This window comes from Saccostrea cucullata, unplaced genomic scaffold, assembly GCF_032062105.1.
Source record: "Saccostrea cucullata isolate Sc308-1 unplaced genomic scaffold, CSIRO_AGI_Scuc_v1 ctg279, whole genome shotgun sequence".
In the NCBI taxonomy this organism is placed as follows: Eukaryota; Metazoa; Mollusca; class Bivalvia; order Ostreida; family Ostreidae; genus Saccostrea; species Saccostrea cuccullata.
In genome coordinates this window covers 306,991-428,886 of record NW_026933486.1, presented here as the reverse complement: position 1 = coordinate 428,886, position 121,896 = coordinate 306,991, and the positions used below count along the sequence as shown (strand labels likewise).

The 121,896-nt window shown below is 34.8% G+C and overlaps 4 protein-coding genes and 1 long non-coding RNA gene across 6 annotated transcripts; 2 read left to right on the top strand and 3 right to left on the bottom strand.

The window, feature by feature from the left end:
* Positions 1–2,515: 2,515 nt before the first annotated feature.
* LOC134238486 (diacylglycerol kinase delta-like) lies at positions 2,516–59,759 on the bottom strand. Its single transcript, XM_062720614.1, has 35 exons — positions 59,560–59,759; positions 58,237–58,257; positions 54,769–54,813; positions 44,206–44,268; positions 41,545–41,625; positions 35,593–35,697; positions 30,562–30,694; positions 26,730–26,836; positions 26,388–26,516; positions 24,577–24,756; positions 24,313–24,395; positions 21,708–21,816; positions 21,333–21,472; positions 20,435–20,492; positions 19,957–20,051; positions 19,625–19,715; positions 19,403–19,477; positions 19,179–19,277; positions 18,179–18,266; positions 17,089–17,301; positions 15,301–15,480; positions 14,973–15,093; positions 14,686–14,796; positions 14,256–14,414; positions 14,111–14,156; positions 13,642–13,755; positions 13,391–13,525; positions 13,133–13,275; positions 8,447–8,558; positions 8,008–8,037; positions 6,887–6,982; positions 6,420–6,560; positions 5,686–5,785; positions 5,173–5,312; positions 2,516–4,696 (listed from the first exon to the last, which is right to left on the bottom strand). The coding sequence occupies exons 1-35, from the start codon at positions 59,707–59,709 to the stop codon at positions 4,580–4,582; spliced, it is 3,810 nt and encodes a 1,269-aa protein (XP_062576598.1). The 5' UTR covers positions 59,710–59,759; the 3' UTR covers positions 2,516–4,579.
* Positions 39,435–40,271, top strand: LOC134238463 (uncharacterized). The gene is made up of 2 exons (XR_009986020.1): positions 39,435–39,699; positions 39,869–40,271. It is a non-coding gene; the product is annotated as an uncharacterized LOC134238463 (long non-coding RNA).
* Positions 59,760–65,266: 5,507 nt separating the features above from the next.
* LOC134238462 (probable sodium/potassium-transporting ATPase subunit beta-3) lies at positions 65,267–70,824 on the bottom strand. The gene is made up of 6 exons (XM_062720593.1): positions 70,638–70,824; positions 68,125–68,265; positions 67,669–67,779; positions 67,217–67,416; positions 66,972–67,073; positions 65,267–66,588 (listed from the first exon to the last, which is right to left on the bottom strand). The coding sequence occupies exons 1-6, from the start codon at positions 70,783–70,785 to the stop codon at positions 66,349–66,351; spliced, it is 942 nt and encodes a 313-aa protein (XP_062576577.1). The 5' UTR covers positions 70,786–70,824; the 3' UTR covers positions 65,267–66,348.
* A 6,784-nt stretch (positions 70,825–77,608) lies between these two features.
* On the top strand, positions 77,609–89,838 carry LOC134238461 (E3 ubiquitin-protein ligase RNF13-like). Of its 2 annotated transcripts, XM_062720591.1 has the most exons (11): positions 77,609–77,731; positions 81,898–82,012; positions 83,800–83,886; positions 84,960–85,100; positions 85,334–85,424; positions 85,987–86,077; positions 86,214–86,319; positions 86,551–86,644; positions 86,901–86,981; positions 87,428–87,625; positions 87,775–89,838. In XM_062720591.1, exons 2-11 carry the CDS (start codon positions 81,902–81,904, stop codon positions 88,089–88,091), a joined length of 1,317 nt encoding a protein of 438 aa, XP_062576575.1. In that variant the 5' UTR covers positions 77,609–77,731; positions 81,898–81,901; the 3' UTR covers positions 88,092–89,838. The 2 variants fall into 2 exon arrangements, with proteins under 2 accessions (XP_062576575.1, XP_062576576.1); XM_062720592.1 differs by lacking the exons at positions 77,609–77,731; positions 81,898–82,012 and adding an exon at positions 82,051–82,066.
* A 3,954-nt stretch (positions 89,839–93,792) lies between these two features.
* LOC134238460 (F-box-like/WD repeat-containing protein TBL1XR1) lies at positions 93,793–114,985 on the bottom strand. The gene is made up of 15 exons (XM_062720590.1): positions 114,692–114,985; positions 113,984–114,099; positions 109,260–109,405; positions 107,443–107,599; positions 104,849–104,981; positions 103,558–103,699; positions 101,637–101,700; positions 97,965–98,062; positions 97,567–97,627; positions 97,286–97,407; positions 96,728–96,802; positions 96,414–96,541; positions 95,795–95,960; positions 95,353–95,454; positions 93,793–95,028 (listed from the first exon to the last, which is right to left on the bottom strand). Exons 2-15 carry the CDS (start codon positions 114,039–114,041, stop codon positions 95,002–95,004), a joined length of 1,479 nt encoding a protein of 492 aa, XP_062576574.1. The 5' UTR covers positions 114,042–114,099; positions 114,692–114,985; the 3' UTR covers positions 93,793–95,001.
* Between the last annotated feature and the right edge of the window lie 6,911 nt (positions 114,986–121,896).

Here is a 121,896-nt window from a genome sequence, read left to right as displayed (position 1 = left end):
TTCAGCTCGGGATAGCTAAAAATTAAAATGGAGCAAGGAATCCTTATCAAAATTATATTCTATAAACCCATGAAAAAATGAACTTTTGCTATCTTTCGTGTGTTAATGCTATTTCAAAGGGAAATAATTTCAAATCTTTATGATTTCAGTTAAGTTTTTTTTATTTCTTAGATGAAATTTCAAAGAAAACTTTGTAAAATTAAGATGTATTTCTTCACCTTTGTGCTTTTTTGGTCTAAATAAAAGGCATTTTGCTTGCCTTATCTACCCATGTCCTTTAGACATACACCTTATCAAACTGACAGGGATATACTGGAGTGCATCCTTGATCAGCTAGTAAACCAAGTGATAAAATACAGACTCTGTGAATTCTTGTGTACAAATTTAATCAAGTTCACAACAAATGAAACATGACAATATGACATTGAATTCTGAAATAAATAAAACTATTTGATTGGTCAATCTTTAGATCACCCAAACATGAAAGAGGTATGGTTTTATAAATAACAGGAATGGTTTGTTTGAAATTGACATTATAACATTTATAAGATTAGTAAACAAAATTGCTCTAGAAGCACAATTGCTAACAAAATATTCATAGATTGTCAACATGTGGCCAGGGATCTTAAATACTAGTAATTTGAACTAGTCTGGAGTTACAGAGAGGAAAAGATTTAGTTGTCAACTTCTCACAAGGGTCTAAAGGAAAGTGCCCTAAGAATTCTGATGTTAGAAAATCAAATGACTTCCCTCAATTCTACTCCCTTGTCCCCCCTACCCCTCAGCCTGTAACCTTGATGAGATGACCTTGAATCAAGATCGTTACACATCTGATGTCATGGTCAACAATAAGCCAGTGATGGAGTCCATTGTAAAACAATGGTCAGTTATTGCCCATCTGTGAATAATGGCACGCGAGTCTAACAACTACACTGTGTCTAGGACTTGGAACAGAATTAGGACAAATTAAGACTCGCAGGCAACAACACGCAAACTTAGACCTCAGTCCAGTCACTGGTTAAGAAGTTGTAGTTTGGCCACAATTATCAAAGGTTTTTATAGTTTTAACAAGCGAGAAGACAAAAAAATTGTAGTTAAATTCATAAAGTCTCCATCCTTGCAATTCTGTACTGTTATCTAATCACCCATTTTATCATTAAAAGTAGTGTATCTAAAATTCAATTTTTTTTTAGAGAATCTACTTGAAAAAAAAGAAAAGGATGATTTTGTCTTCGTTTATAACAAAGTACTTGATTACTGTTACACAGTATATACACCCAGAGGCTTTTTTGTTTCGTTACAGATGGCATCTTAAAAGACCTGAAATAAGGTTCAGATATTACCATCCAAACATTACAAGAATGTACGGATACTGGTATCCAAAATATGGTAATAATTTATGGATTGGTGACCAAAAAATAAAATACATGAAATGTTATGATTAAAATTTCATAAATGTATTCAAGAATTGAAATAATGTATGGGCACTAATGTCCATATATCAAAATGGTGTCAAAAAATTGAAAAAAAAATGTATGAATACTGATGGCCTGCCATGTTTGTAAAATATGATAGGTATTTGCCATTTAATCAGTGAATTACAACTCTATTAAAACAATAAGTGCCCAGGATCCTGTTCTGAAAGGAAGTTTACAATACATGTATAGATACATGTAGAGGGGGTACTGTAAATCAACTTTTATTCACGACTACTTTAGTTCGCAATTTATTGGGGATAAACTAGTTCACGACCATTAATTTTCGCGATCAAGTATTTTTGGATTTCTGGTCAATAGACACAGAGCTTTACACGACCGGTTCGCGGCGGGAAATATTTGCGATGAAGACGCTCTCGCGAACTTCGCGAAAATTTCTCGCACGCTAATAAAAGTTGGTTTACAGTACATATTGAAGGTTATAAGCAGGGAAACTTAATATAGATAGATGGTGGTGTATATTGAATCCATGAAAAGTTCACAGCAGAGGCAGGAAAGTATTCAACCCTCTCTGAGATATATATACTAGAGTTGGTAAATGTCTAATGAAAAGTCAATATTACAACTTTACTTATAAAATGGTTTAAAAATTCAAAAGCAGTGAAATTGTGCAGTACTTTAGAAAATTACATTTCTTTAAAGTAAACTGCAAAAGATGACAAGAGTTTTCAAATGTCATGAAGAATGGTGTGATACCTCTGAATTCTGCCAAAACTTTATTCACATGAGCAACATCTATCAATTTTGTCTTTACAGATGAACCTCATTTTTGGACATAGATATATTTTGCAAACAAGAGGCCTTTTTGTTTTTGCAAAAAAAAGTCTGAGAGAAAAATAAAGCATTAAACCAATCCTACTCTGAACCAGCTATAGTAAACAAGTATATTTTGTATCAAGTTCAACATATACAGATAGTAATTATTGATAAAATTGAAAGCTGTTAGCAATTTCCTTAAAGCTACACAGTATTGTTTCCTGTTATGGTGTGTGTTCTTTGGTTAGGTATTCTGAATCCTATTACATGTTAAATATAAAATGAAGGGGATACATGTGACCCATCAAAGAATGATAATTAAAATCTTCATCAGAAAGTGGGAGCCAAGTGTTTTCAAAGAGTGTTTAACAAACTCTAGACCTAACACAGCAATTAATGTTGAGGACTATGATATTGGAAAACACAGAATGCATTGGATGCATTAGATGAAAATAAAAGTGCATTTTGATATTGACATTCAGCAAAGAAGGATCAAAATAAGATCAATGGGCTGTAAAACATAATAATCAGCAATACATATACAATGTACTGGGTCACACTCTACCCACGTCAAATTCAGTTAGAGTGGCCAAGATTCCTTATCTCACAATCATTTGTTTAAATGAGCTTTTTATTCCCTGAAACACACTGTCAAGAAAAAAATCTGTATCTAGATACTGTCATTGATTACTGCTTTGTTACATTCTTGCTGATTGGTTGAACAGGTCAACACCAAGACCAATCACATTTCTCAAAAAAAAAAAAATTGTTTGATTAGATCAAGGGTTTGTGAACAGTGGATTGGATAAGAAAAAATATGGCTGGCAAAAGATGGAAAAAGTCAGTTGGAGACTTGAACAGAAATATTGCCATGAATAAATTGTCAGATACATAAGACAGGATTTGTGCAAACAGGTGGTATAAGAGATGGATGATGGAAGAACAAAAGACGTATGTAACATGGAAGATCTATGTCATAGGAACGGGAGCTGGTGCATTAAACAAGAAATATATATAAAAAAATACAAAAAACTGTACAAAATATATCAACATTATCCAAAATTTACTAGTTAATCTGCAGACATGAGTTATAAATAACAAGAAAAAAAAAACACTTACATTTATTACATATAAAAATGTAAAAATGGACAAAAATATACTGCATTTGTTGTTGTTCATCTTCTCCAGAAATTCCACAGGAATCAAAGGAACTTATTATCAAGTGCAAATACCAAGAGAAAGTTTCTTGACAAAAATCTACATCTATGTTATTTGATCAAACAGATCGATCAATTTTTTCTTGTTTTTCTGAAGAAAGGGAATTCAAAATATTCACAATTTCAATTTTGGTAACATTTATCCCGTTGCAAAATCAAAAAATAGTTTCATGATGCAGAATATGCCAAATGTATGATATTATATCATTATGTATCAGCGTTATAAGGCTTTAAGACGAGTCTGCCTGGTTTACAGATCTCTGTAGGATTTAGCATGACAGTCAACAGATGCAGTACCGACTACACACTACACAGTCACATACAGAGGTATTACACTATGGTTGTGGACAATCGGAAAGACTTAGGCAAGATAAAATATGTAAACAGTGGTAACACAAGTATGGAGGCCTGCCCCCTACATTTCTCAAGAGAGGGAGACAATTGTATCCAACTTAATGCTCAACATGTTAAAATTCCACTACTATTTAAGTACATCATAGTTAGAAAAAAAATATATAATACACTGAAAAGACAGTTTATGGCAACAAGAATTATTGATTTTATTCCTTCTGATTGACACAAAAAAAACCCTGACACATGCTTCATTACATAAGCACTAAAAATAAACTTTGGGTTGATCTTGTTTCCAGACAACCATAAGCACCAATAAGAGATAACGAACCTCCGGCTCAGCACTAATCATCTTTGGTATCGATCGTCTGGCTGAGCAGGAAAACAAATTTAAACAACAATTCTAGAATTTAATCAGTCGTCCTCTGAGAAGCTTCACATACCCTGTTTTGTCAACGTATACCTCTCTCTACTGAGACCCAGATGTCATGTAAAAAAAAAAATCCTTAAATGCAGAAGTCAAAATATAAATAATTAGAAAAAAAAGGCAATAAAGGAGAGATAAACGTTCTTCTCTTGATCTATAATTAGTAACGGTGTCAGGAGGAATTCTTGTCGAACACCAGAGATTTATCGTATGCTTTCATTCGGTTGTTAAGTTCTATAATTAGTAATGGTGTCAGGAGGAATTCTTGTCAAACACCAGCGATTCATCGTACGCCGTCATTTGGTTGTTAAGTTCTATAATTAGTAACGGTGTCAGGAGGAATTCTTGTCGAACACCAGCGATTTATCGTACGCCGTCATTCGGTTGTTCAGTTCCTTGATTCCCTGCTGAATTCTCTTCAGGTGTCCAACCTTAGTCACTCCCAGATCCTACAAACAACAAACAGATGATGTACAGGCCCGAGTCTTGTAGGTATAAAGCCCAATAGTAACGGTATGTTATACTAAGATACGACAATGCTAAGAATGTAAGATGTACAGGTCTGTATCTTCTAGGTATACAGCCCAATAGTACCACTATATTATACTAAGATACGACAATGCTTTGAATGTAACATTTCAATGCTTAGATACAGTAAAACACACTAATGGCCAAGTTCAAGGGATGTGCAAATTTGATTCCTTAAGCAATTCTATTGACATCTATATGAAGTAAGATTCACTCATGAAATAGTACTAAGGACAGACAAACTTCCTTTGTCATAATTGTTATTTGTTTATTGCTAAGTTTATAATATATTTTAATTTTAAAGTCACTGAAAAGGAAATCATTTCTCTGTAGGTATTATAATTCTTCCTTGTAAGGGTGTTTTATTTTCTGAGTACTATTTGTAGGGATCCCTTACCTGTAAATCTCCCTTATCAAGGGTAAGTAACTCCGTGCCTCGTATCTCGTTCCTGATGAAGGAGTCTTTATACTCGGCCAGAGAGCGCGATTCCAGCCACTGTCCCACGTCTTCTGGAGTCCAGTTATACACAATGTACGCTGAAATATAACACTTTTGTTCAGTATCATTTTATTTTGTCATATGCTGAACTTTTTATAATATATTAGGGAGTACCATTAATTGGATACAATTTTTTTTTCAAACAGTTGTTTTCCTACCATATTACTCTTATTTAATGCATTTGATAATGAGGAAAATATTGATTTCTCTTCTAATACTGTATTTGTATTGTAACTCTTATATATATAAAGAAAGATAAATACTAAGTAATAATTTATTATTTTAAAATGGTAATTTTCTTAATAACAAACTGCCTTAAATCTTGGAATGTATTGCTTCTCTTTGCTCTTTTGTAGCTGGAGAGCAGAATGACAAACATTGGATATAACCTTATTTTTACTTTCTACTTGCTGAACATAGCCAAGCAAATTCTCTCTTTTGCAGCTTTGATTACACCCAAGCGAGCCGTCAATATCGAGTTCGAGTCTAATTTTAATTTGGAATCAACATACTAAAGAGAAAACAAATCATTGATTGTCTAAAATTATTCAATTTGATTGAATGTTTTAGGTTTTGTTTTTTATTTTTTGATGATAACTACCAAGTAAGATGAAAATTACACAATTTGCATGTTAAATTCACACAGCTCTGTACTAAAATTATAAATATCTCGCAGATAAGAAAATAACTGAATAGAAAATTCTTTTCTGTTACCGACACAGTTAATTGTTTATTTTCATTTGTGTATCGATCTCTCGTATATTATGACCATATCCACTTAGCATGCTTAATCTGTGGACTAATTATCGTAAGTCATTCATAACAGGTCACAGGTGATCGTCTTGTAAAAACAATCAATCCGGCCAGTGTTTTGATAACATTTGTCACTCAGTTCAGGCGTGAATGTTGACAAGAGTGGAAGTACAAATTAAAATTTACCGTCCGGATAAATGAACCAAATTATAATGTAAAAATACTACGGAACGAGTCTCTAGTTCACGGAAGTCTAACTTTAAGGATAAATGAGTCAAAATTACAGTAATAAAAACACGTGGTCTTGATGGATTATTACGTATTTTTTGGGTATATGCTACATTTTGACACAATAAAGGAGAAGATTACAGATTGGGACTAGTGCTGCCTACCTCCTCTTGTGATTGTGCGATCTGTGAGGGGTCGTACTGGAATGTCGAGTTAATTCCGCAGACCTGGCATATCTTCTGTAACTCTACTTCTAGGTGAGCCAGTGCAGCGTTCAGACGTTCTGATATATCAGGTGCCAGTCTCTGTAGAGTGTGGAAACAAAAGTCAAAACAAAGAGAACTTCATAAAGGCTTAGGCTATTGAAGAAGTAGGAAACAAAAATCAACATAAAGAGAATTTCATAAAGGCTGAGGCTAATGACTGAAATAACACTGAGCTTGCAAAGGTTTCAAAAACTTCACAAAATCAAGATTTCTTGTATGACAAGAAAATATATTTTCTCTTTAAAACTTTATGAATTGCCTGTGCAGACACTGGAAATGGGAACCTAACCAGGAAATTTAAATTGAACACTCGCAATGAGATTTACGTAAACCCACTGCGCTGTATTTTCTATGACAGATCTTACCACAACAGCGGCTTTGTCCGTTAAGAAGTTACTCGTGTCGTGGTTCAGATGCTGGACACTGCGGACAAAGTCAATCACCTGGCTCCTCAAAGTCGGCTAAAAGTAAATCAAAAAATTAAAAATTTGTACAAAAGATTCAAACTGAAATGCTTCTATTTGTGACCAGTAAGTAACTGTATTTACTAGTATTAAATGTGTATCAATTTTATTTACTGTATACAGGGAAATTTTCACCCCCGTTTTATTTTCGCCCCTTTCGCCGTCTTCTCGATTGGGCGAATTTAAAACGGGGCGAATTCAAATTACATAGTAGAATTTCTTAAACAGAACTATGACAGGGTGAATTTAAAATGGGCAAAATTGTTTGCAAGTGCAAAAGGGCAAAAATAACACGGGGCGAAAATAACCCTGTATACAGTATCTTTTTAAATTAACTAAAATTGTACAATATCAACATATTTAACAAAAAAAGAAATATGGATTTAAAGCTGGGATGTTAAAGTAAATGATTTTTCATTTTGCATATGCAAGAGTTTGATAAATTTATTTGTTGAGTCAAAGTGAAATTTAAAAAAAAATTATTTTTCACCCCAGTGACTACCCTAAACCAAATTATACCCTTTTGATTATAAACATGTCAATACAAGTTTTTCTGTGTAATTCTTGAAACACAAAGCATGGGTTATTATTTAAAATTAACTATACATGTTGATTTAAGTGAAATCAATTAGTATAAATCACTACTTCTGACTGATTTTCGTGATGTCATAATAGTAATATAATTAAAAAAGAAAGGAATATCACACAACACACTGATTATCAGCAAAGTATAAACAGGGTGTAAGGTTGGAAAAAGAAACACATTATTACAGAACACTTCACTTCATCAAATGTAAAAGTAATCTAGTGAGATATCTGAATACACTTATATTTTGACATCTTACTTTTTTGGATCTAAATGTTTTTGGTCTGTGATAAAGCTAAAAACAGAAAATTGAAGGAAAAAAGAAGTAGACAAAAAGCTAGGAAAATAATGGAAAAAACTGAGAAAATAAGAAAACTGGAAAACTGAGAGACAATAGGGTTTGCTAAGACAGACAGACAGACAACACCCAGAGCACCTGATACGACTCCATTTCTCCCGCCTCCATCTACGACAAGAACCACACACATTTAAACAGGAGGTCAAATTTATGGGAATACACATTATCAATGAAAATTTTTAAATTACAGTTTTCACCTATATGTATCTTACATACATGAGTTTTTTTTTTTTGTTAACAAAACAATGAATGAAAAAAGTCTACCAATACTTTCAGAAAAAAGAAAACATTCAATGAATTGAAATTATGAAGTTCATTTGGGAAAGATCAGGCTTATAATTTCAAACATTATGAAAGATACCTGTGCCTATTGAGAAAAAATGATGCAGGGAAGTATAAATATTCAAAAAGACTGGAAGAAGTTTTTTGAGAAGACCGATATGTATCGTGAATCCCAACAGGTAATAAAATCTATGACTGTAAGCTTTTTATTCTATGTTACATGGAAGCTTCATACCTCTGCTAATTTTCCTGCTGGAAACAAACGGTCCATGTATTCAGATGCCTGTGTAGCAAGGGGGAATAACTCTTGTTCTACAGCACTATAGTTTAAGGAGGCTATCTTCACACTACAATAAAAAATATATTTGTCAGAAACTCTTAACAACAACATTTCATGAATTTCTTTTTTAAATTGAATGTATATGTATTTTACTTAAAATTTAGTCATGGAAGACAAAAATTAAGACATCATACACTCATGCTGATATGTAATGAAACAAAGATACTGTTGCTACTTCAATTAACCAGAAGTCTCTATCGAGACTGTAGCTCTACTGGTTTGTACTGATCAAAAACCGATGCACAGAATTATGTATCTTAGTGTAGTCTACTTGTGTGATAAGTTATATTGAAATCAGACCAAAACTGTAGAAGGAGTAGCATTTTAAAGGAATTCCACAGAAAATTCTACTTTTAGTAACCATGGCAACACCGTTCATTGAAATCAAAAACCGATGCACTATTATATGTAAAGTAGTGTAGTTTACTTGTGTGCCAAGTGATAATGAAATCAGACCAAAACTGTAGAAGTAGTAGCATTTTAAAGGAATTTCTCAGAAAATTCTATTTTTAGTAACCATTGCAACACCACTCATCGAAATCAAAAACCGATGCACTATTTTATGCATCTTAGTGTAGTCTACTTGTGTGCCAAGTGATATTGAAATGAGACTAAAACTGTAGAAGGTGTAACGTTTTAAAGGAATTTCACAGAAAATTCTATTTTTAGTAACCATGGCAACATCGTTCATCGAAATCAAAAACCGATGCACTATTTTATGTATCTTAGTGTAGTCATCTTGTGTGCCATGTGATATTGAAATGAGACTAAAACTGTAGAGGAGTAGCGTTTTAATGGAATTTCACAGAAAATTCTATTTTTAGTAACCATGGCAACATCGTTCATCGAAATCAAAATCCGATGCACTATTTTATGTATCTTAGTGTAGTCTACTTGTGTGCCAAGTTATATTGAAATGAGACCCAAACTATAGGAAGAGTTGTGTTTTAAAGGAATTTCACAGAAAGTTCTATTTTTTGTAACCATGGCAACATCGTTCATCGAAATCAAACCGATGTACTATTTTATGTATCTTAGTGTAGTCTACTTGTGTGCCAAGTAATATTGAAATCAGACCAAAACTGTAGAGGGAGTAGCGTTTTAAAGGCTTTTCTCAGAAAATTCTATTTTTAGTAACCATTGCAACACCGCTCATCGAAATCAAAAACCGATGCACTATTTTATGCATCTTAGTGTAGTCTACTTGTGTGCCAAGTGATATGAAATGAGACTAAAACTGTAGAAGGAGTAGCGTTTTAAAGGAATTTCACAGAAATTTCTATTTTTATTAACCATGGCAACATCATTCAGCAAAATCAAAAACCGATGCACTATTTTATGTATCTTAGTGTAGTCTACTTGTGTGCCATGTGATATTGAAATGAGCCTAAAACTGTAGAAGGAGTAGCGTTTTAAAGGAATTTCACAGAAAATTCTATTTTTAGTAACCATGGCAACATCGTTCATCGAAATCAAAAACCCGATGCACTATTTTATGCATCTTAGTGTAGTCTACTTGCACGCCAAGTAATATTGAAATCAGACCAAAACTGTAGAAGGAGTAGCATTTTAAAGGAATTTCTCAGAAAATTCTATTTTTAGTAACCATTGCAACACCGCTCATCGAAATCAAAAACCGATGCACTATTTTATGCATCTTAGTGTAGTCTACTTGTGTGCCAAGTTATACTGAAATGAGACTAAAACTGTAGAAGGAGTAGCGTTTTAAAGGAATTTCACAGAAAATTCTATTTTTAGTAACCATGGCAACATCGTTCAGCAAGATCAAAAACTGATGCACTATTTTATGTATCTTAGTGTAGTCTACTTGTGTGCCATGTGATATTGAAATCAGACTAAAACTGTAGAAGGAGTAGCGTTTTAAAGGAATTTCACAGAAAATTCTATTTTTAGTAACCATGGCAACATCGTTCATCGAAATCAAAAACCGATGCACTATTTTATGTATCTTAGTGTAGTCTACTTGTGTGCCAAGTAATATTGAAATCAGACCAAAACTGTAGAAGCAGTAGCGATTTAAAGGAATTTCTCAGAAAATTCTATTTTTAGTAACCATGGCAACACCATTCATCAAAATCAAAAACCGATGCACTATTTTATGTATCTTAGTGTAGTCTACTTGTGTGCCAAGTTATACTGAAATCAGACTAAAATTGTAGGAGGAGTAGCGTTTTGAAAAATTGTTTACAGACAGACGGACAGACAGACAGACAGACAGACGGACGGACGGATGCCGGACGCATTACTATCGCATAAGCTCTTCTGGTCTCTGACCAGTAGAGCTAAAAATTAACATAATATTCAGGCAAAAATATTATGCCAAAAAACTACTGTGTTGTTGTAGTGATCATTTCAAGACTGCTCTGTGCTTAAATTGACTAACCACTGACTTGCCACTTGATGAGTGTTGATGCTACTTTTATGAGTGTGACTTCCTACTTGATCAGTGCTGATGTGTCCTTTACAAGTGACTTACCATTTGATGAGTGATGATGCTGCGACTTGAATGACTCTGACCTACCATTTGATTAGTGACAATGTGACCTTTATCACGGCTCGACAATAACTTTTTTTCCTACTTGTCAATTCGGACAAGTGACCAAAACATTTACTTGTCCAAACTTCAACTTCACTTGTCCGAAAATTTTTCAATCAACTAATCAAGATCTAATACTTGAAAACTAAAAATCAAGTCCATTACACATGTCATGTGCTTGATTGATTCGTGATGTTATTGATAAATACAAACATAGGTAATCAGAGATTACAGAGCTCACCTCAACGAATGTTGTCTTTAAGTAGGGCAAAGTCACACAATTACCCAACAAAAAGTGTACCTCCAAAATGTTAAATTTATGCAATTTTGATCTGATACTTTTGAATAGACCTATATAAAAACTTCAAACTAGTTCTTCATCACGAAAATGTGATCAAAATCCAGCATCTGAAGCAAGTTTAAGAGTTTTCATCCCTTGATGCATCATTTGATTAAAGCCTTATAGTTTCTTGGTGATAGACCTGCACCCATAACTTTTACCTGGTCCATTATCTGGAAAATGTATGTCGAATTCAGCATCCGGAGCAAGTCCATTAGTATGCATCCTAAGATGTATCATCCATGCGAGTTTGCACAACATAGAGCTAATAGTTACTTAGAAATGAAACCTGCATAAAAATTTAACCTCTTCACTCATCCAGAAAAAAATGTAGGTCAGATTCAGCATCTGAAGCCAGCCTGGTAGAACGCAACCTTAGATGTATAATCCATGCAAGTTTGGTCATTAAAGAGCTTACAGTTACTTGAAAATGAATCCTGCATCAAAAACTTTAACCTGTTCACTCATACAGAAAATGTAGGTCAGATTCAGCATCCGAAGCAAGTCTGGTAGTATGCATCCTAAGATGTACCATCCATGCAAGTTTGGTAATTATAGGGTTCATTGTATCTCGGAAATGAACCCTGCACCAAAAACATTAACCTGTTCACTCAACCGGAAAATGTAGCTCAGATTCAGCATCCGAAGCATGCCTGGTAATGTGTATCCTTAGATGTATCATCCATGCATGTTTGGTCATCATAAGTCTTATAGTTACTTGGAAATGAGACCTGCACCCAAAACATTAACCTGTTCACTCAACAGTAAAATGTAGGTCAGATTCAGCATCTGAAGCAAGTCTGGTAGTGTACATTCTTAGATGTATCATCCATGCAAGTTTGGTCAACATAGGGCTTATAGTTACTTGGAAATGAGACCTGCAACCAAAACATTAACCTGTTCACTCAACCGGAAAATGTAGGTCAAATTCAGCATCTGAAGCAAATCTGATATTGTACATCCTTAGATGTATCATCCATGCAAGTTTGGTCAACATAGGGCTTATAGTTCCTTGAAAATGAGACCTACAGCAAAAACTGCATCAAAAATGTTAACCTGCTCCAAAAACATTAACCTGGTCATTCCTTTGCTGAAATTGCAGCATCTGAAACTTTGACTGGTACAATGAAACACATTAGAAGCATATTCCATGCATGTCTAATCAATATAGGACATAGAAGTACTTAAAAAGAAAACTGCTCCAAAAAAATTAACCTTAACCCGGGACGCCGACGCCGAGGGTATTACATAAGCTCCCCCACCTTCGTTGAGGTGAGCTAAAAACACATAACACGAAATTTAATCTGGGTTTCTGTCCTGACAATAAGGTAAATGTCCACAAGTGAACCTGTCAACATCAAACAGAATCCACACTTTGGTTTGTAACTTCCACGACTTTCGGTAGTATGCAATTAGTGAAGTTCGATCCCGATCGAATGTGAACTCAATTAATATAGCGATAAATATCGGGATCGAATTCTGGTTTTTATGTACAGCTTCTGTCTTGAAAATTCTGATTAGCTTTCAACAGTCATTCTTTTTATTATTTAGAGAATCCTTTACATAAAAATGCACTTGTCCAATCGGACAAGTGCCCAGCAATAATCACTTGTCCGTATTTTTTTTTTCCACTGGTACTGGACAAGCGGACAAGCGTTAATGTCGAGCCCTGTTTATGACTTACCATTTGATGAGTGACGACGCGACCTCCACAAAGTTCTGTAACACTAGAGATTCCTCCTCGGAGAGAGACGTGGGCTGTGGACTGACTGACCGCTCAATCTCCTTCTGTTTCTCTGACCACGACTTCAGCGTGTTCTCAAACACCTACAGTAAGAAAAGAAAAACTTCTATAAACAGTAGGTTTCTCATCTCAAAATCTTTAGTGATCATGTATATTTTCATTCATTACCTTGCATTAATGAAGTTAAAGTAGACCTACCCTATCTCTGGTTAACATCTGAGCCCGGTTTTTGTGGACGATATGAATGTACCCCGGGGGCTGCATCCAGGCCTCTCCATCTACCTGAGCTGGAACGGCTTCATCCCCCATGATTGTTATTTTTACACGACGACACTGAAAAATATTGCAACATTGTTTATACTAACCAACAAAGTTTTCCTTATAGCAAAGAAAGAAATCTTAACAGTAACAAGGAACTAACAAGCTGGAGTATATATATATAACTGTACCTGTGCTATCCTGTGATGTTGAATGTCTATCACTCGTGACATGGCCATCTGAACACTTCCAAACACAGCCACAACTTCCAGAATCTTGTCATCAAAGCTCGGGGCTTGAAATGTCTGTAAAAAACAAGACAATATGCTGTGTAACTTTACACTGAATGACCATTGCTTTCTGGTTAGCGAATTTGACACAATTAATTAATGTTCCATTGAAAAAAAAATTAAAGATGAAACCTTCTTGTGACTTGAATGGAAACCTTCCAAAAGCAGATTGAAAGAAAATAATCAAAGAAAATTTATCACAAATCTTTTGCATGAAAATTCTAACATACCAGTATCTTGGTACACATTTCATAAGAATGATTTCTACCCCCTTATTCTAAGTTTTGAACAGCATGCATGCATTTCCAAGTTTACATTACTTTACAAACACTGTACTCTATAAAAGTTTATCTTATTTAATTATACTCACATCATCTTCTTTCTTTCCTCCCCAAAAGTTGGCACCACCCATGTAACTGTAATGAAATAAGACAGAATTCAATGGTTCGACGGAATTATAGAACACATCTAAATATCAATATGAATATTCTTTCTTCAGCCAGAGTAACACATACCTTGGAATATTGAGGATAACGATTCCCTGCAGACTGGGGAGGGGGATCCGTTGACCGTCACACTCTAACTGTACCCTCTGATCCAGATTCTTAAATGACCTTTGAACCAGCTCTTTACCTCCTAACACACCGTACCACATAAAGTTCTTTGTTCGACTCCTGAAGGGGAAACATTCCAGATCAAGCATCACTTATAAAGCATAACAAGCACCTGGGACAGTGTTTTCCCTTTATTTCAAAGTAAAGGGTTAGAGATCATTTGTAACAGGCTAGGGGTAGAGGTTAATGATCAGAATCTCTATGGATCTTACAACAAATTTTTATTTCAAACGGCATATTTGTCAACTGAAGTGGTCAATTTTGCCGGTAGCCGGTTCTTAGGGAAAACACTGCTGGGAAACAATGACAATGTCATTTAGCTTCTACTGACCTGCATTTTTCAGGGTGTTCATCTCGTTTGTTCTGGAAATCTAAAGTGATCTTGGCATCCAACCCAATCCCAAAATAGTTGTTCATAACACAGCGCTCAGTGTATTCAGTCCTGTAAAATAAAACATGTCTTACTCTCATACATGTATGTACTCGCAAAACGATTTTGTATTCTTCATATTAAACTGTATGCCAACCCCCCTCTCCACCCACAGTCAAGTTATCACATGTACCAATATTTTAATTATTTTATTTCTAAGTACGACATTGCTGTATCACTATACATACGCTGGTATATCGTCCTCTACTAGTGGTGACGCCGCGGCACAGAGAGCGTCAGCGTTAGCCAACAGGACCTTACTGATAAAACTCCCGCCAGCCAACTTCCCCGCAATGTTACTGTTTAAACCTACAACAAAACCAAACATTACAAGTGCTTATAATTAAATAGACAATAACTACAATAAAATGACACAATATATGCAGAAAAAATTGTCTTGTATTTTTTCAATCTGTCATTGCAGCTATCAATTTAAATAATGAAAGATTTAAATCAACAAGCATTTCAAATAATAATTGTGTTGTTTTCTATAATATTATATAATATAATGTGTACCTGGTAGGACGGTGTGGAAGGGTACACCAAACAGTGGAGCGCTGTGTTCCTTTAGCGGACTTTTGTCTTGACCAAGTATGGACCCCACGCTGGCGGTTTTATTGAGCATGCTCATACTGCTGATTCTTCTGGAGGCCCCGGAATCTAGGTCCTTCACGTTCAGGTTAGGGTCCATGTGGACTGAAGTCACGGAAAGACAGTTAACATTAATAAATATAGTACAGTCATGAACTTCTAACGAAATATAATTAGCACTTGAAATAAAGTATATGCACTTCTAACAAACATACTGTACATGTAGTTAATAGCAATTAATGTAAACATGTACTCTAATGAAAAATTATAAGCACTTTCATTTAAATATAGTACATGTACTTCTATAACAATCTTGTATAAAGTTGAAAAAAATTTGGCACTAGCTCCTTTTATTATAGTACGAGGGTCATTCAAAAAGTTCGTAGACTTTTGTCCTAACTTTTCTATTTAACGTCATATTATATCCAAATTTGGAACACATATCTTAACAAAAAATTGAAATAATTTGAGCCAAAAAAGGAATACATCTTCATATTTATAGAAATTATCAAAGATTTAGAACAGCAAAAATGGGGTCAAGGAGCACCGTCAAAATTGAGTAATTTACTAATTTTCACTTTATAGTATTTACAGCCATACCTCTAATAAATGGAGCTGAAACGAAATAAAATTTACATGTTTAAATAAAGTATTGCTGTATTAATTAAAATGAAATCAGGTTATGTAATATGTCGCTCCATTTAAAAGATATCAGTTTCTAAATACATATGGACTTGATTAAAAAAAGCAAAAAACCATGACGTTGGAGGACGTCACGGAACAGCAAGTAGCAATAAAATTGTACTTCACATTCGGGAAACTTCTTCTACAAGCTCTAAAAATCCGTATAAATCAGGATCTGTATGAAAAATAATCTGTGTATTTGTATTAAATGGAAAATACAATTTTTGAGTGGTAGCGAGTTTGAATCGGACGATGGATTGTCTGCAAAGAAACAGGTTAAAGTTAAAAATATTGTCGAAAGAGTTAGGAACGTCATTGAACGTGATGTGTGCTTCACTGTTGCAGAATCAATAGAGCTACATGGTAAATTAAAGAATTTGGAAACAATGACATTCTTATTCAAGCTATATTCAAGCTATATTTGTACAATTGTTTGCAAACTAGGTGTTAAGTGTTATGGATATGTTTTTTTAAAATGAAGAATACGCTACAAACCGAGTTTGAAATTAAGAAAATTAGTATAATTTTGACAAACTTTCTCAACGTTGTCTTTGACGTTACAATGTGGGTTAACCGTGCTCCGTGGTAACAAAACATGTTGGTTTAAATTCTGGCTAACATGAGTTCTATTTAATCAAATGGAATGAAACTTCACACTTCGACAAAATAAATGTTTATGTTTACGAAAATGTGTTGATCTATAATCTTGTAATAATTATATGACGATGAGAAGCATTGTCTACGTATTTTTTGAATGACCCTCGTACATGTACTTCTATAACATATCGCAAAGAAAAAATTATCTAATTTTTTGCTTAAGAAAAATATCATGAAAATGGCCTTCATTTCTTACTGAAATGACCTAGGTCATCATACCATGTATTTTCTGTAACTTCACCAAATGATGTATGATTTTACATTGTTTTAAGTAGCTGGTGTGTAGCAGACAAGGTGTTTTTATCTACCTAGGTTTCTGGGATTTGATATGGGAGTTTTAGGAGCTGCCTCCAGTGTAAATATTTTATTTACCTAGGTTTCTGGGATTTGATATGGGAGTTTTGGGAGCTGCCTCCAGTGTGAATATGGAGAATGTAGGAGCGGATCTAGAGGTTTCTAAGTCTGCCTGCAGACCTCTGCGTGTGGTGGACTCCTCCAGTACCTCTGTACTGTCGGCCTTGTACAGCGGTGACTCCGTCAGTCTCTGTAACTGTTCCTCTGTCTGGGCATTTTGTTCATCAACAGCTGTAGTTAAGAAGATTTATTAATGCCATTAAAATCTGCATACTGCATATATGTTTGTGTTAAAAAAATTGACAGTATAATGAATACTAATTTGAAAAAAATTTAGGACTAGGTCATTGAATTATTGAGGTTTCTAAGGAGGAGCTTGAATGTTAGCAAATGTCTTTCCTTATTTAGGACTTTGTTACTATGGAGATACCTCAGTTCCATTGTTCAGTGATTTATATAATTTGGTTATGAAGGATATATATTCCTCGTTCTGTATGTTCTATGATTTTCTTACCTTCGTTCTGTATGTTCTATGATTTTCTCACCTCATTCTGTATGATCTGTGATTTTTCTCACCTCGTTCTGTATGTTCTATGATTTGGTTATTATAGAGAATATACATTTCTCACCTCGTTCTGTATGTTCTGTGATTTTCTCACCTCATTCTGTATGTTCTATGATTTTCTCACCTTGTTCTGTATGTTCTATGATTTTTCTCACCTTGTTCTGTATGTTCTATGATTTTCTCACCTTGTTCTGTATGTTCTATGATTTTCTTACTTTGTTCTGTATGTTCTATGATTTTCTCACCTCGTTCTGTATGCTCTATGATTTTCTCACCTCGTTCTGTATGCTCTATGATTTTCTCACCTACTTCTGTATGCTCTATGATTTTCTCACCTACTTCTGTATGCTCTATGATTTTCTTACCTTCGTTCTGTAGGTTCTATGATTTTCTCACCTCGTTCTGTATACTCTATGATTTTCTCACCTCGTTCTGTATACTCTATGATTTTCTCACCTCGTTCTGTATGCTGATTTTCTTACCTCGTTCTGTGTGCTCTATGATTTTCTCACCTCGTTCCGTATGTTCTATGATTTTACTCACCTCGTTCTGTATGTTCTATAATTTGGCGAATTGCTTTTTTCAGACTGTTTGCTCTGGACATAAGGGCATCTCGGGGTTTGAAAATGGCCTAAAAATTGAAGAAATATAAATCATACATCCTCAATTAAAACTTCAATTTAAAGATAATTCTGATAATTTTCAGACAACGTATGATCTAATAATTGAATAAATAAAAAAATCTCCAATCTTCTTACACCACACTTGGCACCGCTATAGAATGGCATTAATTTATAGAGGCTATAAATTATTTACAGGCTTGGACATAAGAAATTCTTATTCATTTTATTATGATAATAAAGTTGAATGACTTTTTTGGTTTTAGTTGGGGGCAGTTGACTAACCAATTTTGTTTTATGTTTGGTCAATTATGATGCATGTACTAAAGCTGACTTACTGATTTGGTTTTGATGGTGGGGTGCGGTTGGGGTATAAGTGTTCACTTACTGATTTGGTTCAGTGGTGAAAGTGAGATTATACTGATTTTGGTGGTGGTGGTGGGGAGGGGGGGGGGGGGGGTAGGGGGGGAGGTATACTGATTTTGGTGGGGGCCAGTAACTTACCGATTTGATGGTGGTGGTGGTGGGGGCGGGGTATACTGATTTTGGTGGGGGCCATTGACTTACCGATTTGGTGGTGGTGGTGGGGGGTATATTGATTTTGGTGGGGGCCATTGACTTACCGATTTGGTGGTGGTGGAGGGTATACTGATTTTGGTGGGGGCCACTGACTTACTAATTTGGTGGTGGGGGGGGGGGGTATACTGATTTTGGTGGGGGCAATGACTTACTGATTTGGTGGTGGTGGTGGTGGTGGGGGGTATACTGATTGTGGTGGGGGCCATTGACTTACTGATTTGGTTTTGGTGGGGGCAGTTATGACCCCTGGGACGGTGTCTCTATCCTGATTGTTGAAATCTTACTGATTTGGTCTTGGGGGGGGGGGGGTATACTGATTGGTGGGAGGGGGGACATTGACTTACTGATTTGGTTTTGGTAGGGGCGGTTATGACCCCCGGGACGGTGTCTCTATCCTGATTGTTGGAATCTTGGTCTGGAGGGGGATGGGATTTTGTTGATTCCTGAAATTGAAATGAAGAAAATTCAACACTGAAACCTTAAATCTACAAAGGAGACATGTAAATATTTCAGAACTGTAGTATTCCATATAATTTTATTGATCTGTTCAGGAAGGACAGGTGCTCACCTGAGATGTGGAGGCCTCAGCCTCTTCATTTAGTGTTACCAGTAAACTCTCCAACTTCTCATTCAACACATTACACTGTAAATAATCAAACGGTTAACTTTAGGAAGGAACAGTTATTTTTATTTCAAGGCAGTTACTTTTATTTCAAGGCTTGGAAAACCCTTCTTGCATATAAATATTTAAATATGATTTTATGACATTTTTATGACACAATATTCAAACCTTTAAAGCTATATCGGAATCCTTCTGTCCTTCTTTTTCGTGGGCCTCTCCAACCTTGGCTACAAAGTCTTTAACAGTTTGACACAATACCCTAAAAAATCAATACCGTAATTACCCTAAAAATTAATATTATTACATTTTATCTACATTTTTGTGAAGTATGATTAACATTTTTATAATATGGATTAATTATGATATGGAGTAAATAGCAAAAGTAAATATAATAATTAGTTTGCTGAAGAGATATCAATGTTATTATTGTAATGTAACAATGTAATTACTTTGCTGAGGAAAATAACAATGTTATTATGGTAATGTAACAATGTAATTACTTTGCTGAGGAGATAACAATGGCGTGGTCCTCGGAATGTAACATTTTGGAGAGATGATTGGCCACCGAGTCTTCATACACTGATATCGGATCAAACTGAAAATAACAAAGGTCTCAGTAATGTTCTTAACAGCCAATTATCAAAGAGCACAAATAACAAAGGTCTCAGTAATGTTCTAGACAGCCAATTATCAGAGAGCACAAATAACAAAGGTCTCAGTAATGTTCTAGACAGCCAATTATCAGATAGCACATCACCTGTTCATTTTCCGGTTATGTCATCATACATATACTAAGAATAAATTACTTCAATAAAAAAGATACTTCATCAAAATGTTTGGACTTTGGATTGCTTTAATATCCATTAAATTTAAATGTTTTTATTAAAACCCTCCAATCCTGATTTATGACAGCAGGATTAACATAGTAGTAGAGTAGATCTGTAAAACTTTGTTAGAGAAGAAGAATGAGATAGTCACCTGTTGTGAGAGTTTTCTAGGCGGGGGCATCGTGCCCTCATACGTCCATATACTCCACCTGTCAGGTAAAAAAAAAGAAAACAAAAAATTAAATGTGTGTCAAACCAAATCTAAAAATATATATTATTGTTTTTACCATTGTCTTAAAATTATACAAGATGTAATTCTTTGAAAATAGATTACTTCAAAATGGCCAAGTACAATCTAATATTATTATTATATAAAACTCAATATAGCCAAGAAAATACTGAGAAACATTGGAGGATTCAAGTTTTTAGATTAAAATAATTCAAAAGAAAAGAAAATTAGGAATTTCATATCACTTTGACAAATCCAGTAGCATCTTACATAGAGAAGTCAGACATATCAAAGTTTACTGGTACAGCACATACTTACCTATCTAACATTTTAATCTGAGAATGTTCTAATACAGTATGACTTACCTATCTAACATTTTAATCTGAGAATGTTCTAATACAGTATGACTTACCTATCTAACATTTTAATTTGAGAATGTTCTAATACAGTATGACTTACCTATCTAACATTTTAATCTGAGAATGTTCTAATACAGTATGACTTACCTATCTAACATTTTAATCTGAGAATGTTCTAATACTTTAATCAGAGAATGTTCTAATACATTATGACTTACCTATCTAACATTTTAATCTGAGAATGTTCTAATAGAGTGTGTGAGACTTACCTATCTAACATTTTAATCTGAGAATGTTCTAATACAGTGTGTGAGACTTACCTATCTAACATTTTAATCTAAGAATGTTCAAACACAGTATGACTAACCTATCTAACATTTTAATCTGAGAATGTTCTAATACAGCATGACTTACCTATCTAAGATTTTAATCTGAGAATGTTCTAATACCGTATGACTTACCTATCTAACATTTTAATCTGAGAATGTTCTAATTTTTCTAGTATCACAGGCAGCTGTGTGTCAGCGTCGAAGGTGGAGCCCCAGCCCAGGACCCGGGCCAGGTCATTCCCCGTCCCAAAGGGCAGCACCCCCATCTGACACTGTCAAGAACAAAAAAACTTTGTATCAATCTGGACCAAAGAATCAATTCTTATGTTTCTCCTAAAAATGCAAATCAATTTGCCATTCTACATTTGTGCTCCATGCATTTAAATAAAATTTTAATGATATTGTTATTTCAGGTTTTTATTTGCCAAACACTTAAGGATTTTTTCAAATTTTACTTTGGTCAAAACTCAGTAGCTATGAATCAGAAGCATTTAGCTGGGGGGATACCTGTTTATGGAGATCAAGTTTGTCGATTTCTGACAGAACCCAGCCTACACTCCCATCCCCTCCACACACCAAGATCCGGAACTGATCAAACTTCTGGAAAAGTCGCAGACTGTAAATAAAAATAGACAAAAATAGTCACAGACTGAAAATAAAAAAAGTCAAATCTGGTCAAACTTCTGAAATAGTTAGATATAAATATAAATAGTCAAGAATAGTCACAGACCAAAAATAAAAAGTCATTAATAGATATATAAATATAAATAGTCAAGAATAGTCACATACTGAAAATAAAAATAGTCAAGAATAGTCACAGACTGAAAATAAAAAAGTCAATGGGCCACATCGCTCACCCGAGCATTGTGGCTAGTCTATTGAAAAGTTTGAATCCAAAAGTTTGGCCCCGCCCTACAATCTACACTACCTGAGGATGCTTCCATATAAATATGAGCAATTATGCCTGTAAATAAAAATAGTCAAATCTGATCAAACTTCTGGAATAGTCCCAAACTGAAAAAATAGCAGAAACTGATCAAATTTCTGGAATAGCCCAAGACTGAAAAAAATAGTCAAAACTGATCAAATTTCTGGAATAGTCCCAGACTGAAAAAAAAGTCAAAACTGATCAAATTTCTGGAATAGTCCCAGACTGAAAAAATAGCAGAAACTGATCAAACTTCAGGAAAAGTCTGAAAAAGAAAAAAAAATCAGAATTGATCAAACTTTGGAATCCTCTCAAACTGGAAAAAACAGCATTTCAAAAAAAATAAATTAAATGTGAAAGCTCTTCCGAGACATGTACTGATGCACTGTTAATGAAATCTTATGTCACTGTTTCCTGATCTCATTCCTGTGTACTTGTTAAGTGGGGTGTTAAGATAAGCTGAAATAAAAGAAGCACTCCACAGTTAGTGTCAATTCTATCCTGTCTCATACAAGCTACAGAAGCTTTCACTCAACATTAAACAATACAACTTTATGTAGTATGTAGATCAAACAGAACAAAGCTTTTACTGATGTTAAATGTAAGAAGATATTCAGAACTTTGAATGAAAATATACAACATTGCATTTTTACCAAACAACAAAGAGGCATTTGTCAAGTAGCCTGTGTTTCCTGACATTGTGTCAATCAGGAGTTACCTGTCCTTGACAAGCAGCCCCTATCCCCCCTCCCAAATCAATCAAGAATTACCTGTCCTTGACCAGCAGTCCCCCCCCTTCCCAAATCAATCAAGAGTTACCTGTCCTTGACCAGCAGTCCCTATCCACCCCAAATCAATCAAGAGTTACCTGTCCTTGACAAGCAGCCCCTATCCCCCACAAATCAATCAGGAGTTACCTGTCCTTGACAAGCAGCCCCTATCCCCCCTCCCAAATCAATCAAGAGTTACCTGTCCTTGACCAGCAGTCCCTATCCCCCACAAATCAATCAAGAGTTACCTGTCCTTGACCAGCAGCCCCTACCCCCCACAAATCAATCAAGAGTTACCTGTCCTTGACCAGCAGCCCCTAAATCAATCAAGAGTTACCTGTCCACAGGAAAATCAATCAAGAGTAACCTGTCCTTGACCAGCAGCTCCTATCCAACCCAACCCCCCCAAATCAATCAAGAGGAGAGGTACCTGTCCTTGACAAATAGTGAGGGGAATCGGAAAAAAATCATAATCGATTATCGGTAATAATCGGCTGGGCATAATCGATTAATAATCGATTATAATCGAAATTTTGAACTTTAATAAAATTAATATAGAAAAGTAAAAAATTATTCAGATTTGTCCTTGACAAGCAGCCCTTATCTGTCAGACTTTTACAAAAAAACATTTACTTATATAAAATATTCAAAGTTACCTGTCCTTGAATGTTAATTGAAATTTCTTTTTTAAAAAGTGGAAAATAGTATTTTGTTTACTTTAAACAATATAGGACTGTCCTGAAACAGAATGGGATTTTCAATTTTTTACCTGTCATAAAGTCCATGCAATGGGTATTTTACTGATATTAGTCCCACCTTTCATTTAATACATATACGTATTAATTTCCTAAAATTAGTTTTAATTAATTAAAATTGCAAGTTGTAAAAGTAATTATCCAGAAGTTTGACTTGTATTTATGATTATAATTACGTTTAAACATTGACTAGACTAATTATGTTTCCTTTACTTGCAATACTACCCCCACAAAATCAATGGTAGTTACCTGTCCTTGACCAGTCAATCAAGAGTTACCTGTCCTTGAACAGCCCATATTTAATCATGGCGGTAAAAATAAAATCAATCAAGAGTTATGTCCTTGACCAGCATGTTTACCCCTCAACATTCATCACTACATTTATGCTCTTTGCACTTGGATTTGGTAATAAAATTAAAGTATGATAATTTTAATTTTTGTTAGCGATGTCGGCGACATTTATTTTATAATCGATTAGTAGCATCGAAGAGCTTCTAACGACCGACAATCGATTGTCGCCGACAATCGTTCCATCACTATTGACAAGCAGCCCCTATCCATCCCAAATCAATCAAGAGTTACCTGTCCTTGACCAGCAGCCCCTATCACCCCCCCCCCCCCCCCCCCCCCCCCCCCCCAATCAGTCAAGATTTACCTACCCTGGATGTGGTCCTCCGTTCATCAAATCAAAAACCTGAGCAGGATTTAAAAGCTGTTTAAACCTGCGTAAGAATTTTACTCCCTGCAAGATAATTGATTTTTTTTAAAAAAACTGTAAAAGGAAGAAAAAAATCATGTTCAAATCTACAAAATTCTTTTACAAAACAAAGTTATCATTACTGTCTTCAAGTAGGAAAATATCTTATTTACAACAATTCACATAATTCTTGTTTTTTACATTTAAGATGGATTGGCGTATTTACCTGATTGTCTCCCGACTTTGTGTTTACGAAGACGAGTAGCGGACTTGTTCTGGGGGGTCGCGTGGCTTCCCAGTAACCGTCCGAGTCAATATTGTTAATGGCGGTGGGCGGGAGGATGGAGAGTTTACACTGACCCAGGGGACACACTGAGGACATCTGGTCCTTACAGTTAGAATGTACCTGTCAAACAATATCATTACAGTTAGAATGTCCCTGTCAAACACTTCACACAATATATTAAAATGAATACCTTTCTTTATCAAATTTTAAATTATCAAATGAACTTACATTAGAACTCTTGAGAATTACATAATTCACTCAATATTTTACATAATTGCATTGAGATTGGAAAATTGCCCATTCGAGAAATTAATTTTCTTTTCTAATTTCTTGTAAACTCTAATATTCCTTAATCCCTGACTTTATTGATTTGTAAAACATGCAAGTCACTTTGCTTTGTAACATAGCAGATATCAAAGCTTTGCACAAGAGGTCATAATATAGGTTTCACCAAAGAACTTACTAAAGCTTGAACATATCTTGAACATTATACCTCAGTAAATACATAGCTTTAAACAAGTAAAACCAGAGAACATTTAATAACCTTTTACAAGAACTAAAAGCAAATGTCATACCTTTACACTTGATAATATATTTTTACAGAACATACCATAGCTTTACACTAGAGATTCTACCATACTTTTAAACTAAAAGACCTACCATAGCTATACACTAGAAGATCTACCATAGCTTTATACTAAAGACCTACTATAGCTTTACAATATAAGACTTCCATAGCTTTACAATAAAGGATTTACCCTAGTTTAACACCAGGAGACCTACCATAGCTTTACAATAGAGGACCTACCATAGCTTTAAACCAGAGGACCTACCATAGCCTTACACCAGAGGACCTACCATGGCTTTTCACTAGAGGACCTACCATAGTTTTACACCAGAAGACCTACCATAGCATTAGACTAGAGAACCTAATATAGCTTTACACCAGAGGACCTACCATGGCACTACAATTGGGGACCTACCATAGCTTTCCACTACAGGATCTACCATAGCTTTATAATACAAACCTACTAAAGCTTTACATTAGAGGACTTACCATAGCTTTAGACTAGAGGATCTACCATAGCTTTATATTAGACCTACTATAGCTTTACAATAGAGGACTTACCATAGCATTACAATAGAGGATTTATCATAGCTTTACACCAGAAGACCTACCATAGCTTAACAAAAGAGGACCTACCATAGCTTTACACCAAAGGACCTACCATAGCCTTACACCAGAGGACCTACCAGGGCATTTCAATTGGGGACCTACCATGGCTTTACACTAGAGGACCTACCATAGCTTTACGCTAGAACACCTAACATAGCTTTACACCAGAGGACCTACCATGGTATTACAATAGGGGACCTACCATAACTTATAGAGGATTTACCATAGCTTTACACCAGAAGACCTACCATAGCTTTACACTAGAGGACCTACCATAGCATTACGACCAGAGGACCTACCATAGCATTACAATAGGGGACCTACTATAAATTTACATTAGAGGACCTACCATAGCATTACACTAGAGGACCTACCATAGCATTACAGTAGAGGACCTTCCAAAGTTTAACAATAGAAGACCTACCATAGCTTCACATTAATGTACCTACCATAGCATTACACTAGAGGACTTATCATAAATTTACATTAGACGACCTACCACAGCTCTACACTAGAGGATCTACCATAGCTTTACAATAGAGGACCTATCATAGCTTTACACCAGAGAACCTACCATAGCTTTACACCATAGACATCTCCAGTCCTGTAGTTTTAACACACTGCCACAGGTCTTCTCACACACATTACACTTAGCACTAACCGGCAGGTTCCCTTCTAACCACTGGTGTGGCATTGAGATCAGCTACGAAAAAAAAACACCAATTATTATAAATTATAAGCATTGCATATCTTTTTACCAAGGGTTCGATTTCAATTACTGGTGAGTCATCAAAATTTGGTATAAAAAATATACCAGTAACTATTATAAATCTTGAACATTGCACGTCAAAATTAATAACAAATGCATAAAAGGTAAACATAGTTCATTCAAAGATTTGTTAGATTGGTGACTTACTCCGTCTTCATCCTCTAGGATATCCCGCCCAATGGCAGCGAGGGTCGTCCACTTACAGTTTGACTGGGCCTTCACAGCACACCTCTTGTGGGCCTTGAACTTGCAGACTGAAATAGTTGAAAAAGGGACAAATTTTACAACAGAACTGACAATCACAATGAAAATCTACTTAATTTGTGAACTTTTCCAATCTCAAATTGATTAAATTGTTTTGAGTTTAAACATGTTAATGTGAATATGAAGAATTCAGTTAGGCTATCTAAATTTAATTCCCTGGTTCTCAGGCCTATTTTCTCCAAAACAGATGCGGGAGGGCGGCATTTTATTTTTCATTTTATTGGCAATAAAGTAGATGAGGGAGGTATTTTTTTTTTATTTTAATTTCCGAATTTTCTTTAACATAAAGATATTTTTTTAATCACAGATATACTTTCCATTTCTGGCCAAAATTTCTGCTTTGTCCACTGCTTAACAGCGTGTAAACATCGTAGGTAATGTCCTCGAATGTATTTTCAAACGAAGTAGCCAAAATCTCATTGTAAATGGCTACCGGAAGTGATATTTGAATACTAAACTACGAAACAAATTTTTTCCCGGATTGGTCTCCGCAATACCAACTTTTTATTTTATCAAAAATTCAATAAAATCGGCAATGCGGCTACCTCAAAACGGATGCGCGCGGGCCTGAGAACCAAGATTTCAATTTTATATGGCCTTATGTCCATTTCTTTAAGTTGAATCTCAGCAGAATTGTTCAGTTGGTGACATTTTCAAATCACATAGAAAATTTTGTTTATATAAGTTCCTTTTTAACTCAGGATCCTTTGCTCCTTTGAGACTAAATTGAAAACTTTATCCCCTGGAATTATTTATTCATAACACCAATTCTTTTATTCTTTAACATTGCCTTACTACATGTATATACTTCTACAATGAGTGAAGAAGCTCTGTGAAAACCCTTTGCAATTACTGCTTTTCATATTACCATGGCAACATCTTTAACAAGTAGAGCTAAAGTCATTATTGAAACAGTTATTTTGTAAATTTCTTTTTTATTTGATTGGTAATAAAAGACTGTTGAAGTTATGGGCGTGTCTCAATATTAACGCTGATGGCTGCGCTTAAGTGATTGATCTAATTGAAATCTATATATAAATAAACTTCATGACACAAACTAATCAAAAAAAAAAAACTCTTTAAAATCAGAAAGGGAGAATATTGCATTGACTCAGGGGCATGATGGTTATTTTTGTACAATTAATGAACCCAACTTGAGTGTCACGATGTGAACATTCTCAAGAACAAGAGATATAGGATAAAATAATCAATAGACAGAAAATCAAGAAAACTCCACCTCTCCAAGAAAATGAATTATAAAAGGATCAGCATATCCCAGCCTTCACCTCTCATTTCATTAATAACTGTCACAGACTAAAACTTGATCTCCAATCCAGTAAATATTACTATAAAAAGAATTTATGACTGTAGAATAAATACTGGATACTGTAGATAGATAGAGGATATCTATATCAGTGGTGGATCTAGGATTTTATAACGGGGGCACAGTAGAAGGTAGGGGGTCTGGGGGCTGCACTGAATCTTGCCCCGCATGCTGGCCCCTGATCTGCCTTTGTATACTGTGTCAAAACCAGAAGTACTATTAATAAAGCATCCACCCGTGGATATTTAGCAAAGGTTTATCTCACAGGTAGTATTCTCCTCACTTACGATAAAAATATAGTTATCTGAATAAAGACATCAGTCAGGAATCCAAAAGTTTCATGCTTCTAAAGAGTAGGACTTTTAATACCAAGCTCTAACAAGAGGCCCTTGGGCCACAACACTAACCTACATTTAAATTGCAAGAACCCTCCCAAGTAATAGTATTTTCCCTTTATTTGAAGGTATAAGGCTGGAGATCTACTATAACAGGCTTTGAGTTGAGGTTTAATACAAATCTCTGTGGACCTTACAACAATTAAATTTTTTTTTATAATTTCAAAATGGCATTTTTGTCATTTAAAGCAGTCAATATGGCTGGTAGCTGGTTCTTAAGGAAAACTAGCCATTGCTGGGTAAAAGGGACAAAATCCTTGTCTATCCTTGGTGAGACCGAGTGTACACATCAAAAAAAGGACAACAAGGGCACTGCCCACTTTGTAACATCATCCTTTAGAGTATCTCTCTATGATTAAAGCACAGCGTCTCTCATCAGTAACGCCATCTTACAGGTAAATCATTTAATTCAATATCATAATTTCCAGGTTTTACAATTAACAAAGGGCAAAACTCTTGGACCCGGCCAATCACCTTTAATGTAGCTGGCAGATTTCTGTTACCAATAAACAATAGACGTAGAAATAATGAACCTGTGTGTGCAGTTCTCCAGCAGGTGACTACTGTAGTAAACATGAAGAATCAGACTCCTTAAACAGTCACATTGCATGTGGTGTTTTTCTCTTCAATTTTATTTTCAGATGTAAATAAATTGTCTGTAACACACTAACATTCAGTATTTGAGTTTGGAATTAATCAGCTTTAATTATGAAACATCCAAGTACTGATACATACCCTCACAAGACAAGCCATGAGAGGTGACCCCTGACATTGTAGTATTGATACATACCCTCACAACACAAGCCGTGAGAGGTGACCCCTGACATTGTAGTACTGACACATACCCTCACAAGACAAGCCGTGAGAGGTGACCCCTGACACTGTAGTACTGATACATACCCTCACAAGACAAGCCGTGAGAGGTGACCCCTGACATTGTAGTACTGACACATACCCTCACAAGACAAGCCGTGAGAGGTGACCCCTGACACTGTAGTACTGATACATACCCTCACAAGACAAGCCGTGAGAAGTGACCCCACACATTGTAGTACTGATACATACCCTCACAAGACAAGCTGTGAGAGGTGACCCCACACATTGTAGTACTGATACATACCCTCACAAGACAAGCTGTGAGAGGTGACCCCACACATTGTAATATAGAAACCCTCACAAGACAAGCCGTGAGAGGTGACCCCCAACATTGTAGTATTGATTCATACCCTCACAAGACAAGCCGTGAGAGGTGACCCCTGACATTGTAGTATTGATACATACCCTCACAAGACAAGCCGTGAGAGGTGACCCCTGACATTGTAGTATTGATAAATACCCTCACAAGACAAGCCATGAGAGGTGACCCCTGTCATTGTAGTATTGATACATACCCTCACAAGACAAGCCATGAGAGGTGACACCTGACATTGTAGTATTGATACATACCCTCACAAGACAAGCCATGAGAGGTGACCCCTGACATTGTAGTATTGATAAATACCCTCAAAAGACAAGCCGTGAGAAGTGACCCCTGTCATTGTAGTATTGATACATACCCTCACAAGACAAGCCGTGAGAGGTGACAGCTGACATTGTAGTATTGATACATACCCTCACAAGACAAGCCGTGAGAGGTGACACCTGACATTGTAGTATTGATACATGCCCTCACAAGACAAGCCGTGAGAGGTGACCCCTGACATTGTAGTATTGATACATACCCTCACAAGACAAGCCATGAGAGGTGACCCCTGACATTGTAGTATTGATACATACCCTCACAAGACAAGCCATGAGAGGTGACCCCTGACATTGTAGTATTGATAAATACCCTCAAATGACAAGCCGTGAGAAGTGACCCCTGTCATTGTAGTATTGATACATACCCTCACACGACAAGCCGTGAGAGGTGACCCCCGACATTGTAGTACTGATACATACCCTCACACGACAAGCCGTGAGAGGTGACCCCTGACATTGTAGTACTGATACATACCCTCACAAGACAAGCCGTGAGAGGTTACCCCTGACAGAGCTTCGCGGCAGACATTGCAGTAGGTGGGGCGAGCGTGAGAACAGGCGTACCAATTGTGTTGACCAGACATCATCTCTCTCTGGCTGGCATTGCCCTGTAATCAAACACAGTCCAATAATCAAACACAGTCCAATAATCAAACACAGTCAGTTTTATGAAATCTGGTTGTAAAGTGGAATTGTCATTCAACATTTACTTTACACTGAATTCTCAGGGTAAAAATAGCAATTTTTTTTAATATACATATATTATTGGTTTTCATGCACTATTGAAAAGAAATAAAAATTTAAGACAGCACTCGGTATAGACCTATGATACACATATAACCAATTAGCTAAGGGGTGTCCACAGTGTGGCTCGACCCTACAACCCTCAGGTTTTAAATCCAACTCTCTACCAACTGAGCTAAAGGATTAACCCACTAGCTAGTACTATAGTAGAAGCGTGGCCTCACTATTAACAATGCATAGCCACTGTAAACTCTGTTACACTCATTAAATGAGAGAATGTCTTGTCTCTGATCATTACATGCATAAACAATTGTCTATTGTAAGATCTCAGTCCAGCTTTCATTTTTTAATTATTACACAATTGTTGTTATTCTATACAAGGCTAGCATTTTTTATACCCTGCCTCATCATTTATACACTTATATTTATATTTTTAAAGATTTAAAAAAGGTAATTACCGTTAAATTGGAGTCAGTTGGTGGAGGATCAGGCAGGGGCCTGGTGTGACCATTGGTCAGTGTATAATTTATTGTCATTACAAATGACCAGTGATTGATCATACAAGGTCTGACCGGTGAAACAATTAACCTATCATAAACCGGCCTCCAGCCAAAATGTTGTCACCTGTCACTGAGGAACTAGGTGTGAACTGTACTAACCAACATATGCTGAATACATGAAGATTTAAAATATTCAGGCACAACTTGTGTATTATCTTGTCTTTAAGATATTTATTTAAAATGTACTGAATTTACAAAAGAAAAAAAAAAACTTTAAAATGTACCTTACTTGACTTATGACATAATTTTTTCAATATTAAAAATTTTTTTTTTCAAATTTCCTGTGCATGACCTAAAACTTGAACCAAGGGACATGAAGGTCTTCCCTCAAAGAAAAACTTTGCCTGATATCATCCATTGAAAAAAAAGAAAAGAAAACTTGAGGTTTAATTTTACAATATTCTACATGTTCTAGCGAAGCCAACTAACCTTTTCATTAGACCTAAACCATGTGTGCCAGAGGGCCATAAAGTTAACAATTTTGGTAGAGGGCAAAGTGTTCCTTATGATTATTTATAACGATTTTGCTCATGTACAAATCAGTTTACTGTAAAATCACATATTTTCAAGGGGTCAGATTTTGGTGGTTTTAAGAAAATATAGATTGGTTCATGGAGATTTGATTTAGTTGTTGAAGAATTGTTCAGTAGAATATATGTGTGAAAAATTGCATTTTGTGGTGGACATAAATTCATGGGTCTCTTAAATACACCTTGACAACCGCGAAAATTAAACCCCTGTGAAATAATGATTTTACAGTATCTCCTATATGTAGATGTTTAAAGTAAACCATTTTCAAAGGTGTAATGCATTCTCAGTATATCATGATTATATGAACAAGTTTAGTCTCATCATTGGGGCCTGAAAACTGCTCTCATAAGACAGTGGGGTAAGGTTTTGTACTAATGGTCATCATTCTATCTGATTGCTCACTAAATATACTTTTCATCAGTTTTCAAAGATTTCATGAATTTTCAATAAGTATATATATGACCAACTTAGCTACCAGTACATCCATATGCCTGAACCATTGGTCCCATGGGCTCATTCCTTATTATTTTTGAAGACTGCTATAATTTTGAAGGTTTGGCCCCACCCTTTATGCAACCTGGGATGCAGGGATCAGGTGATTACCGGGTAATATGTTTGTTTTTGCTTTCCTTTGCCAATAGATACTGTAATTTTAACTAGGTATATTTCTCTGCAGACTGAAAAAATTCATTTTCACAAAAAATGTGAAAAAATTTAATTTGAATTTTAAAAAAATTAATTATCATTATAATCTCTCTAAATTCACTAATGAAAAGACAATGTTTACAGATTAACAACAAAGCACAATTCTCCCTTTATATTGCATTACTGGATACAAACCCCGTTCTCCGCCTTCTCAACATGAACTCTCTCAAAATACCGTGTGATCAGTGAACCCTCTCGATTTATCCCCCTTAAACAGCACAGCATCGTCACTGTTAACCGGATCACAATTCACTTAATACGACAGTAAAATCAGAGTCTCCATACATGTTCACCACTCAATTAACTAATGTCTACAACCTAAATATTACGGGTAAATTCAACTCCCTGTGCATGCCTCTTGTTCACAATCTCAATTCACTACTTCGACACTTAACCAGAGGGAGAGATAATCCTTCGTGCATGTTTACAACCTTAGTACAGTCCAGTATGTGTTTAAAGTCTGATTCAAACACGAGATCCGCGGTACATCAGTACAGTACTGTGAGTCTTGTTTTTACAACACGAGATCCGCAGTACATCAGTACAGTACTGTGAGTCTAGTTTTTATAACACGAGATCCGCGGTACATCAGTACAGTACTGTGAGTCTAGTTTTTACAACATGAGATCCTCGGCACATCAGTACAGTACTGTGAGTCTAGTTTTTATAACACGAGATCCGCGGTACATCAGTACAGTACTGTGAGTCTAGTTTTTACAACACGAGATCCTCAGTACATCAGTACAGTACTGCGAGTCTAGTTTTTACAACATGAGATCCTCTGTACATCAGTACTGTGAGTCTAGTTTTTACACGAGATCCATGGTACACATATACTTCCTTGTCAGAGGACGCCCGAGCTGTGATGCTGGAGAAGCTACTCAGGTAAAATCCTACCTGATCCTCCAGGTCTACATACAAATCTCGTTACACCTGTCAGGCAGCACACCTGTCAGCCAGGCCATTGATTTTTTTTTAATATATATATATTTCAAGACATCCCCCAACAATTTCAATATCATCCCATTAGTTATACAAATTAGCACCTTGCTGAAGGTCTTTTTTTTTTAACAACTCATTTATTTTAAGAAGAAATGCAAATTACTTTTTTATGTACATTAATAGAATTGAAAAGTAGAAACTAAGAAAAGCTGATTATAAGCTTTAAAAACATCTTTTCCTGTTGCACCTTCTTAATATAAACCTAATTGATCAATAAAGAATTATTGCAAAAACCAGGAATATACTTTGTCCACTTAATTCCACAATAAAAATTTCATGATTTGTTTCAAGAATACTAATCAGATGAAGATTTTTATTTCACACTGTAGTAACAAGCCTATTTCTAAAAATACAATAGTTCAGCGCTAGATCTGACTACCCTATTCACTGCAGCTTAATTTCAGGGTAAAATGATAGATCGTGACCATATCTAATTCAAATCCATCATGTTTCATTCTCCAGTATAAAGTTTTCCCCTGTCTTTCACAAAGGGTGTGTCAGCAAAAATATCTGCTTTTGTTCTTTGTTGGCTCTAGGACTATATAATTTCTGTAAACCTAATCTAATTGAATGTGTGACAAGGATTAATTGACCTTTTTTGGTAATATAAAGCGTCCTGTACCCATTGGGATTTTTAAATCAAAAGAGTACAGAAAATTTGAAAATATTTTTGTCTTATGTTTAATTGTTGAATAAAGAGTTAATTTGAAGGATATTCTCTATTTACATCTTTATGAATGCTTATAATCTCAATATTTAAAGTTTTGAAATAGAAATTGCACTGAAAAATTCAATCTGCTTGTCATTTGGGAATTTTTCATAAATTTTAGAGGAGAAGAGTAAATTTTCCATTTGGACATGTTCTTTTTACAGGACCTGGATGTAAGGGTTACTGACCCCTGTGTGATTATTTATTTTATTATTTATTTTATGGTCACAAAACAGTTTATAAAGAGGATACCTTGATAGTGAACCAAATTTGTCAAGGCCTGTTTTGAAAACAATTGTGGGCTTTTATAAATACAGTACAAGCCAGGTCTTATCAACATAAGATGGATAACTGCTATAGAGTCAATAAATCAGATGTTTAAAAAAGTTATTTCAAAAATAGTAACATGATGTAAAAAGTTCTTCTAAAGGCCAGGTTTACAAACTATTTAAACCCAATATTAGATCTGGAAAATATCTCAATATTTTACCTCCAAAGTGAAATGAAGTACTGATGAAGTTAAGTACAATGTACATCAAACTGTCATCTACATGTAGAAACAAGAAGTGAGTTACCCTCACTTATTAAAGGATGTTTACTTGAATATCAGAAAATTATGTGATCATGCAAGTTTGATATCACGAGACTTCAGAATGTAGAGATTTTTCAACAATGAGGAAAAAAATAATTAGATATGATACTGCAGATGATCAAATGTTGTTCATTCCAAATTCAAATGCAGATTCTTTAAGACAAGTACAGATTCTTTAAGACAACTGTGTACATTTATTTTCTTTTTATTGTTACTCTTATTTGTAGTTCTTTCGAGATTTTCGAGCAATAATTACATATTATTGTAAATGTTACTATAAAATAATTAAAACTTTTTCTTTCCCCCATTACACCAATTAACATAAAATATTTACCAACATCACAGGATTCCCTGTTAGTGACAGTTTTGAGGGCCACCCATCCACCTTTGTTCATGGCAATTTTGAAGACCCCCCATTCCCCCCACCCCCAATAAGCAGTACTGACATGGCTGTGACACATTTCTACTGTCGGCACACAAAAGCAAGCCCCCCCCCCCCCCCCCACACACACACACACACACATCAGAAGATGAATTCTCTATTGGTGGAGGTTTTAGGGCCATGTTCCACTACTCCATTTCTCTTCTACTGTGGGCGCATAGAACTAAGATCCACCCCCCACCCATCCCCCTCACATACACCCACAGAGAAGATGTACTTACATCATAAAATTCCCTGTTAGTGGCGGTTTTTAAGGCCGTGATCCACTCCTCCATTTCTCGTCTACTGTCTGCACACAGAACTAGGTTCCTGAATGGTGTTATAACCTACAACATAAACAACCAGCCTTAAAACTATAGAAACTTGTCAATTATAAAATAAATTCACTACTTCAAAATGAAAGTAGGATTGTAGCTTGCTTCACACATGGCATGAAAATTGTAGTTTTTCAATTTTCTTGTGATAAAAATAAACAAGAGGCCCAAGGGCCTTGAATCGCTCTTCTGATAAATTGTACAATCTATCCTTCTATTAGAAGCCTTCAACTCTATTATATCATAAGACCCAAAATCCAGTTGTGATAAAAATAAATAAATAAACATACTCCTTCATCTACTTACAATATAAATACAAAATCTGATACTGATGGTAAAATTCCAGTACCATATGAATTTTCTATTTTATGTAAATCTAAAATCAATCCTGATCAATCAGGACAGATTGACTTTAAAACATTAGTGTACCCAAATCAATGAGGAGTGACATCTCATTATAAAACCATTTGATTTGGAGTGAAGTGTAAGCAAATACATCCACGCACAATTATATAATTGATTCTCAAAAATTCAAAGAAGGGTTAAGTCATGATTTTCCCATGCATGTCAAGTTTCCATTAATTAATGGTATATAGTTTTCCACTTCACTGCTGGCCACAAGGTCAGGGAGAGAGAGATTATTTATTAATTAAAACCTGACTTATGAATTCTGATCATAAATTCTATTGGTGAAATAAATTAATTTTTTTTAAACCATCAAATTCTGCAAGATCTGCATAAATGACTTATTAAATACTGTGCTTCGTACGAATTTCAAAATTTTGGCAGAAGGTTAAAAAAAACTTATACCAACAGTTTGACCATGTTGACTGCTTTATGTTAAGGAGTGAAAAAGATTTTAGAAGATTGCTTTAATTTTCTATAGTTTTGGACCCATTCCTGTCACTCCAGGGGTGAGGGGGGGGAGCAATGTCCAACACAAAATGGATGATACTTGATGAACATTTCACACACAACAGATGATGAGAGATGAAAAAAGAAAGCAATTGGTCACCTGCGTGGCTCAGGTAACTTACAAATACTTAGTCTCACCTTGATGATAGGATTCAAAACTCATTCAATTTTCCCACATGCAAACTTCAATTTAAATTTAAAAAAAATATTTTTCAAATATAGATAAATATCTGTCTTGTGTCTGTTTAACTGAAGATATGACATTTTATTAAATACAAACCCAGGTTTTATTCTAACCTACCTCATCCATGATGGAGCATCCATAAAAAATAAACAAATAATATAAATAATCCTATTAAATCAAAAATGTATATACGGACCACTCCCCTATCTACTAGTGGTATTGGAAAGTGAGGGTCTTTTGTAAATTTGATATTGGGTGAGGATTAATACGCAGGTGATGAAGGTGAAATCTACGCACGTTCTTCTCAGGTGAATATCTCAGGTGAATAGAGTGTGAGCCTAAGAAATGTGACTACCTATATCACTAGTGAGTCCCCCTCTCCAGTCACTTACCAGAAAACACTGCGGGCAGCGGAAAAAGGCAACAAAAAAATTACAGCCGTGATCATATAGGTTATGTCTTTACATACATACTAAACAACACCATAAATTACAGAACACTTCTATGATAAGCCTGTTTTATCATGTTCACACATATATAATAATACATCTTTCCATAATAATAATATCTGTTTTATTATGGATATTTTAGGACACCTATTAAGACATAAAATGAACACTGCTTGTTGTTGTACATCTTTCCTATGGAATCACAGCCTTAGTTAAAGACCTGTCACACACAAGGCAGATTCCTTCGTAACAAAGATTTATCTCTTCTTTAATCAGCTGTCGTGGGTGGGAGGAGGAATTCCAGGCGTTACAAACTCAGATAACTGGGATCATCTTAGCTCATCCTCGTTATTTACACATATAATTATTTTAATAAGTCAACACTGACAATATGTGCTTCCTTCTATCAATAAATCAATTTGTAACATTTAAATACTGATCTCCAGACACTTGACATTTAGCATTCTGTATTCAATGTGATTAATCAGAGAGAGAGAGAGACATTAGCAAGCTGTAGATTTACCCCTAGATTTATTCTTAAATATAATCTAATATAAAAGACAAAAAAAATGATTTTTAAAATTCAGATTTTTTTAAAATGTCTTCACATGAAGAAAATAAAAACCTGGTACAGAAAATACATACCCGCGTAACAAACCACTAAATAAAACTTAGCGGTCATCCATCTGGTTTTATTTTTGTACTGTTTAAACAGTGTAAGTTGTTCACTAATCGCGGGACACTGACACAGTAATCAATCCCACAGCAGGGTGTAAATCCTCCCTAGTCCTCTGATAAACCCCCCCCAGATTACTCCAGACTCGTTAACCAGATGGTCAACCAGGCCACTTGTATGTACTATTAATTAATGAAAAAAATATGCCAGCCCACTCCGGCTAATAATAGCCCAGACAACAGTACACAGAAGATGTATGTGATTGGGCTTTTCCTGGTGATCCAGTGGCAGCTCGGGGAGATTCAATAACTCATTATATCACTGGATAGGTCATCTGTAGTAGTATTTCCTTGTGTACAGTGTAATAGGTTCCTCCAGTAGTAACTAAGACACAGTCGTACTCAGTAAAACACGACTCACGCTATATCTCCAGTCTTAATGTACTGTTGTATTTCCCCATTTGACTGTTGTTCATTGAACTCTAGGATGTAGGAGGTTCATTCCACAGGAGACATTTTAATTCACCAATCTTGATGCTACTCCCTGATACAGTAATAGAACGTCCCCTCAGATAGAATCACAGGCCAGAAAACCAGTCGCTATTTAGCAGGGAATTTTTTTCCGTCAATGGGTTCTACATCGCTGATAATCTACAGATGTTTCCGAGTTTATTTAGAAGATTATCGCAGACAAGAGGTTATATTTGGGGTTCATGACCTCTCACTAGAGGTATAGATACGAATATAAATCCATCACACCAGTCAGCTGATGAAAGTCAGAAAATAAACCTTTCACACCAGGGATCCAACTTCCTTTGCTTTTCATGTGTATTCAACAAACATAAAAATTAAAGAAAAATATCCCATTCATTATGGAGTTTGTTAGTCACAGAGTGCAATAAGGTTAGAGCAGAAAGGTCGATAATTTGATATTAAGACAGAAAGGTGGAGTAATATACAGAGATTAATCAGCAGATTGCAGCGCCCCCTACTGGTGTAGCCAAGATAAATGGGATCCAGCATTTCAAACAATCAGAAAGAAAAAGTTAGTGTAAACTTCTGCCTTCCTAGACCAACTAATGACATCATCCGTCTGTATCCACCAGCAGTTTCCTAGTGTAACATAAACAAGGCCTTAACTTAGAGAATCTTCTCTGTACTTCAGCCAAGACAAGCAACTTACAAAAGTCAGTCAGGAGTTCACTCCCCTACTCTTGTTATTTCCACCAGCTGCTCATAACCAGTTATTTCAAGGGGCTAGCCCCCCCCCCCCCATCCCGAGAGCAAATGACAACAGTTCCATATCACTTCATTGGTTGAAAGAAGCAACTTTATTATCCTGCACCCCTGAGTTGACTGTTCCTTTCTGACCCTAGACAAGCTACTGGAAGTTATATTAATTTTTCCGTAATTCCCTACTTACCAATATATGCCTACCAATGACCCTGTCGCCTCCACTTCTTCTACATTTGCCTGTCTCTGGGAATGATAATTGCCTCCAATAAGTCTCTTTATACATCATATAACAACTCTACCTCACGGAGGGGATCAGTAGAAAAGTCAACAGAGCCTGTGTTTCGCTTATCAAGAGAACCTCTCGACAAGGAAATGAGGAAGGACAAAACTATACACATAATCTGGACTTTCCCTGACTGTTACAGAATAACACGGCATTGATATTTATCAAGAGGAAGAAAGATCAACTTAGAAAAAATTGAAAAGTATCAGACTCCATTATTACTGCATTCTCTGCCTGTCTTTCCCTTTGGATTTAAGCTATTTGCATATAAAGTGAGTGCAATTTTTTTCTGTAACATTTCTATGCATATATGATTGCAGTTTATTTCTTTTTGGTCAACTTAAAAGATTCTTCCATGTAATGGAACTTCATGAAACTATACCAGCAAATTTTCTAATTCATTTTATTACTAGTAATCCACTACTGTTTTTTTTTTATAAGGAAGAGCTTCAGAACATCGGTAGAAGACTGGGCAGACATCATCCATCGGTGACACACGAGTATGCCCACATAAAGCAAGGCGGTATAGATTTTCTCTATAAAATATCCACGTTTTAAGTAACTAGTTACTGAAGATGACATTAAAATCCATTAAACCGTTAAAAATTGTATTCATGTGCAATTATAGTGTGAATAAACATATTGATTGCTGTGGAATTCCATCTAAAGCTGAGCTTTGTCAACATTGTAGCTATAATCCATTGAACCTGGGACACAGTTCATTAGCCATATTTCTCTGATATAATTGTCAAATTATTTAATATGTATGTTTTCTATTATCTAGCCTCTGAATCTTCTTTAATGGTGTCAAGTAATCAAAATGAATTCATTTATATTTTACGAACCAATTATTTATGGAGTACCTACCCCCTGTGAATTACAAAACGGGCATTACTCCTTCAACTCAAGAGCATATGATTTCTGCTAATGCTGAAAATACATGGTATTCATTTTTATATATCACCATAGGTAAATGTTGAGACAACTGCTCTACTGCCCCCCTTCTTCCTAAATACACTCCTCTCTTCTCTTGGTGAGAGGAGTCATCTATATTTACATATCCGAGAAGAACTGACAATTTTGCTTCATTGTTAAAGTAATTCTTTTATCTGTCAAGTTTACATGTATTTAAGTAAAGGGGAATTCTTTCCATTTGGAGATTTATTTTTCAGGGGTGTCAAGATCCTCCAAACCCTTAAGTAATCAAGGCTCTTTTTGTTTTTTTATAAGGTGTTTTTATGATGTGTTTAATACCCCCTCTTTCCCTAAGATTTGTGGATTCCCTCATAAAAAGTAGTAAATGTATTAAACGTAGGCATGACACTCACTTTTGTTTAAGGTTTGAAACAAACTAAATGTTTTTTTTCCCTTTTCAATCTTGTACTTACTTTCTGTTCTGGGTTACTTATTTAGTAGTCATTAAAAACAATGAAATTTTATCAAATCTATTTCCTCTTTATTATCCAAGGTACAAATTCCACTTGTATTAATATTGAAATTTTCAATTGTACACTGTTCAATTGTCATTCTTTTCCTAATATCAATGGTTTTAGTCCCAAATAAGACCTCTTAGACTACCTTTTCTTGATTTGAGCCAAGATGTGTGTATAATTAAAATCCATCCATAAACGTATTTCAAGGTTGAGGAAAACATGCAGTGATGCTCAACGGTTTTGCTCTGTTAAGGTATTTCGATCAACAACTCAGGTGGGAGTTTGGGGGAGACAGATTTTCTTCCCAACTGGGGCCCGTTTTACAAAAGAACTTACGACTAAGACCAAAAACTTCAGATTATAGTAAAATTTTGCAAAAGTAATAGGCCCCTATTCATTTTGAAATTGCTTGTGTAAAAATATCTTACCACATTCTTTTTAAAGATTTTAAAACAATTTTCGATATAATGTTAATTACAAAGTTATATGAATATTTAAACTTGGTCTTAAGTCGTAAGTCCTTTTGTAAAACAGGCCCCTGGATATTAATTTTTATCAAATAAACCACATGAATAGGATGACAGGTGTTGAATGAGTTCATTACGCCTCGCCAGAGCATTGATCAACATACATCGTTACTTATTTACACCTGTAATTAACACTTGTAAACATGACATGACTCACCTGAAAACTGTGGTTGATATTTTTGGTGCTACATTCCGCTACACTGAGATCTGTGAGTTCTATTTCATCAAAAATGGCAGACTGAAAAAGGAAAATAAAATCGTTACAGAGAACTCTACATTCTATTTCGTCAAAAATGACGGACTGAAAAACGAAAATAAAATCGTTACAGAGACCTCTACATTCTATTTCATCAAAAATGACAGACTGAAAAACGAAAATAAAATCGTTCAGAGCCCTCTACATTCCATTTCGTCAAAAATGAAGGACTGAAAGAGGAAAATAAAATCGTTACAGAGACCTCTACATTCTATTTCATCAAAAATGAAGGACTGAAAAAGGAAAATAAAAATTAAACTGAAAGACAAGAAAAAAGATCTTTTTAATTGAAAACTATAACAGATATCAACAGTCAGTGAACATCTTACACCAAACAATAATCATTGTGGAAAGGAAAAAAAGAAATCAAATAGTTAATTAAAAGTTTCCAAACTTATCTAAAACTTTATGCCAAAGATAAATCTTTTGAATAATCAACTAAAGTCTTGATCTCTGTTTATAATAAATGCTGGTAATTCATTTGCTTTACAAGAGAGATAACTCAATGCTGAATGATTCCATTTTTTCCTGTCACAAAGTTATCTAACTTTGGAAGCTTTTATTTTTTTCCATCAGGTCTGTATTCCAAATATTAAGTTAGACTGGTAGTTTTTGTTTTGAAAACCTTCAAACTATACTAAATCTAAGATAATGAGACACTCTTCATTATTAATAGACAATAATTCAATAACATGATAGAATTTCACTCGGAGTTCCTCGGATGACTCGTACCTCGCACATAACCTCGGACGTCAACGGTGATCTACCATCTTGCTGATTCAGTCATGTGATCTTCTTTGAATTTCTTTCAAATGTCATACATTTGAAATCGGAGTTTTATTTTGTGGCACACTCAACAGTTTTTTCTGGCTTTCAAAGCCTGTTAACATGAGGATGTAATCAAAACCTGTTTACGATAAAGAATTGCATAAATTAAGAAACATTTTCGAAGAACGTTATGCAGAGCGAAATATGAAATGAGTGATAAGGCAGTTTCCGGCGGAGAAATGTAAGGATCTGTTGCGTATTCCTCCACCAATCACATCCGAGGTTTGAATGGAGCGGAGCGGAGTCAGCCGAGGATTGCCGATTGATAGAATTTAGCAGAAATTTGTCATGAACAAATAATTAAATGGTTACAATGTTAGGTTATACAGTATTATATCTCTTTAAAATTCTTCATCTGGACATATATTTTACAATTCAACAAAGGCTTCTCTTTTTCACTGATGAAATACATTTTTTAAGTCTTACTTGAAATTGGTGATAAAATAACCTTTATTTAAAGGGAGGGAGTGTCTGTTATCAAATCTCAAATGAATACAATTACAAAGTTATCTCTCTCTCTCTTTTCCAAAATAATTTATTATGTTTCACGAAAATTCACAAATACCGGTATCTCTATAAAAAAATATACAAGATTATTCAATCATGTTAACTTTTAAGAAATGAACTTGTGGGTGGGCAGTAGAACTAAAGTATTGCTTGCAGATCTTTTGTCATCCATCTGTTTGTCAACATGCCTGATGTGATGCAATACTAAACGTTATTATGAGTAAGTCATGCTATATAATTGATGCATTCAAATATTACAATGAAATCTGCCTAATGACATAAAACAAAACTGTTCATGAAAAGACATTAAGACATACATATGACCTCAAAATGTAATGGTATCTTTCTCTTATAACAAAAATTTCCAAATAAGCTCGTAGAATGTTGAGTTAAAAAGTTTTGAGTTATCATATCACAACAAAGGTGTGGATGATAGCTGGACAGGTAAACAGACATACAATGTAATTCCTATAAAGCTTCCATATTTCAAGAGGGGATCTAATATAAAAATTTTAAATTGAAGTCAATGATAGCAAGATGCCAGAAATTAGAAATATTCATTTTGGAGAGTTCTGCCACCTATAACTGCAATTAACTGAGCTGTAAATGTCTACAACCAACTATACTATGCCTGTCTTGTACAGAGAAATCTTCTTCCATTACATTGTTCTGTAAAATGATTTCATGAATCTAAAAAGTCTTAAAAAACTGAGTTAAAAATCACTCAGCCAAATAAATAGGGGACATCAAACAAAACAAAGTGTACATGTGCTTTAACACCCGTCTTGGTAGTTTGGCCCCCTATGACCCCTCTTATCCCCTGGTCCTACTTAACCTTTTCAAAGGGCCCTGAAAGGATATCCATTCCTCTTTAATTTATGAAGCTTAAAATCTATTCATGCAACAATTTCATTTCATTATCTCAATGTTTCTAATTTTTTGGGTTTTTTTTTTAGTCTTAGAAAAAATTATATAAAAATTTGAAATTTGCACCCTATAGAAGTATTTTTATGAGCATTTTTCAATTACTGAAGGCCCGATTTTTGGAATCTGAAGATTAGACTACCTTAAAACAATACAGGGAAGGCTGTTCTGGTATATAACTGTGGGCTATGAAGATGCAAGGATGAAGTTCTATGTAAAATATGCAGCAAAAATAGGTATTTACACTTGTCTAAAATAAAATGACTGACTACAGAACTAAAACATCTAAGAGTTTGTGTTTACCTTGGTGTCTTTGGCGTAATAAAGTTTTCTTCCTTTCAATTTAAAATATCTTCTTTTCCACCTCTGAAAATAAAAAAAAGGATTTAAATACTGTAAAACGAGAAAATTTGGCGCATACGTATTTTAGCGCAAACGTAAGTGGGAATCCATTGGGGCAAATAAATTTTAGCGCTTGCACTTGTCAGTAAAATATTTAAATGTGATATTTTTTTTTTTTATCCACACCCATAATTGACTTTTTGGTTAGTCAAGCACGGAAACACATTAGTACTCCCGTATATCAGTAAAGATTCGTTACCTTTACCGCAGTACATGTTGCTATCACATGGACGTGGTACAATGTTAAAATTTATTTCCATTTTTCAATTAAAAGAAATGGAATATTTACTCATTTAAATTACATTAAAACCATGCATGCATCGACAGAAAATTACTTAGATAAAACGGTAATCCTAATCAGGTATTGTCTGCAAGCTCAATCGCCATGCTTGATTGCATTGTTTACCTCGAGGTGATAGATGATTGACACACCATGAAGCCAAACTTTGACAGTGCTAATGAAAATAATCGGGTAACAACTACCAGGGTAACAATAGTTTAATTAAATTATAATTTGGCAGAACTTTCTGTCTTCCGAACATGTGCAGTGCTATAGTGTGTGTATGATAAATCCAATGACCCTTCGACATTAGGTAATCGAGCATTCCGGTTTACATGTACTTAAGGTAGGATTCTTCTCATATTTCTAAGGCCATCCTTAAAAAAAATTATTTTTGCGGTAACGCGCCTCATCATTTAAGGTATGAGTAGGTAGGTAGGCTTTTTTTTTTTTTGGAGACAAAATGTCAGAAATAAATTTCGAATATATAGAGGTATTAACTTTGACTTAGATTTCACCTTACTAATCAAACAAGAAAATTAAAGCATTCTAAATGAATTCAATCTTTTATTGCTCAGAATTCAGAACACATCAGTTCTTTTTTAAAAACGGCATAGGTGCAATGGAGATGTAAAAAAATATATTGGATAAAAATGGAAAACGGATACGTAAAAAAAAAAAAAAAGATTTTTGAACTGGTAAAAAAAAAATCCAGTAGGGTGGATTTTGGTGAGTCGGTCGCGTTACTGCAAAAAAACAATTTTTTAAGGATGGCCTAATATTTAAAAATTAATGAAATTTTCACAGAATCAAGAAGACAATATCAGTAAGTGATAGTATCAGTGAAATTAAATTTGACCGTTTTATGTTAGAGGCAAGGTCAGGTCAAGGTCATTATCTTTTCCCTTGACATTAAGAATAAAAAATTACTGTTGCCAATCATGTGATACCTACTTCTATTTCAAAAGTTTAAAGAGAGTTCGTTTTGCATAAAAACATATTACTGTATCGGGTCTATAGCATGATATTACCAAATTTACATAAATAATTTAACTAAACTGGATATCGGCTAATCCGAATTTTCTCTGTTTTTCTTAATTTTTTAGGATATATTAGTTATTTTCATATGCTTCCTATATCTAACTTTTTCTTATTTTCATATATAATAAAGTAGTCTTATAAATGTACAAAATGATACAAAAACAAAAAGTTTTGATAATTAACTAAGAGAGAAAAAATTCTTTTTATGGATTTTTGGCTCAAATTTGCTCTTTGGTAGGAAGCGTTTAAAAGCTAACAAAGTTCTAGTTTGTTTGAAAAATCATATTTGTGTGATATATTTTGAAAGTTTAGTCCCTCATTATTAATTTAACTTACATTTGAAAATTTCTCGAAGTCTTCGATTGTGTTCTATTATAATTTTGAGAGGCAGAAAAGAAGATATTTTCATACGCCACCATTCCGCCAAAAATATAGTCCCTGCTAGTTTTCAAACGCAGTTTACCATTTCTATTTAAAGTTGTACAATTGTGATGAGGAAAGAAAAATATGGTCTTTTAAATTCCTTACACCTCAATATATAAGACATATAAGCAAATATACTTTGAATGTTTCATCTAGTCAAAAACCAGAGAAGAAACCTACCTTAAGTAAAAGCTTTTAACACACACAAAAAATGATATTTAGAAATCCTTTAGCGCACAATTAATTTTAGCGCTATGGGGCTCTTGCGCCAAAGGCGCCAAAATTAGTAGTGCGCCAAATATTTTCGTTTTACAGTATTATCAAGTCATGAATTGCATCATTATTCACATTTGCTTAAATCCTAAACATTTCCAGCTGTTTCTCAGTATTTCAACAAGAGATGTTTGTAAAACACTTATGCCCCCCTCCCCCCAAATTGGAATTTTTTTAAGTCCAAAAGGGCATAACTCTGTCTAAAATGCTGTGATCCTACCCAAAACATTTCTTGACCTAGATATTCAGCTGAAAAATCTATATACTAAATTTCATTTCAATATGTGCAACCTCTGCAAAGAAAGGAATGGAAACTGCAACTAGAGCCGAGCTCAATGCAAAGCAACGAGTAGGTCTTCCGTCGGAGCTGCATACAGGGAGAAATGACCTTGAGTCAAGGTCATGCAACGTTCTAATGTTAAAGCAATCTTTTAAGGGTAGATAGCATCTTATTATGTTTTACTATTATAAAAAGGATAGTAAAGGAATGTTTGCGACCTTGACCTTCAAAATGACCTTGCGTCACACCATGACACACGCTGGTGATGAGCATATCCCATTTGTGTGCTACTGTATTGACAAATTCACACATGTTTTTTTCAAATCATGCATCCAGACAAAACATCTTAGCCTAAATAACCTTAATTCAAGGATTCAAGGAACATTTTGAAATACATCTTTTGTGCAGTTGAGTTAAGAATTCGGATAAATAAATCCAGAACCAAGCGCAATTTTTTTTTGTACGCAATTGATATATACTTTTTAATATACGGGTGGCACTGGAGCTCTCTGGTGATAAATCCCGGTTTTTTCAGACCAGCTAGCGAGCTACAGATCTGCAGGTAGCTGATTGTCACAAAATAAATTTTACAAAATTTATTTGAAATGTAATAGAATTTCATTCATTCAGAAATGAATTTAATTCACAACGTAAGTGCGCGATGGAATTACCGTTTTACAGCATCGAATCTCAGAAATAGTTTGTAATTGCGATAAATTCTCTATCCACAAAGTCTTCAGTTAACCAACATCACAAGAGCGCTTTATTAAAAGATAAAATGCAGAATTTCAAGAAAACAATTGATACACAGCAAGAACATCTTCTTTCCCTAGATGACAACTCTCAGCTAGCTGCGTGGAAAAAATAATAAGGACGAGAAGGAGAGAAAGAAATTGCACGTTACAAACCTGGAAGACAAACTCACAGACGCGGGTACGAAAAACAAAGCCCTAGAAAAGAAAATTGGAAGAATGGACACAGAAAATTATGAACCGAGGGAAGCCCTGCAGTCCATTTCAGATCAACTGGTAGCAAAGGAACGCCAGTTAAGTTTTATAAGGTTAGTGGCACCGGTTTTCTGTGTTCCGGTTCCTATACAGAAGAAAAGTGTTGGTACCAACACGGATACTTGTAGTGCCAGGGACGTCAGCGACGCATCCACACAAATGCCTGCTATGGAAATGCACAGGACAGGAAAAGCTTGGTACCCTCTAGGTCATCCTAGCCACGTGGAAGCTAATCAGTCCACAAAGAACAGAAGACCGAAGCAAAATAAAAATCAAAAGCCTGAAAGGCTTCAATGGCGTCGAACAAGAAAAACAATTTCAAAAGATCTGCAAATAGGTCAAGTAAGTGACTCCGGTAACATAATAATAAAATTTTTAAAAAAAGTCTTAACACAAATACAGTATAGGGCCTTATAGCCTTGTGTCCTGGTCCGAATGAGTCAGGGTTCGATTTGACCAGATATCGTCAGAAATGTCCATCCTCTATATCAATCTAATTTCTTTTCAGTCAATCGAAGACATATGAAGGGTTTCATAAATTATTTTAATTAATTGCCATTGTCAGAGTGTTGTTCTGTTGTAAAGTGATTGCATCTTAACTACAACCATGACTCTAATGTTACAAGTACGATCGACTTACGATAAGGCGCGGTAAACAAATGGAGGAAATGGATAAATACAGTAATACTGGCATTACTGGTCAATATCGTCGGTTGTTCGGCTAAAATTGGATTGAAGATCGTTAAAGTAAAGCTAAGATTAAGAAATTCAATCTTTATAGTCTTGTTGTATTCGTGTTTATTTTGTAATTATTTTACCGTATTTAAGATTGTTTGTATTACAGTAATCGGTCCCAAAATGTGATTCATGTCATTCGACGCACCCTCTCAGTAGAAATTCATCCGCAACAACCATAACGTTTTTCTTGCATAAAAATTAAACATAATATCGTTGTTTTGTAGTAGTATTAATTGAAGATACAATTGATTTAATTTTATATTCAAGCTATTATTCATTGTGAACGTTTTAAAAGAAATTGGTTTACAGCTGTTGCTATTTTCTATTGCGGATGCATCCACTGACACGTGCGGTCGCGTAAACCTGACTGATCGCTAGATGACGATCGGGCAAGCCCGACGCCATAAAAAAACAACGGAATTCTACGAGTCCTAACTACCCTGCATCATCGTATCCTCGTGTAGTGCATCAACCTTCACAACAACAGCGCTTTGCATCCTGCCCCCAACAGTCTTCCATACCGACAGACTATAATGCCCCCTTTTATGGATATTGATTTAAGTTTGAACTATCAGTGACCTTAAACTGCAATGATTTGTACTTTCAAATAATTTTAAAGGCATATCTAATTTTACATATATATCATTCACTTTTTTTGATTTGTAGACTCTGGGACAGAGTCTTACTCGGAGAGGGGAATGATTGTCACAAAGTAAATTTTATAAAATTTATTTAAAATATAACAGAATTCAATTTAATGACAAGAGGCCCACGGGCCTTATAGGTCACCTGAGTATTGTGTAACAACTTTCAAACAATTAAATTTGATTCGTGTTTTAAACCAGAGGCCATGAAATTCACAATTTACAATTTTTAAAGAGACACCATTGCTTATCATAATTATTAACTTAGCATGTTTACTCCATTTACTTAATACCCAGAGGTATATCAGAGTAACAAAGAGAAATGCACTTACACTTTATACCCAGTTGTGCACCTCACCCTAAAGGAACCACTGACCCATGGGCCACATATTCAAAATTTTGCAAATTTATCATAAAATGGTTGATTAATACTAAAGAGCAGATTTCAAAGCATTAATTTATTTTCAGACTATGTACCCCCCCCCCCCCCTCTGACCCTGGGGGCATAAAAAAAACACTTCGCTAGATGCACCTTTCTTCATCATAAATATATTGGCATAAAACCCAGAAGCAAAGGAAAATATTTTCAAAGAATTTATTTTTACTACTGAGTATATAATCAATAGAGCCACGCCCTAACACCAGAACCCCTAATCCTGGGGCCATAAAATTCACAATTTTGGAAGAGGCACTCTTGCTCATCATAACTATGTGCTTAATTAGTTTATTTAATACCCAGAAGCAGAGAAGAAGATTTTCAAAGAATTAATGCATTTTCACTATATAAGCAGTAGAGCCCTGCCCTAACACCAGAACCCCTTATCCTGGGGCCATAAAATTCACAAATCTGGAAGAGGCACTCTTGCTTATCATAACTATGTGCTTAGTTAGTTTATTTAATTCCCAGAAGCAGAGAAGATAATTTTCAAAGAATTAATGCATTTTCACTATATAATCAATAGAGCCCCGCCCTAACACCAGAACCCCTGACCCTGGGGCCATAAAATTCACAAATCTGGAAGAGGCACTCTTGCTCATCATAACTATGTACTTAGTAAGTTTATTTAATACCCAGAAGCAGAGAAGAAGATTTTCAAAGAATAAATGCATTTTCACTATATAATCAATAGAGCCCCGCCCTAACACCAGAACCCCTGACCCTGGGGCCATAAAATTCACAAATCTGGAAGAGGCACTCTTGCTTATCATAACTATGTGCTTAGTGAGTTTATTTAATACCCAGGAGCAGAGAAGAAGATTTTCAAAGAAATAATGTATTTTCACTATATAATCTATAGAGCCCCGCCCTAACACCAGAACCCCTGACCCTGGGGCCATGGATTTCACAATTTTGGTAGAGGACTCAATGCACATTACATTCAAGCCAACAGTTTGCCTGCTTGATGTCCAGGAGTAAAGAAGAAGATTTTTAAAGATTGCAATCATTTTAGTGGTTTTGGCCCCACCCCTCAGGCCCCTGGGGGGCGGGGACCATGAAATTCACAATTTTTGTTCCTCTCCACCCATAGATGCTGTATACCAAATTTGGTTGAAATTGGTTCAGTGGTTTCAGAGAAGAAGATGAAAATGTTCAAATGTTAACACACGACACACGACGCACGACGCACGACGCACGACACACGACGACAGACGAAAATGGATAGCAATAGGTCACCTGAGTTACTCAGGTGACCTAAAAAGTATTATTTTTAATGCTTATTTTTGGCAATTCTCTACATCAAAGAGCGTCCGACTTGTATTTGTGATATAAACTGCGTAAATGTGTAAATTGAGTGAATCCCTCATGTTGAATGGGAGAGTCAGTTTTTAGATCCGCCGTGGACTATCCCGGACGTGAACATTAGATGTACTGGACATTCCGTCATCAAGAAAATATAGTTTTACTCTGGACTATTCCGAGTTACCAAAACGTTTGTTTGTGTGTCCATGTGTGGGCTTTACAACCTGTCTTTGTTTTATGTGACTTGACTTGATTTATTTTTCAAAATACAAACTTTAACTTTTTATTGCTTGACTTTCTTTTAATAAATTTTCATCACAAGTTCACTTGTGTTACTTTCACCAAATATATTCTATTAAAATAATGATTCCATCTTCTTTGTTAACTTTAAATTGCTAGAAATATAGTGTAAATATACAACATGAAAATAATGAATGTTAGAAATGAAATTATTAATTGTCGGAAATGCAATGCAAAATTCCGGAAATCAAATGCAGCAAAAACTGGTACCTCCCCTTACCCAAAGAAACTAATACATGTACTTTGATGCTCGATTGAACACTCTAATCGGCACAAGTTTTAGAAATTAAAAGGTTCATATATAGGAAAGTTTAGTGACGCATACTAATCCTTGCCGACCTTGTTTTTTTTTCATTTACCTGACGACTTGCGAATAAAAAAAAATGTCGCGCATGATTATTGGTTAACATTATAATAGGTTATGGATTTATCATGGATTTTAACACCAGTCCTGACCTGCACGTACCTTAACAAACTAACCAATTGACATTCTCGACTCTGAAGGAAAACATTGTATCATTTCAGGGACGGGGGGTTATGTATCGCGATGAGAGGAAATTTAATAATCTCTTTTAGTCCAATAAACACGAAAGCATGGCTTGGAATATTTGTATGCAACTACATGGCTTTCTCAGAAGCAATTTTGCATTTGTTAAAAAAATTCTAATTATTCATTTTTTTTTCTCTCGTATTCTGAAAGCTCGGAATGTATATATTTTGGGCGCACTTCCGTGTAAAACAGCATGTACTTAGTTATAATCATGTACCCGTAAAATCGTGTCATAGTGATATTCTTTTCATTCGAGGAAATAATAGAAATATGTAGGCATATCATTCGGTACAATACAATTATAAGTTATGTAGCAAATAATGCAAAACTCAAAGTTGCTTCATTTAATTTTCGATTTTCATGAGAATTGGAAACGTCACATCCACTTACAATTTACTGTGTGCATTTGCCATGTTTATTTGTATTTGCTAATTTAAACAACATCGCAAATTTTTCTGATATAAAGCAATTAGAATAACTTGATATAGGCCCGTATACATGTAACGATTGCAATTACTTCCAAGGGGGAGGGGGAGACGGGGCCTAAAAAATCCTCGTACTACATGTGTACCTTTCCAATAATAGAATCATCCGTACAAATCAAAAACAAGTTGCAGTATTGAAATCCCCAATTTTTTAAATAAAAAAAACTATATAATGGACTTCACAAGGGTAGAATTTAACATTAACTCATGTACATGTGCAATTAAAATCACTATCAAAATTGGCAGAGTGATCGATAGGTCATCCTGTGTCACCTATCAGTGTAACCAATGAACTCGTCCAGATACCTGAGCAGCAGAAAAAAGCAGCACATTTTATTCATTCGTCAAAGAAAAGAATCCGACATTTAACATTTAAATCTTTGAATACACATACACGTTCAAGAAAGCCTTTATATTTTTGTCTAGAAATATTCTTACGATTAACGCAAATAACATATTTTCTTGATTTTAAATCTAGGACTCGAGTAAAAATCAAAGAGTGGTAATGTTGACCTCACGAATGTATATAGGTCAATGTGCGATCGATGAAGGGCTTTCATAACAGTACACACACACAACAGTCAGGGTCCGCGGAAAATTCATGATGCATGAACTAAATGACAGTAAATTATCTTAAGCTTGAATTATTATTTTTTTTATATAAATAATGCTACATTGAATATTAATCGAAGGAAAGATGATAAGTATTTTTCCCCTCCCCCGTCTTGTTATTTAAACTAAACACAAGGAGAAAGTTGTCTCTGAATAATCTGTATGACATCCAGCTAGAGAATATGTTAAAAACTTATTTGAACAAAGTTAAACATTCAATTTAGCTATAGCTAGGTATATTATTCTTGTCCAGTTTATTTCAGTTATATACGTGTTATACGCATACGCACATAGAATTCTTCTTCACTTGCCATATAAAATCACTTACCTGTACATGGATTATAAAGTGTTCTACTCATTTAATAACACATGACTCAAACAAAATAACGTTTTCAAGAGATTAATAAGATGTTAAAGAACCCATTTCATATCGATAATCATATCGAAATATTTACCGTTTTTGAGTTATAGAGCAAAAACTTTCAAGGTCTTTCAAGGTCCCTAGATCCCTATTTTTTTAATGATGTCAAATGATAGATCTTAAAATTATGCACAACATTTGTTCATCATGTCTTAACAAATTATTTTTAGTTTAAAAGATACATAAGGAAATATATTTTAATTTTTGTGCTTTTAGGCATTCTCATTTTTGACCCCTATCTGGCACCGTTTTGAGCGCAGAAATCGAAAAAGAAAAACCGATGTGCACAACTTCATTTCTTCTAATATTTGAATTCAGTAGAATTTCTGCTCCAGCTTTTGTCGTTTCCGAGCCTTTGTCTGGAAACGAACAGTACCAAATTTTCATTTAAAGGGAAATAACTCGAAAGCAGAAGAGATTTTTTTAAATGTTCGAAAACATTTAAATTGAATTTTGTAATGTTTAAAAACTCTGAAAATTTGAGCGAAATCCGTTGAGAAATGAGCGAGTTATGAGGTCTCAAAGTTGGCGTCTACGAAAAAAAAAAAAAGAATAATAGGAATAATCTTAACCATCAGAATCAGTAGAAGGTCTCCCGCCTGAGTGGAAGACCTTAATTAAGTGGAATTTCTAAGTCCAAGGGGCATAACTCTAACAAAAAGGATGCGATCGTACCCAAAACACTTCTTGACCTAGATATTTATCTGACATATCTGTATACTAAATTTCATTTCAAATATGTGCAACCTCTGCAAAGAAAATGAACGGAAACTGCAAATAAGTGGAATTTTTCTAAGTCCAAGGGGCATAACTCTAACAAAAAGGAAGCGATTGTACTCAAAACAGAACTTGACCTAGATATTTATCTGAAATACCTGTATACTAAATTTCATTTCAATATTGCAACCTCTGCAAAGAAAATGAACGGAAACTGCAAATAAGTGGAATTTTTATAAGTCCAAGGGGCATTACTCTAACAAAAATGGTGCAATCGTACCCAAAACATAATTTGACCTAGATATTTAGCTCATAAATCTGTATACCAAATTTCATTTCAATATGTGCAACCCCTGCGAAGAAAATGAACGGAAACTGCAAATAAATGGAATTTTTCTAAGTCCAAGGGGCATTACTCTAACAAAAAGGAAGCGATTGTACTTAAAACAGAACTTGACCTAGATATTTATCTGAAATTCCTGTATACTAAATTTCATTTCAATATGTGCAACCCCTGCAAAGAAAATGAACGGAAACTGCAAATAAATGGAATTTTTCTAAGTCCAAGGGGCATAACTCTGTCAAAAATCAGGCGATCTTACCCAAAACAGAACTTGATCTAGATATTAACCTGATAAACCTGTATACCTAATTTCATTTCAGTATGTGCAACGGTTGTGAAGAAAATGAACGGAAACTAAATGGACCGACAGACCGACGGACAGCAGCAAAGCAATATGCCCTCCCTTCTTCGAAGGGCGGCATAAAAATAAGACACACCTGATCCTATTATATACTTTTGTCTTTTTTTTTTTGGAATATTCCCATCCTCTTTTTACCAAATAACTATTTGTTAAACTATTTTCATCAAAAGTACATCAGTTTTGTCAATAAAAAATAAATTACACTTGAAAATACAGTAAGTTTAATACCCTTTACAATTAACAAGTACCTGAAAATTTGTCTGTTTCATCAAATGACCTTCTTTGGTGCATGCCTGAAAATTGCAGGAAAAAAATTTAAAACATTTTCATGAATATAAATTTTACGTGTATTTGTTCAAAATTAGAATGCTACATGAATCAAATCTATAACTGTCATGCATTCTTTATGTGTGTGTGTGTGTGTGTGTGGGGGGGGGGGGGGGTGTTTATGTGTAATAAACAGGTAGATATCTGATGAAGCAGGGAGCTATCGCCTTTCTGTAACACTGGAGTCACCCTCAGCCATTAACAATTGATTTTTTTGTCACAGATCACTCACACAATATTTATAACAGAGTAGCTTCTCCCTCTTACCATTGGCATAAAAAATCAATAACACAAGAGGCCCAGAGGCCACATTGCTCACCTGAGCAACTGGCTAGGTAAAGTAAATAACAGTTCAGTATCGAAAAGTCTAAAAGTGGGTTCAGGGGAAGGGGGGGGGGAGGTCATTTGAACAACCTTAAATCTATACTTCCTAAGGATGCTTTAAAATTAATATATGATACATAATGGCTTTGCTGTTTATAAGATGAAAATTTCGATTCATATAGCTTTTATATTCCTTTCAGGCTTTGTATTTATAACTATGATCCCACTTTAATGGCTCCTTTATTTTACTGGTTGGTCATGATTTGAACAAATTTAAATCTACATTACCTTTATGGATGCAGCTTTGTTGTTCTTGTGAAGAATTTCAAAGAATTTTCCTATATATTCCTACGTGACACCTTGGTCACCCATTGTGGCCCCACTCTACCCCCTGGAGTCATGATTTGAACAAACTCTAATCTACACTACCAGAAGATCCTTCCATAAAACTATGACCAAACATGGATTTGCTGTTCTAAAGAACATTTTTAAAGATTTTTCCTATGTATTCCTATGTTAAACTCAGTCAAATTAAAATCAGATGTTAGATCCACTCGCACACTTGCTAAACTAACATCTAACGACATCCCATAGAGAGACATGTCAGAGGTCATATTGGGAACAGCTCTAGACTTATTCGCTTCAACAATATACAATGATTTCGCAAGCAACGATTTGATTGGTTGATAGAATTTGACCTCTGACTTGATCCTTAATGGGATGTTGTTAGATGTTAGTGTAGCGAGTGTGCGAGCAGATCTAACATCTAATTTTAGATTGATGTTAAACTTTGATACCTTATTGTGGCCCCACCCTACCCCCCGGGGGTCATGATTTGAACAAACTTGAATCTAAACTACATGAGGATGCTTCCACATGAGTTTCATCTTTCCTGTCCCACTGGTTCTTGCGAAGAAAATTTTTAAAAGATGCCATTAATTTTTCACTAATTCAAAATTATCTCCCTTTTGAAGAGGGTGTGGCCCTTCATTTGAACAAATTTGAATCCCCTTTACCCAAGGATACATGTACTTGGTGGGAAGATTGAGTGAAATTGGCCCAGTGGTTCTTGAGAAGAAGATTAAAATGGGAAAAGTTTACAACAACAACAATGACGACAAACAATGGACAAATTTTGATCAAAAAGCTCACTTGAGCCTTTGAGTGAAATTGGCCCAGTGGTTCTTGAGAAGAAGATGAAAATGAGAAAAGTTTACAACAACAACAATGACGACAAACAACGGACAAATTTTGATCAAAAAGCTCACTTGAGCCTTTGAGTGAAATTGGCCCAGTGGTTCTTGAGAAGAAGATGAAAATGAGAAAAGTTTACAACAACAACAATGACGACACACAACGGACAAATTTTGATCAAAAAGCTCTCTTGAGCCTTTGAGTGAAATTGGCCCAGCGGTTCTTGAGAAGAAGATGAAAATGAGAAAAGTTTACAACAACAACGAGACAAACAACGGACAAATTTTGATCAAAAAGCTCTCTTGAGCCTTTGAGTGAAATTGGCCCAGCGGTTCTTGAGAAGAAGATGAAAATGAGAAAAGTATACAACAACAACAATGACGACAAACAACGGACAAATTTTGATCAAAAAGCTCTCTTGAGCCTTTGAGTGAAATTGGCCCAGTGGTTCTTGAGAAGAAGATGAAAATGGGAAAAGTTTACAACAACAACAATGACGACAAACAACGGACAAATTCTGATCAGAAAAGCTCACTTGAGCCTTCGGCTCAGGTGAGCTAAAAGAAATCACCCCGCCCACCAATCACCCTTCACCTTCTGTTATGTAAAGCTTCCTCTCGTTTGTTTGTTTGTACGTTAATGTACCACTTTCTGGTGTATGCTGACATCACAGTGACAATAGTGCTTTATACTCTTTGGTAAAACCAGGAAGACAAAATCTTAAAATTATAAAATCTCGATGGGTTCATGATACTGTTTACATACAACTCTCAATGGGTTTGAGGCAGGGCATATACACAGTACACTCACTATGTACTTGGTACAGATAATGTGTGATGATAATGTTCATTCTATGAAAAGTGGGTGGAGTTGATACATCAGTCTTATTGATGCTGTAATTTTACTAATACAGCTCATAAAGGTTCAAAGATCTGATTTAATCAGTCTTTTAAACTTATAAATCCAGTTCTTCCTTTCTGTATTGGTCTATTTATAAACATATATTCCTCAGCCACACCTTTCGCTTTTCCCTGGGGATAATCTCCAGAAGTGCTGCAGCACTGGTTGTGTTTGTATAGTTCAGGTCTACATAAGCATGATAATCATTGATTCTTAATGCACTAGAATACACTCTGGGCTGACAGGAATATTGAATCTACTCATATTCATACACCGAGAGTACTTGACAATAAAAATTTCATAAGTCTGAGCGGGCACATTCATGGGAGATAAACATGTGAACTAATAGAGGAATAAGCGTAATTAATTTGACTAAAATATGATCCTTAACTGCCAACAACTGCATTGGATGGCTGCTGATATACAGGGATAAAAAAGGTGTTAATTGAACTAATTTTCTGGTGTTAATGCTATAGATAGAACTTTACAACAAGGAAAGTCATGAAATACATTCAGTTTGTTTATTTATTGTAACCATTTTTTTCCCTATAGAACTAGATAGTGCCCTGGGAGAGAACCAGTGGTCTTAGAGAAGGACAAGACTTGTAAACTTAATATACTCTACATCATGTATACTATATTCTAGGAACATTCTGTGACAAAACTTTTTTTTTTTCAATTATATACTCATCAAAAATGTAACTATGGGAAAATTAATTTTCTATGCCAAAGCTAACATTGAGTGCAAACAGATAAAATTTCCTCAATTCATGTCAATTAAACAACTTAATCGCACTTGACCTTCTGAGGAAATCAAACATTACATTTCATTTTTAAAATGGGAATATTTTATATTACTTCCTGGATATTTCCAATTCTTTTTAAAATCCAATCCCTAAATCAACAAACCACAAAGTTATGACTTTAATATGAAGCAGAAAAAAACAAGCAAGAAAAGAGAGTTTACATACCAATACGTCGGCATCATGGACCTGAAAGGAACATGCAAGGCAACCAAATAATAATCATGCAAATAAAATAAATCACACACTACAGACAAAGTCATATTCTACAAACAATTCACTGGAGGATACAAAATGTATATGTCATTGAATGACTAGTGTTTATACATGCAGTGCTGCAATTAATAAAAATTATTAAGCAAACTAATTTTGTCATGGGTCATTTACAAATATAAGATACAACATGCTAAAATGTACCATACTACATCAAATAAAAAAAAGCAATCTCTTGATTTAACTTGATGAAAGGCCTATCCACCATTGAAATGTTTGTGGGTTTACAACAAAAATCTTTTACCAGATTTAAAACTTTATATTAGCATGATAAAACCAGTAAAATGAGAAACATAAATTATCAAGCATAACAAAATGTCATTTCATTAGGTCTACAAAAATTTTTAAGTGCACTTTTCTAAACCCCATGAATTCAGCTAATTTGCCACACTTAACTTTACTAGTTTTATTTTTAATTTTTAAAAGATCAGAAAAAATTATACCATTGTTAGAATAATCAAATCGAATTTTCCTCAATGGAAGAAGAAATGTTTGATCAACCTTAAACCATTAAGTTGGTGATTCAATGGAAATTAATCCCGGCAATTTGTTCACATAAAATTTTAAAATTTGATTTTATATAATGTAATGAAAATGTTTTCTTTTAAAATTCTCATGCCTTGGAAACAGGATGTAAACAAAATTAATAAATGTCTGGAGATATTCTTCAACATAAAAATATATAGAGGATGTTCCCTGTTTTGTAGTTGATTATGGGATATAATTTAAGAGTGGGGCTAGATTCTTATATACATTGATGCAAAAGAAGACAAGATACATTTAACAGATACTATATGAGATAGGCTAATTAATGTTCAAAGCATTCAACTGTTGAAAATTTAATATTTTAAGAAATTATAGAAAAATACACGTTTCAATTTAAAAATAATAGTTTGGTGAAAATCCTCAATGGGACATTAATATTAACTTTATAGGGAATCAGCTGAAAGGATGACTTAGCCTTAGGTATAAGTAGTTTTATCAATCTCATTCTATCAGACTTGATAATATCATATGAAACATAATAAATTCTGATATTTTCTGTACTTATTAATATGTTTAAGACAACACATTGCAAGACACTGACCCATTTTGTATTTCACGGGGCAGAAAACCCCACAGGCTCTCTGTCTCCCTCCCGATCCTATCACAAACCTTGTCATCAGCATCTGTCAACCTCAGACGACGACAGACGCCGACTCAAAAAAATCAACTTACGGAAGATTTAATCTCTCTGTTGGTTGATATACGCCTGTGAAATCTCTTGGCCGGCTCAGGTTCTGTCTCACTCTCAGAAGAGTCGTCTGCAATGGCAATTTCCACATGTTTTCCATTTTTCCGTGGACCTTCTGTCACACAGGCCGCCATCTTTATTTGCCACACTTGCCACCAGGGGTCGCGTTCGATGTTCCTCTGGGGAGAATCTCGTAAGCTGACTGGAGCGCCTTGTCGCTCTCACGATGTCTGCTATTTATCCCACACGAACTGTAAAATATTTCTATTTGTGGCGACACTCTTCCCATATCCATTAACCATAGCTCAATTTGTTAAGTAATTTAGAATAAAAAGTATTCCGACGTGAACCGGTAATTTTGTGTGTACATAAATATTATATGTACAGGTACTTTGTCTTTTTCTTTACTCCAGTGATATTCAAAATCGAGTTATTTTGTTTTAAATTACCTTCAACGTAGAAACCATAGAAAATAAATTTTAAAATACTCAGTAATTTAAATTATTTATAATAATGGATATGGGTACTCGATATAAATCGTCTAAACTAAATGCATGTACAAATACACTTTTCCTGGCCCCAAGACCATAAACTGAGAACAGACTTGATTTAAGTCAAAATTTCAAAATAAAATAACTTCTCAGTTTGTGTTGGTCTCCAAATATTTTCCTGGTAGTCTTTGAACTTGCCGAAATGACCTTTTGTCAAGATTATACACAACCTTGGGTCATAACGCAACCTTTGATAAATTTGAGTTTCCGAGATTTCTCTATCAAAATGTCGCACTGACTGGTCTGAACAAGGAATATATACATTTTTTAACTTCTAAAAATGACCTTGAAGTTGATCAGTTTATGACATATTTCAATTTTTTTTAAGGTCATAAGAATTTTTTTTTTAATGAAGAGTGAACATTCATTGTTTCTCCATTAGAGAGTTAAAGACAGAACACGAATTTTACTTGTGTGTCGCGGACTGATGCATGAACTTGCTGTAATGACCTTGGGTCAAATCACGACACCACATTCTCATGTAGTAAGCAATACATGTATATCTGTATAAATTCTCAGATAAGTGAGATATACTTCGTCAAATCTTGGCCTATAAAGGGAGGGGGGTATATATATGTAGGACTCCAAAGTGCGATGGGACTCTAAAGTCCGATGGTCACGCCAAAGTCCGATAGTCTGCGCCAATCGCCGATGGTCTGACACACCAAAGTCCGATGGTGCGGAAAACAATTAACGTTTATGACGTCATAGCGCCAAAATTCAATGCCGCGCTAGGCCAAGGTTTTATTTGCATAAATATCATTATGCGAAAACTAATCCTAATCTCTCAGATAGGTGCGAAACTAACCCTAATCGTTCGAAAAGTGTGTAACAACTATAACCTAGATATCTTGGGTGGATGCAAGACTAACCCTAATCACTCTATATCTCTCGGGTAAGTGCAAAACAAGGACTAGCCCTAATCAGTCGAGTGATGTGCGAGAACTAACATTAATATCTCTGTAAGGTGCAAGCAATAAGCAAACTCAGTAAAATTGAATGCGAGGACGAATTCAGAAATTTTGGCTTTTGAATGCAGGACAATGACATCAGTGTTTGACGTCGAATTATTGTAACGTCATAAACGTTAATTGTTTCTCCGCACAATCGAACTTTGGCGTGTCAGACCATCGCACTTTAGCCCAACATGTCCATGGACATCTCAAAGGAACGAGCCATCGGACTTTGGCGTCCGTACGGACAACAAACCATCGAGGTCTGGCGAGACCATCGGACTTTGGAGTCTTACATATATATAATCCCAGTATGAAATCAGTTTTACGTAAGCGTTTCATAAATTTAAAGCTATACTACACACTCCTACAAAAGTTTTGTTCTTTTCTTGTAGACAGTGCTGTGTTATTCATCATCATACTGTAAAACTTGGTTGTGTATAATGGAAATAAAACAACACAGGTTTAAAAGTTCAGCAGGTTATATTATATTAACTCCAACTCATTTCAAATATGGTAATTAAGATGTGGCCCTGTAAAATCAATGTACAAAACCTCAGCAATGTATATAATAATCAAGTGTTCATATTATAATATATACAAAACACTATTAAATCAAAAAATAATCTCTCACTGATTAATACATATCTGAACCATTAACTCAATATCGTTATAGTTTTAACACTCATAATTAAATTTATAAAGTGATCTCCACTGAACCTATTTAATTATGAAAGTTTAGCGATAAAATAATACAATTATTTACACTTACATTTACAAATTGCATTTAACAAACGACTTACCAAAATTATGGAATTTAGGCTCTCCAAATTATCAGGAAATTTTACTAAGTGCTGTGCTATACTAAAAGAATTAAACATGCAAGTTTTTAACCACTGGAAAAATATAAATGCAGAAATCTCATCCTGAAACAATGCTCAAACTTCAAAGATAAAAAAACAAACAAAAAGTCAAACATACCATGACTGAAAATCCCAATTCCATTAAAGTAAACTGATATAGAACACAACCTGCTGGTACCACAGCACGGGACAAATGTGCCCAACACCCAAAAAGAAATTCAAAACCTGTCTATGGTCACTAGTCATGTGATTTTTATGAACCAATCGCTCAACAGAGTTTTGGCGGGAAATTAATTAATTCAACAAAATTGTAAAATAAATCAACACAGACACTTTTAATAACTTTGTAATTCTATATATTTGTAAAACTTTTATTTACCTACCTATATATCATAATTATAAATGCATAAAAATAAAAACACAATTTTACAAAATTCTGCTATGCTACTATACGAAAATAACACGTCGGCTAATATAAAAGGAGCACAATTAGTTCCCATCGTTATTCTAACAGATTGTTGGAAGACCTGGTCATTAAAGACCATGTTCATATATTATGTCAATGAAAAAATCCATCGTCTGTTTAATGCGTGTAGAAACAGTTCGGAATAATTTTAGACAAAGTGATTTTGTAGATAAATTTTAACAGTTACAACATATATATAATTTTAAGTTAAAAATGGTTTTGTCTGACACAAAAGCCTGCTCTCCAATTTATCGTGATGGATTGTGTTGTAGAACTTGGGTTTGAAAAGTTATATGCATGCATGTATTTTGTGCCATCGTTTGTACAAAGTTAGTTGACATAAATTAATATGAACATTAAAATATCTTTGTTCAAGAGGAATCAACTGTGTGAACAATAGCAGAAAAAATTGCATAACACGCTTACGCAGGGTTTTTATTTCTTCCGTTTATCTTTGGGTTTACAAAGAAAGCATGGTCTAAATTAACAAAATACCGAGACTGTTTACGTGTTGGCAAATCACATCGGGACAGCCTGCCCCTCCCTCTGTCTGTACCCCTTGCCTTATTATTACTGATATACAATCAAAAATTTATGTGAAAATTAGAGATACTCAAAATTTTATAAGTTTTTATCGATAATCAGGCACTTGCATAGAAATTCATATTTAAAAAAAATTGGGATCATTCACATGTACAGTGTACTGCATACTGTCGATAAATTAAATAGATGCCAAAGAAGGCATCGTGGTTTCCCTAGCTTATTAGTTCCCTAATAACCGGAGAGGACTATAGGTATCCTCTGAATCTGTCTGTCTGCCTGTTACAATTGTTTTTTTTTTCTTTTGAACGCTTGCAGAAATTGATCCGATTTTTGGTATGTGAGTGTATCTTTACAATGGAGTTATCCCTCGCATCTGACACAAGAAGTGGCTTCTCTTTGAGCAACTGATATCAAACACGTTTGGCATAGGCTATATGGGGGAAAAAACTTTACAATAGTGAAATTAGGAATTAAAAGATGCTTTACATACGTATATTTATAAGAAATTTAAGTACTCGCTTATTTAAGTCTAGTATTTGAATTTGTTGAGCAATGAAGGAATCTGGGCATGACCTACAATAATGGCCATGGGGAAACCCCTTACTTAATTTAAATCACTTTGATAGAAAATAAGAGGTACTGTGAGCACTGAGCTTATTCAATGATACCTCTACCTCCCATTTGATTATAATGGCAAAATGCATGTTTTGCTCATACATGTAAACAACTCGGACGGACAAAGGGAAGTGACTCTAGAATAAAAACAAGACAAAACTATGAATATAATGACACTATCCATGTTTTGCTATGGGACACCCAAAATATGTACCGGATCAAAAAATAAAATAGGAGGTGCACAATGGACATATGTAATAAAGATTCTGTGAAAGTTTTATCAAATTTCATTCAGTGGTATGAGAGATGTGGATCAGAGATGGGTTCCCCAAAGCATAACAAAGTATATTCTTCATTTCCTGGACATGAACAGGGGTAATTTTCTGCAATTGGGCATTCACATTCCTCGACTGTATCACTTAGAATAATTCTTTTAAATTAAACAAGAGGCCCATGGGCCACATCGCTCACCTGAGAAGCTTTGACCATTCTGTTCTTTACCAGATTTCACCCTTGTTGTACATAATGCATCCCCACCCTACCCCACTGATCAAATTTAGACATTTTGAAATTTACAAAATCCATGATTTCCATGGGCACATATGTTTCAGTATTTTTGGCCAAGTGGTTCCTGAGAACAATTTTCAAAGATTTTTCCTATATATTTCTATGTAAAAATGCTGATTCCCAAAATGGCCCCAAGTTTTTGGACCTTCATCCCGGGGGTCATAATTCCTATAATTTAGAATTAACATAACCCAGAATGCTTCCACATTAGCTTCACTTTTTCTGGCCAAGTGGTTCTTGAAAAGAAAATTTTCAAAGATTTTTCCTATATATTTCTATATAAAACTTTGATTCCCCATTGTGGCTCCGCCCTTCCCCCGGGTGTCATTATTTGAACAATTTAGAATCTACATTATACCAGGATGCTTCCACATAAGTTTCAGCTTTTCTGGCCCATAGGTTCTTGAGAAAAAGATTTTCAAAGATTTTTCCTATATATTTCTATGTAAAACTTTGATACCCCATTGTGGCCCCGCCCTTCCCCTGGGGGTCATTTTGAACAATTTAGATATTTACACTATACCAGGATGCTTCCATATAAGTTTCAGCTTTTCTGGCCCAGTGGTTCTTTAGAAGAATATTTTCAAAGATTTTTCCTATATATTTTATATAAAACTTTGATTCCCCATTGTGGCCCCACCCTTCCCCTGGGGGTCATGATTTGAACAATCTAGAATGTGCACTACCCCATATTTATGCTTCCACATAATTTTCACTTTACTGGCCCAGTGGTTCTTGAGAAGAAGATTTTTTAATGACCCCACCCTATTTTTGTCTTTTCTTGATTATCTCCCCTTGCGAAAGGGATATGTCCCTTCATTTTAACAATTTAAATTCCCCTTTACCCAAGGATGCTTTGTACCAAGTTTGGTCAAAATTGGCCCAGTGGTTCTTGAGAAGAAGATTGGTGTGAAATGTGAAAAGTTTACAGTTTCGGACAGCTAGACAGGACGGACCAACAATTCAAAGTGTGATCAGAAAAGCTCACTTGAGCCTTCGGCTCAGGTGAGCTAAAAAGGCAATTTCAACATTTACGACACTTCCTCTGTAATACAATAAAATTTCTTCAAAAAGATGTTCAGCCTCAATTTACCACCCAGTTTCAAATCACCAATGAAAAACAAACACCAGGGTAAAATTTCAGATCCTTTTATTTTTTAAAAAATCATTTTTAGGTCGTGTAAGTCCCGATTCCTACAGTTACTATTATTAATGCCAAATGAAACCATTCTAACAATTTCACTAACCATTGGTAACAATTTTCATGGCAGGCAAGTCAAAATGCTCACGGTCCCAAAACAAAGCCCCAAGTTTTTGGACAGAGAACATGTGACATGTTTCCGAGATGGTCCACTTTATTTTTTCCAACGCATAAAAATAACTAGTTGTCAGCTGGCAGTTCATACTTCACTCACATTTCAAAAAAAAAAAAATATATATAAAAATTTGCATACCGTTCTGTTAAATGTACTATCAACAAATACTTGAAACAATTGATTGCACACATCCAACATTCTTCTCGCAACACAAAAAGAAACTTCCATTCACACATTAAAAAAAATGGCAAACATACAAAAATTGTTAAAACTAAGCCATTGATGCAGAGGATGCAATGTGATGGTAGCTAATGAAACTAGATGAACTGAGATTTCCATTTCAATACTTTTAATACAGATTTAACTTATGACTTTAATCTCTTGTAATGTGTATTGCAATTATGAATATTTTAATTCAAAAGTTCATATTTGAAAGCAATACTAATATCCCAATCATAGTGAATTTAAGCAACATGTATACAAAAAAATAATTATATTACAGTTATATATACAAGGTTTGTCCTGAATATATGTTTTTATAATAACCTTTTTAGGGGAATGTAACAAAAACATCAGAGGAATAATAAAAATTCTATCCTATCTGTTATATTTAGGGTAGCTAATTAAACATCACAGATAAGAAAGACTTGTTCTCAGAACAATAAAGAAAATTTGTAGTTACTAATTAAGCCCTTAATTCCATTAAAATTTCTCCAGATAAAGTTATTCCCCGTTTTCCCTGGTGGCCTTCTGACCTTTTCCCTATGGTATCTTCTCTCTATTACCTTCAAACATAAGGTTCCTCCAAAAAAACACATCCATTTTATTAATAGCCACCCCTGCAACACTGATTGGTGTGAGAAAAAAAATTAGTTAAGTTTCCTAGAACATGCAACAGGTTAATCCACCAACAATTCAAAGTGGACCATGCCAGCCTTCTCCAGGACATTGTGTCGGATGTTTCTGGCATAAGCTTTACATTGCACCATCACAAGGACTCCCGGCATGGGTTTAACGAATCGAGCCATCACCAAGGGGGAGCGGTACACTTGCTGGTTAAGGAATGGGAAATATTTAAAATGGAATCCACCTTGTGGGTAGTATTCAATGGGTCCAATGTTGTCATTATCAGCAGGGTTCTACAAAATAAATATGCCACACATGCTCAAAATATTCCACTAAATTGCAGAAATGGAGAAATTTTATATAACTTCTTATTGAATATTTATTAATCCTTTAGCACCTCTTCCCCTTATATCTATGACTGTGCTATAAGTAGTACAATTCTAAGTTAACATTGGACTTTAAGTAAGCTCCACCTCTTTGCCGTACGAGATGCTGTGATTAGATATTTGCTCAAGTCATTAACATTCGCATGAATTTCTGTTCCATATATATTTAAATAGTGAATGAAACCTGTAAATTTCAGATGCTAAATACGTAACGCTTAGAATGTCTTGCCTTATGGAAAGTCCAAGGTTAACTGAGACTTGTACTAACTACACATAACCCCTATACTAACCTCTCCCTCACACTTGACTGTGATATGATAGGGCTCCCAAAGATCGGCAATCTCTGCTGGGACTGTACTGTTTGTGTAGGACTCAGGCTGCCAGTCAAAGATCTGAAACATTTAGTCAAATTTTAAATCCACTCAAAGCATTCTGTAGCCAGAATAGGCTCCCCTTACAATGAACATCTAAAAGTTATCAGAAGTCTAATCTGATCTGTCACAGCTTCAACACTAAACAAAACTCAGATATCTACCTTGTTGAGCTTCAATAGAATACATGGCATTCCATCATCAAAGCCAAATGTCTGTTGCTTGACACAATCTGCTCCAAGGTTAGCAGTCAGATCGAATCGACAGGCCTTATCCCAGTCCTTCTCCGGCCGCCGTCCAGTCACTGAGTCACAGTCAGCTACGGTACCTCCATCCTGAGGACCCAGGTTCTGGTTCTCGTAATCTGAAAATTACACAGTCTCAATTAAAGTACAAGCTACACAGTATTGTAAAAGTTACACAGTCTTCATTAAGTACAAGCTACACAGTATTGTAAAAGTTACACAGCCTTCATTAAGTACAAGCTACACAGTATTGTAAAAGTTACACAGTCTTCATTAAGTACATGTTACGCAGTCTCAATTAAGTACAAGTTATGAAGTTTTATAAAAGTTACTTAGTCTCAATTAATTAAGACTAATTAAGTGCTACTTACATTCCAGGTAGGCCTGTATGTGGTCTGTGTAGGGTGAGTATGTGGAGGCGTCAGCTTTTACGAATCGGACCAAAGTTGTCTGTACATCAGGAATAGGACGGAATCCAAGCCCTGTCAAAATCAAATCAACCACTTACATTTCTCTCCCTGTTCATATTATAATAGTAAAGCAGGTTGTTAGTTTTCATCCTTTGTGCTTATTACAATTTTCATTTTTCATTCCTTTATATTGTACCATATTGTATTAAACTGTTTAGTATTATTTTCATATTTCCACTTCCTATCTGATAAATTGTTAAGGAGATAAATCTTTATCTAAATTTTCAGCAAGAAGTTAAATTTAAATCATGCCTTCATCTGTTTGTACATAAATAACCTGCAAAAAGTTTAGTGATGTCTAAAACATAAATGATCCCCCATGCACACTCTACAGTAACAGGTGAGCTGCAGTCTTACCGGGGTTTTGTTTGAGGAGGGTATCCGGCCCCTGGAGGCGGGGGTAGTTCCAGTCCAAGGTCTGGTAGAAGATAGCCATCATACCAGCAAAGAAAGCCGACAGACAGGAGTAATAAATCAGGTAGAAAACACCAATCTGGGCTGTAAGAGAGAGGAGGGAAATATAGATAAATACAGCTTCACTTCAAATTTAAAATATAGATAAAACATAGCTTCACTTTAAATTCAAATTAAACAAAATATGGATTAATATAGCTGAATTTAAATTGTACAAAATAGGGATAAATTATTAAATATATAGCATTGCTTTCAAATGCTTTGAATTTAAATTATACAAAGTACATTTTTTTTTCTTTATGAGAAGATGTTCATTAATGAAATGAACTTTAACCTTCAAAGAATTTTCATATACATATCACAAAAAGGCCATTGGTCCCATGGGGAGGCGGATGTCCCTAATAATTTGGCCCGTATGTTTGGGTCCCCTATTTCTGGCTTTTCAAGGAAACTTTGCTTGGTAGTGCCCCTTCATGAATATGAAAATTCCCTCCCATCCATACACTGAAATTGTTTCCTTGGGGGATCATGCACAATACCAAAATCCCTCAATAAATGGGGTTTTGGAAAAAAGTGTATTTCTATATTTTAGTCCATTTTTTTCCAAATTTCCTAAACTTAGATTTTATTAATATAATTTGGATGTAAAAAGGTTGAATGTTAAGCAGTACACCTCCCAAATTAATTACTTTGGTAGTGTATGTAAAATAAGGTGTTTGTGTGTCAATTTGCATTTTCATGCATCACTGCTTTAGCTTATGTTTACAATATGTACAATGCACAGAAAGTTGACATTAAAATGTCTCCAGCACTTTCAATTCGGGAAAACATGTGGTTTGTTCTTAATTAAGATTATTTGGCCACTTAGTCCTAATTTAAAATAACAGCGCTATCTGATTCACATCAATTTTGAGTTGCAGTGATATTGGATTTTACATTCCAACAAGGGATTGAATACTGTTTTTGTAGTTTGTACTTATATCTAAAGCCATCCTATAAAAGCAGTTTGACAAAACAGTTACATGTAGAGAGTTACATAATATTACCGATTATTACAAGACATCTTACAAAGGTTACCTGTAGGCAGTCAGGTGGACAAATCATTGTGTCTAGCCCACTGTTTAGGTACCACTGTTTACACTCTGTATTAAAAAACTGACTTACACACCACAAAGGGGACTGAATACAGGGATAAAATAAAGACAATTTATTTATTTTTTTCTTCACACACTGAATATAAAAGGAAATTCACTCCTTTTAATTTCGACCACATTTTTTAAGCTCTTCTCTTGTCATTTTCATTTTTCTATTATTTGTTTGAATTTGAGTAAACAGTATAAAACTTTGAGATTGGCATTTTTATGTAGTGTCATAAATTTAACTTTGTGATGGAGGACATTTCCTTTACACAAGTCTAAAATAGCTACACTTGTTTCACATTATCACTGCACGCGATGACAGTCGAAAGTGAAGGTGACCTGTAATTTATTCATAAAATATTAGACGTCTTGGTGAAATTAGCCCGGGGCCATGGTGCTCCTTAAGACATATTCTGACACGGCATTCAAATGTGTTTTCTTCTACACAATCTCTGACGACTACAATGACTTCTTTGGTTTCCTTTGTTAATAAAATATTACTTCTTCCCAATAAATCACTAAGCAAACAACTTCTATCAATACTTTCATGTAAAAATCCACTAATTTAAAAAAAGGCAATTGACGCATATCAACTATCTCTGCTTGACACTATTTTTATAAATAAGTTTTAAATTTTTGTTAAATCTGTCTTTACAGAAACATCTGTAAGTACAATGTATGATGATATATGGTAGAATAAATATAAAATATTAAACTCAGTCAAGCAGAAAATTTCAAATCCAAATTTTGATTCTTTCACTTGGAAGGAGTTTGAAGGTCAAAAGATTTGGAAAATATAACATTCACAATCATACTTATAATTTCTCAATATCAATAAAAAATTACACACCAGCAACAGGGATAGATAGTAATGTTGCGAAATGTTCATTGAACCAAACTACTATGCATTACTTCATACAAGATATTTTTAAAATCGTCTGTTCAAATAATGTACATGAAATATTGAAAAACAGCAATATAAATGAAGTGAGAACTAAAATATGCATAATTTTAAAATAGAGGTATACAAGAATTGAAGAACTATCTCTACATTTGTACACTTCACCCTGTCCTGGGCCCCGTAGACAGAGGACAATCGGCAAAGGTCATTTGGAGAAGGCTGTATATTTCCTTGACTAAACCCGGTTAATTCCTCTAAATATTCCCATTATTAAAAACTTATGTACGACTTGGTCGCCGGGCACCCACTTACCACTAATTTTGTTTAAAATGCGCCACTTGCAAATTATTTTAAAGAACGCTAACTGCAGAGGACAAGATAACCCTGCAAAGTTCCGTTGTTGTTTAAAAACTTACCCCAGCTTTTCCCAGTTCTTCCGAGAACTTGCCCCTCCTCAGCATTATACACAAAGGTACAGAAATCATTTACTCGTTGTCTGACGGATGGATTTTGAGGTGGAACCGTTGTAGCCGTTTCAACACCTGTACTAGCGGTGGACGCCATTTTTCCTGCTGAAGGTAATGAGAGAGTGGAAGAAAGCCCGGATGTTACACTATTATAGATATAAGATCACGTGACTATGACGTATGTTTATGTAAATAACTTTATTTGTATATTTCTTTCAGGTTTACAATGTTTAAAAAAGAGAGAGAGAGAATAAATGGAGAGAATTCTCCATTTTATATGAAGTAGAAGATAAATTAGGAGAAACAAACAAATGCATTATCCAGCAAGGTCTGTCCACATGGTCCATTGCTGTGACATAAAAACTACAGTGTATATATACTCTTTCATATTGTCTAATTTTTAAAAATCCTTTTAAAGTATCTTCGCTAGCCTTTAATTAAAATATATTTTACAGTTAGAAGAATTGTTTTTTTCAAAGTTATGTTTTTTCTTTTAACGAAATGCGATAAAGAAACTAATTAATTAATTATAAATAGGAAAGTATATATATGAATATATACCTGTAAGTAAGATAAATAAATAAATAAATAAATAAATAATAAATGTTTGAACATATTGTAACTCGGTCATGACCAATATAAATTGCTGTTCTTGACAAGGATTTTTAAAAGATTTTTTCGTATATATATTCCTTTGTAAAAATAAAAAATGATTCCCTTTTTCGGCAAAGAATTTAACAAGGTTGAATTACCCTACATAAAAAAGTCTTCAAATACTCCAATAAACGTTTCTTCAATAAAATTCACATGTATTGAAATAAGAAAAATGATTTTCACGTTTGGACGATTTACTATTTTTTTTTTGGCTTGTTATTTTCTTTCAGGTAAAAATTTGCGGCTTTTCTCTTCCAACTACCCCCCCCCCCCCTTCCCTTCAATAGTTTGCTTCCGACTATTTTTAAAATATATCTCAATGAACTTGAAATTAAAAAAACACCACAGAGTCTGACACATCTGTATTTTCTAACAAGATAGACAGCATTAAATCGAAATGACCCCAGTTCTTGACTGACTTGTTTTATACCAATTTTGGCTGACCTTTTTTCATACTAATTAGAAGCCCCAGTAATCCAAGATTCGGGTGTTTGATCTGACCTTCCGCCCGTCTGTCTGCATGTTTGTCAGCAAAATGTTCATAGGCGTCGGAACCGGGGGGGGGGGGTGCTAGGGGTACTTATAATCCCCCCCCCCCACTTTTTTGGCAAATATATACATAATATAGGCATTTAAAATTGGAGTTATCCTTTTTTTGTTGGTTTATCCCCACTTTCAATTTTGCTTCCGACGCCTATGATATTTAACATTTCCTATTATTATCATTTTACAAACAGCGTGACAGTTTGTTTGATGGGGCGTGCTAAAATTTTATGTGCTAGTTATCATTTTACTCGTCGATTGGATCAATGAAATCAATATACTGATTTACACATGAAACTCGGAATATACAACAGTACCCTGATTATACTGGCCAATCACATTAAATGATTGTTTACGGCATTTGTATTCCGCAGCAACACGTGGTCAGCCAAAGCCCGTTTTCTTGTAATTGTATTATTATATATAATAATTTTGAATGAATGTAGCTATAGTTTCACATGTTACATTGTATTACCTTTCTCTTGGTACCGACATATTTGGCCTTTACACTTTACACATGACAATCTTTACATTTTATCATAACTTTGGAGTGTTTGTGCATAGACCTAGATCGTTTTGGGTCTGTGGTTTGTGCTAGGCCTTCCCTACCTGGCCTTTACACTTTACACATGACAATCTTTACACTTTGTCATAACTTTGGAGTGTTTGTGCTAGACCTTTCTCACCTGGCCTTTACACTTTACACACGACAATCTTTACACTTTGTCATAATTTTGGAGTGTTTGTGCCAGGCCTTTCTTACCTGGCCTTTACACTTTACACATGACAATCTTTACACTTTGACATAACTTTGTCCAGAGTGTTTGTGCTATAGGCCTTTCTCACCTGGCCTTTACATTTTACACATGACAATCTTTACACTTTGACATAACTTTGGAGTGTTTGTGCTAGCCCTTTCTTACCTCACGGGTATATTTATCATAACTATAGACCTTTCCATGGATAATTGGATATATATACTTTTTGACCTAAGCCTTTGAGTTTGACCCACTTTTTGAAAATTATAACCTGTCAATTACCTTTGAACAATTGGTTCTTCGGCTTTAATATTTCACAGGTTCATTCCTTGTAACAAGATCTTTATTTGGATACCAACCGTTTTGGGACTTGGGGGCTGGCCTTCCTTTTGATAAAATGTTAATCTTGTCCATAACTCTGAACAGTTAGTTCTTGGTCTTTTTTTTTTTATTTCATATGGGTACAAATGTACTTCTTACATAAAGACCTTTCTCTGGGTACAATTAAATACGAGTTTTTAAGCTTTTGACCTGGGAGTTTGGCCAATTAAAAAAAATAACTTGACAATAAATGGAACTCGTAAACTTACACATCGTTTCTTTGGCCATTTCTGGAATTATTTTGTTAAAAGACATTCAAATGCTGAATGTATACATAAGTACTCTGAATTTCATATTATATATAAGAAGATGTTTGAGTTTCTGACTGACAATTTATGTATGTGAATTTTGGAGACATGGCCTTAGGATCATGAAACAAACATAGACTTAAATGTTCATTAATTCTTGAATTAACCTCAAAATTTGCAAATAACAACACTTTTGTGAGTCAATACTGAAACATATTTTGATTTTGATATGCTTGATTTCTACAACATTTCAGTACAACATGAAGATTTTGACTTAAGCTTAAGATGTTTCATGATCACGGGGCCAGGCCCAAAACTGAGAATAGACATAAGTCAAAATTTTAAACCGATAAAACTCGCGTATTAAGTTTGATAATAAAATAAGATTTTCAACATATCTTGGAATTGTAATGTTATGCAGAATTAATTACATGTATTTTCAAGCTAATAAGTTAAACAAATCTAAAGATATTAAAATAAAAAATTATGAATTACGTTCGTTCTCAGTTTATGGTCTTGGGGCCTGGTTTTCTGAAAATCTATTCAGTGGAAATCCCATGGATATCAATAGCGTCCCATTATTAGCAGACATATTTTTGTATTCATGTGAAGTAAAATTTGACCAAAATCTTATACGTGAAAAGAAGAAAGCACTTGTTGTGGCCTTTAACTCGAAATTTAGACGTATCGACGACGTATTGTCAATTTACAATTATTATTTCCATTCTCATGTCGATACGATATATCCTGTTGAGCTTGAGGTAAAAGATACCACAGAGTCAGACGCATCTTTTTCATATTTGGATATTTTACTTGAAAAAGACGTTAATGGTAATCTAACAACCAAGCTCTATGATAAACGTGATGACTATAGCAACATAGAGTGTATTGAAACTTCAAACCATGGCCGTAGAAACCGGGAGGGGGAGGGGGGGGGTGCCCTCCTCGATAATTTTGCCGATATAAAAATATTTACACATGTACAGTAAAATTCGTTTAGTATTTAGTCGCATATTGCGAATTAAGGCAATCTGATTAAAATCAGATCCTCGATCCGCTCCTTTGGTTTTTTTTTTTATTGTCGCTACCTCGTGTAGCGACAATAAAAAAAAAAAAAGGAGCGGATCGAGGATCTGATTTTAATCAGACTGCGAATTCACAGATATATCGAAGTTATCTAGGATCCCCAGCTATAACAAGATGTGTTTGGGAAACACTGATGCCCCCGTATGGCAACAAAGCGAAGGTTAGCTTTTTCAAATGCAGATCAAATACTAATATCCCAGATAGCAAGACTATGTTGGGCCAACATTGGCAAAAGGTTGTATGGTTGGCGTTGGGGAAACAACGTTGGGCCAACGTTGGACCAATGTCACCATGCCAACCTCCTCTTCCATGACAGAATTCCTATGTTGGCCCAACGTTGGTCCAACGTTAGAAACTTCCATTCACTTTGCTTCCCAAGGAAGGAGGGATGTTGATGTTGGCCCAACGTTGGCCCATTGTTTAAAGAAAGTGTCTTTTAAAGTTGGTAGTAGTATGTTGGCCCAACGTTGGCCCGATATTTGTAATTTACCCTTAAAGAAAGTGCCTTTTAATGTTGGTAGTAGTATGTTGGCCCAACGTTGGCCCGATGTTTGTAATACACCCTTAAAGAGAGTGTCTTTTTAAGTTGGTAGTAGTATGTTGGCCCAACGTTGGCCCGATGTTTGTAATACACCCTTAAAGAAAGTGTCTTCTAAAGTTGGTAGTAGTATGTTGGCCCAACGTTGGCCCGATGTTTGTTATACTCCCATAAAGAATGCGTCTTATCAAATTGATAGTAGTATGTTGGCCTAACGTTGGCCAAATGTTGGTAATACATCCTTAATAAAGTGTCTTATCAAATTGTTAGTAGTATGTTGGCCCCATGTTTGTTATACACCCTTAAAGAAAGGGTCTTATGCACATGCATGATTATTTATTTGAAATAAAACCCTTGAAATTATGAATTTTTTCATGAGAATTTAGAGAAGACTGAATACGTTCTCAGGAACAGGATATGAATGAAGCCTACATATACATAAATCAAAATGACACAGCTTTATAATTAAATTGATACAAAAGTTAGGCGTTCGCTATCACGTGACCAAACTGTGGAGTGAGCTGTCAGATTCAATTGCAGGGCAAGCAAGAAGAAGTGAAATTTAAATTTGTGGATTATACACTTGCCATGCTTGCTATACAGCTGCATTTAGAAGCGATGTAAGTATATTTATTCTTATTTATTCAGGTTAACTGTTAAAATTGATTCGGAATTCATTCTTGTCATGTTTTTGCACACAAGCACTGTAAGTTGTTTCTATCTATCTGATTCTTAACTGTCTATTACAGACACGATTGTAACAAAGAAATTCAGTCAGAGACTGTAAGGAAAACAAATGTTGTGGCGGTACATGTAAATAACAATGAAATCGAAGGCCATGTATAAAGAAGTGTATAAAGTATGGGTCCGTATGACAAAAATCAAGACGATGAAAAAATGAGGCGATATTACCGAAAAAGAGCGGGAATACAACAAAAGGACTATAATTAAGGAAGTGAGCCCTGATTAAGAACTTTTAATTGATAATTTTTCATAATTTACCTCTATTGTCTATTTTAAAATTTCTTTTGTAAATTATGATTGAATTGATGTCTATAAAATATTATCACAGTGAATCATTAGTAATGTTTTCATTGAACATGTCCATGTATGCATTATGAATGCAGATTGAATTGTGAATTAATTATTTTAAACAGTCATAAAATAGGTTTATGTAAAGAATCACTTAACCAATTGCAAATGTTTCTATGTAATAACTACGTTGGCCCAACAATTTGCCATCTGACATTGTAAAAAAAAAGGGTCAACATTGGGCCAACCTAACCAACCAGTTGTTAAGGTTGTCTGTTAGTTGGCATACACTAAAAACTACATTGGCCCAACAATATGCCATCTGACATTTCAACATAGGGCCAACGTTGGGCCAACCTAACCAAACAGTTGTTAAGGTTGGCTGTTAGTTAGCATACACTAATAACTACGTTGGCCCAACAATATGCCATCTGACATTTCAACAAAGGGCCAACGTTGGGCCAACCTAACCAAACAGTTATTAAGGTTGGCTGTTAGTTGTCATACAATTATACCTACGTTGGCCCAACAATATGCCAACATGTTGGACCAACGTTGGGCCGATGAGCAAAATTACCATGGGCTAACGTAAGGTTACCAACAGTGGGCCAACGTTGGAAAAAAAATTGGGCCAACGTTGGCCCAACTATGTCTTGCTATCTGGGATGTTGGTACCTAAAGTAAGGCCTTTTCACAAGAAATATAAATGTGAAATATAAATCCCTCGCGCCACCTGTTCAAAGGTATTGACCAAGGTTAACGTTTTTAAAGGTAGGACAAACTCCGGGGTCAAGGTTGTTGGTTTCAAAAGATAAGCCATGTCTCAAATATTACATATGGAAAGTATGAAAGGCTGGCCTTTACTGTTCAACAGTTATAGCCAAGGTTAAAGTTTGTAAAAAGTAGCTCAAAATCCAAGGTCAACGGGTCAAAGTTGTCGACATTCAATTAACTATGAAAGCCCTAGCTCTTACCGTTCAAAAGTTATGACCAAGGTAAAGTTTTTTCGTAAGTACGGAAATGTCCAAGGTCAAAAGGTCAAATTGGTGGTTTGAAATGAAAAGGTCTTGCCACAAAGAATTGTTATTTGAAATATGTAATCCCTAGTATCTGTCGTTTAAAAAATAGGGCCAAAGTAAAAGTTTGGATTTTTTGTGCAAAAATGGGCCAGACTCCAAGGTCAAGGTCAAAGGGTCAAGGTTCTTGATACCAGATGATAGGTCTTGTCACAAGGACTAAATATGTGAAGTATGAAAGCCCTAGTTCTAACCCTTCAAAAATTATGTTCAAGATTGTATTTGAAAAGTAGGTCAAACTCCAAGGTCAAGGTCAAAGTCCTTGGTATCCAATCAGCCGCGTAGGAAGTGGGGGGGGGGGGGCAGCCAAAGAAATTTTTTTTACTCCTTACTTGAAAAAGTTGACAAGCAAAGAGGTCAAATACCATGGTACCCAAAGGAAGGGCTTGTCACAATGTGAGATATGACAACCATCAAAAGTTAACAGACAGAGGGACACGCTAAAAACTTTTTATTTCAGAATCTTCGATTGCAGGGGGGGGGCATAAAAATTAATTATCCGAAAATGAGTTGAAACCTTCCCTAATCCCCTCCTTGCTACATTTATCACTGTTTATCGATATAATAGTAGAGTAATCCGGAATTGTATCTTCCTACCGGAAGTGACAATAGAAGAAAGAAAACATTGACAGCCATGTTTACGAAGTCAAAGTCGATCATATCAGTCAAAAATTATGTAAACAATTGAAAGAAAACCCACAATTTAGGATAGTTTTGTTAAATTCAGGTAAAGCAATGGTTAAGATAATTTAAGATATGGATATTTATGGTAATATGGATAAATATGGATGACAGTGTCAGTCAGTGTACGAGTCTCCAGGGCAGAATGGTTTCCTTTCGCCAGAAGTCTTACATTTAGCAATATCTTATCACAAGCCTTTACAAAGATGAGGTGCAGTCATATAGATTTATTTGCCAAGACATATGATTTTTAAGAGGATCAATGAGTAAAATCAGTAAAATGAAAAATCATTTTTATTATTAAAAAGATAAAACCTGAAAACTGAAAGTAGGTTAATCTGATTATCATAATCATGTTAATACAAAACTAACGTCAAAATATTAAGTCTATTTAAGGAATAACTGTCTTCTCATATATCTTTGTAAGTGCTGATTTGACAGTCGTTAATTGAGTTTTATTGACAATGCTTAATATGACTTTTTAAGTTGACAATGCATCTGTTAGGGCGAGCGCAGATACTTATACAGTTTTAATTTAGATCGTGCTCTTCAAGAATTTATTTATTTTACAATTCAAGATAAATTTTCTGGATTCCCAAATATTGTCTCTTGAAAAATAATTATAATTATCAATTATGTGTATTTCATTGCTAATGTTTTAAGTATGATGACGTGATACCAAATTCCCATACACATTTCTTACTCTGATCAATGTATGACATCATAGGTCATGAACTTACAAATCATGAATGAATAATGAATGAATGACACATGCACATTATGTGTACATAGTAACTACACTATAACATAATCCTGTTACACTCACAGCATCCATACAGGAGAATATACCGAGTTATGGTTTATTGTTAGATCTATTCAAAGTTAGGTATAACTGATATTTCTAAGTCAAACATAATTTTGTTGGGTGTTATAATCTTTGGATTTTTTTGCTACTCAGACATTATTATGGAACTTTTTAAAGATGGATCGAGGTCTTTTACAGAAGGAGAGACTGATGAATGTCTGTCATTGCGTTGCACCTTCATTTGAGATGAAAAGGCATCGTCGGAAACCCAGGGGTGATCTCGTCTTTACTTATCACCCGTGGGCAAACTCGCTGAAAAATCATTATTGTGTAATTAAATATGCATGGGTCATTTGATTGGCTGCTTCACAGAATTGCGATGCCAAACAGTGAATTACAGTTCCTGTTACGTATGCATGTTCGGCATTGCCAAAAACATGAAAAACTCATTCTGTAGTTAACACAAAGGATAAATCCACTCACCGGCGCATTTTGCAGTTAGAAAGAGGACTCCAATATAATATCTGACGGATATTAATGTCAGTGACATGTACGAATTGACTTTCATTGTTCTAAATCAAACTTTGCATGTTTTAACAAGCGTCAAAATATTTACCATAAATAACAAAGTAAAAATGTATTTTTCAAAAATGAAAAGTTCCAACTTTCTGATTGGTTGACTAAAAACAACATATTAGCATATTGTACGGCGATATTTCGGTGACTTTGCCCACGGGTGATAAGTAAAGATGAGATCACCCATGGGTTTCCGATGATGATGAAAAGGAGAACAGTGGTTGATCTTTAAAAAGCTCTAAACAATTTAAAATCAGAGTGTACCAGTGAACATTGACCCACAAAAATGCCAGAGGTGGGATCAGTAATGTAAATATTTTTTCAGTAACGAAATAAGAACATGAAGAATGATCATACAGCTCCTAATGATAAAATCATTTAATGTCATTTTATTTAAAGTTGTTACAGAGTAAGCAGCCATATTTTATAAATCAAGAAATCTTTATATCATGAACAAGTAGAAAAGACATTGACAAAGTGTCAACATTATTTTTGTAAAAAAGCTGGAGGAAGGAAGCTTAATGTCATCTTGATATAAGTAGCTGATTGTAAAATGTGCAAAGGAAAAGGAGTTAATCTTTTTATGAAGGTTAATTGTAGAGTCCAATTTTGTAACAAGGAAGGTATTATGAAATAAATATTTTCTGAAAATTGGTATATAAATGAATATTAGAAATATATAGTTTGTTTTTGTTTAATTTAGTAAAAATGCTGGAAAAAATCACTTGAAATATCATTTCAGAAAATTGGTAAAATTTCATATAGGTGTAATATTCACTGTCTTGAATTAGACTAGAAAAGTAGCACATCTGTCACCCGATTAAATGGATGATGTTAAGCAGGATGAATTTTTTAAAATCAACAACCCTTCAGTAAGTTATCTTGTAGATTGATTGGAAAAACTGTATGTGTACAGGGCTCTCACACCACTCTTTGGGACTGGGGCCGGGGCTGTTCAATTTGGGAAAATTATCGTCATTTTGGGAAAAGTTGGATAACACAAATTCATTTAAAAAAAATCCTCAAATTTTGCTTTTCTAGCATTTTATCATCAATGCTAACTCTGGTTTGAATAAACAGTTAAACAGAACAAACATGGGTACGTAGGCTATTTATGAAAGTACATTAGCTTTGTCATTACTATCTTTGAGTGTTGATATTGGGTTATATGTCTTACTGCGTGACAGTCGCTAGTCACATAGTCCCAAATTTCCTCGATCACATGGGCAACTTTGCTTACCAATACAGAGCGAGACTGAACATGCCGAAGCGCGGGTATGTTTCTAGGTGCAGCTTACTAATGTTTAAATGAAATGTCTATTTTTGAAACCAAAATGCTGGTTTTTGTCGAAACTACATAACAAGATACTCTGCACTCATAGTTGTATACATTTTTGTAAAAACAATAACCTGGTTCCCCGAACCAGTTTACATAGTACAGTTTCACTTTCATTTGCAAATGTGTTTTGTTTGTTTTTTTTTTTTTTTTGCGATTAGTTTTGATGGACTTTTATTTTTTAATTAACATTTTACTCTGGATGGAAATTGGGAAATTTACACCTTTCTTTTGGGAAAAAAGGTACCTTTTTTGCATTGGGATCTCCCCAATTTTAAAAGAGCCCTGGTGTAGTCATTTCAAGTACTATGTACATGTTACACCAATTTTGGCCTACCTTAATTTGGAGGGGCAAAGAGTGTTGTCTGTTTTAAAGTTGGGTACAGGTAATGAAACAGTATACATAGACCATGCCAGTATTTTGGATTAATACAATACTTTTTTATTGATCTCTAAAAGGCTCCGAATAGCCATCAAGTTTTGATGAAATAACAAAAAAAAAAAAATTGAAGGATGAATATTAATTACATGTAATGTATGAAATTTGACTTGAATTGGACAAATTTTATTTTATACAGGACGATGCCTGTGGACTGCCCTATACCCCAGCATATGACCGGGCTGTTATTAACTCTGTTTGTCTATTTTATACAGGACGATGTCTGTGGACTGTCCTATACCCCAGCATGTGACCGGGCTGTTATTAACTCTATTTGTCTATTTTATACAGGACGATGCCTGTGGACTGCCCTATACCCCAGCATGTGACCGGGCTGTTATTAACTCTGTTTGTCTATTTTATACAGGACGATGTCTGTGGACTGTCCTATACCCCAGCATGTGACCGGGCTGTTATTAACTCTGTTTGTCTATTTTATACAGGACGATGTCTGTGGACTGTCCTATACCCCAGCATGTGACCGGGCTGTTATTAACTCTGTTTGTCTATTTTATACAGGACGATGTCTGTGGACTGCCCTATACCCCAGCATATGACCGGGCTGTTATTAACTCTATTTGTCTATTTTATACAGGTCGATGTCTGTGGACTGCCCTATACCCCAGCATGTGACTGGGCTGTTATTAACTCTGTTTGTCTATTTTATACAGGACGATGTCTGTGGACTGTCCTATACCCCAGCATGTGACCGGGCTGTTATTAACTCTGTTTGTCTATTTTATACAGGACGATGTCTGTGGACTGTCCTATACCCCAGCATGTGACCGGGCTGTTATTAACTCTGTTTGTCTATTTTATACTTGACGATGTTGTCTATTGTCCTATACCACAACTGTGACCTGGCTGTTATTAACTCTGTTGTGATATAGAAGTGGTGAGTTGTCTGTGATATAGAAGTGGTAAGTATAAGCCAGCATGTGACCGGGCTGTTATTAACTCTATTTGTCTATTTTATACAGGTCGATGTCTGTGGACTGCCCTATACCCCAGCATGTAACCAGGCTGTTATTAACTCTGTTTGTCTATTTTATACAGGACGATGCCTGTGGACTGCCCTATACCCCAGCATGTGACCGGGCTCTACTTGTTTGCCGTCATTAACTTGGTTTGTCTATTTCATGCCACAACCGTCTCCTGTGATATAGAAGTGGTAAGTTCTCCTGTGATATAGAAGTGGTGAGTTGTCTCCTGTGATATAGAAGTGGTAAGTGGTAAGCCATGAGTCAAAAAGTAGAGGATAAGTGGTAAATATAAAGGGGCAGGTGGTTGTGGCCATTTTTAGTACCGTTTTGTGTATTAAAAGTAAAGGTAATGTAAATGCATATACAGTTAAATATAAATTTTAAAGGTAAAATTTATGTAATTTTTCAGTGTAATGATAAGTACAGGTAAGTTAATGTACAGGTAAGTGTAAATACACTAATAACAGGTAAATATAAGTACAGTATAAGTTCAGGAAAATAAAAGTACAGTTAGTGTAAGTCAAGTAAATGTTAAGTACATGTAATGTAAGTAGTGTTAGTACAGGCAAAATGTCATATATTTAAGTACAGGTTACTGAAAGGCTTTAGAGCTAGGTTACTAGTCACTTTTCTGATTAAGTAGACTATGCAGTGGTCCCTTAAAATTGCATTAAAGGGGCTGGGTGGTTGTGGCCATTTTTAGACTATTTTGATCTCCATTAGAAGAAGAGCTCCATATATAGAGGATTTTTTTATATATTAGTGATTTTCATATTGGCTTTATCCAACTTTTTCTTATGGTCATATATATTAAAGTAGGCTTATAAATGTACAAAATGATACAAAAACAAAAAGTTTCAACGAGTTGGATAAGAGAGAAATCAAATCACACAATTATGGATTTTTGGCTCAAATCTACGACTTTCGTTTTAAAGCAAAACTTCTAGTTTGTTTGAAAAATCATATTTATTGCTATATTCAAATTGATGACGTATAACTTGATGACGTACACCGTTGATGTCTCATCCCTCGAAAGAATTAGTAGATCTTGTTCAAAATTTAGAATTTTTGCTATCTGCGTCTTTGAAAACATTATGTGGCAATTGCTGGCACTTTACATCAAACGAACTTTTGACTTAAAGTTGTAAGGACCATGAGGATCGAAAAATGGACTTTTGTAAATGGCAGTACAAAACGTATATATAAGGCTAGGGGCCTATACTTGTAGATTCATTGTTGATCCATGGTAAGTTTAACCTACATTACTAGGTAGGCATACGTAGTATAATATAAGAAAGCATTGTTGAAGATGTCAAACTTGAAAGGAGTCTTATAACAACAATTTAACTGGTAGGCTTTACTTTCTACAAAAACGATTTAATGGGGGGGGGGGGGGTATTAACATTTCTTCAAGTAGCCAATACACGGGTTCCATGATAAAATAAGACACTTCTTTGACATATACCAGTCTTTTTCTTGCTTTTAACGATATTACTGCCCTTTATCATTCATTTTATAAGGGCAACAATTTTCACAAATAAAAGTTTCAATAAAATAAAATCTTGAAGCGAGGGATCATGTCAAAACCGGAAGTGCTATTGATAAAGCATCTACCCGTTGATAAAGCATAAGTTTATCCAACGGCCTGTATCATCAACACGTATGAGATAAAAAGATATAATAAAATGGTCAAATTTTAAAGCTAAAATTTATGAAATTTTTCTTTGCCAAATGATAGTTGACAGCTTAAAATATCATATCCCAAAATTTAAGTTATATCTGGTGGTTAATAAAAAATAATTAGTTGACCCCCTAGCCTCCTTAAGTCAGAAAAAAGACAGTCATTGTTATCATGATTATAACCATCTATATAAACCAGAATTTGATTTCTGTATGTTGATAAAGAAAGAGAAATATCATTGACTTGCACTAATTTCTGACTAATGGCTAATGATATTATTACTATTTTTTCCAGAGAAGAACTTCCACCAATGACACAATCAATGCATTTCAGGATCATTTAGCAAGCTTTGGGCCAAACCTTCCAGACAAGGGGATTTATGTAAGATTAAACAGTTTCATTTACTGTGTTTACCATAGAGCAAGTCTGCATTCTCTATTTAACAGAAATAAGGAATAAAATTAATAATGCTTGTAAAAAGCTAGTGTTTAACTTGTGTTTGATAAAGTATTGATATCTGTTGTCAGAGAAATGTTGATATCTGTTGTCACAATATAAACTGATATCTGTCATCAAAGAAATGTTGATATCTGTTGTCACAATATAAACTGATATCTGTTGTAGGGGTATGTTGATATCTGTTGTCACAATATAAACTGATATCTGTTGTAGGGGTATGTTGATATCTGTTGTCACAATATAAACTGATATCTGTTGTAGGGGTATGTTGATATCTTTTGTCAACTTTTTGGATATACACACAATTATGATATCTGTTGTAGGGATGCTGACTTGATATCTGTTGTCACAATATAAAACTGATATCTGTTGTAGGGATATGTTGGTATCTGTTGTCACAATATAAACTGATATCTGTTGTAGGGGTTTATGTTGATTTTATCTGTTGTCACAATATAAAAAAACTGATATCTGTTGTAGGGGTATGTTGATATCTGTTGTCACAATATAAACTGATATCTGTTGTAGGGGTATGTTGATATCTGTTGTCACAATATAAACTGATATCTGTTGTAGGGGTATGTTGATATCTGTTGTCACAATATAAATTGATATCTGTTGTAGGGGTATGTTGATATCTGTTGTCACAATATAAATTGATATCTGTTGTAGGGGTATGCAATTGTTGATGTTTATTGTAGGGTTATGTTAATATCTGTGGTAGGGATATGTTGATATCTGTTGATGTATGTTGTAGAGATACATTGATATCTGTTGTAGGGGTATGCTGATATCTATTGTATTGTATTGTTAAAATCTGTTGTCACAATACAAACTGATATATGTTGTATTGGTATGCTGATATCTGTTGATATATGCTGTAGAGATATTTGATATGTTTTGTATGGGTATGCTGATATCTATTGATATATTCTGTAGAGACATGTTGATATCTGTTGTAGGGGTATGCTGATATCTGTTGATATCTGTTTTAGGGGTATGTCATGGTAGTGGAGCCAGACAATGGAACAACAAAATGCACCCAGTATCAGCCACACATCCCAGCAGCTAATATATCAGAGAAGATGACATGGATAGCCTTAATGCAAAGGAATGGATGCAAGTTTGATGACATGGTAATTATTTAAAAGTGGTTTCAATTAATATCAGAGTTTTTATGGTACTCAGAATTCTTTATAAAATTGTCAAATTAAAAAGCCATTTATCACGTTTATGTCAAATATTGCCAAGAGAGAGATATATATTAAAACTTATGTAAAGTTTGAAGGCTAAGTAAACATTAATGACATTTTTTTATTATGGGGTATTATCTGGTGAATCTAAATCAGTTCTGTTATTGTATTTTAAGGTGTACAGTGCTCAGACTCTTGGCTTTGGTGCTGTCATTGTGTATAACTACGACGGAAATGATGACATCATATCCATGGGAGGGGGCAAAGGTTTCTATTTAAAGCTTCTTTTAAAAAATTTAATTTAATGATAATGGAATTTTTCAGAATTCCTCGTATTTGAATTTTCGTCTATATTCTTAATGATGTTGGAATTCGTCTATATTCTTAATGATATTGGAATTCTTCTATATTCTTAATGATATAAAAACTTGTTAACTAATTCTTAAACATATATTCTTAATGATATTGGAATTCTATATTCTTAATGATATTGGAATTCTTGTATATTCTTAATGATATTGGAATTCTTGTATATTCTTAATGATATTGGAATTCTTCTATATTCTTAATGATACTGGAATTCTTCTATGTTCTTAATGATATCGGAATTCCTCTGAAGCTTTAAGTTTATATAAGATTTTTTTGTATGTAGTCAGACTTGTTAGTCCTGGCTGTCACGATTTTAAAAAAAAAAACCCTTTGTAAGTTTAAGCAGTATGAAGACATATAGCTTAAACTGATATGTATTTCCTCTGTGATAAAGTTTTGTTCACACTTTGTGTTAGAGATGGAGTCACTCATTAGTTAACTCTCACAAAATTAATTTCAGATGCAGGAAGAGTGGCCATTCCATCAGTTTTTGTGGGATTTACTGCGGGGAGTATCATAAAAAACAACTTCCAGTTTGACACCAATAAAACGTTAGTCTTCATATTGAATGAAACAAAATTGCTATCAGTGTCACATTGATGTATGCATAAAATCATTTAAAATGTAAACTGACTACTTGAGATAAAATCTTAATTCTGTAATCAACTCATTTTTTCATCCTTACAGGTTTTATATAAAGATAGAAAAAGACGATTTCTTTGACAAGCCCTATCTGATCTGGCCCTTTGCTGTGGTGGTGGGAACATGCTTCATTCTAATGCTGTTATTTATGGTAAGTTGATATGCAAGTATTTATCAAGTTATTAAAAAATATACTTACGGTGTTAAAACTAAAATTAACTGAAGTTTTATACATGTACATATGATAAGCAAAGAAAATCAGATGAAGAATTTAAATTGTTAATCAGTTATAAATGTTGAGGTGATGACGTTTTATGATTTATTGTGATATGGCTTGTGTCAGAGAAATAAAGATGACCAGGGATGTCTCTGTCTCTTACAGCTGTTTAAATGGATTAGAGATTGTCAAAAGAGGCGAAAATCACGACTGTCAACAAAGCACTTGAAGAAAATTCCAGTTAAAAAGTTTAAGAAAGGTAAAAACAACAAAAATCTTTTAGTTCTGTGACTTGTTGGAAATAGTGATGATGGTATTATAAATCCTTCTCAAAGCCCTGAGGCTCAAAAGCCTGTGCTTATACAATGAAAAACTTTTTAAAATTAGAACATGGATATAGCCAATTTAAATCATATAGTAAGGTAATTACGAGAGACAGTGTGCTCCCAAAAATTTATTTACTTGCATGGTATATTGAAGTATTCCAGATTACCATTATTTACCTTTATTTGTAGGTGATAACTATGAGACCTGTGCTATTTGTCTAGATGACTATCAGAATGGTGACAAACTCAGAGTTCTACCCTGTGCCCATGGTAAGTACAATGTATAAAAATTCATGATCCACTGGATTTTGGATATGTATACGAAGTTTTGGTTTTATTTTCGCCCCCTTCCACACATGAATAAATGTTGTTAATTTCTTAAACAAAACTATGACTGCAAGGAAGGTTTAAAACGGGGCAAAATTTATCTTATGTATTATTTATTTGTAGGAGATAATTATGGATACAGTATATAATTTCTTGCTAATATACTACATCAGTCCTTGTCATAGGATGCAAAGTGTAAAAGTATCCCCATTAAGATAAGTTCTAAAAATTGTTTTAAACTTTATATATGGTAATTCTTCAATTGAAGGGCCTTGGTTATATATTCTGAATTTATGACTTCTTGAGATCTAACTCTCCTGATTTTAGCTTACCACTGTAAATGTATTGTATTTATTTTTACTTCTGATGGAGATCTGTCCCGATTGTAGCTTACCACTGTAAGTGTATTGATCCGTGGCTGACGAAGAGAAAGAAGACATGCCCTGTCTGTAAGAGGAAGGTGATCCCGGGAGCCAATCCCGACTCCGACTCCGAATCCTCCGAGGATGAAGGACCCAGTAATAGCGAACGCACACCGTTACTGGCCGGGAACAACAATACACGACGATCCACGTTTGATAATTCTGGTAACAACATTCTAATGCTTAAATAATTTATAAAGAAATTTTGTTGGAAATGAAAAGTTGCTTTGGAAGAGAAGAATTGAACTTTATGATTCCTGGAAAGTGAATTCCATCGTAAGCAGTCTTTTTGTATGTGTGGTATTGTTTTGTAGGCCTGCCTGAAGTTGTCAGAACGGAGGTCCAGCGAGTACAAATCAGACGACAGTCACAATCCAGTATATCCGACTCATCCGAGGACGAAGTGGATACGATCGAGGCAGACATCACCATGGAAACCTCGTCTGAGGAGGAAGACGACAGGACGCCTGAAGAAGCGAGGGCAGGACCCTCGGGAATTAACAACTCAGCCTTCACAGGAGCCGATTCAGCTTCTCATACATCTGTAGGAGTGGATCCAGCTTCTTCCATCCAGGCGGAGGTGGCGGTGAAACAGACAGGGGAGGATAAAGCCACCAATCATATTGTTTAGACGTGTCATGTGACTTATGTGTGAGAGATGTGAATCTCTGAAACAGGAGATAAATATTTATCACCAGCTATTACTCTAAATATAAAGAGGCTTATAAAATTATCCATGCTCAGGTTACAAGAGTGCTACATGTATAAATTGACTGTTAATAGATGTTTCTCATGGTTGCTGGGCATTACTTTTTAAGTTTTAGTTCTGTGTTACATTACTCTGTGAGATATAACTATACATTTTGTTCTTATATTTACAAGTCAATTAAATTTTTTTTCTATTCAAATATGAAAGAAATGAAAAAGATAGAAATGAGATAAAATACAGGACAGATTTGGGTAAAATATTTGTAGAAAATGATAAATATGTTTTAAAAATTTCAGAAAATGAGAAATATGGTTGATTGCTGTGTTGTACTGTTGTTTCAAAGTTTTGGATGCCTAAATGTTGGTTTTTACTAGTTTTGCTCTACTTTGCTTACTTGTGGTTATCATGTCACATTTCCCCAGTATTGTGGATTTAATTACTGGATTAATGTAGATTGAAATTGAAGAAGATGCTGGGATTTTTTGTCTTATCATGTAGACATGACATCTATTACTTAAAAGTTGGTAAACTTAAAATTCAAAAACATACTCTGGTGGAACAAAGAATGTTTTATGGTTGAATTTTAAAAATGTGAGAATTTTGTTTCCAACACTTTCTTCATATGAACATTATTCAAGTCTTCTAATTTCTTCTTACAATGTATGCTTGCTTGTTACATTACATCTGAAGGATATAGAGATATTCTTCTAAAGTGGAACCAAAACACTGTAAATTACTACACTACAGTATTTTTGTAAAACAACAAAATGGCATTTATTTGAAAGATATAATGTTTTTTTGTTTTATTTTTTACATATTTTTTTAAACAATACGTAAGAAGAGTTATTTCCCTTTTCACACACCGATCAATCTTGCAAAACAAAATGATGATAATGTTTCTTGTGCATAAAATGAATTCATTAGTGCTAAATGAGTTTTGCTTATTAAATTTATATTGATTGTCTAGTCTGGCAAAAAATCCAAGAGCACATTGAAGTAGGTAGCTCAATCATGTGTGCTTAAACAACCAGCACAAATCAAAGGTTGCATCCTTGTATTAAGATAGTTGTATTGTAAATATAGTATGCATGTGCCATTTTATACATGTATATAAGACGTTTTTCTATTTATACTGTGATAGTTTGGGCAGTTTCATTGTATGGAAATGCCTGTGTAAGCAGATAATGAAATCAGTGCATTGTTTAACTGGAAAATTCCACTGCTTATCATAAATTACCAAATGTATCTGAAGTGCTACACAAGAAATATTTAGAATTGTTCGCTCTTTTTGTTTCCTTTGAATTTAAGGGTTTAATATTACAAGTAATCACTTGTTCTCGAAACTTGTTCAATCAGGATAGAGGTTTTGTTTCTACCACTAGAACTTCAGGTGGTTTTTAAAGTTGGAATCGGTTAAATGACAAAACAAACATAAGCATGCTGCATTCCTTTGTCATATGTATAAATTTTATCATTCCCACTTTTGTGATATACTCATAAACAGATTTTATATGATGGACTTCAGCTGAAAATTTTACTTCATTTCTGTAAAGTCAAATCTGTCATTGTTTTTAAGGGAATTCATTGTCAGTGATTTTATGATATCATAAAAACATTCACTTTATTATAATGTGTAAATGATTTAAAGTCAATAAAAAAAAACAAAAACCAGGTCTTCTTTACTTTTGTTGAGTTTGACTGTAACAGGTCAATACATGGTTTGTAATATCTGTAAATTCTGGCTGTGGGAATATATAACCCGTAAGGTATATTTGATTTGTAAGTTATTACATGTGTAAACAATCTAGAAACTACTAATGCAGAAAATGTGTGTAACTCTTGTACACAATTCATGAGAAATGCATCTATCCAAATATATTTTTTGTGTTTTAAAAAAAAAGGGGAAAAAAATAATTTTGTTCAATTTTGACTTAGTTTTTATAGAGTGCAAATTTCCTCTGGATTTTTCCCACATATTTTGTTGATATTATCTTTCTTCACATTAAATCAAAAGATTAAATCTGGGCAGACTTGTGCTCAATATTAAATCTGGGCAGACTTGTGCTCAATATTTTCTAGTTCAAATTACTGACATAAATTATACTAAATGTAATTTTCTTTCAAACTTGTTGAAATCTTAGAATTAATATCATTTTCTGACATTATATTTAAAATGTCACAGTGTTTCTGGATCTTTACTCCTTGCTTTGTGTATATATTCAGATTTCCATTTTTATGTTGAGTTGATATATCCTAGCTGGTGAGCTTGAGATAAAAGATACCACAGCGTCTGACACATCTGTTTCGGATTTCTTCAACAGGCAAGTTGATGAAACAAAAATATCAACAGTCTTGTTTAACAGGTCGAGATCACTAGATGTTCTGACGTCAGCATAAATTTGCATGTAGATAAGCTATCTGTTTACTTTACCTAATGGTGACTGAGCCGCAATGCATTGTGAGCTACTACAAGTACCCAGCTGTGTTGAAAATAAAGGGCAATTTGAATTGTTCCTTGGAAACTTATTTTCGATTCTCTTTTGAGATTTGTGAAAGAAATATTTAAAATGATGTATAATCTTTCATTTCTATGCTCACATTTACAAAATTTGCTTTATGAAGCTTTGTATCAACTTATAATACATTGGCCTAACCCCATTGTTCAAAGAGACATAGGTGCTATCGTGTCAATAAAACATTGTTTTTAGCTCACCTGAGCCGAAGGCTCAAGTGAGCTTTTCTGATCACATTTTGTCCGTCGTCCGTCCGTCTATTTTCACATTTTCGACTTCTTCTCAAGAACCACTGGGCCAATTTTGACCAAACTTGGTACAAAGCATCCTTGGGTGAAGGGGAATTTAAATTGTTAAAATGAAGGGACATATCCCCTCGCAAGGGGAGATAATCAAGAAAAGGCAAAAATAGGGTTGGGTCATTAAAAAATCTTCTTCTCAAGAACCACTGGGCCAGTAAAGCTGAATCTTATGTGGAAGCATCTTGGAGTAGTGTAGATTCTAAATTGTTCAAATCATGACCCCCGGGGGAAGGGCGGGGCCACAATGGGGAATCAAAGTTTTATATAGAAATATATAGGAAAAATCTTTGAAAATCTTCTTCTCAAAAACCACTGGGCCAGAAAAGCTGAAACTTATGTGGAAGCATCCTGGTATAGTGTAGATTCTAAATTGTTCACATCATGACGCCTGGGGGAAGGGCGGGGCCACAACGGGAAATCAAAGTTTTATATAGAAATATATAGGAAAAATCTTTGAAAATCTTCTTCTCAAGAACCACTGGGCCAGAAAAGCTGAAACTTATGTGGAAGCATCCTGATATAGAGTAGATTCTAAATTGTTCACATCATGACCCCCGGGGGAAGGGCGGGGCCACGATGGGGAATCAAAGTTTTATATAGAAATATATAGGAAAAATCTTTGAAAATCTTCTTCTCAAAAACCACTGGGCCAGAAAAGCTGAAACTTATGTGTAAGCATCCTGGTATAGTGTAGATTCTAAATTGTTCACATCATGACCCCCGGGGGAAGGGCGGGGCCACGATGGGGAATCAAAGTTTTATATAGAAATATATAGGAAAAATCTTTGAAAATCTTCTTCTCAAGAACCACTGTGTGTGTAAGCATCCTGGTATAGTGTAGATTCAATTGTGACCCCCGGGGGATGGGGAATCAAAGTTTTATATAGAAATATATAGGAAAAATCTTTGAAAATCTTCTTCTCAAGAACCACTGGGCCAGAAAAGTCTTATGTGGAAGCATCCTGGTATAGTGTAGATTCTAAATTGTTCACATCATGACCCCCGGGGGAAATACAACGGGAAATCAAAGTTTTATATAGAAATATATAGGAGAAATCTTTGATCTTCTTCTAAGAACCACTGGGCCAGAAAAGCTGAAACTTATGTGGAAGCAAAATGTAGATTCTTTGTTCATGATGACCCCCGGGGGAGCCCACGTATCAAATTTTTATATAGAAATATATAGGAAAAATCTTTGAAAATCTTCTTCTCAAGAACCACTTGGCCAAAAAAGCTGAAACATATGTGCCCATGGAAGAATCATGGGGTAGTGTAGATTTCAAAATGTCTAAATTATGATCAGTGGGTAGGGTGGGGATGCATTATGTATAACAAGGGGGAAATCTGGTAAAGAACAGAATGGTCAAAGCTTCTCAGGTGAGCGATGTGGCCCATGGGCCTCTTGTTTTTCATGTCCTATAGGTGTACATAGTTTTAGCAAGTAGTATATAGGTCCTTGGTTTTAGACAACTGGAGAAGATGTGCAATTACTATTTAACCCCTCAATATTATCAGAAAGAGTTTTATGTACATGCAAACATCAAAGCATTTGTATGGTATTCGAAGCAACTATTAATCATCTAAAACAACTAAAACAACTCCAATATTAAATGTGAGCATTGAACAATGCCGTTAGAATATAATCTTTCAATTTCGGTCTTATAAAGTGATCAAGAAGCTCTACAGTTTTTCCGGTGATGAGTTAAATATTGTGAAGTAAACCGACGAAAACCATGTGTCGCCATTGAATCGTAAACACAAAGTAGAGTGTCATGCTTTGGGACTCTTTCAATTGATTGGAGAACGGGTGTGACGAAGACATCGTCACGTGTTGAAAATTGCCTTCCATATAAGGTGGTGGTCCTGACCTGTTTAAAGTCATCATTTCGTAAGTTCTTTGGTCGATACAATGACCTTGTCAGCAAATACAATTTATCATTAAGTCAAATGCTGACCGACATTTTTCATACTAATTGTTAGTCCATTATTTATACACTGAATTGATGACAGATTTTTCCACTATTTCCTGGTAATAACAAGGAGCAGATGGCGGGTGTGACCAATCAGCAGGGGATGCTCACTCCCCCATGGCACCTGATCCCACCTCAAATGTTTTGGAAGTCAGTGTTTGCTCTGCTCCTATTTTGTATTGTTTTATGGACTTTTAACCTTGAATACTGTTCGTATCTCCATATGTTTCATTGTCCATTATCTCAATTTTTTCTCCGTCCTGTTCAGTTTAAAGATGAAATTTTCAATTTTAAACTTCTCCAAAACCATTTGGCCATTTTCAGGTAAACTTGCCACCTTAATACATCCTTGGATTAAAAAAAAAACGCTTTCCAAAAACAATACGGTAAGGATGATCTTCTGTTCATGATGTGGCATAAGACCTGATTCATTTTGGACTTCTTTTTTTTTTTTTTTTTTTATACATTTGAACATTCATATCATTTTGCATTTGGCAAGTGCAATCATATCCTTTTGACAATGTCACTTCAATCATATATCCACAAATCATTTTTATCATGTCATTGTGACAGAAGCCAACTTCTTGTTCTTCAATCATGAAGAAAAATGCAACTCAATTCAAAATTTTGGAAGTCTGCTAGATATTTTCCAAGTCTCTTATGACATCTCAAACTTTTCGTCAGTCCTTAAAATATTCTATTTGTTGTTTTTTCAACAAGTGTAATTATATGATAATCAATTAAATAAAGGTTTTGAAACAAGAGTCTTTCTTCTATATTCATCACTCTGGGCCCAATAGGAAACTTAATAATAACTCCTAAAATGAAAAACAAGCCATTAAAAATATTGACAATGTCTCTGTATTTGACAATTGAAACACCCTAGTACATACGTGATCTACCAAAACAAGACCCTGGTACAGAGTGATCACCCTTGTCAGGGTCTCCGCGAGTTTGTATTAATTAAATACTAATGTCTACAGACCGTAACAGAAGCTTGGCACAGATTAACAAACAGAGGCTACTTAATCCTAAATTATAGTCTCAGTTTTATAAAGCAATATTCATAGCCGACTTCCTTTTGTTTACATATTAAGATAAACTGTATGAAATATAACATTTCTTTCATCAATTGCACAACTTAATATGCTTGAATTCACCATTTAATATAAATGTGATACAGTGGCTTCAGAAGTAGTAAAACTTATTCTGTTGTAATACAAGTAAGAATAAATATTATCTTCCTGTGATATTTTGAATGGTACTCTTGGTACAAGGGATGAGTTAACAGAACTACATAGAGATAATGACATAGCTGCCATCTTATTAAAAACCTAACGATCGCATGAAATGAGTGGACTGGAACCAAACATGTCTGTACATCTTACTGTTACTTCACAATGTTAAAAGTAGGGAAAAGATATAAACAAAATTTCCTGAATCAAAACCATACAGATATAAAATGGTTGTAGTCTAAATTTTACAACAAAAATTCTAATACAGACAGTGTGACATTTTATTGTTACGGGTCAATGATTTTAAGAAAAAAATAGAAACAAAAAAATCTAACGTTAAAAATATTTTTTTAATAGATTTTCATACATTAAATAAAAAATAGCACTTTCTTAGAGAACTTGGAAAGATGACAACATTCAAATCTTGACATCTACACCAACAAACACACACACACACACCTGAGATCATTACATTAACAATGTCTTCTTCAATGAAAACTAATATAAACCTATTAGTATATTTACACACATAAAATAAACTGAACAATTTGTTATTCCCTAACGCAATCATCCCCTCTGTTGGTCTGACTGGGACAATATAGAATCTGGACAGCAGGTGAACGTCACCGCTAGGGGGAGGGGCCTGTGATGATATGGGCGGGGCCTGTGATGATGTGGGCGGGGCCTGTAAGTGCCGCGGCTCCCGAGGCTGACCTTCCCGGGGCAGGACAATATGGCTCATTGACTGCACACCATCAACACGTATCACAGACAAACAATATTTAACTCAAGTCTGACGGGGACTGGGAGCATCATTTCCGCAAGTCCAGAACAAACACCTGAAACAAGAAACAAAATTCTCATTCAATTTACTGTGACATCATAACATTTATGTTGGTTCATTTTTTGTCATTTTCAAGATAAAAAGAGAGCTGTAGATTTATGCTATGTAATTTTTCACATATCTTACTAATCTTCATCTACAAAATCTACTCCCCATGAAACCATAAACCACAAAAATATAGGCGAGTCTGTGACTTTACAAAAATTGTTTTCATAAGATTTTTCGGCAACACTAGAGATTTTCCAAGCACATAAGTGTATCATAATTAGACAATGAAGTAAAAATTCCTTTTTTTTCAGTATCTATGGTAACAACTTACAGATCCATCTGATGCGCTGGCTCCCACTTTGTCTCCACGGTGATTCCAACACACCTCAAATATCCCTCCCGTCCCTTTATAACTGTGTACCAACTGACCGCTCTGTTAACAAAATTACAGACATCACACAGGGCAAATCAATTTTACAACTAGACATACAGAATGTACTTAAATGTAAATTATAGAAAACAAGCTTAATTCTTTGACGTGTCTAAGATCTGATGTTTAGTGAGAAGTACCAGTTTTTATTCCATGTGTAATGTTTAACCCCACAACTAAGTAAAGAAGAGCTGAAAAAGTGTGAACTCTCCTTGCTACTTTACATCTATGAAATTGAACTTCCACTGAGTGTAATACCATTGTGATATGAAACCAATCAAATTCAAACAAGTATAACATAAATTATAACACAATTTTGAAGATTTATATTTGTTAGTGTTACCTGTACATTCCAGATGTGAACACACTTGTCGAAGGATCCGCTGGCGAGGTATTTCCCGTCGGGACTGAAGGCTACGCTGTACACCGGCTCCTGATGCTTCGTTAGTGTGTGTAGACACCTTCCCTGCTCCACCTCCCATAACCTGACTGTCGAGTCAAAAGACGCGCTGGAAAAGAACAAAATACAGCGTTACAATGCAAGTTATTTCTCATATTGGATATGTCCATGAAATACAGGCAAAACTTATCGTAAGAGAATCAATGTTTATGAAAACTCAGAGCCATGGATCATAATCTCCAAAAGAAATCACCAAAAGTGAAATTAAAATAATATTTTTAAAAAACTCTTTTGCCATTCATCTTACCCGAAATGAAATTGAATAAATATGCTGACAAAATAATTGTCTGTGGGGATGTAAATTCATGGATACGGGTGACCCCCAAATCCATGAACACTGATCCGCCAGAAATATCGATTTTTAAAAAATTTTTTTTTACAGTAATTCATTCCAAAATTCCTGCATGTAAGATGACATGAGATACACAAGATGTTCCCTAGACAATATGAGAGGTACATTAAGGGTTACCTTGAGAATATAAGAGGTACATTAAGGGTTTACCTGGACAGTATGAGAGGCACATTAGGGTTGTTTGTGCCTGGACCAGTGGGACTCCATTTAATTGTGTATATTTCTTTACTGTGAGCCTGTAAGTCGTGTACACACGGATCCTGCCTCATACTCCAAATCTAAACATGTAACAACCAGGTTAGGCCACAGATTGGTGTCATTTTATAGCGTAGTTATACATACATACATATTCATAGTAAATTATAAAGAAAACCAACATTGATCTTCAAATCCATTTCAGAGAGAGAGAGAGAGAGAGAGGATAAAGAGCTGAGAGCAAGATAACAGAATCAGTAATTGCTTACTTTTAAAGTCATATCATCTGAACACGAGGCCAGAAGTTGTCCTTGAGGATCCCATTTGATGGCATTGACCTCATTCTGTAAGACAATATAAACAATAAACTGTAGCTAACTTTAGTACTGAGATAATGAATCATTCTGTAAGACAATATAAATGATGTACTGTAGCTAACTTTAGTACTGAGATAATGAATCATTCTGTAAGACAATATAAACGATGTACTGTAGCTAACTTTAGTACTGAGATAATGAATCATTCTGTAAGACAATATAAACAATATACTGTAGATAACTTTAGTACTGAGATAATGAATTATGTGTTTGTAGACACATTATCACTACTGATATCAATAGATGATGTATGTATATATAAAAACAGAAGGCTATGATTTCATGAAAACAAAGAAGAAATTATAAATCAAGGGATTTACCCCAGGTTGTATCCCTATGTGTATACTATATTTCCCTCAATTTTTTTTCATACAGAAGAAAAGTAGACCCTGAACATTATAACTACTACTAAAAATACGTAATAATTATACAAGATAAATATCTACGTACGGTATGTCCTTGGAATGTTTTCATTGGGCGCTCCATGCCGAGTCGACACACGTGGATACACTGATCCGTGGAACACGAGGCAAACGTAGCGTTACTCTGCCAGTCCACGTCCAACGCCGGAGCTACAAAACAAACATCGCTATTTTATATATCCATGACATACATACAAAACAACATCGTTAATTCATATCCATGACCTACATCTAAATTTTACTTTACTTACAAGTATGACTGTATGATACTTATATCTGATATACTTCCTGGTGATAAGGAGTGCTCACCTGAGTGAAATGCGAATTGTTGTGTACAGTTTCCAGAGCTGGCATCCCATATTATCGTAGTCTGAAAAAAAAAAAAATCAATATGATGAGCCAATCAGAGCCATGTACATGTACATGTGATTCAAATCAATAGTATGTGATCTTTCCGAGGCAAAAGCAATGTGTATTAAGATGTTCATTCATTTTCTAATCTCATTTGAATACTAGTTAATACTTCTTTTACATTTTAATTGATTGGTAAACACTAATATCAAAACAGCAACACATTAAAGAAGTCTTGATATAAAATACTGTGTATGAGCAGTTTATCTTTTAATTCTACAGATGGTTTAGTACCTTGTCCACCCCTGTGTGTGAACTGTTTTTTTTTTTATTTAATTTTACAGATGGTACACTACCTTGTCCACCCCTGCACTCAGAATATAATTCCCTCTCTTGTTCCATTTGAGGGCAAATATTGGTCCTTTGTGTTGCCCCAGTGTGTTCACTAACCTGCCTGTAACACAGAAATTACAAATTATACACAAATATTGATCCTTTGTGTTGCCCCAGTGTGTTCACTAACCTGCCTGTAACACAGAAATTACAAATTATACAAATATTGGTCCTTTGTGTTGCCCCAGTGTGTTCACTAACCTGCCTGTAACACAGAAATTACAAATTATACACATCATTTTATTTACCAAAGTATATACCAGCATTGAAAAAAATATCACAGAAGTCCTTTTGCATATTTCTGAAAATATCTGTGGCATTTATTTTTGTTTTTTAAAGTTCAATAAACTATTCCTTGTGGATTCTTCTATTTTTAGTGATAACAGCATTGTGTTTATGTTGTGTGTGTGTCTGTTGAATTTAATAAAATTAGTTCAAAACAGAGTCAGGAAAAACACTTTGAAAGGTTTTCCTAAATTATTCTACTTTTAGAAATCTCAATGGCATCATTATTCACTAAAAGAATTTTTTTTCCATCTTTCAACAATATATTTAAGGCAAAAAAAAAAAATTAATTTCTTGGTTCTCAGGCCCTCCCTCATCTCTTCCAAGGGTGCCTCATTGACCCTTTTTATTGCTAAATCAATAAAATATAAACACCAAATCACCTCCCTCATCATTTTTTGAGGTTTTGTACAATGTAAAAAGCTGCCTCATCATGTTTTGGGGGCAATAAAAAAGAAAAAAAAAATGCCTCCCTCTCTCATCAAATTTCTTGAAAAAAGGCCTGAGAACCAAGGAATTAACTTTGCATGGCCTAATATGTTCATACTATCATAGAAGGCACAAGATAACCATACAAGGAATATAAAAGAAACCCACATTATTCTGAGTAACCTTGGTAACACTGTTTCTCCTTATTAAGTAACTCAAAGAAACCCACGTCTTTATTATGTCTCTTTTTGTGTGTAGTTTTATCAGATTTGGACTTAAAGTAGAAGTAGTATAAGATTTTACAAAATTATTTCCAGAAAAACATACAAAAGACAGATTACGGACTATCTTAAAGCTTTAAGTAAAATTAATTAAACCAGAAGTCTCTGTCGAGACTGAAGCTCTACTGGTTTGTACTTATAGCAAAGGAAGAGTAAAGTACTTAAGCAGTTGGAATAATGATCCTTGATTAAGTCTCTCTATGTTCTTAGTGAAGTCTACTAGCATGCCACATTATATATTATTATCAGACTAAAACTACTGTAATTGGAGTAGCATTTTGAGAGTATTAACAGAAATTTCTATTTTTAGTAACCAAGGCAATAATGTTCATCAGTCAGAAACCGATACACAGAATTGTGTATCTTAGTTTAGTCTACTTGATGGCCAAGTTATATTGAAATCAGGCCAAAAATGTAGGTGACATAACATTTTGAAAGAATTTCACAGAAATTTCTATTTTTAGTAACAACATCAAAACCGTTCATCGAAATCAAAAACCGATATACATAATTATGTATCTTAGTGTAGTCTACTTGTGTGCAAAGTTATATTGAAATTAGACCAAAACTGTAGGAGGAGTAGCATTTTGAAAGAATTTCACAGAAATTTCTATTTTTAGTAACAAAGGCAAAACCGTTCATCGAAATCAAAAACCGATACACAGAATTATGTATCTAAGTGTAGTCTACTTGTGTGCCAAGTAATATTAAAATCAAACCAAAACTGTAGGAGGAGTAGCATTTTGAAAGAATTTCACAGAAATTTCTATTTTTAGTAACATCGGCAAAACCGTTCAGTGAAATCAAAAACCGATACACAGAATTATGTATCTTAGTGTAGTCTACTTGTGTGATAAGTAATATTAAAATCAAACCAAAACTGTAGGAGTAGCATTTTGAAAGAATTTCACAGAAATTTCTATTTTTAGTAACAACTGCAAAACCGTTCATCGAAATTAAAAACCGATAAACAAAATTATGTATCTTAGTGCAGTCTACTTGTGTGCCAAGTTATATTAAAATCAAACCAAAACTGTAGGAGGAGTAGCATTTTGAAAGAATTTCACAGAAATTTCTATTTTTAGTAACAACGGCAAAACTGTTCATCGAAATCAAAAACTGATACACAGAATTATGTATCTTAGTGTAGTCTACTTGTGTGCCAAGTTATATTAAAATCAAACCAAAACTGTAGGAGGAGTAGCATTTTGAAAAATTGTTTACAGACAGACAGACAGACAGACGGACAGACGGACGGATGCCGGACGCATTACTATCGCATAAGCTCTTCTGGTCTTTGACCAGTAGAGCTAAAAAAACCCTGAACAATGCAATTTTTTTTAAAGCATGACCATGGATCAAATCAATGAATTTAGGCTATCTAAATTTAATTTTCTGGTTCTCAGGCCAATTTTCTCCAAAACAGATGCGGGAGGGAGGCATTTTATTTATCATTTTATTGGCCAGGCAATAAAGTAGATGAGGGAGGTATTTTTTTAATTTTAATTTTCGAATTTTCTTTAAAATAAAGATAATTGTTTTTAATCACAGATATACTTTCCATGTCTGATCAAAAGGTTTGCTTCACCATTGCTTATCAGCATGTAAACATCGTAGGCAATGTCTTCCACAGTTCTTGAAATCTTTTTTTTCGCTGTCAGTCATTTGGACTGACTGCCATGCGAAGTTTGTCAGTCCAGATAAATTTCTATCAGTCCAAAAAATTCAATAAAAAGATGAAAACTTTATTTGAATTTTATTATCAATACAGTGTGTACCCAGTGTCAATAAACACTGCACACTTCATGTCGATTTGATCGTTGTATAACAACTTTCATTACATTCTTGTGGGGTCCATTTTCTTCACAAGTTTTTAATCTAGTTCGATTTTCTCACCTGGCTTACCTCAGCTCCGTCAACAAACTAGTTGACCAATCATAGTTTTGAACTTGTGTTCGTTGAAGAAGCCATTACAAGAAAACAGAAAAGCGTCTGAAACATTACAATCGCTCAATTATGGGGAATTTGTACAAAATTTGGTCGGATTGACGACGTTCCTCTGTCAACACTTACCGGTCATTTGGACTGACATAGAATGCAAAATTATCGGTCCTTGGTCGTTTTTATCGGTTTTGCCGACAGGACCAAAATATTTCAAGAACTCTGGTCTTCGAATGTATTTTCAAACGAAATAGCCAAAATCTCATTGCAAACGGCTACCCGAAGTGATACATGTATTTGAGTACATGTACTAAACTACAAAAACAGTGAGGATGGAACTTTCTTTTCCAGATTGGTCTCCGCAATACCGACTTTTTATTTTATCAAAAATACAATAAAATTAGCGATGCGGCTACCTCAAAACGGATGCGCACGGGCCTGAGAACCAGATTTTCAATTTTATGTAGCCTTACATGTACCGGTACTTTAAATATCTTTGTGTAATTAACATCTACATAAGGAATTTAAAGGAAATACCAGAAGAACGCCCTTTATTATCACTTTTTATATATGTGATGTTAACGTGATAGCTGCTCTCTACGTGTTAATTGTAGAATTAATGTGATAACTAATTAATTATGTAAGACACAGATGTGATAATTATGTAAAATGCCAAGGTATTTACAAGCTATTACATACCCTCTGTACTCCAGATCCTGGCATAGCCATCATACGACCCTGTAGCCAATAACGTGCCTTCACACTGTAAAACATTTAATGAAATATCAATCTGTTTCCAAAGAAACACATGTTTAATACTTTAATAGAGACCCACACTGAGACTTAGAATTACAGTACTATATAATTCACACATTCTTAAGCTTAACATCAAATAAAATCAATGAAAGACATAACATGATTGACAAGTTGTTGGTAACCCTGGATTTTTCTTCCCTGACAAAGATTAATAATTCACACACTCTTTAACTTAGTATCAAAATTAATTTTTACATAGAGTGTACATGCAAAGCTGTTGGTATTTCTTAATAAGACATGTTTTTGAAAGTATTGAAGTTGTATCTTATTTTGCAAGCAAACTACTCCATAGGAGGAACTAATACCTCTTACCCAACAATGCTTACATGTACCTTGGTCAAATTTCTCTTTCTGACATTTGAATAACGAATGAAAGCCCTTACATATAAAAGTTACTTTAACATAAAGCTGAACTCTGCCTCAGCTGAGCTTGTTATGTATCATATGACACTGACATAAGGAAAGTGTTCAGAGAAGTTTTATTTTTATCAAGAAAACAATAACAAAATGAGTCAACCATATGAAATTAAAAGATATCAGATTAGTAATTGATCATTACAAGTAGAAATACCTCTAAAATATCAACTAATATGAAAAAAAATTACTGGTTTGATTCATTAAGGGTTTTTATTAGGGGGGGCATGATTGCATCAAGAAAATCAATTTTTATCTTATTACTTCTAATCTCCTTATATTTACCCACCCTACATCACAGCATCAATAAGGAGCACCTGATAATATGTAAGTCTGACCTCTGTATGCCACTAAACACACCCTTAATCTACGTGGGTACTAATCCTCGACCACACCATTGTGTGGACTTTGTGTACTCTTACTACAGACCTTCTATTTATACTGTTAATGTACTTTTTTCCAAAGGTTTATATTTCTGTAAAATCACTATTTCTTTTTAATCTGCAGGAATAAAATGAAACAATATCCTTTGTGTCAAATTTCTTATGCAAGTTTGGTGCTGCGTAAATAGCATAAAATAATGCAGAAAAGGTAATCTAGAGTACCGGTACATGTACTTACATATCATTCCAGAGATATGAAGTCTATCTTGCTGGGAACCTCAGTGCCCCCTTTCTGTATACAGTGTGAGAACTAACTGGTGTATCCCCCCCGCCCCCCTCCTTTCTGTATGAAGTGTCTGAGAACTCCCCCCGCCCCCCTCCTTTCTGTATACAGTGTCTGAGAACTAAGTGGTGTATCCCCCCGCCCCCTCCTTTCTGTATGAAGTGTCTGAGAACTAACTGGTGTATCCCCCCGCCCCCCTCCTTTCTGTATGAAGTGTCTGAGAACTAACTGGTGTATCCCCCCGCCCCCTCCTTTCTGTATACAGTGTCTGAGAACTAACTGGTGTATCCCCCCGCCCCCTCCTTTCTGTATGAAGTGTCTGAGAACTAACTGGTGTATCCCCCCGCCCCCCTCCTTTCTGTATAAGTGTCTGAGAACTGGTGTATCCCCCCGCCCCCCTCCTTTCTGTATACAGTGTCTGAGAACTAACTGGTGTATCCCCCCGCCCCCCTCCTTTCTGTATACAGTGTCTGAGAACTAACTGGTGTATCCCCCCGCCCCCCTCCTTTCTGTATGAAGTGTCTGAGAACTAACTGGTGTATCCCCCCGCCCCCTCCTTTCTGTATGACGTGTCTGAGGACTATATGATGTATCCCCCATCCTCCTTTCTTGTCTGAGGACTAAATGTTGTATCCCCCCCCCCCCCTCCTTTCTGTATGCAGTGTCTGAGAACCCCCCCCCCCCCCCTCCTTTCTTGTCTGAGGACTAACTGATGTATACTTACATTCCAGTCTAGGGATGTGACGTCCTTGTTGCTGGGAACCTCAGTGCCTCCTTTCTGGATGCAGTGTCTGAGAACTAATTGATTGGCACTGTAACAACTGTTGTCATTCATGTTCCAAATTCTGGCAGTAGAATCTCCAGACCTGTTACAAATCAAAGAAAAATTACACAGGTTTTCCTAAAATGTTACATTACCATACATACCAAGACCTGCATTTCATGTTTTTCTTGACTTGCTAAACATTCTTTTCTCATAAAGTAATGGATATTACAGAAAGTAATTCAAAAAAATGATTCCTGATTCTTTGTCAAGTTTGGCTGAAATTGGCACAAAAGTTCAGGAGAAAAGATGAAATGAGAAAATGTGAAAAAAGAGAAAAGTTTATGACAATAAGAGAGACAATGGACAAGAAAAAAGTTAGTACTGACAGTAACACTGAGAAACAATGGACAAATTTGATCAGAAAAGCTCCATTGAACCTTTGTCCCATGTGAGCTAAAATAATATTTTTTATCATCATTTTGTCATCATGTCACTGTCATATATAAAAGACCTTGATAATTTATATTTCCCTGTGAGATCATTGCGTTCAGAGAATTCCAGGTGTTTAGTTCAACCTTGTGCTCGAACCAAGTCATATGGAAATCGTCGTTTTGATGTTAGCGCAGCTGCACTCTTATGAGACATGAACAAAATCTTAACAGTTTTAAAATGTGTTTAAAGACTCATCTCTTTAAAATGGCTTTTCATCATTGACATATAAATATTATTGAAATGTTTAAGCACACTTTATGGACTTTATTTTGTAATACTATTTTATGATTTGTGGCTATTTATCCCCATTTAATAATGTACATCGTTGTACCTACTTTCATGATTTTAGGAGCTAATTTTTAGATAATTTTTATAATAGTTATCATTATTTTTTATAACTATATGTTTAATTTTAGATTGTTAATTATGTTCTAATTATTGTATATTTTTATCTTTAATTTTAATGTAAAGCACTTTAGAGTAATTTTAATTATATTTAGCACTATACAAATTTTATAAAATTTTATAATAATAATCATTTTGAGGGAAAAAATCAAGCTGGCAATTTAAATACAGTCTTTGTTTACATTTCTCTGTTCATCAGGCTCCGGGGCCAGAAAACTTAGACAAGCTCAATTTTGATCTCGGTCTCACTTTAACAAAAGTAATATCTATAGCGGAAAAGCAAGACAGAAATAAAAGAAAAGAGCTGGTCTGAGTTTTATTGCCCCGGGGCCTGGCTGTGATGAATGCATACCCTGAGGCCAGTAAATCGTTGGTGGGATTCCATGCACAGATGAAAACCTCTGACTCGTGCCCTCGCAGAACGGTAGCTTTGTTTGTAGGAATTTCCTGACCACCATCCACTTCCATTGAATCTGTGTGATTGGCTACAAAAAAAAAGTGTTTTGTGATTGGCTAAAAATAATATCTTTTTGATTAACAAGTTTTTTAAAATCATCTTTTCATTATTAAAAAAAAGGTGTTTGTGATTGACTAAAAATAATATCTATTTAAATAAACAATTTTTTTTAAAATTCTCTTTTCATTATCAGAATTTTTTCACATGAGAAGTCAACATTACAAAAGAAATAGTCAGAAACGGTTATGCCCCTTTTGATCTTTGAACAAAAGATTATGCTTGTACCTTTATGAAAAAGACTATAAGAGTACAAAGGTATAGGATGGACAAGATTTGAAACAGACTATAATATCCCAACCAATCTTTCGCAAGTTTCAATAACCCTAGTATTTCTGAAACAGACTATATTTATTGGCTGGAAGAATCTGCCCCATGTGTAGGTGTCACAACCAGTTCAACAACCTGTCATCCCCATATCTGATTTTCACATAGACTCTTCCAAGCAGAAACAACTCAACCTAACCTCCCCCCTACCAAACAGAACATGGAATAGGCTTCACATCTGAAGAAAAAGGTTGGAAAATTGCCAACTTTAATCTATTATTCTGAAATACCACAGTGCAATTGAACTCTCTCATGTTTATGGTATATATTTAGGCATGATTAAAATAGATCAAGTGTTACTAGCGGGAAGTTGTTTTTCCAGATCACACAGGAATGTAGGGTAATTCCTTGCCACACGTTTTTTGCCTTCTGGATAACAGCCAAACCAGAGATCGACAGATAATTTTAAAACCAAATGGATCTGAATTTATGAATTTTTTAAAGAACGGGGTCAAAGGTTCAATTCTGAGAAGATGATGGCAATTGAGAGTATATCAGTTTTTTTCTTGCAAGATTTAAAACACGAAGTTGAGATTACAAGTATATCTGGCAGATCACATCAACCTTATCAATTGCATTATCTGTAATTTGATAAATAGATAATTTGTTATTCCCTTGAACACACCTTCTACACTCCAAGTGAGACATCCTGGTGTGACTGATGAAATATAGAAAACACACAAATATTAACCCTGCTCATGCCAATCTGATTTCTTGCTGTTTTTATCTTTGACGACATGTATAATACAAGCCTGTGTTAGGTCAAGCAATATTGATTTTCCTTTCTTTGTGTGAAGGACGAGTCTGAACGCTGACGTCAATGCTGATCTTTAATAACATAAATTCTAGAACCTCTTAGAAGCCTCTCTCTCCTGAAAATAGGAAGTGATCAGCCAAGAGGAGGCTCCTCTAAAATACAACATTACAGATTGCCTAGCCTGCTGGAGGGGGTTAACCCGGGGTCAACAGATGCTCCTACAGTGCATTGCTCTTGTTTTAACAGTTTATTTGTTCTAAACTTTGTATTTATCTTTTTTCTTTCTTGGTTTATCCTTTGAATCAACATCTCCAAATTTTTCTGCCTAGGTCAACATTTTCATTAAATTTGAGATCCCCGACATTGGACTGCTCCAGTATTATCTTTAGCTGTGTCCCCTCAGAGAATGAGTCAGACCCAGGCAGTTAGATGTTATCAGAGCAGGGCTGGATGGATTTATTATGACTTGTTAGATGCCAGGCTGGCAAATCAATACACCACAAATAAGTCACCTTCACCTTGCCTCGATTGATTAAAAAGAAAGAGCCCACAAGGCACAAACTGCAATAAAGAGCTTGGTTTTCCTGCGTGTCATTCAGTGTGAAGATTATATGTTTGCATAACAAAGTCATGTGGCCATTATGTGGGCTGATTTATGGGCCTGCATAGACATATTCACAAGAGCAGAGCAGTACAGATCATTTGACAATTAGGTCACTATAATGCATCCTTTAAGTAATACTTTTTTTCATATTTGTCCCCCTTTTCAAATCTAGACTAGTCTGATGTGCTTTATGCTGTTAATTAGTTTTCCTTGCCTGGTAGGGGTACATTTGTCCTCTTGACAGGTATAGGTTCTTATAGATGAATTATTCCATTTATGTAAGGCTGGGTACTAACCAGAAACTTGGTATTGCAATATATTGCTGTATTTTTAATTGTATTGTTTTCCTTTAAAATCATTTTTATACCCCCACAAACCAAGTTTTAAGGGTATATAGTTTTTGCCCTGTTTGTCCATCTGTCTGTTTGTCTGCAAAAATTTTAACCTTGCCCATAGCTTTTGAGTGGGTGGGGCTATGGCTTCATATTTTACAGGTATATTCCTTGCGACAAGACCTTTTCTTGGGTACCACCAAATCTGACATCTTGACCTTGACCTAATTTCGCTTGTGCGATAGAGTGTGTATTATTAACCTATTTCTTTTTTGTGCATTAGAGTGCACATTAATTACCTATTTCAGTGTGCATAAATTACCTATTTTTGTTTATGCAATAGCATGCACATCAATAACTGTTTGTTATGTGCATTATGTACCTATTTCTGTGTGAGTTGCTCTTTATTTACCTATTTCTGCAGGTGCCGCCTCTTCCCCGTTGGTGCTGGCGGGTTCTGTCTTGATCTTTGGAGCCGGTTGGGCCGCCTGTTTTTTGGACTCTACCACATCAGGCATCACAGCATCAATCAGGGTCAGGGCTTCAATGTTCTTGGCCTGGGCACCGTCCTACAACAATTACAAACATTGTCAAACTTTCCTATCACCAGGCGCACTGTGTTAAGTGCTTCTCTTTCTTAATTAAAACTCTAAGTTGTCAAAATTAAGTTGTAATTGAAATCATTTTGTCAATTTCTAGAGTGCTGTTGTTTATCCCATTTACTTTAATAACCATGCCATATCCCTTAAAATATTTTTTAATCTGGCCCCACTTCCTTTTATTTTGCAGGGATGCATCTTAAAATCTTTAATTAGACATTTTCTTAATTCATCTAATTTAAAAGTACATGCATCACTGAGGAACAAACAATTATGTTATTGCTCAAACTGAGTTAAAATTCAGTCAATATTGCATTGCAGGTCTAGTAAAACGCATGGCGTACATAGATAAAATTTCGAAAGAGGAACAATTTTACACATTGTTGAATATGTTTTATTACCCCTTCACAATTTGCATGCAATATAAACTTATTAATGGAAAATTTGCCTCCTTTTTCCATTTTCTCCATTTTTCATATATCGTAAACACTTACTGTGGCCAATAAAGATAACAAGACTACTTACTTGATAAAAGATGACAGATTTAAACAAGTTTACTAACACGGCTAATGGTAAAATGTGGGACATTTTGGGACATCAATCATTATGATTGTTTCAAAAGAAAGTTGATTCTTGTGCAAAACTTGAATACTTCAATATGTGCGTAAAATAATCTTGAAAAAGAGTTGCTCAAAGACATCCTAGACCCATAAATTTTCCTTCAAAGGTCAAATAATTAATCTGATTTCAGTTCTGTCGTGAAATGCCATCATACAGCTCAGTGAGTAGTACAGAGGCCTGACACAGTGATCACGTTTGATTTTATAAAGCAGGCTATGTCTGATTTTATAAGGCTATGTTTGGGTGGAGAGAGGTGAAGGGCTGCCACTGAATTCTTATCGGTGACTAACACGCCAGGTTATCTAACCAGGACTTTTTCATGTGTATTCCAGGGCAGGTCTTATCTCCATGAACTCTCGGTGCTACCAGATCAAATTTTTCACATCTAATCACTGAAACAGACCGTTAACCGAACCCGATTCCCCCTTTTTTCCGAGTATAAATAATCTCTTTGGGCATGGCAATTCTAGAACATAAAATGCCAGAAGCTTTACTTTGACAGATATCATTTTCTATGAACATTCATACTGACCATGTGACCTTAAAAGAATTTTTAAGCTATATAACTCAGAGTTAATAAAAATCTTCAGTGCTTTTACCTATTATACATAATGACTTAAGGTTGTAAATAAGAATGCAGGGTCAAATACTGTGTTACAGACAGTCTGAGTAAAAAATTAAGCAATTTTAAAAAGTTCCCTGAATAAACTATTACAAATAAAATCCAATTAATTTTTATCGATATTCAATTTAAGCGATTTCAGTGACCTCGCTAATAATTCCACAATTAAATCCTCGCTAAAAATTCAGCTTGTACAGTACCTTTAGATAAATTAAATTTTTCATGTCTTTGGCTAACCCATTTGTAGACTAATTCATGACTTGTAACATAAATACAATATCAGTGTTTGAAATATATAATGCAAATTCAGGATAGCCACAGTCAATCTTTTCATTTTGCTCTGAATTTTTAAGGTGTTTGTATATTATTATCATGTGTATTTGATACCTCGCCGATGCTGATTTCTGCCTCTGTGTATTGCAGTCCTTTCATTATGATATTGAGAAGAGCAGCGGGAGGAACTAGGGCCCCATTGATATTAGACTGGCTGATGTGACTCTCTATTCCAAACGTGTATGCTGAGTGTACAAAACCTACAAATGAAAAAAATATACAATGATGAATCAAAACCTAAAAATAAAAAGCTGACCAAACATGTAAGCCAGTGTGCAAAACCTACAATTAACAAAAATTAACAGCTGAACAAATGTGTATGCCGAGTGTACAAAACCTACAAATCAAAACTTATACAAATAAAACTTTACACATAATGAGTGTACAAAACGTACAAATAAAAAATAATTTACAAAAATGACCAAAAAAAGTTACTAAATAAATAGGTTTTTATCGTCTATCTATTAAAGACGTGAAACTTTGTTTGAGTGTTCCCATGCATGAATGCAAACTTTTTCATGGAACTTTGATATTGTTTAAATCTTTTAACATTTCTGGGGCATATTTTTTTTTTTAAATCTTTCTACAAACATGATAAATCCTCAAAATATGTAAACACTTTTTGTCACTTTCATTTTACAATAATTTATTCCTAGAACACTAAGAAGAGAAATTATTAATGGATATTTTTTTATATAACATGCTCCCTAATTTCAATGTTACTTGATCTGACAACAGACGGCCACTTTAAACCTGAGCTGCTGCGATATCAGCGCCTTGTATGTTCCGTATGACGAGCGTTTCCTGCAGTGCATTAGCCGAGGTCAATGAACTTGTAATTCACTGATCATGCACATTTATCTTTATGAAAGTTTACAGACAGAGGAATGTGTTCTGTCTTCCCCTGTGTCCCAGTGATTTACTCATTGTATTCTGTTCTTCATTAACTATCAGCTTTCATTGGTACGTTACCAATATCAATGTAGAATACAGATCCGGCATTATTTATCTGGAGCTCTAAAAGTTCCTGTCACACCAAGCAATGAAAAATATGTAAGATATTCAGAATGAGATATTAAATCAATATAATTAATTTAAAATTTCATATCTTGGGGATGAATTCTGTATCAATTCTATGGATTTATTAATTTGTGTAAACCTAGAGTTTATTTATTTCAGTAACTAGGAGTGAATGCTATATTTAGAAGACTGTACAACCATTGATTTTTTTTTATTGGTGAGCATGAACATAGTGAAGCTAACTTGGTAGAGGCCCGCGGTCCTTTACAGTCACCTGAGAATCCGACAGTAAACCGCCTGTATGTTTGTTTAATATGTCCCATTTACACTGTGCTGCCCCCACGTGTAGATGGAGGACTGTAAATTTAGACATACTTGACACTCAGGGCATTTGAGCAGTGAGGGACATTTCTCATGCCAGCACTTACTGCAGCTCATCTGAAGGGTCTCCACATATCACAGAGGGATTCAAACCTGTAATGTACGGATCAGCTCCCTAACCACTGCACCACACAAGCAACCTATGACCTGTACATCATCAATTCTTTAATTTGCTCTACTAAAATTGTATGGCCCAAATAAATTTTATTATCTTTGATTTTGTCAACAATGTTTCCCTAGACCTGCTCCCATGTCATAATCTTTGAATTGAGAATGATTTGTTTTGTCTCTCCAATGACCCTCATCTTCAGGGCTAGTTATATTTATCTTGGATAATTCCCAGGCCCTCACCTTCAGGGCTAGTTATATTTATCTTGGATAATTCCCAGACCCTCACCTTCAGGGCTAGTTATATTTATCTTGGATAATTCCCAGGCCCTCACCTTCAGGGCTAGTTATATTTATCTTGAATAATTCCCAGGCCCTCACCTTCAGGGCTAGTTATATTTATCTTGAATAATTCTCAGACCCTCACCTTCAGGGCTAGTTATATTTATCTTGAATAATTCCCAGGCCCTCACCTTCAGGGCTAGTTATATTTATCTTGAATAATTCTCAGACCCTCACCTTCAGGGCTAGTTATATTTATCTTGGATAATTCTCAGGCCCTCACCTTCAGGGCTAGTTATATTTATCTTGGATAATTCCTGAGATAAGACTTGGATTCTGCCATCCTCTCTTTTGTAAATAATGTGAGCCTCCAATGTTTCTACATGTCCTAATAATCAACAAATAAATGTTCCAAAAGACAGACATCTATATTGATTTACAACAACAACAACAAAAAAACATGTTAAATGATGTAATGCATGTTTCATATTAGATCCACTTTTCTGAGACTTAACCTTAGATCTAGAGGTCTTGGTTTCGATTACAGAAGACTAAGCTAAGTTGTACCATGCACACAGACTGACACAGCTGTATGTAAACACAAATTCTGTCTTCATTTCTTTAACAGCATCATCATCATACAAACAACTCAACTTGCATTGTATAATCGTACAGTTAAGATTACATACAGTATATCAAACAAGAGATGTTTGTAAAACACTTATGCCCCCTTCCCCCAAATAATTGGAATTTTTCTGAGTCAAATGGGCATAACTCTGTCCAAAATGGCCTGATCGTACCCAAAACAAAACTTGACCTAGATATTCTTCTGCTAAATCTGTACATCAAATTTCATTTCAATAAGTGCAACCACTGCAAAGAAAATGGACAGAAACTGCAAATTATTAGAATTTTTCCAAGTCCAAGGGGCATAACTGTCCAAAATGGTCTGATTGTACCAATAAAATAATTGACATTTGACCTAGATATTCTTCTGATAAATCTGTATACCAAATTTCATTTCAATATGAGCAACCTCTGTGAAGAAAATGAATGGAAACTGATGTTGGACTGACCGACTGACGGACAGCAGCAAAGCAATATGTCCTCCCTTCTTTGAAGGAGGGCATAAAAAAAAGAGGAATGTGCTCAGAGATAAAAAAAAAATATATACAGTGGACCTTCCATATCTAAATAATCATTTTTCATCGGAACCGAATTTCAAAATGTTATTATGTCTTGTTTAACTGGTGATTCAGGTATCCGGATGCTTCAAATATCCGGACAAATTGACTGGGAACCAAAGCGTCCTGATAAATGAGGCTCCACTGTATACCTCCAACTAAATAATCATGTCCTAGATTACAACTTACATTAGTGAAGGACTTATTGCTCATTATAACTACACAAATGATTTGCCTCTTTGGGGTTACGAAATTTCTAAATATTTAACATTTTGAATATATAATTACAGGTTCTAACCTATATAACCTAACGGTAACCTGACTGTGAGTCACACCCAGTCACAGTCGGGTTAGGTTATATAGGTTAGAACCTGGGTCCCAGTTTTGGCTGGCTATAATGCAGTTTGCCGTTTAGATGACCAAGTAGATAATTCACACTCTTAGGACTGGTCCACTGGGGGGGGGATGTCTAAATTATCTAAAGTTATCTTAAGTTCCTTTCTCCAAAACACTTCATGATAAATATATTCCTAATATTGATAAATTAATACATGTAGTCTATAACTACATAGAAACACAGAAAAACAACAATTAAGTTATTAACAGCTGACAAATGAGAGACTTGGGTGACTTGAATAAAATGTAAATGTTCTGTAAAATAAAAGTAATTTTTTTTTTTCATTTATAAATTTAAAATGTGCTAATTTAATTCAGGATCTAACTAGACTATGCTTAATGAATCATCACTGTTAAATCAAAACAATTCCAGACTTTAGAAAAAACAAACACCTGTATAGCCTTAGCTGCTAGCTTCAAGCCTGCACCCCGAAAGTGTTAGTCTCTAAAGAGACTGTAGCTCTACTGGTTTTGTATAAACTATTCAAGAAAATTGGCAGCTAGACTATGAAACGCTCTTTTCAGTTTTCCTTCCATTTGTCACGCTTATTTTTTCCTAATCAAAACTGAAAATTAAAACTGTAGGTGGAGAGGCACTTCATAAACTTTTTTTACATGGCTCTGGTAATCAGACGGCCAAATTGTTTCAGTGAAATGTGACCAAATCTGTAGACCATGTTACAATTATGTTTTGAAAGAATTCATTTTTTTTTTGTTTGGAGCATCCGACATCGATTTGTTCATTAAACTTTTAATGTCCCATGGTTCAGTATTACACTATATTTGTGTTAAAAGTTCCTGGTTGAGTTTTTAGCACTTTCCCCAATTCTAATTTTTTGGTATTGATATCTAAAGGAATCTATATAATTGCTAAATAATGACACACCCATTTATTTACAAAAGAGAAAGAAATATTCATTGTAGTCAATAGTGCTTAAGAACACCACACCTCTGTGACTAGCAATATCAGTTACACTGAAACAGAGATTTTATAAGTCAGAGACCCTGCTTCTGTAAAACATGTATTTACAACAAATATGTGTACACATAATTTTGAATTTACCATCACCACAGCATATGCATCTGGCAAACAGCCAAACACACTTTTACTCGATTGTTAATTTGATTGGTTATTATATTTAAGTAATAACTGTTCTCCAAGTATTCGTATGAACCATTTGATCCTTGATTTTCCTTTCTACAGGAATAGGTGTGTCATCATTTTACAAATTACAATCAATGTTCTAAAGAAAGCTCAAACATTCCATTCAAACAAAGAATTTTACAATTTCAATGCACTTCTTGTTCTCTGTAACATTTAATACGAGTTGTTAGCCCATTCTTTTGATACTGATCTCAGGTGAAGTATATGACCTATTTCAGATAAGTCTTAATATGAATACAAACCCGATTCCTGTAGGTATCTGTACACCAAAAAGTTGACCTCATCACTTGTGAAACTCATGATGCTGGGTTTCAAAAGCCAAAAATTTTCATTGCACAAGGCTGTTTTCACAGCCTGTCTGAAAAAGAGAGGAAAAAAAAATAAAAATGCATGATCAAATATGTTTAATATAAATGCTCTTTGATTGTTAATATAATGATATTGATTTCATCGGCTTTGCTATTATTCATTGATTGCACAATTTTGAGACAGGCATAACTGAAAGCTGAATTATCTTGAGTATATGCAAACCAAATACACCAGCAGAAATTTAAATGACTTGCAACGCTTGAATGCCCAACAAGTAAAGCATACAAAAATAATTTTACAGAAACTAGGAACAGACTATAGCATCACGTGAACTGGGGTAACGGAAACAGACTATACTCTAATTAATGCTGGCTTAGCCCTCTTTCGAAAACACACTATAAAGAAAACCCAGAAATGAACGCCTTCTCAAAAAAAGAATTAACGAGCAAACCAATACGAAAACTTTATAAGCGTACGGGACTATAGGACTTTCGTCAAATATCAAAATACATTCACTGAACAAATAAAATGTGTGACAATATCTCATTTTTAAGAAACATTGCGCATACATCACAATTGCATTACATCACATTTAAAATTCTTCAATTTTCTCAAAACATTCATTCAAAAATCCAACTTACCAAATATAGTTATGGATCCAATTTTTAAAAAAATCGATTGAAAAACTATAAAACAGACTATAACAACACCATTAATCGAAACTATTAGCAAAATAGTAGTTAGAAAACGTATCCGTTCAAACAAACAGCTTTTACAAAACAAATCAACACAAAAGATCCGAATTATGGATACTCCGATTCAGGAAAACAATGTTATTTGCACATGCGTTCCAATTTTCTTCACAGTATATTCCCCCCGACAGATCGTCCTCCTTGTCTGTTCAATGGCGGAAGGTATAATAAATGTGCACTATGTTTTTTACGCGCATCTATATTTCAGCCTTTTACATGTATGGTTATCCTCCACAATTATGACATTCGTAAAAAAATATATTTATTAATTGATGCATTAGACTAAACACCAATTATATATCATTTCTTTGCCATGTTTTTCATTGATTTCACACTGTATTAATGCGCATCGATACACGAAAGAAGTCCCCTGAAATCGCCTGTGTAGCAAAAATGACGTCAGACAAGTTGTTTTGACATTTTCTCATAAATACAATGTAAGGAAGATTATTTTTTGTCCAGGATATCAAAACATAATATTTTTTGCTCAATATGTTTAATTCATTTTAAGAATTATGCTGTCTTATCCCCTTTATCTAGAAAGACTTGTGAAACGTTTACTGAGACGGCTCCACTCTTTAGGGGATGTATCTGCGATAAAAAATGTTACAAGCTTTAAAATAAATATGGAATTTAGGATTTCAATGAAAGTATGAATAATAATACAACAGGTATGTTGAAATTTGAATATTTCATAAAGTTTAGTTGGATAAATTCAACCGAAGTAATCAAATATCTAACTCTTTTCTACCTTGACACCTATAAAATCAACCATTCCAATTTGACATAGTTATTTTTTGAGGTCCACGACGGGGGACTCGTCACATTTGTAATCATATTGCAGCCTTAGACCGAACAAGAGGGCAACATCGTAAATATTACCTAGGTTTATGATTTACTACATGCAAATTATTTCATAGAATTATACCACTCACTTTAACCGAAAACGTATATCTAAATGATTTATTATAACTGTGTTTTGAAGAAAAAGTGTCTTGCCAAATGTATGATCATGCACGTTGGGTGTAGCTTTAGGTGAATGGTTGCCATCCATTCATGTAATTCGGTCAGTTTGCAGTATGGTCTGAATTGCATGGTGATGGACGAGTAGTCTGTCATGTCAAACCAGTCGAGAATAACTCGTGCAAACTGGGAGACAGAAAATAATCAAGTTAAACAACAACCCTCCTCTAAAAACATAAAATCAAAAAAGTATATTTGAATTCATGAATTCTGCATTTTCTATAAAGAACAGAAGAACAGTTACAAAAGAGTATTTAATATCCCCCATGGCCATAAGAAACTGGGGAGGGTGGGGTCCTGGAGGCACTTTTTTAAAGTTTGCCGATATATTGTCCCCCGCTTGAAAAGTGGGGGATATTAATTTGGGTTTGTCCGTCCGTCCGTCTGTCCGTCCGTCCGTCCGTCCGTCTGTCCGTCTTTCTGTCTGTCTGTAACGCTTTCGTTTCCACACGATATCTCGAGAACCCTTTGAGCTTTTGCAATGAAATTTAGCATAGCAATTCCCTATGGACTAAAAAAGACCCCTATTGATTTTGAGGTCAAAAGGTCAAAGATCAAGGTCATAAATAAGCAAATTCTGTCTGTTAAAACACTTTCGTTTCCACACGATATCTCGAGAACCCTTTGAGATTTTGCAATGATATTTTAAATAACAACTCCCTGTGGCCTAATGAAGACCCCTATTGATTTTGAGGTCAAAAGGTCAAAGTTCAAGGTCGTAAATTTATACATTCTGTCTGTGTGTAATACTATCATTTCCGGGCGATATTTCAAGAAGATTTTGAGCTTATGCAATGTAATTTTATACCAAAACTCCCTAGGACGTCTCTCGCCCCCTCTCAAAGTGCCCCGCCCCGTTTGTTTTATTAGTATTTATAGTATTACATGTCGCTATTTTTAGCGCAGGGTCATGAGGAGAGTTATTGCGTATAAAACAGGTTCTCGGCGGACTTTATGTTCTTATTACATCTATTAGAACTCTTTAATAAAGGCTAAATAAATCAAACACCATGGATTGTGTAAAATTTTGAGAATACCGAACATGAAAACATGAATAAATACATATAGGTGACTTCAGTTCTGCATATACTTCACATCGGGTAACGCGATTCCGTGGTCCAGTGGTCATGTCTCTCGCTTCAAATGTGAGAGGACCCGGGATCGAATCTCGGACGATCCTTTCTTTTTTTTTTAAATACTTTTTTTTTTGCTAAATGATAGTATTCAGCATGTGAAATGAAAAATTTATGAGGTTATAAAATCATTATTACAGTGTGATAAATATTCTATATAAAAAGAATCTTCTATACACATAACAAAGAATAACCAATCAAATCTTAATATGCATATTGACATACATGTATTTTATTTGCTTCAGTATACATGTATACATTTAATAATTCTACAAATTTAATTATTTACAACTTAAGTCAGGGGGATCCGACACCCCCCCCCCCCTCCACGAACTGCGCATGGTTTACTTTTTCCCTAAGCGGGGGACACAAATTCTCTGAATTAGCTTGTTTTCTATATTCCCCAACCCAACCCACGAAACAATATTTTTTTTACATTAAACAATTTTCTTGTTTTGCTTGTCATTTTTTATTTCATATTAGTAGGTCCCTGATGTAAGTTATTTATTTTTTATCTGAGTGAACCCCTTTCAAAAATGATACAATGCCACTGGTTTGTTCCCCTTATAATTTCTTACAAAAGGATGTTTTTATGTTACATGGGTGACAGAAGAAATTAAAAAATAACCTTTAAAAGGTTTATTATAAATCATATATCCAGGCATCCATATTTTTATCTTTCTTAAGGAATAGACAATATTAAGGGAACCTTATCTGACCTCCTATCTGCCCTGTAGATAGAGAAGACAATAGACCTATGACTGATCTTATATGTGGCCAGTGTTGGACAATGTAACCTACGTGACCCTATAAAGGAGAACCCAATCAACTGACACGTGAAGAAATCGTCCATACAAAAAAGGACGATTTTGGTGGTAAACATGCAACTATCGTGAACAAGCAGTGTGTTATTTATGTAGAAGAACTTGTGGTGACTTCCCCAAAACCTTTGTCTTGATATGTATATCATTATCATACTCGATAAACAATATGGTCAGCTGAAGGACACGTATGTATAAAATGCATTTATCATAATTGCTTTTTTAAAAGGGGGCGTCCAATACACTGAGAATATGCGCACTGATCAATTTGAAAAGAATTGTGAATGATTATAGCTACATGTCGAAATATAAAACTAAAACACTTATTCAGAATTCATCACTGTAGGCCTATAACAATTGGAACAGGTGCCCTGTGGTGTCTTGAACAGGTGCCCGGTGGTGTATCGCACAGGTGCCCGGTGGTATATCGCACAGGTGCCCGGTGGCGTATCGCATAGGTGCCCAGTGGTGTATCGAACAGGTGTCCAGTGGTGTATCGTACAGGTGTCCAGTGGTGTATCGCACAGGTGTCCAGTGGTGTATCGCACAGGTGCCCGATGGTGTGTCGAACAGGTGCCCGGTGGCGTATCGCACAGGTGCCCGATGGTGTATCAAACAAGTACCGGGTGGAGCATCGGACAGGTGCCCGGTAGCTGTAACACAGAAACGGTAAAAAACCAATTGAGCTTAGTCGAACTTGACTGAAAAAAATAGAACATACGTCAAGATGTAATTTAAGCCTGTAGGAAAAGCAGTAAGCACATAAAAAACTGAACACTTTCTTTATATCGAATCTTCATGATAAAATCCCTTTTTAGTTTGATTTTTTTACATGGATCCACGCAAATGCTGAGTAAAAGACTAGCCGATCCACCCGTGGATATCGAATAATGAATCATCTGATCCCAGGGTCATATATATTAAGCTTGATCACAGTACCAATTCCAGTGAACATGTTTAAAGACTGTTCAGAATCACCTTTGTAATAAACAGATCGAGAGAATAAAAAGATACAAGAGATTAGTCTGTCTAAGCGGTACATAATTTAGACATTTGTCGATTGCTTTCATCATGGTATACTAGAATATACACGGTACATAATTTAGACCTTTGACGATTGCTTTCATCATGGTATACTAGAACATGATAAGTATACAAAGATACAAGAATTTTGATCGTTTCTGTCAAGGATTCTACGCAACTCTCGGGATATCTGTTTCACCGTGCCATAGCGTTACTATGATGCAATTATTCCGTAACGTATGATGAAACGATTCCTTATGGGGTTTTAACATGGAGATTTAACCAAGGTTAGTAAATGTCGTATTAATATGCCTTGAATGCAAAATAGCCCTAATTGTGTTAGCCGTTGCATTATAGGAATGACACAGGCATCTGTTGACATAACGGACCAAGTCCAGAGATGCACCGTTTTCTTAAACACTTTGCACTTTCATAATAAAGAGGCTTAAAAGTTCCGATTTATTCATAGAACTTTGTTCCCAATCAAGTTACAAAATCAGCTACAAGTTTACCATAACGAAAATGCGTTGTTTTTCCATTTCACTCTAGAAGTGTGATGAAAATATTTATTTAATCGCTTTTAACATAGATTTTTAGAAGTAACGTATGATGCAACTATTCCCATCATCAGTAACGTGCAATGCAACTATTCTTTAACACACGTATTAATAGACCAATATGTTGGATTTCTTTACTGGGACACGTTTCAAAGGAAGGTAATAAAATTACTCATTGCTTTCTTTTTATCACAGAATACCAAATGGTTAAGAAAAAAAGCAAAACTTGACTATAAAACGGCTAAAAGAAAAAAGTGCAGCAAGAAAAAAGTCATTTCATCGATTTACCAAACTCCGAAAAGAAAATTTCCTACCCCATTTAAATCCAAAAATCGATATGTTAATACCCCAAACAGATACACTGCAAAAAGTCCCCCGTGTGCATTATTATTATACTTTTCTTGTACATACGTCGCCGATATATTGCCTGAAATATTGCCGAATTGGCGTAAAACATTAATCATTCAATCTGGTACATATGCGATGTATAAATTGAAAAAAGGTCCTCAATGAGTTTGAGATATTACTGCTTGTGAATTAAGAAAATTTATCAAAAATGGACCTGTTAGTATTGATCTCAGTTAACTTTGTTCCTATGACTTTGAGCCGGTGAGTTTCCTCGCATTTAATGAGGATATCACCCGGTTATTCTGGTATATTCCCTAGTCCATAGCTTTACAGAACATCATTATACCCCCCTTTTTTTGGAGATGTACATGTAGTCAAACAAAATATTGAATTTTACTTGCAGCATTTCTTAATTTTGCTGATACGATTTTACAGTACCAGTTCGAAGATTTGATAGACCAACGACTCACTAGAAAGGAGCCATTATGAAACTAACTCCTTTTATGCGGAAAATAAATCATGAATGAATGAATGAAAAAATATTTGAATTGAAAGCATGACCATAAGATTTCACTAATTGTCCCAATGTCCAATCATTCTCTAATAATGCACACGGGGGACTTTTTGCAGTGTTTCTGTTTGGGGTATCAACGTGTCGACTTTTGGATTTAAATGGGGTAGAAAATTTTGTTCTATTCGGTGTTGGGTATGGGGATGAAATGACTTTATTCTTGCTGTACTTTTTTCTTTTAGCCGTTTTAAAGTCAAGTTTTGCTATTTTTCTTAACCATTTGGTATTCTGTGATAAAAGGAAAGCAATGAGTAATTTTATAACCCTACTTTGAAACGTGTCCTAGTAAAGAAATACAACATATTGGTCTAATAATACGTGTGTTAAAGAATTTGCATTTTACTGATGATGGGAATAGTTGCATGCTATTTAATAAATATCTTCATCACAATTCAGAGTGAAATGGAAAAACAACGCATTTTCATTATGGTAAACTTGTAGTTGATTTTGTAACTTGATTGGGAACAAAGTTCTATGAATAAATCGAACTTTTAAGCCTCTTTATTATGAAAGTGCAAAGTGTTTAAGAAAACGGTGCATCATGTCAACAGATGCCTGTGTCATTCCTATAATGCAACGGCTAACACAATTAGGGCTATATTGCATTTAAGGCATATAAATACGACATTTACTAACCTTGGTTAAATCTCCATGTTAAAACCCCATAAGGAATCGTTTCATCATACGTTACGGAATAATTGCATCATAGTAACGCTATGGCACGGTGTGTTTTCATCGTTACAGTCTATCATGAATCTAAGTCGAACCACGAATTCAGCAGTTTCCCCCTTAATTTTTATGTTGATTTTTAGTACTGTTACTTATTAAGTTATTATGAACTGAAAGAGAAAAATTAACTAATTTTTGGTTATACTTTTAAGAAATGCACTATATCATTTTAGGCGGAAGATTCATTGTGCGTGTTACCTAAAATATCTTTTTTTCTGCGTAAAATCTTGCAAAGATAACGGTCTTTGAGAACTGCTGGAGCATGCTGTTTGGTCTGTCAAATGGAATTGCACACAAGAGATGTGTTTTATAAAATGTCTACCTGTGCAGAATAAATTATTACACAATTCAAGTTAGCACGCACATAAAGCAGCTGCAACGTGTTTTTATGAAAGAAGTCTGCGAGTGTCATGGTTTTTATTCAACACGTTATCCTGAAATAACAAATACGTATGTGAGCTACAGTTCTGAAAAAAAAATTTGACCGGGTATAAAAGAAATACATGTACTACCTGAACAGTGAACACTCAGTCATATAATATATGGACCGATCACTAATGTACTGAACAGTGAACACTCAGTCATAAAATATATGGACCGATCACTAAAATATTTGAAAAATACAAAATGAATAAATTATTGTGAATGAATGAAAATTATATAGATCTATAATATAAAGTATTATAAATAAAGAATGAAAATCATGTATAAGATTTATCAAAAAAAAAAAAAAAAAAAAAAAAAAAAAAAAAGAATTGGGTTCCGCTATGTTGGACGGGCTACCCACCGGCGCCTATTCACGGGCGCGATCCCACTACTGCTCAACACGGGAACTTTTGTCTGCTGTGTTTCCACCCTGGACCAGTACGTCCCTCCTTAGACAACCTGG

Coding starts and splice junctions, on each gene's coding strand:
- LOC134238486 (XM_062720614.1), bottom strand. CDS start 59,709: ATGGCGGCCTGTGTGACAGAAGGTCCACGGAAAAATGGAAAACATGTG. Junction 21,473..21,707: donor AACTTGATCTCCATAAACAG/GTATCCCCCCAG, acceptor TGTTCTTGACAG/TGTCAGATGGGGGTGCTGCC. Junction 18,267..19,178: donor CCCCTACCAAAACCAAATCA/GTAAGTCAATGT, acceptor TTCAATTTTTAG/GCCATTTTCAAACCCCGAGA.
- LOC134238462 (XM_062720593.1), bottom strand. CDS start 70,785: ATGGCGTCCACCGCTAGTACAGGTGTTGAAACGGCTACAACGGTTCCA. Junction 68,266..70,637: donor AAGAACTGGGAAAAGCTGGG/GTAAGTTTTTAA, acceptor TCTCTCTTACAG/CCCAGATTGGTGTTTTCTAC. Junction 67,417..67,668: donor CATACAGGCCTACCTGGAAT/GTAAGTAGCACT, acceptor TGTAATTTTCAG/ATTACGAGAACCAGAACCTG.
- LOC134238461 (XM_062720591.1), top strand. CDS start 81,902: ATGCCTGTGGACTGCCCTATACCCCAGCATGTGACCGGGCTCTACTTG. Junction 83,887..84,959: donor TTCCAGACAAGGGGATTTAT/GTAAGATTAAAC, acceptor TATCTGTTTTAG/GGGTATGTCATGGTAGTGGA. Junction 86,982..87,427: donor AGTTCTACCCTGTGCCCATG/GTAAGTACAATG, acceptor TCCCGATTGTAG/CTTACCACTGTAAGTGTATT.
- LOC134238460 (XM_062720590.1), bottom strand. CDS start 114,041: ATGAGTTTCACAAGTGATGAGGTCAACTTTTTGGTGTACAGATACCTA. Junction 109,406..113,983: donor CAGATACCTACAGGAATCGG/GTTTGTATTCAT, acceptor TTTCATTTGTAG/GTTTTGTACACTCAGCATAC. Junction 95,029..95,352: donor CCAGCGCATCAGATGGATCT/GTAAGTTGTTAC, acceptor TTCTTGTTTCAG/GTGTTTGTTCTGGACTTGCG.